At 42.1% G+C, this 144179-nt stretch overlaps 6 protein-coding genes and 1 long non-coding RNA gene across 8 annotated transcripts in view; 4 read left to right on the forward strand and 3 right to left on the reverse strand.

Annotated features, from left to right (window-relative positions):
* Window positions 1-3961: 3961 nt before the first annotated feature.
* LOC112573002 lies at window positions 3962-28738 on the reverse strand. The gene is made up of 24 exons (XM_025253034.1): window positions 28600-28738; window positions 27344-27550; window positions 26539-26688; window positions 25937-26182; window positions 25153-25594; window positions 24116-24543; window positions 23561-23797; window positions 22661-22667; window positions 20693-22224; window positions 19620-20361; window positions 19171-19287; window positions 18482-18666; window positions 18129-18254; window positions 16862-16969; window positions 13463-13619; window positions 13146-13329; window positions 12315-12556; window positions 11031-11245; window positions 9304-10447; window positions 8670-9072; window positions 6043-6923; window positions 5572-5768; window positions 4888-5227; window positions 3962-4669 (listed from the first exon to the last, which is right to left on the reverse strand). The coding sequence occupies exons 2-24, from the start codon at window positions 27536-27538 to the stop codon at window positions 4410-4412; spliced, it is 8538 nt and encodes a 2845-aa protein (XP_025108819.1). The 5' UTR covers window positions 27539-27550; window positions 28600-28738; the 3' UTR covers window positions 3962-4409.
* A 4659-nt stretch (window positions 28739-33397) lies between these two features.
* On the reverse strand, window positions 33398-45465 carry LOC112573003. The gene is made up of 11 exons (XM_025253036.1): window positions 45446-45465; window positions 44278-44406; window positions 40938-41040; window positions 40404-40558; window positions 39588-39738; window positions 39247-39415; window positions 38907-38967; window positions 38078-38283; window positions 34155-34334; window positions 33658-33843; window positions 33398-33411 (listed from the first exon to the last, which is right to left on the reverse strand). Exons 2-11 carry the CDS (start codon window positions 44340-44342, stop codon window positions 33398-33400), a joined length of 1290 nt encoding a protein of 429 aa, XP_025108821.1. The 5' UTR covers window positions 44343-44406; window positions 45446-45465.
* Window positions 45466-45664: 199 nt separating this feature from the next.
* On the forward strand, window positions 45665-103723 carry LOC112571455. Its single transcript, XM_025250433.1, has 47 exons — window positions 45665-45815; window positions 46177-46336; window positions 48821-48914; window positions 49271-49307; window positions 50709-50829; window positions 51143-51197; window positions 51397-51497; window positions 52484-52575; window positions 53514-53560; window positions 54019-54073; window positions 54317-54380; window positions 54664-54745; window positions 54910-55196; window positions 55607-55805; window positions 56311-56522; window positions 57770-57900; window positions 59284-59456; window positions 60739-60884; window positions 62048-62187; window positions 62752-62944; window positions 63507-63649; window positions 64191-64261; window positions 65456-65598; window positions 65756-65925; window positions 66560-66731; window positions 68184-68348; window positions 68981-69381; window positions 70520-70854; window positions 81706-81909; window positions 82210-82410; window positions 83413-83549; window positions 84453-84624; window positions 85159-85229; window positions 87585-87742; window positions 88310-88513; window positions 90718-90817; window positions 92538-92791; window positions 94088-94750; window positions 95105-95199; window positions 95817-96013; window positions 96273-96612; window positions 97122-97299; window positions 97519-97703; window positions 98864-99140; window positions 99863-100274; window positions 101279-102744; window positions 103209-103723. The coding sequence occupies exons 2-47, from the start codon at window positions 46193-46195 to the stop codon at window positions 103690-103692; spliced, it is 9771 nt and encodes a 3256-aa protein (XP_025106218.1). The 5' UTR covers window positions 45665-45815; window positions 46177-46192; the 3' UTR covers window positions 103693-103723.
* LOC112571456 lies at window positions 103669-116136 on the forward strand. The gene is made up of 7 exons (XM_025250434.1): window positions 103669-106544; window positions 106930-107223; window positions 107644-107757; window positions 108717-108861; window positions 109214-109359; window positions 112432-112517; window positions 115923-116136. The coding sequence occupies exons 1-7, from the start codon at window positions 103820-103822 to the stop codon at window positions 115992-115994; spliced, it is 3582 nt and encodes a 1193-aa protein (XP_025106219.1). The 5' UTR covers window positions 103669-103819; the 3' UTR covers window positions 115995-116136.
* LOC112573004 lies at window positions 116071-121303 on the forward strand. The gene is made up of 5 exons (XM_025253037.1): window positions 116071-116326; window positions 117581-117700; window positions 118759-118941; window positions 120432-120830; window positions 121194-121303. The coding sequence occupies exons 1-5, from the start codon at window positions 116071-116073 to the stop codon at window positions 121301-121303; spliced, it is 1068 nt and encodes a 355-aa protein (XP_025108822.1).
* A 7391-nt stretch (window positions 121304-128694) lies between these two features.
* On the forward strand, window positions 128695-129401 carry LOC112571457. Its single transcript, XR_003100830.1, has 2 exons — window positions 128695-128782; window positions 129039-129401. It is a non-coding gene; the product is annotated as an uncharacterized LOC112571457 (long non-coding RNA).
* A 5310-nt stretch (window positions 129402-134711) lies between these two features.
* LOC112572405 (ankyrin repeat family A protein 2-like) overlaps window positions 134712-144179 on the reverse strand; it is a 15582-nt gene continuing 6114 nt past the window's right edge. The window contains exons 5-8 of one of the 2 annotated variants that reach the window (XM_025252076.1): window positions 142162-142227; window positions 140593-140816; window positions 139424-139571; window positions 134712-137124 (exon numbers count right to left, since the gene is read on the reverse strand). In XM_025252076.1, coding sequence (XP_025107861.1) covers window positions 137066-137124; window positions 139424-139571; window positions 140593-140816; window positions 142162-142227 — 497 coding nt within the window. In that variant the 3' untranslated portion in view covers window positions 134712-137065. The remainder of the gene's footprint in view (window positions 137125-139423; window positions 139572-140592; window positions 140817-142161; window positions 142228-144179) is intronic. The other variant, XM_025252075.1, reaches the window with a different exon arrangement.

Below are 144179 nucleotides of genomic sequence, written 5' to 3' on the forward strand. Positions count from 1 at the left end.
CCTTATCTGGTCAGGTGAGATATAAGGACCTTTAAAAAAATATGGTCTAGTTGGGGCCAGACAGCCACACTTAACCTTAGAAGTGCTGGCAGAATGCTTCGTAAAACAAGAAAACTGTTGTAAGGATTGATGTTTACTTTACAAAGGACCCTCACAGTCTCAAGGGGCTGCAAAGTGGTCATAGAAAGGAGAAACTCATTTTAGATAAGGCTTTTGTCCACGTGATCTGTTGTGGTGCCTGAAGCTGCCACCTGTGGCCGCCAAACCGTCTCACAGGGATTTATCACCGCTGTAAGTGGCTCAGTGGGCAGCTGCTGTTTGCTGATAGGGTGACTGGACTTCGATCTGCCTGTACTTGTAGGAGCTTGTCGGTTCTTTCCCGCAAAGAAACGACTTGTCTGGACCACATGCCAGTGCGTGGCCCTGTTTTTGATTAACATTTGCCTGCTTAAAGTAAATATGTTTATAGACAGACACACGGGTGACAGGAACATCACACAGAGCCGTTGCTAGGAGTTGGGGGAGCGGCTACAGACGATCGCTGACTTGTTTACCTGCTTGTCACAAAGGGTCTCTGCGTGTTTCTAATGCATGGTCTAGTTACTGAGACTGGTTCCGCCAAGTCTGTTGACATGGAGAGGACTTTGGCCATAACCTCAAACAAGCAATGGAAAAAAAACTCTGTTCTCAGAAAATGGAAATTATTTTTCGTTAAGAAATATGTATTTCTCTCCCTGATCACCTTCTCTCAGGTGTTTGTCTGTGTGTCTGAGTGTCTGTGGGTCTGAGTGGGTCTGTGTGTTTGCTAGTGTGTATGTTTGCTAGTCTGTGTGTCTGCTAGTCTGTGAGTCTGTAAATGTTCTGTCGTGTAATGTTTTTAATGTTTATGTTTAATGTCTGTGTGAAACATGTTTGGGCCCGTTTCTTTGTGAGATGTTTCTGAGCCTGTGTCTGTCAAGGAAAGGTACAGGTGATTTCACAATAGACTAGTTCAGACAAGCTGTAAAATTGTTCACTCCAAAAAATAAAAACAGTTTTCTTATGAAGTACACACATGACATGATTATTCAAGTGCTCATGGCAAGTATGTACTTATGCGTGCGCATGTGTGTGTGTGTGTGTGTGTTTTAGTTATATGCTGACTTCATTTACACCGCGAAATATGAATGCCCGAAGAACAGGTTACACATGCATTTAATAAGACAGATGACGATGAAAATAATGAACCATAATAAGACAGTATTATTCACTAATTAATTTTTGAAACTTTTCTAAATCTCTGAATCCTTTTTCATGTAGGGTGTGGGTCCCTGCATAAAGATTGTGTGGCGGCAGTGGTCTGATCCTGCCATGGTCTACATGTTGACAGCAGCGCTGTTGTCCTTGCAGTTGTTACCCTTACACGAGTGCGGGTATTGGTCCCTCGTGAGGGTACTCTTGATTAGGTTCTTGACTTTATTTGTAATGTTGATGTACCTATCTTACTGTATTAACTGACCATATCTTTATTCTTTCAATATTATTCTTCATATTATTTAAATTTGGTTTTTACATTTTTTGGCTTGTTTGATCTTTTCCAGGAGTTAAAGTTATGGTTACACTTAGCCTAGCAGGTCTTTAAAGTAAAGTTTCTGAAGACCCATTTAAATACTGACGAACCCTGGATGTATGTCTGTAATATGAACACCATTATGATCCTCGTAGCTTTCGTCTCAGCAGAAATGTCTGTAAGTAGACTACCTAACATATATATTTTATGCACTTAAAACACAAAAAGTAGGTTGTCTTTTCAGCGTGTTTTGTCTTATTTAGATATGGTTTTGGACATTCTGGCAGTGCCGAAGGGTTGGAAATTCAGACATTTTTGTTTGTGCTTTTAAAAGAAGACGAGGATTGTTATCAATCAGATTAGCGATCAGAAGTTACACTGAGAGAATGTTGTCAGTCTTGTCACTTGTGCTTCTCACTGTATATTTCTAGAGCTTATCACATGTTGCAGTCCACGCACCCTGATTACAAGAAGATTTGGCGTCCTGCCAATAAAATCCTTCCCTCAGACACTGTCACATGTCCTGATACCCTACAGTCAGAACTTTAGGTTGGTTTTCCCGGCATACTTTAGTATCCAAGCAAAGTTCATAGACTATTCATGTCTTAAAGACTTATCTCCAGTGTTGTCCATAGGAATGGGAATCCCATGGGAATCCCATGGGAAACGTCCCATGGGATGGGATGGGATGGGACAGCACACACTTGTATTTCCCATGGTAGTTGATACTTGATATTGCAAAATAAATTTACTGTTATTTCATTCATCAAGGATTTAAATCTTTCCTCTGAATCATCTATTGTATGTGAAGTAGCAGGAATTATAGAACAAAAGCCGAAAAGTGGTTTTCAGTGTTGTCCATAGGATTGTTAATACCATGGGAATCCCATGGGAAATATCCCGTGGGATGGGACGGGATGGGAGAGGCATAAATTGCCATGGGATGGGATGGGATGGGATAGAAAATATGTCCCATGGACAACCCTGCTTATCTCTTTACGAACCTGTAAAGCACCCTAACCCCTCCAAATGGGCGACGGCCTGGTCAATAAACTTGTGTTCTCGCTCCTCAGAGGCTGAACATTGTTTCTGTTTGATGACATAGTTTCCACCTCGTGTACTCCCGATAGATGGGCAATAGTAGGCAATAGTACTACATCAGGTACTGAGAGAGAGGGGCCATAGCAGGGAGTACTACTACATCAGGTACATAGGCCCTGCTTTTGATTGCCAGCTGAAGTGGGACGTAAACACTACACCAGTGGTTCTTAACCGGGGTTCGATCCAACCATAGGGGTTCGGTGAGTCGGTCTCAGGGGTTCGGCGGAGCCTCCGCCACGGAGGTCAAGACACACCCGCAATTCGTGATGACACTAAAGAAGGGTTCGGTGAATGTGCACATGAAACTTGTGGGTTCGGTACCTTAAACAAGGTTAAGAACCACTGACCTAAACATATCGTTGAACCCTGGCAAGAAAGAGTGTAGATCTTCACAAGCTCAAAAGTTTTTCAGTCAGCAAAGCAGTCTTGAGCCGTTTTCATTAGTCATTCATGGAAAGTCTGTTCTCTTTTTTTTTAGTGTGCTGGTTTCGCAATCTATGATAAGGACAGTTTGAACAGTATTGTCGATATATGTTTCAGGTAACTGGTGTCCTTTTGTAATCAGAAAAAAATTGTCAGAAAGGCTTGCAGGATTTTTCGCATCCCAGAACATGCAACAGCAAGATAAATCGTCTTAGTGACCTGTGCCTGTATCCAGAAGTAACTGGCACCAAGTCCTTTGTACTCTCTCAAGTTCAGCTGCTCAACCTTAGACGTGTTCTTAGATGTGTGCGTTCATTGGCGCGTGATGTAGGTGTGTCTTAATTAAGAATGGTCCTGATGTAAGGCTGCATGTTTGTGTGTATTCTATGATGTATCATTTGCTTTATTCTTATCTTGTAACTACCACTTGTTTTTCTTTTGTAACGTTTGTAACTGACACACTTCCCGGGTGAAAAGTACCCTCTGGGATTAATCAAGTTGATCACTTGTCGTTCATTTGTCTAAAGAGTTCTTACAGATGTTTAATAAATAATGAACTTGATCAAGAACAAGCATTTAAACGATGGCTAATTCCCATTTTTACTTTATTGTTTGTTAAAGTTCATAGCATTTCTCATGGTAATGCAGGCCCGTTGTTTTCGACACTATGTAACCCTTCTCTAACACCGGAAGTGTGCAGAGAGAGAAGAGAGAGAAGAGAGAGAAGAGAGAGAAGAGAGAGAAGAGAGAGGAGAGAGAGGAGAGAGAGAGAAACAGGTGTCTGATTATACACGTGAGCACAGACAAACAAACAAAACCTAACAATAAGTAAAAATACATGTACTCGACTGTGCACGCGCACTCACAAACACACATTCATACAGGCTGTCAGCTGACTACAGATTTATTGAAATCACTTAAATCACAATTTATGTTTTATATACCGCATAGAACTACTTTTCAAGCTGTTTTAAATAAAACTACACCTAAACTGAGAGATACAAATATGACATGTAATTTGTGTCATTTATTACATTATAATTTGTCGATGCTTAAAATCTTAATGACAGCGAGCTTGCACATACACTTGATCACGTGATACTTCTGTACTTGATATCACAGATATTTGAGAAGTATTTACAAGAGATAGCTGAAACCCATTAAATATGCATCCGCCACTTAATTACAATGAATACAGAAAGTGCATCGTCTGCTAATAAGAAAAAAGAAACGTAGACAGTAAAAATATTATTTGCGAACATTTATATATATATATGATTTTTATGACATACTTGACAGTCAGGGAGCATACACATGTAAACAAAGGGGACTGTGTCTAAAGTGAGAGTTTGGCCACGTGATCTTTAAACATACCGTTGGCGTACACGGCTCTGATCAACACAAACAGTTCATCGAGCGGCTTCGTCAGCTGCTGTCGGTAGGAGGGCGTCTTCACAGTCACGTGGTTTATGACGTCACCAAAACCTTGCGCTGTGCCGGCAAAAACCAGGTAAGTGAGATCGCGATGTCCACTGAAAACGTTTGACCAGTCCAGGAGGAGGATGTCGCCAACCACTGTGGCAGACGCTGTCTTCCCTGTAAGACATGTGTGATAGATGTCTTATTGTTTACACTGACTGGACGTTTGTTACTAGCAAAGTCAACCAAGTATCAGAGTAGACATGACCTCCACCAAAGGTCATTGGTAGTTTTAACTGTTTACTATATCAATTTGTTTGTTCTCTCTCTATATATCATTATGTTTCATATATAGACATGACGTCATCACTGTTGGCCACAAAGCACACCTTTACCTGTAGTTGACGGTCTGCTGTCGTCCAGCAGGACGCTGGAGGACACAATGTCTGACGTCATTCCTCTGTCGTTGGATGCTCGGACTTGCGCCGTGAGTACCCCGCCAGACGGCGCACGGTTCGCCTGTAGCGCTACTACCGATGTTGTGTAGGTATTCAGGGAAGACCACTCAGTCAGCGGGAGGGAATTTAGGTGCAAACGGTAATAGAAGGCGACTACACTCGTGTCATCAACACCTCGCCATGTCAGTTCCAGGCTGGAGTTTCTAGACCTGACCTCCACATCGCGCTCGTCAAATGGGGAAACGACGGGGTTGTTGTCCAGAAACACCAGGGAAGCCTGCAACAGTGACATAGCTATTGATACTGATATTGAAACATGTTAAGCGTCCCAGTCTTAATGACTGTTGCCAAGGAAACTTCTATTCTGTTGGTACTAACATTTGTTGATAAAAATGCCAAGAACTGTTGATGTGCATACAGCTTATTCCCTCAGAAAGTTTTCTTTCGCTAGGATCGTGCGAGAAGATGCACACCCACTCTGTCCCCAAGGGTTAATAAGCCGTTTAGGGTAGGTCGTTAGAGGAAACTTGGTTTTGAGTTCTGAATTCCGCTCACTTTAAGAAATTACTTTAAATGTTTAGACAATGATCTGTTGTGTATATGTGTATACTACGATGTTACCATTGATAAATCTGGCGGTTGCAGCAAAATGGCAACCGGCTGTGACGTGACTGTTGTGTCCATCTGAACTCCGTTGATACATCTGACAGACACGATGACAGACTCGCGATGTCTTGGCTGCGCGATGACAAGCACGCAGTCTGTCGACGTCACACTTTCCACTTCAGGTGCTACTGACTGTCCGTGAGAAGGGCTCACTGCACCAAATGACTTCAGTCAGATTAAATACCATTTATTTACACAAATACATGCAACTTTATCAACACATCCTGTTGTTCTGCATTTAAACAGCATTCCTTTACATAAATACTTGCGATTTTATGAACACACATTGTCTTCTGTGAATTTGAATAGCATTCCTTTAAACGAATAGATGCGACTTTACCGACGCAGTCTGTTCTTACACTTCGATTAGCTTCTATTAGATTAGGTTTCATCTGATTGGCTGATTTAAAAATTGAAGAACCTCACCCAGCCTACAGGTGCACGCCACAATACCGCTCTCGTTGTCATGCGCAGTCCACTCAGCGACTCCCCGCACTTGAGGGCCATCTGGCTGACCTTCACCTTCGTAAATGAGTTTGACCTTCACCTCAGATACCAGAGGGGCCGTTTTGTCCATGTAGATGGCGCTGGAGATGAAGTGCACGCGATGTCCGGCGCCGTTCTCCGCCATGACGCTGGCGTACAGAGGGGCGCCGTGCTGCACGTGCACGTCAAACAGGAAGTGACCGCTGTGACCCACAGGGGTGAAAGGTTGTACTTGCAGACCTCCTGGGGTCGTACCCAAGCCAACAATCATCGTCTTTATTCCAGATTCTTTGTCGTAAACGCGAGCGCAAACAGAGACGGAGGTTTGTGAGATCTGAGTCACAGAAATGGCCTCCGGTGACGACACAAGCTCCTGGGAACACGAGGACAGCCTGGCCACCATGTTAGCTCCTGGCCTGGCCTCGACATGGACCGTCACCAGCTGAGTGCTGTTGCTGTTGGCTGAGTACAAAAGCAGATGCTCGGCTGAAGCGTTTCCGGAGTGCGAGTACTTGAAGAAGACGGGTATCTTGAGCTCCTCGTACCCCACATACCCCCTGGCGTCCGGCTGAATGTTGAGGGCAGTTAGTGTCACCCTTACCATCCTGCTCTGGGTGGTTGGCGGCAGGGTAACGTCCGCCCGGTACGTGACGTACAGCAAGGATGATGTCGATATGTACGTCATCGCTTTTTCGCTAATGAGGTCAAAGTGACTGCAAGTGACGCCCTCTGGCGGAGTGCTGTCAACTAAAATGGCCGCCGACTTTGCCGCTTGACTAGTGAGTCCAGCAGCGTCTGTAGCCATGACGACAACACTGTACCTGGCACAAAGTAAACAGCGACTTCTCAGGTGCTTAACGGAAAACACGATTTCTTCGTCGGCTCTTTTTAAACTTTCTCATCCACACGAAACTTTGTAAGTGCATGAATAAACATTTGTGACCCTCCACGACGAAAGTCGCGAATTTCAGATTTGCCAAATTGCATATTTTTAAAAAGTACAGGTTCTGAACTTTCTGTTGATACAAAAGTTGTTGTTCTAGTCCTAACATTGAGTGAGTTATCAACGTTTGAAGTGTGAAAGTACGGTGGCGGCCATTTTGAGAAAAGCGGGGTCAAAGATTAGCGTAAAGAAGGCCGACCGGGTCTGTTTACTCCTAAACTTTTGCAGACAAATCTTTTGATCGGTTAATATTTGAATCGTTCTTTAAAGAAGTTGAACAAACGGACTCCGCTCTTTCTGGCAAGGTGTAACACGATGGGTTCTGATAGGAAACAGTAGAGACACAGCGTTTGAATTTCGTCTGAAAGCCGTACTGATCGCAGTGGGGTACCTCGAGTAAAACGTATTTCAAGTCCATTTCTAACTTTTATTTTAACATCGCAGTGTATTTTCCTGATAGGTTAATAACCAAGGAATCCATTTTGAAAGAAAAGTCAAACTGTACATAATTGACCCCTGTCACCTTTCGGGGCCTCGAGCACCAAACTGTTCCGCGCGACTTGAGACTCAGTTCGTCGTGGAGGCTCACATATAAGCATTTTTCTTGGACCTTCATTTGCTGTAAAACTGTCGAGATGCCACTAAACGCGGAATTCAAGGTCATTCCCCCACCTAGGAAAGTTCATCACTTTAAATAGAAGTTCAATGACCGATTTGGAGCATACATTTGAGACATTATTAAACGGAAATATAAAAGTTTAGCTGTAGACACCATGGTGTACTCACAATCTAATGAAATGAGTGACAAATATCCATCAGACTTCTGTTTGAACCGTTATTTTATAATTGCGTAAAGTCATCACTAAATCAGACAAAAGGCTGAAAGCAAACCTCAGATTAAGCTGCTGCAAGACAAAAATGGTTTTGGAGACAGTATCCCACAAACAGCACCTTAATCAATCGCAGTCTTTGTCCGGAATGTCTACAGAAACAAGTCTACTACTGCTTAGACAGCACATCACCAGGGAGCCATTTTCTCTAGAGTGACTAGTGTGCATCGTCAGTGACATACACGATTGATGATGTCCCGGAACACCGCAGCTGTAGACTCTTTATTTTCAGTTTCAAGAAAGTGCCTTTGCTGAGGACCGCCCTGCGTCCCCAGTGAGGCTGTCTATTTATAGTAAGTGGAACGCACGCGCTCTTGACGTCCAGACCCTTTCTGCTCCCTGTTGACACGAGGAGGTGATGGCGGCCAGACACAGGGAGACTGGTGCTGGAGACTGCTGTGTGACCCTTCTAACTCTTGAAAGCTGCAGGATATGACGTACGGAAGTCAGAGCATGAAGACATCATCTACTTGCTCATCGACCTGCGCGATCGTCCAGTGATGTCTCCACAAGACGGTCAGCCGTCATCGCCGTCATTTAAAGGCTCTCAATGTCTTTACTTGTCTTCCATTGGACAACTAGCCAAACACTAGATTGGAACATTAAGTGTGCAGTCATTGTTTACTCAACAGCTAAAACTATTACTAATTACTGAATAATTACCATGAAACAATTACCATACCATTAACAAACGTACCTGACAGAAAGCGATTGTGTCAAACTGTTTCACAAACCTGTGATTGTGTCGTAGAGGAAGGTCGGTGAAGTGATACTCGGTCAGAAAGCCGACGTTGACGAACGGCATGACGGGAGAGGTCGGGTGACTGTCAAGGACGATGGCGACCTGGTAAGACCTGACGGCCGACTGTTGGTCCTGAAAGCCGTGCCAGGAGGCGGCCAGCCAGTTTGTGGCCGTCTGAGCCAGGCGAGTGACGTAGCGGGAGGCCGGAAAGACAACTCCAGCAATAGGGGGACTGACGTCAACGACAACGCCGTCAGACACAGCGGACGTCGTCAGACCGGCGCCATTGACAGCACGCACCGTGAAGTAGTAGCGACGACCTTTCTCCATGCTGGCAGTTGAAACTGCGTGAGAGGTGTTCAGGCCAACGGAGGTCTTTTTGACCAAATCATCAGCTATGGAATACAAGATATTACAGTTTAATAGTGTTTCTCGTTAGCTGTTGAGGTTAGGGAAGACACAAAATAACCAAACATTCAAACAGCTGCTACCACTATGAGGTAGTCACAAACGAAAATGGACGAAAGGATATCGCTTGTATATCAAGGAATGCACCAGACAAGCAAATCTTGTTATCACTGACCAAAAAGACACTTATCAAGAGAGTGTTGGTCAGGTTGACTCACCTAACTGTGACGTACCAGCCCAGAGCTCAAAGCCAACAATGTAGCTCTGAACATCCTGAAATACGCCGTCCCAGCATGCCGTGACGCTGGGCTCGGACGTGACATAATCTACGTCTCGACCACAGACGCCGTTAGACTCGACGACAGTCTTACCACGTGACACTGACGGAGGAGAGCTGTCAATAGTAACAGGTGCCGACAGGAAGGTCACGTGACTGTCACGAGACAGCCAGGCCCGTACATGCAACACGTAGCTCTGACCGGAAGCTAGCAGGCGCGTTCCAGGTAGGCAGTAGGTCATTTCCATGGTGAGCCCCACATCATACCAGACAGCTTCAGTTAGCGGGTTAAAGACGCCCGCACCAGCACTTCTGTTGGTCAGACCGAGACTCCACTCAAACCTCGAGATGTTGAGTTGGTCACTTGGAGACACTGTCCAGTGGCCCTCCAGACACTTCACTGACGTCGTGTACGTCTGCGGCCTTGTGTCGTGGCTGATGTAAGGAATGACGTGGACATTTCCCAGCCTGGAGTCAGTGACTTCAAGCTGGTGGCACTGACCGGGACTGCCTGGACAGACTTGACCACTGGGAGCACAGGAGCACTCCAGAGTACAGTAGGAGACAGGGCAGGAGTGACGCAAGGCGATCAGCAGGCCGCCGGTGGTGTTTGTTGTGTCCACGATCACCTGGTAGGCTGTTCGTACCATTTCGCTTTGCATACCCACCTTGTTTCTGGCCCAGATACCCAAGAAAATAACATCATCTGCCCTCAGCGCCTCTGAGAGAAAAAGCAAGGTATGCTGAACAGCGCTACTGTCATCGTGAGCTGCAGTCACACGGCCTTCAGAGAGGTCTTCGCCGCCATAGGATCGTCCTGCAACGATCTGATAGGACACGACACCAGACTCCGGGTCACTGAATGCCTGCCACGTGACGTTGACAGCAGCAGCCACATCAGGGTCGTCGTCTTTGTACCACGTGATGGGGGACCTGAAGGTACCCAGGATGGGAGGAGTAGCGTCCACAAGCAGGCGGGTGGAAGTGGCTGCCGTACACAGCCCTGCGGCGTTGCAGGCAGCAACCGACGCCCAATACTCACCTCCGTTATCAAGCAAGTGGTCAGGGTCGAGAGTCAAGGTCATCTATGAACAGAGATTCGAATTTGTTAGGGGAGGGAACTGCTGGTGGGCACCAGCTGACGACCTTTGCATGCCCCTGTACTGATTCCTGAAGATGCATTCGAAAAAAGACGAAGAATCAAGAAAGCCAAGCGGTTGCGTCTGACTGAGACACAGCAGGTAAGATTAAATGGATATTGCTGTATCGTTGTATTTTATTGACCCTTGTCTTGTACTAGAAACACCCAGGTGAGAAAGTTCCTAATGAGAATCTTGCATCGCATCTTGCATACAAACAGGTTCCTTATGACACGTCAGCAAATCACTAACACGAGAGCACCTACCTATTTTAGCAAAGAACAGTTGAGGATAACTCAGACATTTTGAACAACTCATTATTTCAATAAATCTATGTGATGACTTTGCAATTTTGATATTACGAGAAAATAAATATAGCAAATACGTTTTAAATTATTATTGTAATATAACGAATATGTGTGATGTTTGGTATACAGAATAGGACAGAACAGCAAAACACTTGAAACTATAGCGTAGATATAAGAAGTAATTACAGGTGTGGTGTATTATCGTCAGCATAACATCTCACCTTGTCATCAGCACCAACAACTATTGGTTCGGTGAGAAGTCGACCAGTTAGTTGACTGCGGACATTAACGGTATGGCTGACAACCGGACTGTCAGGGTCAGCAAACTGCCAAATCAATTGCAGAACTGAGCGATCCCATTGGCTGTCAGTTCGTTTGCCGTCACGTGGTGACGTAAAGTAAGGAGCGACAACAACGGTTGGTGGAGAAACGTCGACTAGAAAAAAAAAAAAAGAAGCCAATGTCTATGTGAAGCGGACAGTAAGCAACCAATATTAGAAAAAATGAGTGTGAGGTGCATGTTATTAAAATGGAGAGAGCGGCGATTATCAACCAGCGTCAGCAACAGAGTAAGTTGAGTTTACTAACAATATCAGAAATAATGTGGTGGTGTAGCGACTTTTCAGCCATTGTTGCAAACAGTAGAAATGAGGTGGATGGCTCCTTATCAGCCATGTTGTCAGCTTTCTGTGACACGAGCTTGCTACCTTTAAACTGTCATGTACAACTTGGTCTCTGTCACAAATGAGTACTGACCTTTTCGCCGACCTGTGGCAGTGACAGACGACTGCATGTGGCAGTGACAGACGGCTACATGTGGCAGTGACAGACGGCTTCATGTGACAGTGACAGACGGCTTCATGTGACAGTGACAGACGACTACATGTGATAGTGACAGACGGCTACATGTGGCAGTGACAGACGACTGCATGTGACAGTGACAGACGGCTACATGTGATAGTGACAGACGGCTACATGTCGCAGTGACAGACGGCTTCATGTGACAGTGACAGACGGCTTCATGTGACAGTGACATACGGCTTCATGTGACAGTGACAGACGGCTGCATGTGGCAGTGACAGTCGGCTGCATGTGGCAGTGACAGACGGCTACATGTGACAGTGACAGACGGCTACATGTGACAGTGACAGACGGCTGCATGTGGCAGTGACAGACGGCTACATGTGACAGTGACATACGGCTTCATTTGACAGTGACAGACGACTGCATGTGACAGTGACAGACGGCTGCATGTGATAGTGACAGACGGCTACATGTGACAGTGACAGACGACTGCATGTGACAGTGACAGACGGCTACATGTGACAGTGACAGACGGCTACATGTGGCAGTGACAGACGGCTACATGTGACAGTGACAGACGGCTACATGTGACAGTGACATACGGCTTCATGTGACAGTGACAGACGGCTGCATGTGGCAGTGACAGACGGCTTCATGTGACAGTGACAGACGACTGCATGTGACAGTGACAGATGGGTTACCTGTGAAACTCTCCGAGACGGCGACTGACTGCAGACCTGCCGGGTTTCGAGCTCTCACTGTGACGTACAAAGGTGTTGTTGCCGGAAGTGCCAAACCAGACATGAATGCAACAAGTGACAGTAGGTTTGACTTTACAGGAAGTACGTCACAGCCGTGTGGTTGTGTTCCTATACACCACAGGAATTCCTGAATTCCAGTCTGCGGGTCTGAGAAGCCAGTCCACATTGCTTGTATCGATGAACTGAAACACGTGGGACCTCAGGTACAGGTACGCAGTCTACAACGTTGATCTTAGCACAGCAACAGCATCAAAGGTCAAGAGTTCAAGGCCTTCTTCTAGTACTTCTACAGTTTACTGTTAAAGTAGTTCTATATTTGATAGGTTCTAGACTTGATCTATCCTCTCAAAGCCTTTCCGGTTTCTTTGGTCGAAGTTGTAAAAGACATTCTTGGAGGATTGTTTAAGTGTGTGCTATGATTGTTTGCGAGTAATTTGTGGTTTGTTTACTGATGTGTCTGTCCACTGATATCACTCGTTACTAAAATGATAAGAAAAAGCTTGTAAATCCAGCTTCGGTGTCAGGTTTCGAAATTCTATTACCTAGCACCTCGGGTATACTAGTGTGTCGGTAACATAAATGTGTCGAAATGGGTCGAGACCTAAACTGTGTCCTTTCAAAAATGCACTCACGCTGTTGTTTCCTACAGCACCTTGACATACCCGTAGACATGTATTAGCCTGCAATGCAATACAATACAATACAATATTGTATGAGGCCTATCTGTTCTGTTTGTAAGGTACACGATTGTATAGTCGTGAAATATCTTACTTGTGTGCAAGATATTTGCTGTTCTGACCCTCAGGCCCGACAACCACGTGACCAACAGTAGGGGGAGAGCTATCAAAGGTCATGCTTGTGGATGACGTCACTGTGCAAAGACCAGCCTGGTTGCAGGCTTCTACAGTGACGTAGTAGGGCTTGCCTTGCTCAAACTCTCGTTTCCAGGAATAAGCTGCAAAGCACGTGACCAACAGTAAGGCAAAACTCACCAGTAAAGTGTAGAGCTGAGAAACCGTTGATAATAACTTCAAGAGAAAACAAAATAGAAACCAGAGATGAAAATAACAAACAATAGTTTGACCTACATGTCTGTAATCCTACGTAGACGAAAGGTTGAATGTCGGTTTCATTAGGTTGAGAACCAAGCCCAACCCTGAAGTAGGCCAGGCCAGACTGCAGGTCACGGAATCCAGACCAGTACACCGGGTACTCACCAACATCTTGGCTGTAGCATCTGTGCTCCTGTCATCATAAACACTTGAGGTTAGGGTTATCTTTTGCGAGAAAACTGTTATGGACATTGTACTGGCGTCTAACGGACATCTACTGTCACCGTCAGACAGATGACCCGGTGGTCCTGTTAGGTGCCGACTGTGCCTTGCGATGGCCGACCCTCTTCTTTCTCTGACTGATGTGAGATAAATGAGACCATCATTTCTCTGATTGAGATAAATCAGACAATCACTGCTGAGCTGACAGAAGCCTTCACCAGCAGCTGTGCAGTCCATTAAGCTGTCCAGTCCAACGTCTGCATCTGTTCACTGGTTAGCATCTGTCTTTGCTATTGTCGAATTGACTGTCCTAGCAGATCATTACATAAAAATTTCTATTTTGCAATTCAGTAGCGTTACCGTTGTGTCCATAGGTTAATGTTCTAACGGTACAGTAGCAAAGTTCACTGTAAAAAGCTGTTGCTGAAAGTCAGTGTCAGGTGTAAACTGTAAACTTTTTATTGTTCTTACGAAATTCATGAACATACCCGTTGAATATAGAGTGGGTATTTAGGTTATTGTTGAATTCAGTAGCAAAGTTCAGTGTGGAAAATCTATTTATATTTTTAAAGACAGAAGTGAGTGATTGTAGAATTGTTACTGGAAACAATAGCAGGCCATGTAGATGACAGTGAAGCAGTATACAGCGGAACGTCAGTTTTTGTCGACTTCGGTTATCGTCGATTTTTTCCGCGAAAAATTTCGTCAGGGTTTTCGTCGGCTGCCTGGAATTTCGTCGGCGTGCCCACGTGACCTGGCGGCAAATCTTGCAAAAACAATGTTTGTCCATGTGTGAGCATCACCCCGCGTGTCTAGCCAAACAATTCCATTCTTTCCGGTGTGCTGAAATGTCACTGTCCCTGTGAAATGTTTGCTGGTCCTAGTGCCAAACACCCGGTTGGCACCATAGCGTGTATACAGAGATACCTGTCTGCAAGGCATACTCAGCGTGCGACAACAGCTGTCCTGACCCTGTAGTTTGTCCTCCGCATACTCAATATAGTGTCCAGAGAGTTAAATCGCTTGTTAGTGTAGAGCAGTGATGCCCAAGCTTTTTCGGCCATATCCATTTCGGACAGCCGTGTCGCGGGCCACTTCGCAGAAAAATACAAAAAGGAAAAAAATAGAGCAGATACCATTTTTTATTAGAAACAAGTTTTACTTACCATTAATTATGTAGTAATTAGTGGGATATTTGAAGTTGTTTTCCCGAAACCAACTTTGAATGTCCGGCCTCATCGTAGAGACACCAAGTCGGAGCACGGAATCGAAATGTTCGTCCATCGAAAAAAAGATTGAGAAACCCCCCTACGTGGGGATAAATACTTCTTCTTCCTTTTTTTTCGTTTTTTTAAGGTCTTCTTTTATTACTAACATGCCGATTTCCTGCACTGTGGGCAGAAGTTTCGCTGGCCGGATGGGACCGCGTCGCGGGCCGGATATGGCCCGCGGGCCGTAGGTTGTGCATCCCTGGTGTAGAACATTGAATACTCAGTATACTAACCCTAACCCTAACCCATTATAATATTATATCAATAATATTACTAACCCTAACCCCTGTGGCCACTATACTTAGTATGCGGTGACAGACTACATATTCTATACAAAATAAACGTCTAACTCGGTCGTTCCTTATCTATGCGCATCCTTCTGATTGTTATGCTTTTTTTAATATAATCCTCAATATGTGACAAGGAAGCGGCCAACATTTCAAAGTATGAAGGTGGCATGCGTCTGTCGGATAATGTCGTATTACGAAGATTTACAAAAAACAAGACACGTTTTTCCTTTAACCTCAAAGCTACAGAAAATGGTTACCCCGATTTATAATGTTCGTGTGCTCATGGAGGGGGAATGCACGCTTTCTTTTTTATTTAACTTCATTTAAACTGGCCTATATAGCCTGATATTAGCGAGTCAACAGGGGCTGGGAAATTAAATCTATTTCCTTTATTTCTTATGGAAAATATTGTTTCGGATAACGAACATTTCGGATAACGAACAGTTTTCCAGAACGGATTAAGTTCGTTAACCTAGGTTCCACTGTACATAATATTACTAAGCTTAACTCTAACTCTGTGGCCACTATACTTAATATGCCGTGACAGGCTACATATTATATATAGTATATATATATACATATATCACTAACCCTAACCTCTGGCCACTATACTCAGTATGTGGTGACAGACTAATTATTATTATAATACTATATACATACTATCACTAACCCTAACCTCTGGCAACTATACTGAGCAAGCGGTGACAGACTACATGTTATTATAGTATTATAACATACTATCACTAACCCTAACCTCTAGCCACTATACTGAGTAAGCGGTGACAGACTAATTATTATTATAATACTATATACATACTATCACTAACCCTAACCCTCTAGCCACTATACTGAGTAAGCGATGACAGACTACAGGGTCAGGACAGCTGTTGTCGCACGCTGAGTAGGCTTTTCAGACAGGTATCTCTGTATACTCGCTATGGTGCCAACCGGGTGTGCCAAAAGACCAAGAAGGGAAATGACCTCAGATGATGTTTGATACCCAAGGTCCTCATGGAGGGAGATTCTCCTTCCAAACAATAATATTTGCACATCTTTCTCCTCTCCTCGCCGTCTTTACGGCAAGAAAAGTCTTTAGAAAAGAACAAGCTATGTTTAATATTCATTATTCTTGACATTAGTGTTTTGTATTCATTATATATTACTTTCTTATTGTGTTTAGTAATGAACACTATATTTATTCTCCAGAAAATGTATTTTGGAGTGTGTAGAACGAATTAATTCATATGGTAATAATTGCTTCGGTTTTCGTTGGTTTCGGATTGCGCCGATTGTTTTCGACGGATTATGGAGTAGAACTGAGGTTTGGCTGTTTCTTTTATTCACTGCTTTGAAGACATGGAATAGGAAAACGCTTGAATTCTGTAATCCTTACATACTCTTAGTCTAGACCAGTGATGTCAGTTTGTAGTGGACTAGTCGACTATAATAACATATGGTGTCGCCAGAAGCTCCTTCCGAGCTTTCTTGTGTCCAGAGCAGGTCAGCCAATCACTATAAGTCTGTGTTGTGTCCAGATCAAGTCAACCAATCACTTTCAGTCTGTGATATATTACGATCAGGCCAGCCAATCACTATAAGTCTCTCTCTCTGACACTAGGTCAGTTATGCTGAGAAAACTGTGAATGACTTACGGTGGAGTTTGAGGCACTATTCCAAACTATCCCAGGCTCGGGGGGAGAACTGTCCACAGTAAAAGGCTGTGATGACGTCAGTGTGGTCAAGCCAGCTTTGTTTGTGGACTGGAGTTAGAATAATGCAATTATTCGAAATTAAAAAGCTATTTTACTAAAAAGTCAAATTTTCAAGATATGAAACTATTTGCGATTTAAGAAAAATCTCTGTTCAAAAAGACCTACATATCTGTTGTAAATAATATAAATATCACACAGTACAATATTACTGCACTACTAAAGTAATAAAGAAGGTATAAACTGTATTCAGTACGTTTCAATTCATTGAGATGTTCTAGCAACACTAACAATAGTAAAATAACGGCAATCACAGTGTGAAGGATGTGAAAAGAGACAAGTGAGTATCGCGAATCACTGTCTCTCGTCGATCAACTTTTGGTCGTTTAAAAGGGCTATGTGGATGTGGAGGGGTTGGTAGGAGAGCTGGTGTTTTACGCCGAGCAAGCAACTTAGCCAGCCCTGTAGACCAATGCCACATTCACAGAAAGAACAGCGTGCCCGAGACGAGAGTTGAACCCGGGACAGCCAACCTTCACTGTATTGGGGACAGGCGCTAACCGTTGCGCTACCAGACCACCCTAGCTAGATGAGGGATACCCCTAATTAACACGTGATCGAACTTGGATAATTGATTATAGCCTTAGCAACGAAACTCCTAGGGCTCGGCAAGTTACAAATTTCGAATTCACGTTCAGCTTCTTAACTGTTTGTCGTGAAGTTCGACTTCATTGATGCATTACTCATTAAACAGTTTAAACAGATTGTTTACATGACAGTTTTTGCATTGTTTACATGACAGTCTTTTCATTAAGTGGTTTCTGCTTCACACGTCATACATTTGGAAGATTGCAAAGGCTTGTCCCTCTGTGGACATGATGGCCCTCGTGTTTGATGCTTGACACATCATATGCTGAATACTTTATAAGGACACACCACTACTGCACTACTTGTCCTATTGTGTGATTATTCTGTGATAATTGCACTGATTAAGGTAGCTTGAACTTGTAGCCCTATAACCCTACTTACTCTCAGAAGCACGAAATAGGAATGTCCGTCTAATGTATGATATTAAGACTTGTTGATGCTGTAGCCCTATAACCGCACTTATTCTCTAGAGCTAACATAGAAATGTCCGTCTGCTAACCCGTCTGCTAACGTTAACTCGACAGTATACACATTGACACTATAGCCTTATAATCGCACTCACTCTCAGCAGCAAGACGTATGAATGGCCGTCTACTAACGCTGACGTCTGGGTCAGTACGGTTGACCCGCCCCGACACACCTGAAAGGGGATGACGTCGTCGGACCCACTTGTGGTGCTGACTGCCACCTGTTGACAGACAACAGAGATATAGAGAACAGAGATACATAGATATAGAGAACACTGGGGAACAGAAATAGAGAAAACACGAGAAGACTAGATATTTAGAGAATATAAGAGCAACAGACAAACCTATAGATACAGAGAACACACGGGAACAGAGGTAGAGGAGCAGGTAGCTCTACTTATTAGATTCAATTAATTATACTCGCATGCACTGTCATACACACACTTACCTCAAGTTGCTTGATGCCACTCTCCTTGTCCTCCACACCCTCCCAATAAACAAGCAGCTCACTGCTTGCGACGTACGGCTTTTGATACAATCCCCCTACGGTCACGTGACCCTGGGTAGGTGGTGTGTTGTCAACAATACAACTCTCAGACCAGGATTCTGTCACGTGACCAGCACGATCTTCAGCTGAAAAAGTCACAAGTTCAATACTTTGTCCCAGCAATAAACTGAGTGCATGTTCGGACATTACACAACGATACATCATAATTAAATATGTAATTCTGTACAATATTTACAAGAAATAACACTTCATTAAAATTGAAAATACAACTCTTTAATTACTATACATAGCGCTTCATTAGAAATACAGTGTACAGCGCTCTAGTGTACTACAGGCAGGATACACCCTGTTACACTATACACAACTGCGAGGGTTTACTGTTCAGAACTAGGCTTTCGTTTCTTTTTTCATTCTTTTTGGTGACAAGATGTTCGTGGTTTTTGCTCCCACCCATCCGTTATCATCGCCGTTCCATTGTCGTTAAGCAGTTTACTGGTCACGTGGTGTAGCAGTCATTTAATTTACTGGTTACCTTTTGTTGCATTAATCAGTTTCCCAAAGTAGCGAGCTCTAGCTGAGTTCTAGTTCAAGCTTTCAGTGCCAGAATGACTACTGTTTTCTGCTGTTACCCCTGACTGTAGCGATGCATTGTGTCCCGGGAGCTATCTTCAAGTCCAGAAACATCCACGTGGTTCGCTGTCCCACCTGCACATAGCGAGCTATGTCCTCGCCTCCGGGGTAGCTTCCTGTCCCAGTGTAACAAAGAGCATGGCCTCACAATACTGTCGCTATTGGTAAGCTTCTCAGGTAAAAATCACAATGTCAAAGACTTATAAAACTATTATACTACTATATTTGTAATTGTGAGCGAAATGCAATAGTTATGAAATGTTTGTTATTTAAAGGGTATGAGTACCAGAGGAAGACAACTGATAGTTTGCTCAGTCAACATTACAAAATTAAAACTGACTTTGCTGAGTGGAATACAAGATAATGAAGAAATAAATAATGATAAATTTCACTTTGATAAATGCATTATAAAAGTTGTGCGCCTTGGCAAGTAGTGTGGAGAGCTCACCCAGGGCCACAGAGAAGTTCATGGTGACGTAGTCCGGGAGTTTCGTGACGTCTTTTTCTACGTCTGAAAAACCTGTCCAGGTAATAAACAGGTGGCCTTCGTCAGCCACAAAGCCCTCTTCCGAGTTGCCAATGGCAACTGATCCCCGGATGGGCGGTACGTCATCGATTACAAATCCATCTCCACAGACTGCAGTTGTCCCGCTTTGTCCTTCAGTGGCTTCCTCAGTGGTCGACCTTTGTCCTTGACCTGACCACTCCCTCGGCGAGATGAGTGCGCACACGTAGTACACAGTGCCGTGCGCAAATCTCGACAGGTCTCGTGGAAACACTACTTTGCCATTTTCAGTCTTCCTCCAGGTGAGGCATGATGGGTCTCCCGCACAGCTCCCGTCACGAGGTACACGATCTGACGTCATCAGAAACCACGTAACGTTTCTGTTATAACCGTCCGTCACAAAGGCCGACATCATGACGTCACTGGCAGCAAAGTCAATGTCGAGCTCAAACAGTTCGTGAAGTTTGCTACCCAGCTGCTGACTGTACAAAAGGTTGTCGATGAATGTCTGTCTCAGGAGTGCGTGGGGAAGTTCTATGACGTGGAAGGGGTCAACTTGTCGCAAGCTTGCAGGTCGTGACAGTCTCCAGCATGTTACATTGGCCGGTCTCCAAGGGAACATCACCTGTATGCATGCGTGTAGTTGACCTTTGCCGGTGCTGTTGACACGCACTTCACCTTCCATCTGAAAACGAAAATGTATTTGTGCAGATGTGCTCAGTTATGTTCGTTTTATCTTTACTGTTTCTAAGCATTAGCGAATTCATCATCATCATCATCATCATCATCATCATCATCATCATCATCTACAGGCCATTTCCTCAATAGGCAGGTTAATCACTACAGTTTGCGATAAGTGTGGAGCTGATCTTCAAGAGGAGCGAAGTGCTAAGAAGTTTCACTCTCATGTAGTGTTGCTGTGGGCCAGCTTTGAAATGTGTTTTTGCTTCGAAAGATTTACTACTCGCACTCTGAGCCCTGTGCTGGCCATGTGCTGAAGGATGTTTGTATCTGACCTGAATGCTGGAGCAGCTGGAGGAACTGCTGACTTGCCATTCCGACAGTGGCACCTGTCCGCTCCTGTCTCCAGACACTGCCCACCTGAAGACACAGGCTGAACTTTGAGCAACAGACGTCAGCGGGTCATCAAGCAGCTGCACGTGAGCTGTTACACCAATGGTCAACGTGTGGTCAGCTTGCGCCCTAACCATAGCCTCATCACACAGAGTCACGGGGTTGCCGGCTACTACAAATAGGTCAGAGGTCACCTCGGGTAGACAGGTGTTGTCAAGGCATACCGCCACGGTAAAATAGTACTGATGTCCAGGAAACAAGTCGATTCTACTGAATGTAAATCTCCTCTCTATGGGTGACACGTCTCTGACACCTTTAAGACACATCAGGCCCGTGTACTGGTCTTTACTCTTGGCTTCAACTCTGCATGTTTCGTCTACGACGCGCACTTGGAAATACCTGACGAAGTCACTCCAGGGTCCGGAAATTTCCCAGGAGACCGAGGCGCTGTTGTCAGACTTGGGATGAATAACAGCCTCCTTCTGACAGGTCATGACATCCACAGTGATGTCGCTGGAGGCATTCTGGGGAACAACAACACGCAGGACATCTGCCTGCATCACAAGCTGATAGCCTGTAAGCGTGGTCTGCACGACAACAGCTCCACTGAACACAAGGCTACCAACAAATGGTCTCAGCTGGACAAAGATGACGTCACCAGCGTGTAGCTGAGTTCTCGTCATCAGCTGAGTCTCGCGGGATGATTTGGAGGGCGAGAGAACGGAGGTTCCTATGATGTCATTTGCTCGACACCCTCTTCCAGCGAAAACCATGAGCTGATTATTTTTCTGGTCGTATTTTGGGATCATAGTAAAGCCATCACTAGAAAAGACAGTTTGACCGCCTGTGTTGGTTGCTCTGACAACAGAATACAGCTTTTTGTACAAGGGCAGTGAACTAGCGTCTACACAAGTAGGACTTCCGGTCAGGACTGTTGTAAAGGGAATGAAATCATCGCTGTTAGGGAGAGCTCCTATTCCGACTTCGACAGAGATGGCGTCATCACCAGAAAATCCCTCCCATGCTATACACACTTCGTCTGTCTGAAGGATGACATCTACATCGTCAGATTTATACGCAGGGGACTCAGTTTTGTCCGTAGCTCTGCTAGTGTCTGCCGTTTGGCTCGTGAAATGCGGTTGTGCTTCTACAGAATGTCTAGGCGAAGATCCTGTTGATGGCAAAGTTGTTTGTACAGTTGGCGACACCTGGATTTTGACAATGTCGAATACTACGGCATGCTCAGGTGGGAGGTAATTAGGAAGACGTTCTGATGACGTGTTGACAGTAACCACGTGACCAGCAGCATTGGTCACGTGCAGCTGAAAGAAAAACCGTCGTCCTGACTGGGTATCATAAGGGTATAAAGCTGTTACCGGATAGCTGATGCACCCTGTGATGTTAGGCTTCTTGCAGCGTGTAGCCAATGGGTCGGGTAGAGTAAGAAACGGGGTCACGAATCCCCCTTCGTGACCTAAGAAATAGCATCTCATTAGATCTCACTTTGGATAAAACTTGTAAGAAATTATCTCAAGATGATACATAGCAAATAGGCGATAGAACAATCTATCACACACACACACACACTGACACACACACACACACACACGAGATAAAATAATACATCGGTAATGACAAAATGTATTGGCACTGAGCGGTTTGACAAGAGGCTAAAGAAGTGATAAGAGTCAACTTTGTGGAGTTGAAAAAATAAATTATGTTATTAAGCTAAGAGAGAAGCTCACTGTTGTATCAAAGAAAAAGAAGAAATTATCTTAGCATTTAATTAAGGTACACCCCGGCGATCATCCCCAAATGCTGCAAGAAAATTAAAATTACTACAATTACAAAACTTTAAACGCTGATATAGCCCCTTGTTCCTGTCAGAACCTCATCACATACCAACTGACAGAGAGCCTGGAACAATATTTGTAACCTTTGTCGTGACTGATATGAATATTAACCGAACAGAAGATTTGTCGACAAAAGTTTAAAGTAAACAAAAGTGGTCGTTAATCTGTGGTCTTTGTTGACAGTTTGAAAGGGAAGAGTAAGCCAACAGAATGGCGAGGGAGCCTCTTAATAACAAAGAACGATTAGGCTGCTCTTCTCCCATCAATCTTTGACTCTTCCACATTCAAAACATAGAAATACGTAGATAAATTTTAGAAATTTTAGGAAAGAGGGCACTCAAGACTGACGACGATTCAGCGAGTGACTTCAGTGAGTGTGAGTGTGAAGAGCAGCTTTCAGACAAGAGTGATCCCGCTGACAAAGATGTTAAAACACCACTCGTCCAAGTCAGTCATCTGAATGTTGCAGTTTTCTGTGTCTTATCATCTTGCAAAGACGTAAACACTTGTGTATTTTAAAAATATGTCTGATAATCTCCGATTTTTCAGTCAAGATTGATTATGCCAGGGCTTCTGCTTACGCAAAAAATTGCGTACAGTACGCATTAAAAGTTCGGAGGACCCCTTCAATTTTCATCAATGGGGTCCCCTCCAAAGTTAGGCGAAGAACAAGGGTCCCTGGGACCCCAAAGAATTTAGCCTTAGCAGAAGAAATTATGCAGTGACAAATCAGACACGCGCTTCCAAGGATGAATACAGTTTTAAAAAACTAGAAAGTAGAAGGAAACAGCAGCACCGGAAGAATGATACTTTGTTTCCTCGTCCACTCAATCCAATCAAAACAGAGAAATAGAGCTGCGTACTCACCCACTCTGAATGTGTAAACAAATTCAACACCTCTAGGCTGCTCGCTGTCTGTAAACATTCCGTGTGTCCATGCGGTCACTAGAAGGTCGCCCTCGACAACCACTGTAAGAGGCTGTGTGACGTCAGGCGGTGTGACGTCAATAATGAGGGGCCAATAGTCAGCTGGCTTTCGAGACCGGCTTTGCTGAGCACGCGCAAGAAGAGGTAGAAGATGTCACCGTGACCCAGACCAGTGTGGGTCAGATGGAAGAATTGCCTGCCGTCTGTAGGTGTGAGCGGTTGCACGTCTGGTGCTGAGGCTGTGGACCTGTCCAGACCCAGACCCACCTGAGGGACAGAGGAAACGATCTGCAGTGAAGTAGAGGTGTAAGAGAACTGTAGCTATAATATGAGGAGTTAGCTGTGTGTCATGTGTCTGATACTGGCTGTTACCTGTCACAAGCTGCATTTATTACTCAGAATACAATTGGAGAGCTGCTCTGTGTGCTTGTCATAACTCTAAAGGTCAAATGTTAACATGGGAAAGGTTAAACAATGACAGTAGTCTTTGGTGAGGTTACACTTAAACTGGGTTTAATCTTCAGTCTTTTAGAAACCTTAATTACAGCAAAACTAAAATGGCTGGCACAGTTTCCAGTGATTTACCCAGAAGTCTTCGATGTCGCTCTCCTTGTCCTCGCCTTGCCACTGCACGGTCAAGGAATCAGAGGGCAACATGATGGCGGCATCTTTGGTCGTCATCGGCAGTTGTCGGCACAATTCGCTCGACAGATCTCCTTCCACAGCCAATGCCGACGTCACAGACAGATGTTCGACTGACACGAGTGAGGAAATGTTCTGACAGACATGCAGACACTCTGGCCGCGACTCCAGCTGGACACGGGTGAGGTTAGAGTTGATGAGCCAGAGCTGTCCGTGCTGCGTGCAGCTTATTGTCCGCCCCACACGAGCGTGAGCAACCATCACGTTGAGTAAGTGTGGGGGCGTAGTGTCGTAGGTGATTCCGTCTGAGCAACCCACTAATGATGGGGACATGGCGCCATTGTAAGCCACCACACTGACGTAATAGTGACCTGTGATAAGACATCACACTGACGTAATAGTGACCTGTGATAAGACATCACACTGACGTAATAGTGACCTGTGATAAGACATCACACTGACGTAATAGTGACCTGTGATAAGACATCACACTGACGTAATAGTGACCTGTGATAAGACATCACACTGACGTAATAGTGACCTGTGGTAAGACATCACACTGACGTAATAGTGACCTGTGATAAGCCACCACACTGACGTAATAGTGACCTGTGATAAGACACCACACAGTGATGACAGTGAGATGTTAGCTAACACCACACTGTGATGACAGTGAGATGCTACAGCTACGTTAGTTAGTGGAGCTAATGTTGTAGAAGAGAGATACGATGACAAATAGCTTGCAGACTAAACTCACTAGATTCATGGAAAGGGCCACCATTTGTATACACATATACACAACAGAGATTGGAGAGATACACGTTTATCTTAATACATTCTCTCTCTCTCTCACTGTCGCACACACACACACACACAGTCTCTCTAGAACGCCAGCACGTGCGCACACACACAACGCAAACACGCACACACCTAAAAAGCGACTTTTTCTCCTGGTTATTCATTGACAAAGGAACTGTCACCTTGCTGCGGAATCCTCAGTGTTGTCATGTCAACGGCCTGAGTTTCCGTGGCATTTTCTAGAGCCTCAATGTCTTGGACTGTCAGGCACGTGCTGGCCAGCGCCACTCGGTACAGCAGGATGCCGCTCTCGTGATCTGTGAAGCCCCGCCATCGCACGTGCAACACGTCACTGCTCGTGAAGTCCTCCTCCCCCTCCTCGCTCTCGCCACGCCCCTCCCAGACCACGCCCACTGTGGGCGGTGATGTATCAACGAGAATGTCAATCATTTTGATGGTGTGCAGACCAGCGTTGTTGGTGGCGATGACTGTGATGTAATATTGGCGATGATGAAGGCCTTGGTGGGCGTTGTTGTTGGTGAGTCTAGTGAAGGGGATGTAGTACATGTCCACCTCGCACTCGCCGACACTGGGGCAGTGACAGTTGTCGCTAGTGCACGTCGTCTGAAAATGGAAACCGATAAACTAACAAGTGTTGCTTCCAAAGCATTGCTCTCCCCAATTCTACGAAAACAAGTCAGGGTTAAGAAATCACGAGTCTGGATGTTCAGAAGCAGACTTTATCAGTGGAACATAAGCACAGGTCCCCCTGTGCACTCAGTGAACTTTCTGCCCTGTGGATGTAGCATGACATGATGCTGTTATAAACAGCGCACACTGTCCTGCAAGCAATGCACAGTGCACTTAACTAAACATTAATGATGAAAATAAAGAAATGGTTGATATGTTACCGACGACTATCAATATATAAATAAAAATAAATAAATAAACAAGTAACTGTCTCACGATGTTGCCTAGTCTCTGAATTCCAACAGCATCTTCTCCAACATCAGCAGTTTGGTCGGTCGTTCCTAGCGTCCATTGCAAAGTCCTCAGTCCACTGTGAATGTCTCCTGCATGCACTTGAAGCACCATTTTGGAGAGATCAGTAGAGTTGTGCACAAATAGCTCTCGGCGGCCCTGGCGTCCAACAAGTCCGAAGACATCGAGAACAGGAGCCGTGTGGTCTATGCTCACCCGAACCTGGTCTTCCTGAGAAAAGCAGTCAGTTGGAGACAGACCGACAAACAACGGCTACACAGGACATGGTAAAAAAAACCAAAAAAAAAAAAACAACAGCTACAGAAGAAATGGTAAGAAACAGAATGAGAGACAGAACAGCCTCACTCTCAGACTATTGCTTCTTCAGCGAGACAGAGAGAACTAAAGGTGAACACATCTCTAGCCGAACAGTCTAGTCATTCAGTCATTCCTCGTGAGGTCTGCAGACTGCATACAAATTAACACTTACTCTTCCATTCCCCATGATGCCAGCCCTGAGGTCCGGATGTAAGACTCTTACCCTGCAATACCCCATGAGATGTGTGACCCGGATGTAAAACACTAACCCTGTTATTTCCCATGATGTCTGTAGCTCGGATCCATATGTCGTATGTCTGACCGTCTAACAGTGGCTCGTACAGACACGTGCCCTCTGACTTGACACTGGTGACATTCCTTGGCGCTGACCTTGCTCCTCCATTTAAACTCCAGGTGACCTTATACACCACAACGATACAGGTAAGCTTATAAACCACATTACAGACCACATTACAGGTGACCTTATAAACCAGTACAACTGGGCACATCTTCAACAAAGTGTGCAGAGCAAATTGTAAGATCATCAGCCATTATATTTGCACATCTAAGTGTGTTTACAGATGTTGTTCATAGGTCAAAGAACCAAGAAACCACTTCCGACAGCCAGATGGTCACTAGCAGACGGCTAAGGTGACTGTTGAGACACTCTGTCACACAGGCCATCAAGGGGCCTAAGGTGACTCCTGGGACATTCTGCTATAAAGTGTAGCGGACTGGGCATGGTGGTCATTTAAAATTTTGGTGTTCACCTCTAAAAGACCAACGTCAGGACAGGCTAGATGGCCTTCTCAAGAAAGTGGGTATCTTTGTACAAAATCAGGTGCTGTCTATATTATACAATTTATTTTCTGAAATATTATAAGCGTATTTTATCAAAGCAAACTCGTCTTAAATACTCAACACCATAAGACGTTACTCGTTTCGTGAGGACCCATGGAGCCAGCTATCGGAGAACAAGTCAGAAGACAGCACGTTACCAAGTGTGTGGATTTTAGTCAATGTATGTATACAGTTTCCTACCAGTTGTTGTTGTCACTGCGTGCAGGATGTTACCTGGAAGGTGATGACACCAGTAACACTGTCAGTGCCCGTAACCGGCAGGAGGCCGGACCGTTGGTCGTATTCGCCCCGTATATCGCGCCCTGTGTCTGCCAGCACCGGAAGCAGCCAATTGTTGTGACGTATTTCCGAGTTGAAGAACCGACCGGTCCACTCCACACACACGTTTTGGACACGTCTGTCTGCCATCGGTAGCCGGACCTTCCACAATGAAACGATCAGTGAGTCGAGCTCATCAAATAGGGAGTATTTGTATTTCCATCTTGACATTTATTTCTTAAACAGGCAGCTTGATGTAAGGTCAACGAGATATTGCACATTTATTGCACGATAATTATATTGACAAACAAATGAATTAACACTTATAACAGAATGGATGTACAGAGAACAGGCAAGTAAATAGTTTAAGCAACGAAAAACGATCACTCCATAAGTACATAAGTACAACCCTTATCTTACGAGTAAGCAATGACAGAATTTTATAAAATAAACAATAAACAAGATACCAAAACTATTTGATAAAATTGTTGTGCTAGTAATTGACAAGATTATATTTCTCGCAAATGTTGTAGCGACTAGTGCTGGGAAAAATGTCGACTTCTGAAAGGGTAGTTTGGGAACTCTGGGATACCGCGGTGCACAACAGACACTACTTGTGAGTTTTCGCACATCATGCAGAGCTAGAGTGGACAGCTTACAGAAAGGACACACATACACGCTCAGGGTCAAGACAGGACCACAGAAGTCGTTCTAAAAAGATGTGTCTTAAGTGTGGACTTTAAGATGGTAAGAGAATCAGAGAAACGAAGCCAAATGGGTTGCAAGTTGATTGAGTTTGGTAGGAGAAAGGCCTCTGTCCATAGTCTTCATCTTATTGGGACTCACTAAAAATCTGGTGTCGTCATTGAGCGAAGGGTTGTGTGGGTGTATAGATGGGAGTGAGTTCGGAGAGGTACCGAGGACCAGCACCAGAAACAGCAGTCACTCAAAGTGGAAAGCTTGTAGGCAACTAGCAGCCAGTGAAGAGAGCGGATGTTGGGTGGATGGTCTACAGATGAGGCGAGCAGCACTATTCTGGATCCTCTTAAGTCTGTCAAGGAGATACTTGGGAATTCCAGCTAACAGAATTACAATAGTCCATCCTCGACAGCACAAAGGCACAGATGAGAGTTTTAGTTGCTGTAACGACTTGTAGAGATGGTGTGAAGGTAAGAAACAAGACTCTAGCTCTAAATATTACATTATTTTACCTTCCATCAGCTGTAACGACTTGAAGAGATGCCGATGGGTTCAGCTCCACAGAGGAGGAGTTATCGAACATGACGAGGCGGCGCGCGTAGGCGACATTGCCTGTCCTGTCGAGGACCTCCAGGATGATGGCGTACAGCTGGGGCTCGTCTGATGGCAAAGGAACTTGGACTTCATAAGGCCCACCCAGAGAGGTCAGGTTTGCCTTCCACTGTTTTGTGAAGTTGGCTACGGCGTTATCCTGGTGAACATGCAATACAAGTCACCACTGACATCGTATATTCTAACCCTAACATGCAGTACACAGAGCTATAACTTTGTATATCCTAACCCCAGCATACAATACATCTGGTCATTGACTTTGCACACATGGGAAGGATGAGACTAAACACAGAAAGAAGGAAGCTTCACAGTGTATAAACTGATGGTCACAAGAACGGAGAGATCCATTGCCTTTTAATTTTTTTCTGGCAATAAAAAAAAATTCAATTACAAAATATTGCTTTTCATTCAGTGTATGAATCCCATAGTTCTTTTATGCTACAAGTCAACTTGATATTTGCCAGTTATACGAGAAAAAAGAAATGTTTCACGAAGTTGTGATGGGAAAAATAAATAAGTCTGCAGCTGTGGTCAGACCTGTACTTTGATTGAGGTAGGGTTGAGATCCACCCTGTGCACCTCCAGAATGAATTTGTCGATTTGAGAAGCTGACTTATTTGTTCCACCCTTTGGAATAGGATCAAACCATCCGTTTACAAACACCCGTATATCAGGAACACGAGTTAAGCGGGTGGAGAGTTCTAATGGCTTGGTGTTGCATTCTCCCTGCTTGTCGGAGCAATGTACGGGGTGCTCCATGTCGTACACAAAGCACACCCGCTTCTTACTGGAGACAGGATCGTAGACTACTTGGCTTTGTTTTCTGTCGAGCGTGTCTACCACATCATAGTACCCGCCTGAAGACGCCGCCATGTCGGCACAAAAACTGTTGAAAGCAGAAAAGCTTCTCTCAGTAATGCATGAAAACACCGCACGACCAAAACTGTCACAGAAATACTCTCAGCAATTATCTAAGAATACAGTACAACGAAAAACAACTCTCAGTAATCAGCTGATAATACTGTACAACGAAAACAAAAGTAGCTTCACCCAATTGCGACATAAGTACGTTGTGCGATTCAAACCTAGCATTGTCTCAGTAACTACAGGAGCATGCTGTACGAATAAAACTTTCATAATACAAGCTGCTATAAACAGCTTAAACTCTTTTTATGGACGGGCAGGAACTTGATAATCTTGTGCAACGTGCTTCGTTTTTTTATTGCTTCTTTAGTTCCCTTTTACACCAAGTTCTCAGTGAGTCAGCTCTGCCAGCAGTGTGAACCTTACTGAGTGACTTTCAGATGATTGGAGATGACAACAATGAAGTTTTTTAGAATATCAGTTTCGGAATTCAGAAGGCACTTAACTCAGGGTTAGTGTTAAGTCTACAACCATAAAAGTAAACTGTTAGACTACAAAGGAGAGACATGCAGCTGAGTTATGTGAAGAGTGAAATATATTTGGTATTTTGCAGCTTTGATGACCTTTCGCCGTCCGCCAGGTTGAGGTCTGGTATCTTCATCGTCGCTTCACAGTCCAGCAGTTGGCCCCCTGTCAGGGGCCGCGTTGAGCTGAAGACATTCTGACAATGAGTGGAGCTCAAGGTCTGCTGAAGAACAATTGTTTCAGTTCCTGAAAAGCAGTGACACTGCATTATCAGCTCGTACACCATGTACAACGAGGACAAAAACAAAGACGCAACCGTCACTTGACAGAGCAAGCATGGTGGCACCTCCATCGCCAACCACAACAGTATTTGATTACATTCTTGTTGCAGGCTGTTTCTTCTATCAGTCTTTTAAACATGTTTTTAAAGGATGCCATCTTTAGACCAGTTTTGCAAACTCCGAGTTTACCAAAAGGTGCTGGCATCCTGGTATTTGTCGCTTGTCTAAGCATTTTGTGTATTGTACATTCTATAAGGACTACAAAGGAGTTTAAGTAACAAATATCAGAATGCTTTCTTGGTGGTCATATCCCGACATAAAAAGCTTTGGGTAATCCGAGATTACGAGAGGAGATACCGTAAACTTAACTGTGCACCAGCCCCTAACATCTTGTCATCAGCATGGTCCGTACCCTGGTGGTCATCAAGAATGTCTTCCGGCAAGACGCGGCGCAGTCTGGTCTGCTCTAGGTAGAACACTTAGTGTTTGATCTTTCCTCAGGGTACCTGGGAAGGGGGTCGACACTAAGAAAAACATGAGATTTGACTGGCCAGAGGATAGCCCTAACCCTAATCATAACATGCAGGACTCTGGACTAGCCATACTAGCCAGAACTCAAGGTTAGCTATACCTATACAGGACTCTGGACTAGCCATAGTATTCAGAACTCAAGGTTAGCTACACCTATACAGGACTCTGGACTAGCCATAGTATTCAGAACTCAAGACTGGCTATAGTGTGCAGGACTTGCTTACCGGTCAACACAGGCCTAAGTGACGAGGCGACGTGCGAACCCAGTCAATAAACACAAGTCGAGCACAATAAACACAAGGGCTCAGTACCTCCACCTCATTCTGTCTTGGTATTAAACACCAAGGTACCGTAGCTCTCCTCATCCTGTCCTAGTAATAAATACTAATTACAGTATCTCTCCACCATCATGTCCGGGTAGTACCAGTAGTGCCGGTAGTACTCTTCATTTGATTGCATTCAGTGAGAGCATTTTGCATGATAGTTCATAGAATATCAGCAGTTTTCTCGAGTTCTTACCACTGAGAGCGACCTTGACCATGGTGACCTGGGCACCCACCACCCCCACTTTAGAGTCTGACACGTGCTGAGGTCGTGACCCCATGTTGATGTCAAGGCTGGCCTTTATCACAAAGTACAGCTCCTCAGGCTGTGTGCGGACACCCTCATCCCTCTGGTTCTGGCAGCTGGTGGAGCTGCTGATGTAGGTGGAGTTGACGGAAGTACCCTGACTGTCTGTCACAGCCACCCTGCAGGTGGTCAGGTCTGGTGATGTGTCAACTGAAAACACATCACAGCACCACTTCTGTAGTCTATATTATACAGTCTATATTGTGCATAATTATAGTCTGTATTCTATAGTCTATATCTATATAGTCTATAAGTACTTTTAGGAAGTTTACGTAAGCAAGTGATAGAGTAATGGGACTTGTGGTGTAAAGAGAATTAAAATGAACATTAAGACATTCTATTGCCATTCGTCGACAATTATTCATAGTTTCAACTCAGATGTTTTCATTTTTCCAACAGTTATTAATTATTGTTTATTGTCTTAATTTTGTGAAAAGTTCGATGTCTAAGCTGATAATGTTTGCTTTGGCCAGGTTAATTTGTCAGAGGTCAAAGCAAGACCTCAATATTGTTACAAACACTTCACAAATGTACATCGTTTGCATCTTTTGCTGTGATGTGCAATTCTTTGTAAAGATTTGGTAATCGGAATAACTTAGTTTTGGAAAGAGCTGTATGAAATGTCTGGTACATTGTTTGTTCTCACTATTCTCACTTCTCGCAGATATATCCACCTCAGAGATGGATGAGCCCAAACTGAAACTGATGAGCGCGAAAAATCAGTCAGTTGTCAACATGTCTACAGTCAAATGTCTACCGTAGGCTGAGTTCATCAAAGCTCCTCGTGTATAAGGCTTGCATTCCCAGTATACAATTCTTAGTGACAATTCTACTGCACACTAAAAGCTTTACCTAGGTTCTTAAAACATTTACATTAAAACATTTGCAAACAATAAAGTCGTTGTTTTCAAATATCAAGCAATATGCTCATTGTTTTCCAACATAACCTTCTTCCATTGTGAAATACTCACGTTGACATCGCACACCATTGTTGATGTTGACAAGCTTGAAACCAGGTCGACAAACACAGCTGGAAGCCAAGTTGCTGGGTCTGCAGTCTCCAGGCCAGCAATGATCCTTTGGCCATGAGCATATGGCTGCGAATAGTTGATGTACAGTGGAACCTCGGTTAGCGAACGCCTCGGATAGCGAATATTTCGGATAACGAACAAAAATTTCGTTAAAAGTTTGTCTCGGATAACGAACAAAATTTCGGATAACGAACAGCCACGTGGACCACACGTGACCGACCAGCATGTCATCATTCGCGCTCGAGACACAGTTACGATCGGTCGTTCCTTATCTATGCGCATCCTTCTTATTTAGTGATTGTTGTGAAGCATGGCTCCAAAGAAGATTAAGAGCAATTAATAGTAGTGAGGTAATGACAAGGAAGCGGCCAACAAATGAATTGAAAAAGGAAATTATTTCAAAGTATGAAGATGGCATGCGTCTGTCGGATATGTGATGTCGTATTATCGAAGAGTTTTACAAAAAGACAGAAGGAGCAGACACTGGACAAGGTAATCCCACCCCTTACTCCCACACCTGCTTCCAACACGCCGTCAAAACGGCAATTTTCTGATGTTTAAATGCTTTCGTTAATGTTATGTTTAACTCCATTATATTGCATTCTAACTGGCCTTATGGAAAAAATTGTTTCGGATAACGAACATTTCGGATAACGAACAGCTTTTCAGAACGGATTAAGTTCGTTAACCGAGGTTCCACTGTATTTGTAGCATGCGAGGGTTAAGGTGAACACGTGACAAATAGATGTGATATAGGGCTACACGAGGATTAATCAAAGTGTAGGCTTATAAAAAGAGGTCAAAGTTGTACCCAGGTGCAGACATAGACAAAGCTATCATCTCAAATATCCTGAAAGTAAAGTTCAAACGACCATCAAATTCATTTTGAATTTAAGAAACCGAGAAAGATTGCAAACGTCTGTAAGAGTTGTGTTAAATGTATTGTTCTGAACACAATGGATGAGTGAAAACAATATACAAATATACAAAAGATTCTACTTCTGACGACGAAAGAGGTGCAAGTGAGACAGAAGAAGCAATCCTGGCCATTGTGTGCTAGAATAAAGTTTCATTGTAATGAAATAGTTTGGCTTACCAGCACATGTAGGGAAGGTCGTGGTCCAAAAGGCGGAGTTGGAACTGGCATCGCACGACACGTATTCACTGCCGTGAAGTTCAAAGCCTGTGTCACACGTGTGCCGACACCTTGACAAATACTCGGTAGACCGTGTACAAAGTCGATCTCCATTGGAAAAGGTCGCTGGAGAATTGCAGTGGCGAACTGGTGCACAAAATGTTGTCCCATGTGAATACTGACCAAGTGAAGGGTCATCGAAGAAAGCGAGCTCATTCAAGTAAGAAACATAAGGTCCAAACAACTAAACATAAGCCCACAACATGCGTCACCCAAACAAACACTAAATCAAGTAACAAAAAGTATTTTTCGTAATCAGAAAGTCACTGTCATAAGCACAATGGTCACAGCAATGTCCTTCGTGTCACAGTTGTCACTGTCAGAGGTGACAAGTACGGTTACAGCTGTCATTGTCAGAGGTGACAACAAGTGCGTGTTGTTTATTGCGCGTGACTCACTGGCACAAGTCGGGAAAGGTGAGCTCCAGGAATTGCGATTACAGGTGACAGTGCCACTCCCCTGGAGCTCGTAGCCAATGACACAGGTGTAGGTGCACACTGAGCCGTCCACGTTGTCCTCTTGACCATCGCAGGACCTGTTGCCGTTGACCAGGGAGGCAGCAGCTGGGCAGCGGTTTACTTTGATAAACAAATTGTCAGAGGTAAGCACAGGTGAGAGCAAGGCTTGACGTTTCCAATCCACACCACACCTGGCCTCATCAAGCTGACTTCGGGAGAAGGAAAGAAGGTTGTCAAAAGCAATGTTGTAGGTTTACACATTGTCATTGAACTGTTAGTCTCATGTTTCTTTTCAAGAAAAAAGCAAATGATTTTATCGTCCTCGCGGATCATCAACGGTGTCCTCGTCAAATAAACATTTCTTGCAACCCTTTTGCCATTCTGTGAAAAGACTGCATGTGACTACTTGTCACGACTTTTAACGACTTATTTTGACAAATAAGCTTCGTGCTGTGCTCATTGGAAAAGCTGTCATTTTGACCTGACCACACTCTCGACCTGCAAAAGTACTGTGGCTGATGAACACGTGACAAAATCACGGGTAAGTCAGGGAAGATATCACACAACGCATACATAATATAATACATACCCTGTATCATGTCACGTATAGATCAAGTACCTAATATCGCGCACACATGTCACGCATGTCTCGTTGACCTGGCACGTGCACCTTGTGAGTCTGTCACAAATATCGTGTATACCAGTAACACACATTAATTACCTGTCACGTATATTTTGAAGGTGCAGCTGTCGCCGCTGGTCCACCCCCAGCCAAGCCACCCGTCATACTCATACTTGACTTCGGAGGAGCCTTCAGGGAAGCAGTCCCCAGAGTTACCCCCATTGTGTCTGGTGCTATGAGTACATTAGTACATTGTTACATCAGTCACAGTTGTCACCAAAACATTTCACAAGAAAAACGGAGACTTACGAGGGTCCAACAGTGTCGTGGACAATGTTTTCAATTGTTAGCCGGAGTCTCCATGACTACATACGCTGCTATAGTGTTGTGGGACCAGCAAATACTCTACAGTCATCTACATGCTACAGAGCGGTGCTGTGGTCAGCAACTACACCAGTCGAGCCCCACAGCCTACATTGTCGTTGCTCGTCGGTTTCACGCTCTGCTCCACTGACGTCAACATCGATAACAAAATGGACGACACAGAGGAGTGATTTCATTCAGCTTGTGACTGCAGAGTGTCAGTCAATGGTCAAGTGGTGTGCACAGAGACAGACTGGCTGATGTGCTAACGGTGTGTGTTAGTCCACACCAACACCTTCGTGTGCACGTGTGACGGTCACGTGACTGCAACTGTTTGCTGTGCAAGTTGTGTGGCGAGTGTTTCAAGGACTGGTTGTCAGGGTTTTTCTGGCTATGATCGTGCTTTTGTAGACATCGTGGGCTTTCGACTGAGAAAATCAATGTTAATAATGGGCGTCGTTGTATTAATATTAATATGTAATAAATATGTCATAAATATGTACCTTTATTTGTTCTACGGTAGTTTTTTTCAGAGTATTGTTAGGTGTGTGTGTGTGTGCGCGCGCGCGCGCGGAGTTGAAAGAATTCTTTTAATTGTATTAGCTCAACGGGGATTATCATTGCTTTGCGAGTGGGAATGTTATCTTAATTTTGTTTGGAAAGAGTTGAGTCAGTGAGTATGAGCTTATCTGTGAAGATCATATGAGTATTTTGTATAATGATATATTAAACACACACACACACGTAGACAGCCTGCAGGACAAAGGTGTAGTCCAGGGATGGCGAACCTTTTTCAGTCCGAGTGCCAATTATTTCAATTTCAAAGCAATGAAAATTGCTGCGTGCCAAGTCGGTCTACTTACTGACGCCGCTATACAAACGAAGTGCTACAGCCAGTAACCAGTAAGTTTGCTGCGCGGAAAAAATAAAGCTGCTTAGTATAAAATTATAAATTATAAAATAATACTTATTTATTCAACGTTATTATACTGACCTACAGATTTTGAAGTCTTGGGGCAATTAAGTCAATCAATGCGACTTCTGCTGTTGTGAGGTAGATGATAACAGTTTGGTATCTGGGGTATACCGTGTATTCTTCAAAGTTACACACGCCGCACTTAAATCATCGGTCAAGCGATTTCTGGCATCTGATTTGATATAATTCATTGTAGAAAATAACGATTCGCATGAGTAAGTAGACGAGAAAATTGTCAGAATGGATGTTGCTACTTTTGTCAGAGAATTGAAAGTTTGAGGCAGGTCATTCCAGACTTGAAGAATCTCATTTTCTGCCAATATCTGAGGTTCTAATGATCCATTTAACCGTTCACCTTCAATTAATTCAAGTCGTATTCGTAAGTCAATAAATTTTGTTTCCAAATTGCGCTGGACTGAAACTCAACAAGTTGCATTTCAAAGTCATCTAATCCCATCCAAGAAAACATGGTCAAATCCAGAGTTTCGAAATCTACTGTATCCACCATTCTTGGAAAGCTCTGCCACTTCCTTCTTCTTCATTAAGTTTTCTTTTTTTAAACTTTGAAAATGACATGTTACGGTAATTATTTTAAAAATTATTGACTGAAACGCTAGCGAACAACGTAGGACCTCCTTGTGTACGACCGAGGCGTTTTGAGAATCTGCAAAATGGCGGGAGCTAAGGAGAACTTTCAAAAACGAGATTTGTCTTGTTCAAATTTATTATGCGCTATGTCATATGATACCCAAGTTAATAAAAGTAATACGAAGAAATTATGTGGAATATGATCCAACATCACTTCTTTAATGTTATTTACAGTTTTCAGAAAAAAATGAAGGCTATTACTTATGATAATTAAAAAATTTTAAAAATCCATCAGCGTCGTCGCGTGCCGCACAAAATCGTTTCGCGTGCCAAAGGTTCGCCATCCCTGGTGTAGTCTGTTTTGTTTTGGAAAGAAGTAATATGCAACTGACTGGATGAGAGTGAACGAGTGAGTGAGTGAGTGAGTGAGTGAGTGAGTGAGTGAGTGAGTGAGTGAGTGAGTGAGTGAGTGAGTGAGTGAGTGAGTGAGTGAGTGAGTGAGTGAGTGAGTGAGTGAGTGAGTGAGTGAGTGAGTGAGTGAGTGAGTGAGTGAGTGAGTGAGTGAGTGAGTGAGTGAGTGAGTGAGTGAGTGAGTGAGTGAGCATCCTATGAAGAAGACTGTGCAAACAACATGCATTATTCAACACCCGATGCTTTAGTCCGCGTACCTGAGCTTATTGGGTTTTCCGTGTGTGGTTAGAATGCGAGGGGGTCGGTCAAATTTATCGCCCTGCATTGCTTGTCTACCACACATTTTATTTTACTTATTCGAGTTTCCTCTGCATGTTACAGGTGCGGGCTCTCTCACACACACGTTATCATAACACACTGAACGGTATGTTCCACCTCAGAGCAGGTAGAAACACACGTGACAAGACTTACGTGTCTCCTGACGGTGGTCTCCACGTGGCTACAGCACAGATCTTCTTGGATGGCGCAGTCAGGTGCTGGTCGGTTGGACAGTCTGTGTAGTGGTCAACAACCGCTCGCTTTCTTCTCCGCCCTGCTGCAGATGGCAGCGATACAGCAAGTAATCAAGTGAAACGTAGGTACATGTGGAGCGATACAGGAAATTCAGCGAAAAATTAAATAAACAAAAATAAGGATGGTTTTTATTGCCTAAGGTAAAGACTGTCGGCGTAGGTGCCTTTCTGTGACATTCATATAAATATTTTATACATGTCTACTTAAATGCAATATCATCATTTTCACCCTGATGTTTCATCTTACAACATCTGTTTGTATTTGTTGTTGGCGTAAGTTTCCATAATTTTCGCTTAAATCAACTGTTCATACGGTTGATGCATTCTTTACCTCCAGCACTTCGCCAGATTCCGTTAGTGCACTTGATTCGGATGATGACGCCATTGACCTTGCGCCAGCACGTGCTGCCCTCGCCCACACGAGAACCCATGACGCCATCAGCTGTCTCCCAGGTTTTGTGGCAGGTCATCCCCACAACTTCCGACTTGCGCTCAAGCAAACATGATTCCCTCATCTGTGGAAGTAGATGGAAGTCGCTGGTGTGGAACATGCAAGACACTTGGCATGAGACTACCACGTCGCTTAGCACTGACCCTCGCCACAAGTCGGGCTGTTAACCTGGTGTTTATTTACCTCTATGAATATCTATGATGCTGATTTTACGTGCTCAGCTGAATGGTGGCTATCCCGGTGCTACATTTCTTTACAGGTCAACTCTGTCAAATGAAAGCGGATTGTCTGTAACACAGACTGTAATGGTTGCTTTCATCAGAACAGTTCTTCAGTAAGACTGTAGCAGCTTTTGCTATCGAGATCTTTCCTCAAAAAGTTTTTTTTAAGAGAAAAAAATCTGAGAACAAAAGCTACCCCTGCCGTTGGCTACAAATTCAACTAAATTAACGGAATTTCTTTTCGAACTAGTCCTTTATGTTGCCACTCGTAACACAGCTTCACATCGCCACATTCGATGACAAAACTTCCCTGACTTGTAGTAACTGTGTCGATGTGTTAAGCTGTAGACCCTGTTTCTTGATGAAACAAATGCTGCGCACCTTCCTAGTTTAGTCGTTACATGTTAGCTTTGCCTGCTATTTTTGTGATTATTACTAGTTTAGTTATTTATTGCTTATTTAGTAATGGCATAAAACGTAGGTCTCACGCTCTTTTCCGAAGAAGAAGAGGATCGTGTTTGTAGTCCGGGGAATGAGCAGCAAACCGATCTGGAAACGAAAAGTTAGACAAGAAAGTAGGGGAAAATAATACTTTGGCCACAATGATGCTATGATGACATGACGGCAGTGTGCCACTGTCAAGTACTAACAACAGCGATGCTTTGATGACATGACGGCAGTGTGCCACTGTCAAGTACTAACATATACAAAAGTGAAGTTAAAGAAATAGCACCTAACCGCCAAACCACAAAGGTTCTGAACTAACACTACAGTGACTGGGAGACAAGTACTCTGCTTAGTGAGTACACGGAACACTCATAATGACACCTGTGCAGAGAAGGTTGAGTAAAGCTGCTGTCATGTCACTGAGCAGCGAGGAGTGGTTCACTGTGATAACATTGCAGCCAGCGTCCATCAGCCGGCGTGTGACGTCACCAGCCAGGGGCCCTACGGCGACCACAATGAGCTGTGCTCCTTGCTGCCTCAGGAGGTGGGTCTGCGAATGAAATGATGAGCGGAAATCATGAATGGATGACATCAGATGACAGTGCCAACAAACTGAGAGTAATACTGGCTATAGTAGTACAGGAATGGAGTAGTGACATCAGATGATAGTGCCAACAGAGTAATACTGTCTATAGGGGTACAAGAATGGAGCAGTGACATACCTCTGTGAGTAGTGTCGGCAGGTGGAGCGGGTGGGTGCGAGTGATGAGCACAGGCAGCCATGACACCCAGACTCGCGCTGTGCTCAGCAGCTCTGTTCGCGCCACGTGCACGGCTCGCGCTACATCAATGCTGGTGTCTGTGGTGACCAGTCTGTGTGTTCACACGATCACAGGTAAACAAACTCACTCACATGTCCGCATACAAACACAAATACACATGTAGACTGTGAGTAGACTTCAGCCATACACTGACCCTGAGGAAGTTTGTACACAATGTTGTTTGCTTTGTCCAGACTCACACAGTCCTAATGGACTTGTCCTCATCTAGTGTCAGTAGTAAGGCTACCTCAAATATCCTAGCTGTCTGTACATGATTGTCTGCACCATATCAACACTTTAGACACCAAAAAGAAGGCTAAACGCTTATATCATTATAATAAATTTAAACACGTGTTAAAGATTTACATTCAACTTAAATTCAGTATGTGTGTATATATATATGTGTGTGTGTGTGAGAGAGAGAGAGAGAAAGTTTGCGATTCTTGTGGCAGTAGTGAAGGAAGTTATGATGTGCGCTCGCACCAGAATAGTTGTCAGAAAGCAGTTGCTGGATAGAAATGGCGAGAAGCTTACAGTGATGGTAGAAGTACAGTGCTGTCTCAAGTGCATGTTCTTCACGCCAGCGTCTAATAACATCAACTAGACGCAAGTTATAGGGCTAGGAGACCCAGGCAGTGGGTGTTCCTACATGCGAGACTATAAATTACACCTTCTAGAACCCAAAACAAGAGTCATGCAAATGAAAGATTGACTTACGATTGGTTGGCAGCAGCACACGATTGTAGACAAGGTCCGGAAGAATAGGTAGGACCAGGTGTGCCATCGACTGTCTGCAGGCTGCTCCAGGTGCAACAAACAACAGGATCCTTGGCCATGGCAATGCCAGCCACTCGTGTCTTGCCCGGGATCATCTATTTACAAACATTTGTAAAACTGGTGACGATCGGTAATCGCCGGTGAAATAAGAAGGAAAAATGAACTTTAAGCAGGTGAAATAATGTTATTTGATAACAGTATAAAAATTGTATGTAAAAGAAGCTTTTCTGTGCAGTAAATTGATTTAGTTTGTGTAATCATTGTTAGAAGGCTTTAACTGGCTAATGTTAATGTGAATTTTCTCTCACAATACTCAGCCGTGATTTCCGGTTAATCTTCCGTTTCTCATGGACTCATTTATCTTCTCGCCTAAAATAATACGGGTGCTAGTCACAGATGGACTGTATCTTAATATGGCTGTTAACGACGACAACGATGACGACGAGGATGATGATCACACGTTACCGATGTTACCTCAATGTGTGTGACGACATCAACGACAAACTTCATCAAGTCACCGTCTGACGGTTCCACAAGAAAGGCCACGTCAGCCTCAAGTCGAGTGCACGGCTTGTGACTGAGCGAGAGACAGACACATGATATCAGTCTCAGGTTGTGACTGTCATAAAAGACACAGACGACAGGACTAACGCACTTTTATAATGACAATCGCACATTATACACCTGTACTACTGGTATGAACAGAAAGAGGGTACATCACACATTACACAAGCAATACTGATAACTACAAAGACGATAAATCATCGCACGTTTCACTAAAGCACTCGTGGATGTAGCCACAGGGTTAGGTCTGTATGAGGGTGTAACGAGGACCGTTGTACAACACATTACAAACACAGGGCTAGTCGTCAGATCCCTACACAGCATGATGAGTACACAGTTTTACACGTCCTTCACAAAGTGCTACACAGAATGATGAACACAGCAGCTCCTTTCAGTACTACACAGCACACCCTCAACACACTGCCAGACAGAAGGATGGTACCAGAGATGCTCGCTCGCGCGTGTTTACTCAGTCTGTCAGCCATGTTAGTATCCTTATTATTGTTACTGATGTACAGAAAGGCAATTCATTGTGTGTCTCACCCTCATTTGACTACATGGTAGGCTTGTACAGATTGTTTTTGTTTAACCACCTCACACCGATGGCGGACAATTAAACTGCTCACGGAAGAGCCTGCCATCTTTAGAACCAGCAGGTGCAGGGTTAAACAGATCTTCAACAGTTAGGATGTTTACTAGAACTTTATTGACATCAGTAGCTTCAGTAAGGCCCTTCTTACTAGAACCTGAATGACTTCAGTAAGGTTTGCGATAGTCTGGCACGAGGGGCTGAAGGTAGGTGATGCGGAGAGTCAACATCGTCCAATGGCTGTATGTCGATTCTGACAAATCATCGTGTAATGGCTCTGTACCACTTCTGGAACAACGTTTCCCAACGACGGTGGGCCCTCTGTCTCCGGTCCTGTTCAACATCGATCTTGAGATCATTATGCGGGATGAGCCTCATGAGCTTCACACCTCCGCGCCCATTGGAGGAAGGCCACCAAGCAGCCCACGCATTGCCGACGACAGTTGCGGGCAGCAACAGTGAGTTGCAGGCTGCCACATACAAGCTCGCCTCCACTCCATACAAGGTGCAAAGTAGTTTAGGCAAGAGCAAAGTAATGATGAGCACCATCAGATAAGAAAAACCGGAGATCCATATGAATAGTGCACAGCTTGAAGTGATATACAATTTCAGGTACCCCGGGTGCCACGCTTTCTTAGGACAGCAGCTGGGCGGTTGACGTTTGGCAAAGAATCACTGTCATGGACCAGTCTGTGCCTCCGTGTTCTTCGGATTATTTTAACCCTTTTGCGACTTAACGACTGTAAGTCTAGATTTAATGAATGAGAATGTCAGAGGGGAAAAGGTTAACCGTGACACGAAGTATTTGGAACGAGGTAGAAAATGTACTCAGCCCCGGAATACTGAAAGACGAGTCTGTCACGACATGTAAATGTCCCGAGTTGAAATTAGAGAGTAGACCAGGGTAGTAGCCATCCACGCTGGATGCGGCGCGGTACTCACCCCTTGTGAATTAACCTCGCCTAGACGAGGTATGACATCTTTTTCTGTTATTGCTTGTGGAATTTAAAAGATTTAAAAGTTGGCATTTGACATATGAGAGAAAGATGTGTAAATTGGAGAATAATTTTAGTATAGTGTAACCTCGAGTTACAGGTTTGAATTGTATGGGCTGAAAGAACTGGAGCCCTTCTGGATGAGAAAGAATCGCCTCCTTGACCATTCCTTGATCGCCTTTCGTCCAACACCCAACAGCACGTGGGCTAGGAGCACCGTTAGCCCCGTGACGTCACCGTGAGTACCTCCGCTGTGACCCCGGACACCGCCTGTTGTCGTCAACCACCGAGTTGTGCCGAGCAACCAAAGAGTTCTTACCCCCACTCTCGGGGGGAAGGATCAACCGTTTCTACGGGAAGTGTATTTGTGTGATGTGGATTCTAGTTAACTGAACATGTGGAGGGCGACACCCTACGAAAGCGGGACGATGAACTGTGAGTAACGTACACAACGATTGCTAGAGCGGTGGTCATAAGACAGATAATGGAACCGGAACATTAGAACTGGAAGCTTCTTGCTAAACAGTGGGAGAGAGTGCGAGGAGTATTTAATCTTCATACTTTGATTGTAAGATGTGACTATGTTGAGACTGATCGTGGGGAGTGTCCCGGATGTCAACATTGCACGCAGCGTTTAGATGTTCGTCACCTTTAGAGCACTGTGTTGAGGTGAGTTGTTTACAAACAAGTATTGTGAACAGTCTGAAAATTCCAGAGCCACTCGACAACGAAATAAACATGATGTGAGCATCCTCAGGCTATCGTGTTTTTGTGTGTTGAAAAAAAGTGCTATTGTCGGGTGCGAGTGTGTTGTAGAGCCACCCGTGCCGTGACAATCACACTAGCATTTGCAGCGACGGCAAGACTAATGAAAATCTGGGAAAGCAAAAGTAGAAGCTTTGTAAGAAAAGAAATATAATTCAAGTTATACAAGTCCCTAGCGGTTCCCATCATTCTGTGTGCTTGCAAATGTGGACCTTGCTAACTGAAACGGAGAGGACCCAGGCATTAGAAACAGCTTCAGGAGACTGTTCCAAATCTCTTAAAACACACAAAATAAAAGATTTCGTGCTCAATAAAGTCGACACCCTGGTGGGTTCCTATAAACTTCTGCTTGTCATCGTCAAGCGATGAAAACTGATTTAGCTCGGCCATGTTGCTCGGCACGACAGTTTACCGAAGACAATCCCACAGGGTAGGGGAAGGAGGAAGACGTCAGGGTTAGCAAAGAAAGAATTGGCTGAGAGAGATGAAGGATTGGTCACGCTGTCAGATGGAGGACCTACTGGAAGGTGCTCAGACTGGCCCCGATGGCGCGCCTTTGGTGTTGCTAGTCTCCTCCTGTCCCCTCCACGACTAACACTTGGTCTGAGTCCAGTTGATACCAGTTAAGAGTGATGATAATGATGGAGGATGGATAGAAGGATGATTAAATGTAATATCCCATATAAGTAAGAAAGGAAAGAAAGCAAAGCTTTACAAAATTCGTATGTTTTGACCTTAGCAGTAATTTCCATAATGATAACGGTCTATTTGTTACATGATTACAGCTAAGCAGTAACGGATACACGGGTCTGTTTGTTACATGCCAGCAGAATATTTCGCAGTACGCTAGTGGCAAAACACCCTGGGTATGTAATCAAACGACAGCAAGTTAGGAGTCTACCTGTCTGTAGCATCGGAATCGTGTGATATGCAAAGCAGCAGCATGAGAGTGACCTTGACATCCATGACTTTTAGCTTTGCAGTCGGCGGCGATGGAGTAGGTCACACTTCACTGACTGCGGCCACAAAACTGCACAACCCACAGAAACTACTCTTGTCATTCACCTTACAGATGTCATTATATTAAGAGAAAAATCTACTATTTTATAATACTAATACATATATACATATACTGAGAGAAATTTCTACTATATTATAATACTTATATTTATACATAAATACATTAAGAGAAAGACGGAATATTAATAATAGGTAGTAAGTAATGGCTGTTTTTGTTTTGTCCAAAACCCTATATCTTACAACATTTAAAATCAAGGTAATGAGTTTCAAGTGTGCGAATGCGTTATTAATTCGTTAAATGTTCAACTCAGTCAGCTACCAAGATGGCGTCTGGTGCTGTCAGGGTTGTAACAGTCTTTTAGGACCAGAGTATATGCTTTTGCTTGTTTGTTTGAAATACGCTTGGCACTTTGGTTACTCACCAACAGGAGGCCGCTCATGGCAGAGGCGCTAGCAGTCTACTTTGTGAACTATCTCTGAGCTTGTCCGTTAGTTGTCAGGGGCGGGGCTAAAAATGTCCCCAAGCAAAGGGTGGAGTTACAATGCTCCTCCTATGTGTCAATTTTCAATTATGAAACTGGAACATTCGATAAGCCCTAGATTGTTGGCATGGTGACCAATGTTTGCTCAGCTGTCCCTCTCATTGATACCTAATCAATCTTGATTTATAGGACGTAAATTACATCTAGAGTGCTGTGCCCTTTTCAATAGCCCTATATGAGCGGTTCAAAAGGTCAAAGCAGCCTCAGAAGAATGAATGAAAACACAAACAAAAGCAATCGCATAAGCAAATATTAATAGCACTCCAACAAACAAGAACATTAAACAAATAAAATGAAAGTAAACATGCTTTGATGTAACAAAAATAGAAGACAATCGAACTGTATATGTTGAAGGTTCTCGATAGCAACATTCAAAACTAGGTTAGTGGGGTGGCTGGGTGGGAGACTTGTACTTTAGCCTTACGGTATCAGACCCTAAGTATTGCTTTGATTGCTTTAAAGCCAGACACAGTGCACAAGAACTGGTGTACAAAGACCAGCCTTTACCTTGTTGTTGCACCTGTTCAAACAACAGATAAGACTGCTGTTGAAACGTGTTTGTAATAGTTCACTTCTTGCACCAACCTGTGCTGACAACCGTTTGCGTTTATTCTGAGAAAAGATCGCTTGGCTAGGAACGAACAGACCACCTCGTCACCTGAAGCCTTCAGGCCCTCAAGGACCGCCCACAAGACGAAGGCTCCTCCCTTGCACCTTCTCCGCTCCGCCCCTCATAGCTGCTCCCAAATTGCTTTGCCAACAAGAATATACATAGGTAAGCACATCACCGCACAGACAGCGGGCAAGTCGGGTGGCGAATGTGTCTTGTCAAGTCAGAGTAACAGCAACCAGAAATCCTCCTACACCTTACAGCCCGGTGAGAATTAACATGGGGTTGTTTATTTTGTTTATTTTCTAATTTCGCGCACCCTCTCGCTCTCACCCCCTTGTCTCTCTCACTCACGCACCCACCCACGCACACGCACACACACAGTTGTTTACTGACGTGTTTACATACGCAGTGTGTGAAATTTACTTGCAGTATTTACATACTCACCTAGTTATTGCTGTCGTGAACAAACTACAAATATCATTTTGCATTTTTTTATTTGTATGTTTGTCTGTTTTGCGCTTTGGTGTCTTTTTTTCTCGAGGATTTTGAGTGATCGTGCTGCTGCGTAGGAAAATCTTTACTTCAGGCCAATTCTTTTATTTGACTTGTTTTTTTTTTATTTCAGAGTGTCCGCAGGAAAAATGTGGCTAGCGGGCCTGGTGCTGGGTATGGCCCTGCTACCCATGTCGCAGTCCTACTTCTTTGAGGTGGGCTTGAGTCACCACTACACATACTGGGCCGTTAACTCGCTCATCGGACAACACAACGTCACCACAGTCTTGAAGGTATTGGTGGAAGGTGCTAGAAGGTACTAGTGGAAGGTGCTAGAAGGTACTAGTGGAAGGTGCTAGAAGGTACTAGTGAAGGTGCTAGAAGGTACTAGTGAAGGTGCTAGAAGGTACTAGTGGAAGGTGCTAGAAGGTACTAGTGGAAGGTGCTAGAAGGTACTAGAAGGTACTAGTGGAAGGTGCTAGAAGGTACTAGTGGAAGGTGCTAGAAGGTACTAGTGGAAGGTGCTAGAAGGTACTAGTGGAAGGTACTAGAACACCCTACACGTATCTCTACGCAGTATGCTAACACTGTACTGATGACTGAGGAAGAATATTATCACTTAGCTCCGAAAGCCCAGTGCACTTCGCAGATTAGTGTGCAAGAAGTTAATTATTAGTAAGCCGAGACTTTAGATAGTTACACACAATCATGTGCTCCAAGATATGCAGAAAGGTTAGTATATATGTCCGGCTAATAGTCTCAGGTCTCTTGTTTATATCTTTCCTATCACTAATTCCTACCACGTGACTGCACACTATCCCACGTTAACTAACAGACATTCGTATTCACACACCACCTAGCTGTAACACAGAGATGACCTTCGCCTCCTGGGGGAGGATTGTCTGCTGCACTTAACAGGATTGTCCTTTGCTGCATGGAGGGTCCTTTTATGCACCATAGCAGAGTCGATGGTCACAGGCCGTTGATCTTTTTTGTTACTGGTCGATGACTTCAGAGACCCTTGACATGCACGTGCTGCACGTGATGGACGTGATGACACGTCTGCTGACGCGGACAATCCTCTAACATCATTAGTGTCCCCTTCCTGTCACTCCTACCCTTGTACTTATTTGTGAGAGTAAAACAATGCGCGGAGTTAGGAGTGGACCAGCCTGACCAGTGATCGCTGACCAATGATAGTTGTGTAGTGATACCTGACCAGTGATAGCTGACGTGATAGTCGACCATGAATATCCTTGATATAAGTTGGTTGCTTGGTTTATATATATATACACACAGGCTACTAACTTTTTTTTTTTCTTTCCACTTTTTCATATTTTTCACTCTGCACCTAATAACGAATTTTATTTCTATTTTTATTTCTAACTTACTTTCGTGACCAGAGCACCTTCCCATGTTCAAATCGCCCACTGGGACAAATAAAGTTGGTCCTTGTCATTGTTATTGTCAGTTATAGCTGACTGGTAATTACTGACCTGTGATTGATAGCTGACCTGTGATAGCTGACCTGTGTAAGTTGACTTTATACTCACGCCAGAGATGTAATTCAATCAGAATTGTCAGTCACTGTCTGCGACTTGTATCTTATAAGATCTTGGTGGCGAAACGTTGATTCGAGATGCAACATAAAGCTCACTCGGCGAGTTTAGAATCTCCGAGACATCGGATTAGTTCCTGACACTTACATCCTCGCTCACCTATCTACGTCCATTACCGACAACCAGTCACGCATGGTGGCTACTACAAGACAATCAAAGCTGCCCAGTTAGCATCCGTTAGTTACCTGAGTTCACCTTAACTGGTCCTTTGATCCACGTCATCTCCTTAATGAATGAAGTGAGGTAACACCGTGGACCTGCCACGTGCCTAATCACCTGCGCTGTTAGGTGTGATCTTCATCCCCGACCCCCTCATCATCAAGTCTACGCCAACTCGCCCATTGACTAGTAAATGATCAAAGCAGCCCTCACTCCACGCTCACACTTTCATCTACAATTGATTTCTTTTTCTCTACAACCGACTTCCTTTTACTCAGAATATACCTCCTTTCATCTGAAATTAACTTACCTGTCACTGTCATCATATCAACTGTCATTGCTAAGTACAGTATTAGTTTCACTATCACCTGTGACTTGTCTCTGATTCTGTCAATGCTTTATTTCAATGTCATGGCGTGTCGTCAGGGACGACATCATTTTCGTCAACAATAATAGATGAAGTCATTATCGCTCGCTCTGTAATACTTGTATTAGTGGTGATAATGATGATATGATGGTTGTCGTAGAGTTTGTTATGGTGGTGGCGATCATCAAGGTTGTCATGGTGATGTCGTCCTATTTGTGATTTTGGTGGTCGTCGTTGTTGTCTTTGCATCTGTCGCAGTGTCATCTTTGTGATCGTTGTTGTTGTAAGTGTAATAGACAAAGGGTTTAATCACCAACTGTGCTTGAAGCAGTCACGTGCCGTGGTTACATTGCCGTCGATGTGTCTCGACCGCTTGGTCGCCCTGTATACATTTTTTAAACGATTATCAGTAATCACAAATACGGAATCGTTTTTTTCTGGAATAATTGTCAGGAAAGGAACAACACTATGATAACCATGTTTCTGGCTGCCAGAGTACAGAGAATAAATGTGTATGCAAGGAATAACACAGGTTAAACAGGACTCGGCAGACTGGCATCATGTTGTATGTACCTGTGCTACTTTGCCGACTATTTACACAGGTGAATACTATTTCTGTGTCTGCCTTGTAGTTTCAGGTAAAGTCAGTGAACGAAACAGATGATGGACACCGCCTTCATTCTTTGAGCGTCGACAGTTTGGTTCAGTTTGTCAAGGATGGCATGAGTAAGGCTGGTTATTGTTACCTACACCTGTACCACCCCGTGATAGCGAAAGTAAAAGAAAGGAAAAATCAATGAGAGAAAAATAAATCAAAAATTATTAACAGGGAAAGAAGAATCGAGAGAATGGCACCAGTAGCGGCGAGTTCTTGTAAGGACTGTGTGCGAATATATTTACCAGTTGGTTACAATTCAAACAGACTTGTGAGTGTTGTGTGCTTGGCTATTGTTTAGTAAATAATCTTATGTCTTATTATATATCGTTTATATACACCAGCCAAGGTGTTGGCTTGTCGTGTTCAGTGTTTTCATAACGACTTCTGTTTGTGATGGTATTTGTTGTTGTTTATTGTGTTGCAGTGCTAGAAAATCCTCTTGGATGGGATTTGACAAAGAAGTAAGTTAAGTGTTGAGTCACAGTGAGAATCGAACACAATGACATTGAAGTACAGGGCTTCACGGACAGCTCGCATAGTTTGCTGTACTTCAGGTTGCTATGACACAAACTAGGTCTGAATGTTTGTTCATCTTTAGACCCGCTAATCATGATAATAACAATAACAAACAACAATAATAATATACAGCTGGCTTGTATAGCGACTTATCCTCACCTGTGGACAAGGTCAAGGCGCTTCATGGATGACAGATGATGTGACGTCAAAATAAGGTGACGTCAAAACAAAACGACTGTACTCTACGTCACAGGCCAGCGTCTGCACACAGCGCGAGCACAAGCACGTGACACACGAGGAAGACATCAAATGAGACACAAGCACAAACGCAACTCCGCCCCCTACCGACAGTTAGGCGAGGGAACCTCACTCAGATATATATATATAAAACATGTTAGTGATATATAACCCTGAAGGCCGGAAGTTGTCCTTGATTGCATGGCACCCAGTCTAATTCCACTCCGCCGTCCACACCAGGCTAAACTTTGGTGTTCTGAGCCACAGCCTGTTAAGCCACAGCATTTTAAATCTCAAGCTGTGCTCCTTATTTAGCATAGCTGTCAGTAAATTACGACATTTTACTTCTTTCATCCAACAGTTACATTTCAGTGCCTTCTACAATCAGTCTCAGTGTCCTCTACAATAACAGTTTAGTGCCTTCTACAATCACAATTCAGTTACCACTAAATTGTAATTCAGTTCTCTCGACAATTCATCAAGAATTGCGTTATTAAGTTAGAGGGTCAGACGGGAAATTTACAACTAAACTGAGAAATCTTGCTTAAAATCTCAAAAACAGTTTATTCATAAATGATTTTCCTCAATGAAAAAAAAGTATTTTGAAACTGACCAGCGGAGCATTATGAAGATTATCGTTTACCATGGCGTGTGTTACTAAGATTTTACATTCAATACAAACAGTATTATCGAACAGCTGTGTAACATTTTATCTGTCAACTTTATTGCTAGACAAAAATTCTAGGTTTGTTCCTTTGTTGTTGTTTCGTGTCCTAACATTTGAAATAAATCACCCATGATCGCTGTCATATTTCTTCTAGACTAGAGAAAGTTGTCGAAAGACGACAAATCCGATAAAATACCCGGGGCTAAAACACTATGGGTAGACACACACTATGTTTATGAACACAAGGTTTTAGTTATGTCCTGGAATTTCATTTACTTAGCTCGGGTAGAGTAACAGGCCGGGCAAAAGTCCTTCTTGGGTACCATTCCAGAATCGCAGGTAAATATAACACGCCGATAGAAAATATTCCCTAGTCCTGGCTTCTGTGACACTGCCATCTAACATGTCACGTGACTTAATATCAGTATTGGCTGTTCATCAGGTTTCTGTTCGCGGTGGACGCACAGGGCAGCGTGAGACTGGTTCACTGTCACCCTCAGGACCATGACGAGTTGTTGGTCATTAAGAAGGCTTTGGCCAGCATCTTCTCAGTCACCGTGCAGGTAGTCGGCCTTATGTCTGGCATTTTAACGTGCACTATGTGTCAGAAGTAAGAATCGACATCAACCGGACAGGAAATCAGTCGAGTTGCGATTAAGCGATAAATACTGATGTCTGATCACAATGTCAGGTTGCAAGTAGTGTTCTTACAATTGCTTCTTTGAACACAGCTCTGCTTATTTGACAGACAGAAGAACCTGTCACTGTATCACAACTCGCATTCGTAGTCTTTGTAGCTGTGAGTGACCGTGTATTTCCTGTTGTCTGGTCTTCGGGATGTTGGTAAACATACTTGTACTGACTTGTCACTTGCAGCTAGAAGAAGACAAGGATGAGTGGGTGTATAGTGTTGAGGAAGAAGATCACCTCGGTAAGTTTTGAAGTGTAGTTGTGTCTATTCACACACTTATGTTATCCAAATATCTAACAGCCTTTACTTATACAGCTTAGTAGCTATCAAGATTGTTAGCAGGTCTACACCCTAAACGGCCTAAAGAATTGCATGTTTCTCAACGTTGAACCCTCCATAATGGCAATGTACCCACTGAACCACTCTCATTTTCTGTTAGGGCGACTCACACACGACTACAAGGCTCAGAGAACACAAGCAGGTTTGAGACTGGAGAGAAAGCACTACAGTTCACAGGACGCCCAGCGGTTTCACGACAAGGTCCTGTAGACTGTCCTTTACATTTATGAGAATATTGCTTTTCTTTTTGTTGATATTCATGGCATGGGTTTGAACAGCATTACACACAGTCACCAACAAAAAGCTTTTTACCACTATATCCATGGACCAAATCAACGGAGCATTTTTAACACATTTCTGTCTTCAAGTCTTCTTCTGTCTTCATACTTAATCTATTTGGAAAAAACTTCGAAATTCACAAGATCTGTTAAAATATAAATTCAAATGGAAAAGTCCCGTCTTTTTGCCCTCTGGAAAAATTACATTACTGACATTAGTACATTGTTACATTTGATCACTGACATTTGTACATGTCTACATTGGATCACTGACATTTGTAAATGTTTACATTTGATCACTGACATTTGTACACGCTAACATCTGGTAACTGACATGTGTAAACGTTTACACCCGGCCCTGACTATCCCCGGCATTGGCAGCAGAAATATGTTTTGTTTCTGTGGAGACATTTTCCACAGGGCTGCTGGTGATTTCCACATAGAGGGGGTGGGTCTCTTCAATCCACAGTAGCTGGAATGAGACTTTAGGGGAATACTTAACTAAATATAACGACCCTTTTACATGCTCATGTGGAGACAGACTTAGCATCTCATGTACTGCTAGAATATAATCAAAATAAAGAAGAAAGAGAACTCTGCAAGGACAAATATTAATTAACATTAAACATTAATAGCTGCCTCAACCCACATAAATAGATGTCCTCAGTAGTAATGAGGGCGGCAAGCTACCCCAATTATAGATTTATATAAACAAAGGGTAAATACCGGCTAACAATGAAACGTACCCCACCCCTTTGGTTTTCGATCTGGTCAACCGAGACAGAACATTTCCCGTGCTCAACTCTATTTTATTTCTCAATGTGTCTACAATGCATGAATACTGTCTTGAACAGACTGTTCACTATTGATATTAGCACAGTCTGTTCACTGTAAAATTTTCTGCAACAGACTCTGCACTACGATCAGCAGGGAACCCTGCAGTCAGCAGAGTCCCGAGACAGGGTTCTTCTGAAGGACATGACAGGCGGCCAACGGAGCAGGTAGGTCCTTTCTACATTACTTGTCTTGCAACAGGTATAAAGGAATAACAGTATCAATTGTTTTGAAGGGTACAGGTACAGGATCAAAATAATTTAGAAGAATCAGAATAACAAACTGAGACCAGTGCCTTATTGCTCTCATTGATGACTGTCGTCATAGACCAAAGAAATCAAATATACGGCTAAGAGTTGCTGCTTACACAATGCGCGCTTCTGATGGTACACTTTAGAAGCAGGTATCAATCACAAAATATAATTACCCTTCCTATAGGATCAGCGATTTGCATACCAAGCCTACTAGAAAAGTATGTTCCTTTCTAATCACCTGAAGCGCTCATTGCTTCACGGAGAATACTGGTTAATCAGGACAACTGCTATTTGGCTTTACATTTCGTAAAGAGACTTACCTTACTGAATCCTTTCGTCTGCTTGTCTGTTCATCTTGTTTTCTCTTCATCGTTGTCTTTGGAAATCATCTCGCACAGTGCCACGTAGAGCTACAGAGTCTGCTTCATACAGCTACTGTCACGTGGTCCTCCTATTACTAAGTGCACCAATGTCCTACAAGCGGTCCTCATCTTGCTCGCTGCATTTTAGTGCTCATGTCGGGTACCCCGAGGTTTAATTTATCTCCTACTTATTATCACACTTGTCATCAAACTTGTAAATTGCAAATAATCTATGTTAGCACTGTAAATAAGTTCTGTATTGTCAAAGTTCTACTAAGGTCTTCATTGGTTTCTTTTATACTTCGGATGACTACAAACTCTTTTGTGTTTACTAATAGCTATACTCGTCTCTCGCGTTCCTGTCTCACGTTTTCGTCATGTTTGCTTACATTTGCATTTTTAAGCTTTCTTACTCACTTCTCTTGTTTTCAAACATGAATTTAAACCCCAATCGTGCCTCTAATCTCTGAACTTTATTTCTTCTTCAAGCGTTTTGTTACCTGGGGAGGTGCCTCACAAGATTTCCGCGTCCGGAGGTAGGTGCGCGGTTAATGTTGTTTATTTTAAAGATGAAAATCATCGTCTAAGGGCTGCTACTCGTGTAGCTAAAGGTAGCAACAAAAACACAACAATGAATCTTTTGACGAGTCAGAGAAACTGTTGGTTTGTGAGCCTTGTCTTATATCACACAAACTAACACTAACCCACACCAATGAATCCTTAGCTTGTAGCTCTTGTCTCAGGTAACAAAAAGAACAAAAATAAAACTTGTCTACATTCATTGCATTTTGAAACCTTTCGTTCTCCTGAGTAGGGAAGCAAGAATTAACTTTTCCTAGGCACAAAAACCTTTAGGTTTAGGTCATTGATGAACATTTTTGAGCTACTTGATTTGAAGTAGCAAGAATTCATCGAGAAAAAGTTCTTCGATATACATTTTATGATCTCTGAGTTCACAGGGGTTAATGCTTATGTTCTTTGTGTTTATGTGTAGATTTTCCCGATATTGAATCAACAGCTACTGTGACAGTCAAACTTGATAGCAAAAGGTAGCTTTTTAATTATTCATTTTTCGATATCAATAATTAATGCTTAACTTTCTAAAGTAATTTTTAGTTATATATCGTAATTCTTATAGTTATTTTTACAGTGGTCATTTCGTCATTTCTTTGAGAGTGATTCTTAATTGTTCATTTTTCTAAGAAAATTATGCTAGTTTCTGTGCAAAGCGTATACGCCATACTTTAAAGTGTGTAACAGTTTCTGTGATGTCCTTCACATCTGACTTGCAGACCGGCGGCTCTGACTGATGACCTTTTCGAGGGTCTGACGGTGCACTCTCTGCAAAGTCAGCGGGTTGGTTGATTTAGTCTTTGATGTGTGTACACATTTGCATATGTGCGTGCATGCGCGCGAGTGAGTGAATAAGTTTAAGGGAAAAAGAAACACATATCAAAGAAATAAATGCACAAATGTGTATTATTTATTGTGCTTCTTTTCTCAGAACTTTGTCTGTTTTATAATCTTCAATGCCATCTTCAATCTCTTTTATGTCGTGTGCTTTTTATTAAAGTTTGTACGACCTTTTCTTGACCTTTCACTTTAACCCTGACCTCGTCTTTCTCCAATGATCAAACAGAAAGAGAAAAAGCATTCTTTTGAGGAAGTAGCCACGAACATCAGCAGAAGTTTCCGGTGCCTTCAGCGGTACTCACAAAAAGGTATGAACACACACACACACACAGGTGTGTTTATTAATATATACATACAACTTTTTCTTGTGACGTAACGTTATCTGAAAATAATGTCTATCACAATAAACACATGTTGTAATACAATAAAATGAACATAAAAAATGCTGGTAGAGAGTGATTCCTCTTGTCAGATGACGTCAACCGCTCGCTCTGCGTAAACGACTTGAGGAGGGCGCTGCGGTCACTGCACTCGAAAGACTACAAACAGCTCATCGACTCCATTGTCGGCAAGGACTGCCTGACTAACGACACTTCTTGTGAGGACAGGCGTCTTGTTGTCATCGACGTCGTGGCAAACATTGGTGACGTGACATCACAGCAGCTGCTGATGACGCATGTCCTGTCGCGGGAGCCGCCGGTCAACGAGGAACTCCGGCGAGTGTTTATACACTGTGCGGCGCTGACACGTCCGGAGGAGGTCTGTACTTACTGTCTGTACATTGTACAGTACTGTGACATAGGTACTCAAACACCGTCTACACCCTGTAGAGCACTGTGACTTATCTTCTTAAACATTACCTGCTCTCTTTGGTCAAGCTGTAGTTTCTCCACAGTGTGATGTGTACAGTCCCATCCTACCTGACACTTTTGTCCTCTGAGTCGCCAGTCTGTCTTTTCATAATCAGATGAGTGAAAAATAGGGTCTGCTCCTGTGAAATGCATAGCAAAACAACAAACTTTATAGGTGAGGGTTAGATAACCATGCATAGTTTATCATAAGAACGTCTTTTCTCAACGAGACTTATTGGATTCTAATGGCTAACACCCGAGATACTTCATTTTTTTTGTCTACAACATTTCTAAGATTAGGACATTTATTTGTGTCAGGCATTTGTCACTGCCATCGAAGGCTTCTGCTTTGGTAAAGACGGAGAATATCACGGAAAGACACACATGGACCGCGCGCAGAGTCGCGCGTGCTTGGCGCTCGGCAGCCTCATCCGCAACCTGGCATCGTCAGGTCGCCTTGACCTGGCTGACCGCCTGGCCAGCCAGCTGGAGACATGGCTGGACAAGCATGCAGAAGGTTGCTCGAAACCATGGCTGTAAAATATGTACCCTAGTACAGATAGGTTTTATTGCTGAGATCATACTTGAAATGACAGTGTCACTTTTCATGACACTGAGGTCAAATGAGCATGACACATCTTCTCTCTAAAATAATTGCCATTGCTCTAATAATAAAGATAATGTAACTATTCTATAGATTCAATACTAGTATTGTATACATCATCAGTACTACATTATCATGATGATACTATGACATCAGACCTTTAATCAGTTATTGGGGAATCTATTCCCTTCCGTACGTGCGCACATACTCACCTCTGCTTCTCGGGTATGTAGAGCTTGAGACGTTGTTCGTTATATGCTTAGCTCCAGCTTGTCGGTTCTTTTGCTTGTGAAGTTATACCGCTGTTTCTTTTTGTTACATAACTAAATTCTAGCTGCAATATATTTGTTCTTACCGGTTATCACGTGACTGCATCTAACCAGCTGCCCGTCATGTGACCAATCTGATCCACTTGCAGCTGACTCTCACGTGAGCAAGCGGGACACGTGGCACACGGACCCAGAGCACGAGGAGCATCATGTCAGCAAGGCCGTGCTGCTGCACGCACTGGGCAATGGTGCTTTGCTGCGCTCCCGCCGTCACCTCATAGCGCATGCGCGGCCCAATCATGGCCACCAGGTGTGGAGGAGAGCCGCCCTTGACGCCCTCAGGCACTACAAGTGCAAAGAGGTGAAACACATTTCTGACACTTTCTGTCTCTCAAAGAAAAGAAAGGCAATTCCGTTGATCTTCCCAGCTCTTCCCTCCGACAGGTCGGTTGGTCTTGACAGTTTACTGCACACAACATAAATTGTGAGAAATTGTATAAATGCAGGTTATTCTAGGTCAGTTTACTTTGTCACTAAGCGAGGTCGGACTCTGGAAAATTCTCATAATAATAATAATAATAAAAACTACAACAACAATAATAATAACAACAATAAAAAAACAATAATAATAATAACCGCACTACCCGGCCATCGAAGAGTAGCTCAAACCGCTCGACATCAAAGATACCTGCAGAAAAAAATGAAGTTCAAATCAAAACAAAGAGTTCATTCTCTTGATGTGTAGTTACGGATGTTGAGAAGAAAGGCCATCAGCATAGACCGCTTCATCTCTGTACCACAAGCAAAGTAGCCATTTCTAGTTTTCCCCTCTTCTTTGACAGTCTTTTGACTTGTAGCTGTGATTTGTGTGGTGGTGGTGGTGGTGGTAGTAGTACTTCATAAAAGAAAAGAAGAAAATATTTTCTATATTGGAGCGAGACATTTTTATCACTGCTGAAAAACCAGTGTTGTCGGATCTGTAGACAGAAACTAACTACAGGGATTCAGGTGCTAACACCTGTCTACAAAAATGAAGTTTTTTTCCCACGGTTTATCGTTCTTGGCTATTCAAGATTTACCTTTTCCTGACTTGAGCAAAACTACTTGGCAATAGAATGGAAGGGCTCTAACTCTAACCCTGAAGTTGTTAACCCTTACACTGTAGGTTTTAATCCTTACCCTGGAGGTTTTCCCCATATTAGCTCAAATCATTTCTATTATTTGAAATCACGACCTTTTAAGGTTTTTATTTACACTGTGATATGTTGACAAAAATGTACAGGCATTATCATGCTGCTGTGTTCCCTATTATTATAAGTAAATTTTTATGTAACTTGTAGGGACTCATGGCTCCGGTCATGAGGTACATAACCATACTTCTATACATATGAAGTGGTTTACTGAGCAATGTTTAGCTGACATAACAAAGTATACATCATATTGTATGCTGGCATGGATGTTGGCCAATGTGTACTGCACACGTTAAAAATTAATCAGTTGTCAGTGTAAAACCACGTATCATAGCAACAACACATGTTTAGCATACTTGAGAAAGCGTTAATTCTGTTTTCTAAATTATTCGTGACATCTACTTACTTGTTCTTACAGAGCGCATCTGTCATGATGGACAGCGTGCTGCATGAAGAGAAACACAGCGTCCGCCAGATGGCGCTTAGTGTCTACGTCAAGCATCCATTACGTAACAATGTTTCCAAAGAGGAAGAAAACAACTTACTCAGGTAGTCCACGCTTACGTTACAGACGTCCTCTAGTACATTCTAAACGTCATACTATTATGTTACATGCGTCATGCTAGTACATTACATACGTCATACTTTTACGTTACAAACGCTCTACTAGTACATTCTAAACGTCCTACTATTACGTTACACACGTCATGCTAGTACATTACAGACGTCATACTATTACGTTACAGACGTCATGCTAGTACATTTTATCGTCATACTAGTCATCACTGCAGTTGTAGAGCTAAGGCCAGTGACAGACGTCATCAGGTGTGGAGCTAAGGCTAGTGGCAGAAGTCATCAGGCGTAGAGCTAAGGCTAGTGGCAGAAGTCATCACTGCAGGTGTAGAGCTAAGGCTAGTGACAGAAGTCATCAGGTGTAGAGCTAAGGCCAGTGGCAGAAGTCATCAGGTGTAGAGTTAAGGCTAGTGGCAGAAGTCATCAGGTGTAGAGCTAAGGCTAGTGGCAGAAGTCATCACTGCAGGTGTAGAGCTAAGGCTAGTGGCAGAAGTCATCAGGTGTAGAGCTAAGGCTAGTGGCAGAAGTCATCAGGGGTAGAGCTAAGGCTAGTGGCAGAAGTCATCACTGCAGGTGTAGAGCTAAGGCTAGTGGCAGAAGTTATCAGGTGTAGAGTTAAGGCTAGTGGCAGAAGTCATCAGGTGTAGAGCTAAGGCTAGTGACAGAAGTCATCAGGTGTAGAGCTAAGGCTAGTGACAGAAGTCATCAGGTGTAGAGCTAAGGCTAGTGACAGAAGTCATCAGGTGTAGAGCTAAGGCTAGTGACAAAAGTCATCAGGTGTAGAGTTAAGGCTAGTGACAGAAGTCATCAGGTGTAGGGCTAAGGCTAGTGACAGAAGTCATCAGGTGTAGAGTTAAGGCTAGTGACAGAAGTCATCAGGTGTAGGGCTAAGGCTAGTGACAGAAGTCATCAGGTGTAGAGCTAAGGCTAGTGGCAGAAGTCATCAGGTGTAGAGTTAAGGCTAGTGGCAGACGTCATCAACCAGCATTCCTGTGACTGATCAACCTCTTCTTGCATTCAGTTACCTGTCCCTGGAATAACACAGGTAGCAGATTACATGACCTCAACGTTTGTGACGATGGGGTCACCGTGTTTCTAGGTCTGTACATGTGCGTGTGTACAAGTATATGTATGGGTGTCTGTGTGTACATATGTGTATATGTGTGTGTGTATGTGTATGTGTGTGTGCGGATCAATGCAAAGTTAAGAAGTAGTTCCTTGGCCGTCTGAAGTGAAATGTTGTTTTAATTATTTTTTATCTCTAATTGTCTTGCTATTCCAACCTTCCTTTTGTTCAAGTGACTTTTCGTCATTGTTGTGGCATTTGTTTATAGTATTTTTGTTTTGGTTGTGCTGCAGTCAGAACTACACCTACCCAGCAGTGGCGAGAGTGAAAAGAAACCTGCTGGAGAAAGTACTTTTTAAATTCAAATTAGAAGTCCCCAAAGTGGACTGGAGTAAGCAGCTTGGAACCAAAGATGTAGGCGCAAGTTTTGGAGTCTACTTTGAGAATGGAATCGATGTTTTATTCAGTACGTATATTTTTCGTTTTACTCTCGTGTTTTTTAATATCTATTGTTAAGTACATAATTACTTATGTCGCTTCAGCTCTCTTTAAACCATAAACACACACATGTATCTCGGCAGACAACTTGTTCCTTTTTCCAACATCTACTTAACATGGGAGTCAACTACTAAGTATGATAAATACAATGTCGTGAGCCTAATGAATTGTACATTGTACACTGAGCTTAGGCAAAGATTATCGTCGATTAATAAGCATATATAATCTCAACTCATCTCAGTCCAAAGTCCCGCCATCGCCCAGAAACGTTTTTAATACAATGTTCCGCTGGTGACACCTCTACTTCTCGCTAGAATAAACGATGATCCGAAACTGAAACTCCACGTCGTGCATTTGTCTTGGCAAGCCGTAGTTCACACACAAAACTACGTCCTACAGCACTTCAAAGAGATTGAAATGTGTGGTAATAATACGTCGCCCACAGTACGTCACGTGGGACTAACGGCTAGTAGTATTGACATCACGTGCTTGCATCACGTGACCTATGTTAGGGCCTCACAACCATCTGACGGCCATTCAGTGACCTGTGATTGGAAACAGACTTTTGCTACACTAATGTAAGGACGTTGATCTTGTTTGTGGAAAAAAATAGTTAACCACTATTTATCCTGCCTGTGGTTACCTGCATAAGGAGGTGTGTGAGCTGCTGTACCTGGAGTACTTTAAGTGGGTATGTTGACGTCACTGTGTGTTTTATGTTCTATGGGTTCCTCAGTATATTGAGTAGCTAAGTTGGTGTCACTGTGTATGTCGTGTTCCTCAGTATATTGAGTAGCTAAGTTGGTGTCACTGTGTATGTCGTGTTCCTCAGTATATTGAGTAGCTAAGTTGGTGTCACTGTGTATGTCGTGTTCCTCAGTATATTGAGTAGCTAAGTTGATGTCACTGTGTATCTTGTGTTCCTCAGTATATTGAGTAGCTAAGTTGATGTCACTGTGTATCTTGTGTTCCTCAGTATATTGAGTAGCTAAGTTGGTGGTGTTCCTCAGTATATTGAGTAGCTAAGTTGATGTCACTGTGTATGTCGTGTTCCTCAGTATATTGAGTAGCTAAGTTGATGTCACTGTGTATGTCGTGTTCCTCAGTATATTGAGTAGCTAAGTTGGTGTCACTGTGTATGTCGTGTTCCTCAGTATATTGAGTAGCTAAGTTGATGTCACTGTGTATCTTGTGTTCCTCGGTATACTGAGTAACTAAGTTGATGTCATTGTGTATGTTGTGTTTCTCAGAGGTATTGAGTGGTTATGTTGACCTCACTGTGCATGACAAACTGTGGGCCGAGGCCCACATAGGTCTCATCAACAAGAAGTGGGACCTGCTGCTGGTTGAAGTGTGCTATCGCGGAAGACTGTCGTACAACATGAACATCATCAAGGCAAGTCACGTGTAGTGTGAACACAAGAGAAAGAGAGAGAAACATGTGTAGGCTGTGTGATTATTATTCCTTCAGTGAAGACCTCCCTAAGGGTCTGGAAGATGGCGCGCCTTCGCCGATGCTGCGTCTCATCGTGTCTCCCGACGACTAGTACCAGCGGGTCTGCCCCACTGCTCCGAGTCCGGCTGGTATCAGTTAAGGGAATGATGATTAATATTCACTACACATGGCTCAATGCATAGAGCATTACCACCCATCCACACACCGAAACCCCCCTCCCCTACACACACACACACACACACTTATACACACTTATATACACTTATACACTCGTGTGTCGACTATGCATAATCAGTAATACTCTGTACTGAAGCCACGTCCAGCGCAAAAAATTAAAAGTCTTTTGTGATTTTTATTTTAACCAAGATACACAAATAATCAATTAGGAGTGAATGAAAACCATTTGAAACCTTGTATCTTTAGCAGGATTCCCAGTCACTTAATCCCCAAACACTTAATCCCCGACACTTAACCCCCGACACTTAATCCCCGACACTTAATCCCCGACACTTAATCCCCTAGACGTTTAATTCCTAATGCCCAGACACTTAATCCCTAAACTAAACCCTTAACTAGAAAAATTTAATTGAAATTCAAATAATTATTTTCATATAAACATCACAATAAGTTTTACAATTAAAATTAATATTGAAATACATTAATAATATTTAAATCATGCTATTAACTTCAACGTCATTTGAACATCTACAACATTAGTTAAAGTTCATATAAGCTAGTAAATGTAATGTTCTTCAAAAATATGATATGAAAATTGTTTTAAGTGTTCGCGAGGTAATTTTTGTTAATCAATATGAGAGATAAGCTAATGATCTTAGGTACAGAAGACGATCCATTGACTTGTATCTCTCTACAATGTTGCTAATTTTAGGGGATTAAGCGTCTGAGGATTAAGTGCTTAAGGATTAAAAGTCTAGGGGATTAAGTGACTGGACACCCTTTAGCAGGATAACCAATAAATCTCGTGTGAATTGTGAACTTTCCTTACACTACTATAATCACTGGCATGTTATAGTTATAGTCTCGTGTACCACTTACATCAAGATGATCATTAACCATTTACAGTAGTCTATCTCGTACACCAGGATTTGACTGTGGGTCTCATGGAAGACGTCTCCAGCGCCTTCGACCACATCGCAAATCGTATCATACAGCCCATGGAAGACTTTGCCAACAAGCTGGCCACACAATATCAGAACCAGAGCTCTAATCAAACCAAAAGCGGGTTTGTCATCTTTTTTCCCTTTCCTGTCCCTGACTTTCTGACAACCTTAACTCTAACTCTATCTAGAGTACAGGGGTGGGCAATTAATTTTCCCAAGGGGCCGCATGAGAAATTGGGATGGTTTTAGAGGGCTGGACTAATATAGTTAACTCAGTTTTACCCAATACTGTATATATAGTATATATACTAGCGGGCGGGCCAGCGGGCGGGCCGGTCAGAGACGAGGTCTGATCTAGACTATCTAGTAAAAGGCAATACAAGCATGGTGTGTGTTTCTTGTATTTATAAAGTTCCTTTGTTTGTGAACAAATACTGAAAGTTAGAAGTGAAGGTACTGACCCTGACCATGGTATCAGCAGACATGTTTACACTCGTCTTTACATTAGGATAGAAGTCAGGGACAGATATTTAGACAGAGTGTACAGCTGGAACATGTCTGACCTTTGCGTTTTTGAAAATACCTATCGATCTCACGCCTTTCCCACCTTGAAATACAATCAGACATATAGCAGTTCTGCAGTGTCAGGGGAAACGTTTGAACTTTCTAATGTCACGTGACTACAGGTTCGACAGTCTCGCCCAGGCAGTCAAGCGTCTACCTCTGCGCACGGAAAGGGCACTTAACTCTACCGTAGCGCTGAGTGATGTAGCTAACTCCCTGGTTGGTCTGCCCCTCATCACCAGCATCCAGCAGCTGGCAGCTAGGGCTCAGTCCCTGATGGAGGACATCCACAGCGAGGCATCCGATCTCTTCTCCGTAAGTTCATCTATGTACCTGTGTGTCTCTATGTGTGTCTGTGTGTGTCTGTGTGTGTCTGTGTGTGTCTGTGTGTGTCTGTGTGTGTCTGTGTGTGTCTGTGTGTGATGTAGCATTCCCCACTCGCTCCCGCACTGCCAGGATTAACACAAAGTTGGTCGAGAGGCTAGATTGACAATCTGAAAATAGAGTCTGATTGTGAACTTTTGTTCTGGTGACGACTTGGAATAATGGCGACACTTTAGATATATATATATATCTCAGCTATATATATAGTGACATGCTTATTTAACTCAGCTATATATATCAGCTGTATATATATATACACGCACACACACACGTTGGCACCCAGACAATAATGAAAGTTGAGAGTCATAAGTACCCTGACGAGTTCATTTCGAGTGTTTCTTACTTTGTGTGTCGGAGTGACGAGCATGTCGTGCTAAGTAGTTCTTAGTTCTCACTTCACTGGAAAAGTCGAAGTCACTGATACTCTAGGAAGTGACTGACAGACACAAAGACCGATGACCTTTGGTCACGTGGTGTGGGCGACTGATTTCAGAACATTGCCGACTCGGCTGTCGTTGCTCTGCCGTTTGGTGAGAAAGAAATCCGCTCTGCTATCAACACCGTCCTCAGTCACCTGGGTCAAGTCAGCCAGGCTCCCCGACAGGTGTTTGGCATCATTGAGAGGGCTAAGATGGGGTGAGCTACTGTTTGTCTTGATGATTTGCTGTATTTCTTGTGTCGCATGTCACACTTGTCATCGTGTGTCGGCGTAGTCGGACATGTTTGTGGACGTGTGAGACAGCTTGTAGAAAATCTGTATTTAATTTTATTGTTTATATCATACGATATCTCACACAAGAGTTCTTACTTTAATGTCTTCCATAGTATACTTTGTCTCTGAGTAGCTTCTGTAATTTTCTTTCGACGAATAGTGTGTTTATGTTACGTAGCTTGGCTGTGACATATCTGGGAGAACCATGTGGATGTCATGTACTAACCCTAACCAGTGTCTGTATGACTAAGCAGCTACAAAAGTCAGGCAAACAATGGTGTTCAATGTACAAACATTTCTGTTTCCCTTCAAAGTCCCATTTTAAGTCATGAAACCTGAAGAGGTCAGAATCATCTGTCTGTCAATGAACTGAAGCATTTACTTCAGTGGCTTCAGTGTGTATAAGTCGTTATTTTGCCAGTCACTAGCCCCCTCATTGGTGGAAGATGTTTACGGTCGTTGCAGGTATCAGCTGGCGATGCAGAGAATACTTGAGAGCACCAGTCGAATCAAGCAGGCCACGTCATTTCTCACAGGTAGCCACCCTCTCACGCGTGTTTTCATCAAACTATTTTGAGGCCAAACGGTATCACTGAAGGGGCATTTGTTATAGGCATCCCTGACAGTAACTTTTTATCAGCAGAATCTTTAGACAGGTCACATCAAATGTTAAATGAAAGTACATTGTATAAACGTCAGCCGAGTCCATTTCGACCTCGAATTTTTCCAAGATTTTATTGTAAGCCTTCGATCTACCACGTTTATTTATTATTATGTCCTTGAGCAATTTACATATTTGGCATGAATGTAGGAAACAGGTAACACTGGTATTTGTGCACTTGATTCTCTTCCCTAACTTGTTGAGGTTGACAGCTCACTTTTCACCACTGAGGGCACTGCGTTTGAGTGAAGAAGAGATAAACACTTTGTGATGTGGCTGACAGGCTGTCAGCGATCAGTGCCCACTCGCACCAAATTAAATGAGTTGGCGCAAAATTCAGTCCAACGTGTTCAGCCAAAAGGGCGACAGACATTGCGATGGTGCCAGCAGCCTCGCTCTCGCTTTCTTCTTTCTTCTCTTTGGGGAGCACTAAGATGACATCACAATTTGTTCTATCTAGCAGAATTCATTTAAACAATTTTTAGCTTCCAAAAAATTAATAAATAAAGCTGAGTTCCAGTATTTACACGTTCACCGAACAGATGAAAGAACAGGAAGGGAACAGAAAAAAAATGTGAGTTCTAGTAAACTGAGGGGGCGAGGGATAAAAGCTACAGCGGTGCTCGACTCTACACCCTTCTCTAGCTCTCGCTGTCAGTAGCTTTAGCTCTCTCTCTCTCTTCCTTACTTCCTTACTGACACACGCGCGCGCACGCACACACACACTCACACACGTTCTCAGATTAGTTTGTTAAACTGTGCTCTTTCTCGTAAGAGATAAAACAAACATAAAAGCGACTATGTTCTGCAGCAAAATACACCATGCATAATCTGTGGACGTTCCTTTAAAGACTGGAGTACTTGTGCTGTCTGGTGTAACGTCTTGTGACGTAACCATGTGCTGTCTGTTGTGACGTAACTATGTGCTGTCTGTTGTGACGTAACCATGTGCTGTCTGTTGTAACGTCTTGTGACGTAACCATGTGGTTACTGCTGTAACCTCTTGTGACGCAACCATGTGCTGTCTGTTGTAACGTCTTGTGACGTAACCATCAGGTGTCTGTTGCAGGAAGCCGCAATACGTTTATGAACGCGGGTCACGAACTAAAGCAAGTGAGGCAGACGATAACTGCTCTCGTCAACAAACTGAAGGCACAGCACGCGCGAAAGAAAAGAGCTGCAAATATGTTTGGTGACCTTGGGAAGAACTTAGTAAGTACGTCACCAGTTTTCCATGGGAAGAGAGTAGAAGTCTCAGTCTCTGGACATGCTAGATACTGGTCTGGGATGGGCGTGGGATGTGGACATGTCACAGATGGACTTCTGTCACAAGCATGCCGTGTATGCTATGCACTGGTCTCTGTGACAGGCATCGAGTGTTGACATGGTGCTGAGCGACCTGTACGACAAGGCGGACGCCATGACACAACAGCTGGATGACGTCAGCACCAACAGCGCCCGCGATCTGCAGGAGGGTCTGGACAAGCAGACACTGTACACCGAGCTCCTCAAAACCAGCTTCGAGTCTTTCAAAGAGGCGTGAGTTATTTTCACATTAGGCGAGTGTCTTAATGACTGAAACTAGCATCCCCCACACACTGACACACACTGACACACACACTGACACACACACTGACACACACTGACACACACTGACACACACACACACTGACACACACACTGACACACACACACACTGACACACACTGACACACACACTGACACACACACTGACACACACACTGACACACACTGACACACACTGACACACACTGACACACACACTGACACACACTGACACACACTGACACACACTGACACACACTAACACACACTGACACACACACTGACACACACTAACACACACTGACACACACTGACACACACTAACACACACTAACACACACTAACACACACTGACACACACTGACACACACCTTTCTGTGGCCGATTACAACGCTGTATAACTTCTGTAGTATTTTGTGTTAGTGTTAGTGCATACTATCATTTGACATGTGAGTGTGTACTATCATTTGACATGTTAGTGTGTACTATCATTTGACATGTTAGTGTGTACTATCATTTGACATGTTAGTGTGTACTATCATTTGACATGTTAGTGTGTACTATCATTCTTCCTCTTAGGCAATATAATCGCATGCTTGGCTTTCAGAATTGACATGGTTAAATCTCGAATCAATGCCTTGTTTGGACAAAAATTCCACCCAGCTTTCCCTAATCAAAGGAGAGAGTGTGATGATGGGTGTGGCTGTGGGTTTTATCCAACTGACTGCGGGCGCTATGGACACCCTGGCTTGGATCTCAAATGGGATGCGGGCTGGAAGGTCAGTACATTGAAAGGTCGATAGTTCAATGCTCTGGAACTGACTAGAAATGTAAACTGGGAGGTGGGTGGTCCAGACATTACAGCACATTTAGCTTCGTATCTGATACCATATGTACGATGGGTAGGATGCGGATAAGGAAGGGAAGAGAGTTCGACTGTTTAGCAGCAAATACCTAAAACTTCTTTGGCCTCTTGTTGTGGTCACATGGTTAGCCCGCATACCTTCATCGAATGGAGAGGTGAGTTATCTGGCTGGCATGTAGGCGAAGAAAAGTTGAGAGAAATAATCTGGGCAGGTGAAATTAAAAGAAAGACCAGCAAAGAAATTAAAACACAGCTCGGACCGTTTGTACTGGATGGCAGAATGGATGGAAAGCCAGTGTTGAAAACCAAAGAGAGAGTGGCGGGGTTCCGTTTCCTGGCTCTAAGCACCAGACGTGCAGCAGAGTTCTGTACTTTCTGGAGTGTGTGAAGAAGGTATACAGGGTGTCAGGGACATGTGTCCCGCCAAATGTGGTCAGCTCATTTTGTCATGGTGGAGGAGAAGTGGAGGGGTGACTGGGTGCCGGGATGACAGACTGTTTAGTGGGATGTTCAATTGTTCTGTTCGATGTCGCGTCGTCTGTCTTCCCTCCAAGAAAGGGTGGCAGAGCTGGGAAGATTTCTAGGCGCACACCTGGACTCACGCCTAGCAGGGTGGCAACTGAGGTCAAATGGCAGTATTTAGAAAGGACTGTGTGTCTGTTCTGAGCATAATGTCACGGAGTCTCGGAGATATGAAGATATTGCCGTGTGGATTTGTAATATTCTCATTACTCTGAGTTTTTTTTCGTCCCTGTGTGGATTTTTCGGTGTTACTGTGCTAGACCAAAGCAGCTGTGTGGTTCTACGCTTGTACACATCCCCGGGCTGCTCTGTGATCTGTCCGGTGGATGCTGTTTCATTTCATACTGTGGACTGCCTAGGATTGCATCAGTGTTTATCTATTTCGTCCTTGACTGTATATATATATATTGCTCGTATTCGTACTCTAGCCCGGGGACCGCTATACCTTCGCTTTGTACTTTCTCGTAGATGGCAGTGACCCCTGGGGCTTTGTGTAGAATACGTGTATATATAGAATACGTGTTGGGTTTATTTTCTCTTATTTTATTATTTTATTCGCTTAACTATTATACTGGTTTGTTCTGCACCATCCAGTCTTTGAGGTTGCTAATACAAACTTCTGTGGTGTTAAAAGAAGAGTGATACTCAGTTGAGGAGGCGAAGCTGTACAGCTGCGTGTTATCAGCATATGCTTGATGAGAAACATAATGTGACTGGATGCATGATGAAAGTGGTTTCGAGAACAAAATAAACAAAATGAGACCAAGTACTGAGGGCTGGGAATCAGACATGAGCTGCAAAGGTGTGGTCTGTACATTAAAAGGTCATCATTTCGTTTTTTCAGATCCCCAGTCCAGTGGCAGGTATGATGTTCATGGAAGGTACAAATGCCGTCAGAATCGAGCCCCAGACTCAAGGCTTCGAAGACTATGATATCATTCTCTCCAACATCATCGTCGACGTCTCTTTTGACATCGGCGATGAAGGAGTTTTTGTGGACGCCAATCAGGTGCTGTGATGCATTGAAGTTACATAGAAGTCAAACAGAGTTAAGTTCCTATGTGGTTAGATAGAACTCATACAGATTTTGCTGTTTATTTTTTCAGTTTATATCACATTCACCCAACCGACACAGTTTAACAGATTGTTTCTTTTGATCGTGAAAGTCTTACAGTCGAACTTTTGTCTTTCAGGGTTAATCTTATAGTGTTAAAGCTTCTTTCATTTTTGAAAGGACTCTTAAAAAGTGGGGCACAGTTTTATAAAGACAGAAAATAAACAACTCTCATCTTCTATATAACGCTAGTAAATAAAAGCAAAACGCTTTTTCCCACCTTGTGTCATTCATTTAGCAGTCCAGCTGTGTCTCTTCGTGTCGTGCGTTTCTATACAGGTGTCTATGATTGCTCTACATGTTGTAACATTAAATCACAACCTAACACAAGATTGCCTACTATAAACTGAGCTGACTTTCGGGACGACTATATGCTGACCAAATAGATTGTCCAAATAATTAGACTATGGCCGACTGAGTAACCTTTATAAAAGTGACATGCTTATATAACTTATCGCAGAACTGTGTTACACGGACATATGTCACAATGTCCTGTGTGTGATGTGACAGCTTCTCTCTTTTTGTAGACCATAGGAGTTGCAGCAGGTCTCAACAGGTGTGACGTCTCACACTTTCACCTGGCGATGAGGCGACGAGCGCCGGACACTGCTCTGTGCTACTACGTGGACCCCTCGCCATTTCTGGACACCATGCAGCCAATCCCCACCTGGCAGCAGGAGTGTAAGGACTTCACCTTCAAGCACATCGGACAGGTGATAGACTTCAGCAAACTGTCTGAGGGCTTTGCTGTCATCATGAAGGAGCTTAAGAGGTTCGCTCTCGATGTCGGCAAGCAACTGCTGATCAAAGTCATCGACAAGCTGCCGGACACGGGCTTCATCGGCACAATGAAGAACATCGCGGGGGACGTCGTCAGAGACCTCGACCTTGACCCTGCCAATCTCAAAAATCTCTTTACGAAAGGACGGTTCGTAGTCCAACTCATACGGAAGCACCGAACTAGTGATTAAGCATAAAGGCTAACCCTAACAGCCTGCAAATGAAGGGTCAAACTAAAACTAACCTTCGACTGGAAATTAGGAGTATAGCTTCCTTAACAATTACCCAGAACTTAAAGTTAGGTCTCGTTCTAATTTATAACTGAAGTGTAGGGTTAAGACAAACCGTAACCTAAACATGGAAGTAGGCTAATCCTAAATCTTTTGTCAGACGGATGAAAAAAAACTTTCCCCTAATACTTGCAGTTTGACATTATTTACACTATGTGGATGATGATGATGATGATGATGATGATGATGATGATGATGATGATGATGATGATGATGATGATCGATTTGTATGACCGATGTCTTACTGTCCAGCAGATAGCTAAGTCCATAGGCATTAGTTCTGGTTCAGTCCACACTGTTTTAACTGAGATCTTGGGGATGAGCAAGCTGTCTGCAAGATGAGTCCCAAGTATGCAGGCGCCAGAGCAGAAACTGTGAAGGGTTGACTTTTCCAAGACACTTGTAACTTGGGCGTAATCATGATAGACTACATGGAAAAGCTATAAACAGACATTAATATGCATCAGAGGTAACACAACTGAAGGAAACAATCAAGTCGAAACGCAGAGGGAAGCTGAGGGCAGGTGTGCTCTTGCTCCACGATAACGCGTCCGTTCACTCTGCAGTGCCTCAAGCAGGCAACTGTGGATTTTTATTTTCTAACCCATCCCTTTACTCACCAAACTTAGCTCCATGTGACTTTCTTGACTTTCTTGACTGCCTCTTTCAAACTCCAATCCCATCTAAGTGGTCACCATTTTGGAAACAATGATGAGATCATATCTGCTTGCTGTGGAGAAGTTTTTGATGGTCCTGGACAGCACCTTCATCCTATGATGGGATTGCAATGGTTGGGCATCGTTGGACTAAGTGCATTGATATCAAGGGGGACGATGCAGAAAAACTGTGTTGTTTCTGCAACTCTTTGTGGGCGAGGCTTTTGAACGATCCTCGTATTATACGCTTTGTCGGTGTTGCTAGACGATTAATTTTGCATAACCAGGAGTGCCTGAGTATTTACATGTTCTAATATTTACATCTGTATTTTCTTTACAGAAATGCAGCTAAAACCTTTTTCAAAAACATCTCGATCAAAAAGTTCAATGTCAGCAGCGTAATGAGAATGGCGGGTAAGGTTGTTAGCAACCCACGGCTGCAGGCCTCACTTTCCCGGGTGACAGGTTTGATCAGCAGCGCACAGAACCTCATCAAAGCGCCCGCTGTCGGCAGACTGACGTCACTGGCCACAGGAAGTCTGGGACGACTGTTGTCTTCTCGGCGAGTTACCACTGGGTCTGGCCTCTCGCTGGCGAACGTGTTTTCTTCGGTCACATCATTCGTTAGCGGAAGAGCTGCTATGGTAACAGCACTGAAGGCGAGCTCGCCCCAGCGTGAGTTTTGATATCATGTCTGTATACATTTCGCAGCTGCTTGCTTGCACCCTTCGTTCTATTTATTATGCATTTCAAAATTGTTTACATACCGACGTCGTGTGCATTACATATTTCAGATCTGTTTACACTTTTTGCCAAACATTTGACACGTTGTCCGCATCCATACATCACACACACTCATGTCAAATTTTGACGAGCGCTTGAAGTATAAAATGTTGATACTTGTGTGATCGATGTCGGACGACTAAGAAGACACTCATCTCACATGTGTGCTAATCGTGATTACAGCAGTTAAAGTAAGGACTGATTTCAAATGTGCTCACTGTGAGAACAGGGTTAGTGTTAGTACTGATTTCACTGTAGAAACGTCTACATGCAGGGTGTAGCACATGGTGCCCAACCTTTTGTCCCCGAGGGCCGCACTGGACACGATACAAAATGTCGCGGGCCGCAAGATGGCGGGTCTGTCAGAATGAAATGAGATGATGGAGCGATGTACCACAGCGTCAGATTCTGTAGAAAGACAGAAATCTTCAGCCAAAGGTCTTTTGTGTACTCACCATTGGACGTCATTTTATTAATGTGACGTCAGCAGTGATTTGTCGCAAACCAGGTGTGGAATGTTGGGATCAAATGTCGTCACGTGGATCCTCAGTACACAATGCACGTGATCGCCTGTAAGTTGAGAACGAGATCCAGGTTTTGTTGTCTTTAGCACTGACAGTGTTTGTTCACACACGTAAGGACTCGCAAAAGCCATCATTCTCTGTCCTTGTCTTAATGTTTCTGGTGAAAGTTCTGCCTAAAAAGCCTGCTGACACTTTTTCTCGAAAGAGATCCTGCAGCGATGTCCGGCATTGCAGCTCCAGCAATTCTATCTGTAAATCACTTGTCGCTGTGGAAACGTCAACGGAAAACGGATTTTCGAAAAAACGAATATCATTATGTGGTGGACATCAGCAAACCGTTCTTCAAATTTTTACTCAGCAGCTTGAGAAGTTGAACCATTTTTCCTTTTGAAAACGAACACTAAACTGTTCCTGACAGTGCAGTGCATGTTGGAAAATGTACCAACTGTTGTCTTTCAGTTTGTTGTATGAACAGTTGCAGCCTAGCTTGAAATGCACTTATGTCCGCATACACATGACAGATGATCTTGTTTTTGCCTTGCAGCTTGAGATGAAGTTCATTTAAATTCGCCGTCAGATGCCGCAAGTTTGCTGAGTCCCACAGCCATGAGGGGTCGCGAAGGTCGGGAAGCTGTTTTGATGTATCAGTCATGGAGATATCAATCTCGTGTCTGAAGTCAAAAAAGCGTTTCAACACTTTGCCTCCACTCAGCCAGTGGACATCAGTGTGATAAACAACATCACCGTGTTCACATTCCATTTCGCTGAGGAATTTATTGAAAGTCCTGTGAGTCAGTGCACGCGATCTTACGAAGTTTACCAACAACCGTCATAGCATGCTCCAAGTTCAACTGCTTCCCACAGAGATTCTGCTGGTGAATTATGCAGTGAAGACCCAGCGGTGCAGAACCATTTGATTCTCCCACTTGTTGGCGCAGTCTGGCTACCAAACCATTGTGTCGTCCAACCATGTATGGTTCACCATCCCTAATCACTTCCCTCAACTTACTCCAGTCCAGACCAAGCTCATCAGTAACTTTCGACATCTCTCTAAACAAGTCTTCGCCAGTGATTGTGCAATTCATGCTTTTCATCGCCGCCAGTTCTTCCCTAATTTCAAATGCAGTGTTTATACCACGAATGGACACTAATAATTGCGCAGTGTCGCTTCCGTCAGTAGACTCATCTTCCATTCGTCTTGTGATTGTCATTCGTGACAAGCTGACGGCTTCAATTGCACTCTTTTTTCCTGACATATATCTTCTACTACAACCAGAATGAACTTTTCCCCCTGTTCTCCTTCAGAAAATGTTTTGGCTTTCTTACTCAATATATGAGCCACTCGGAAAGTTGCTCGAACGGCCGTTTCGTTGATATTTCCTTTGTTTAACAGTTGTTTTAACCCACCAATTTCTTCACGCAATTAGGTAATTGTCTGTTGGCGCCACAAACCAACATACTGATCATAAGGAAGCTTGTGTTTGGTGTCGTAAAGTCGCTTAATACTGTTCTCCTTGAACACAGTAACAGTCTCCTTACAAACGAGGCACAAGGACTTCTCTGCTTCATGCATAAAAAAGTACAAATTCGTCCACTTCTGAAAATTGTGGCACCCAGAAGCAACCTTACCTTTCTTAACTCCTGCCAGCATTTACCCTGACTATGGCGATCGCACGACCTCTTAAATCCTACCGACACTAGGCGGGGTGGAGATCACAGGCAGTGCCGACTACTTGGCCGCTATGTCAGCATCTCGTGTACTCCTAACCTCTCTGTCACGAACCACCCTGTTTTAAGGCCAGAACAAGGGGGCCGAAGTCGGGACTTTTCTCGATATACTAGCGGAGACCATACCGTCTCTGAGCGCCCTAACACCTGTAAGCAGCAAGTCCAAGAGGGAGGCCCGTTACAAGTAAACCCAAACTTTTCTTGAGACCTTATCTCTGGCGTTCATGCCTTTGTTGTCGGTCAGGTTGTCGCTGGCATCGACTTAAAAAACCGCCCACAACAAGTTCTGCCTTTAGTTCTTCGCGGGCAATAGGTTGGGTTCCCTGGTGTAGGGCATCAACACGGATTTTACACACGTACCTGTATTATATGCAGTACATGGGTACAATATTTGCGGTATAATCATATCTATATTACAGACACACACACACAGTCTAGATCAGTGAGTTACCGAACCCACAAGTTTCATATGCACATTCACCGAACCCTTCTTTAGTGTCATCACGAATTGAGGGTGTGTCTTGGCCTCCGTGGCGGAGGCTCCGCCGAACCCCTGAGACCGACTCACCGAACCCCTATGGTTCGATCGAACCCCGGTTCAGAACCACTGGTCTAGATATATCTGTATTATGTACAGTATACATACTATCATATCTACAGTCTAGACATAGCTATATTATATACAGGGCATAGTATAATACGTACAGTGTAAACATACATTTATTAAACACAATACATAGTAGAATATATACAGTCTAGATATACCTATAATATATACAGTACATACGTAGAATATACACAATCTAACATTCTAGACATACGTATATTATGTACAGTACATACAACAATAGATACAGTCTAGACATACCTATATTATATACATTACATACTACAATATCTACATTCTGGATATACCTATATTTTATACTGCTCATGTGTACATCATACACAATCTAACATTCTAGACATACGTATATTATGTACAGTACATACAACAATAGATACAGTCTAGACATATCTATATTATATACAGTGCATACCATAATATATAGTCTCGACCAGGGCCGTGCTTAGGGGCAGGCGGACGAGGCATCTGCCTAGGGCCCCGCGCTTTTGATTGATATGGTAACTAGGCATATGGAAGTGTAGTGAGCCGTATCTTTGGCCGTGTGATCGTGGCGTGAGGGCCCCGCACATTCCCTTTGCCTCGGGCCCCGCGGGGGCTAAGAACGGGCCTGGCCCCGTATGCATGAAAATCGACTGAGGATATTTCCAAGTAGCTGCTAGTCCCGGAAAGCTAGTCGGGACCTACTCCCGATTACGGTCTCTCCGAGTTCCGCATGCACGAAGCGCTACTCGCCCTCAACTAGCTCTCCGGGACTGGCTGCGGGAAAACCCGAAGGCTGTCAGTGGAGGTGAAGGAGGCTAACTACTTCCTATCGTCACCTCGTTCTTTCCTTACATCGAACTGTCGTCTCTGAGGTCCCACCTACTTAATTAGCAAGTCATTGTCTCAATGTTCGGTATTTGACCCTGTTGTAGTGAGTCAAGTGACTCAGAGTGTGAGGCAGCGATCTCTCACCTTGGTGTGTTTGCGTGGTTACTAGCGGAGACAAAAAAAAAGTTAGAAAATAAACAAAGGGGCTGGTGAAAGGATTTGTCAGAGAGTAGACGGGATGTCAACTACCAAAGGGAGTTGTATCTTGTGACTATATTACATGTGCAAAAGTTTAAAATGTTCAAGAAATAAACATATGGGCAAGGCGTTCCGACATTGCTTGTAGAGATCTCCCTCAAGCATCCTGTTTTATTTGGTAATCACAGTCACAGTCATAACCTAAAAAAAAAAAATTCATGAGGAGTCAACATGCAAAAGGTGAATACCTGCATGTGGGTTGGCACTAGAAGTGCCCTGAGTGCAAAGACAAATGAAGAGCCTTGAGCCTTGAGCCTTGAAATGTAAATATTGACTATATATAGCCTGTGTTCAGTCTAAGGTTGTGTTTAATTCGTTACATTATTACACAGATAATCAAGATGATGTATAATTTAACAGTTGAAAGCAAGTGACTATTTAGTATACACACATCGATAGAGGAGTTCATTGCATTTACAAAGTGTCTACACACATGCTAAACACACAGAGTGGCATTTAGAGAGGGCAACATTGTAGTTTATGTCATTGACCAATGACAACCATTAGAAATACCAGAGGTTAATTTTAAGTCTGCTAAGTTACAAAGCAAGTGCTCAGTTACAAAACAAAGTGGTACATCGTAAAAAAATGAATGGCTTCATAAAAAAATTCCTAGTTTCCTACATCTATTCTAGGAATATATGCATCTATTCTAGGACCATACCCTTCACACTCACACACCTTTCACTTAGTATTCAGCAGTTGAAATGATAAAGGAAATGATTTTGTGTATATATATATATTTATTGCTTCTGCACTTATGGAATAGCATTAGGTTTGCCTGAATTTAATAAAACAATTCTCTTGCAGTGACATGTTCAGATATTGAGTAAATGTCAATTTCCTGACAATTTACTAATTGCAACAAAAACCCAAATTCTTCTGCTTGACACCAATGATCTTATAACTAACATGGGCAATTTTGTTCAAGCTGTTCCTATCATGGACAGACAAGCACAACATTTGTCATGTTTAACCAGTGCTTGTATTTGTGGGCATTTGATTTTATAACCTTTTACTTTAAGAATTCTTGAAGAAACAATTTGTGTAATCTAGCACTTTTTGACTTGGTTCATTCCTTACATCTTCACCAGTGCACTTAGTTCATGTTTTTCAGAGTGTCATCAGTTTGTGAAGCTTATGATTCAAGAATCTTTATTTTTTTCACCCTTTCAAGGGTCTATAGAGATATTCACACGCATTACTATATATCTTACATGCAATATCCCTCACACATACACACATTCGCTGGTCAGTTTGTAACAGTTAATACATTCAAAGCTAATTTTTTGCCTCACTCACTTGTTCTTTCCTTCTTCTAGCAATCTAGCCCTTTAATGCAAATTGCATCACAGCATGTGTAATCAAATAAATCAAAGTATATAAACACATGTACACAAGCAAAAAGTTTTGGAGGGAATGTTTCTGCCCCTCCATTTCATTCTTACCTAAACACAGATATATACACATACATTCTTACTTATATCTGCATACATATATAAAATATCCCCCTTACACATACACTCACTGAGGCTTATATATACACAAGCCACATGCACACACACATATATATAAACCTCCACGACACACACACCTACTCATATCAGTATATAACGCACACACATTTGCTTATGCATGCATGTGTAACCCCCACCCACACACACACACACAGCCTTATATCTGCTTATATACATAGATGTAAACCCCCCATGCACATACACTCATCTCTGCTTTTATATATATACATGTAACCTCCTTTACACACATACTCATATCTGCACATATATATTTATCTAATACCTCCTGACACACACACCTACTTACTCATATGTGCATATATATATATTTAAAAATAATCCTGCTACACACAGTCTCATGTCTGCTTATGTATATATACGTAAACATCCACACGCACACATCTGCTTATATATATATATATCCCCCCAACACACACACATACTCATGTCTGCCTATATACATATGTATATAATCCACAGACACATGTATCTGCATCTACATAAAATATCCCCCCGACACATTCCCCCTACTCACTCATATTAGCATATATAAATATAATTCCCCTCCACTCATACACACTTGTTTCTGCTTATGTATGCAGGTGTAGTCCCACCCCACACAGCCTCATATCTGCTTATATATATACCACCTACACACACCTTCTCACTCATATCTGCATATAGATAATCCAACTACGCACACACACAAACAGCCTCATATTTGCTTATTTATAACCCTGGCACACATAGTCTTATATTTGCTTTTATATATATATCTGCATATATAAAATACCCCCTGACACACACACACCCTATGCACTCATATTTGCATATATATATATAATCCCCCCTCCCTCATATCTATATATATATTTAATGCCTCCCAACACACACATCTCTGCTTATATATGTAAATCTCCCCACATACATATATTTGCTTATAGATATACTACCCACATCCACACATGCATATACTCATATTTACTGATATAAAATATGTAAACCTCCCCCTCCACACACTTATTTCTTCTAGATTACCGTCCTAAGTAAACAAACTTAGCTCATCTAATAAGGGTCTGTTTATTTGTTGATTAGAGTTGAATAGATAATGAAATTACAAAGTATGTAGAGCCTTCTCATTTCTAGGGTTTCATTTTGTCTACATGTTTTCTTGTTTACATGTTTTGTACTGTAGCATGGTTTGTTTTGCAATACTTCATGTGTGGTGCATTCAGCAACATTACAAGCGCCTTACAAATTCAAGTATTAATATTATGGATAAGTTTACTTTATTTTTCATTGGAGTCTGAAATCAAGTTGCTGTCGATAAATCCAAGTATTAAGGACATTCACAGGCCCAATGTGTCTGCATGTCTTTGTCTTTTCCGCACAACCTTGATCCGGCAATGAAATTCCTTTAGGGGCTCGCCGATGCAAACCATTGGTGATTCTCGCCACAGTACTAATAACAGTCGATTTGTCTACATCAGTGAATTCTCCACACACTTCTTGAAAGTTTTATATTTGTGGCAAAATATCGTAAAGTGATGAGCACTTGTAGTGACGATGTTAGTGTGCCTTGCCGACTGGTGACAGCGATCTCGCATGCCACTACAGCGGTCATCGCTAGAATGTTCTCTCGACTAAAATGAAGTTTGCAATACAGTTTTTAATTCATCCAACGATATTTTGCCACAAATATCAAACTTTCAAGAAGTGTGTGGAGAATTCACTGATGTAAGACAAATCGACTGTTATTAGTACTGTGGCGAGAATCACCAATGGTTTGCATCGGCGAGCCCTAAAGGAATTTCATTGCCGGATCAAGGTTTGCGGAAAAGACAAAGACATGCAGACACATTGGGCCTGTGAATGTCCTTAATACTTGGATTTATCGACAGCAACTTGATTTCAGACTCCAATGAAAAATAAAGTAAACTTATCCATAATATTAATACTTGAATTTGTAAGGCGCTTGTAAATGTTTGCTGAATGCACCACACACGAAGTATTGCAAAACAAACCATGCTACAGTACAAAACATGTAAACAAGAAACATGTAGACAAAATGAAACCCTAGAAATGAAAGGCTCTACATACTTTGTAATTTCATTATCTATTCAACTCTAATCAACAAATAAACAGACCCTTATTAGATGAGCTAAGTTTGTTTACTTAGGACGTATCTAGGAAGAAATAAGTGTGTGAGGGGGAGTTTACATATTATATATCAAGTAAATATGAGTATATGCATGTGTGGATTGGGTAGTATATCTATAAGCAAATATATGTATGTGGGGAGATTTACATATATAGCAGAGATGTGTGTGTTGGGAGGCATTAAATATATATATAGATATGAGGGAGAGGGATTATATATATATATATGCAAATATGAGTGCGTAGGGTGTGTGTGTGTCAGGGGTATTTTATATATGCAGATATATATATAAAAGCAGATATAAGACTATGTGTGCAGGGTTATAAATAAGCAAATATGAGCTGTTGTGTGTGTGCGTAGTTGATTATAGATATGCAGATATGAGTGAGAAGGTGTGTGTAGGTGGTATATATATAAGCAGGAATGAGGCTGTGGGGGTGGGACTACACTGCATACATAAGCAGAAACAAGTGTGTATGAGTGGAGGGGAATTATATTTATATATGCTAATATGAGTGAGTAGGGGAATGTGTCGGGGTGGGGGATATTTATGTAGATGCAGATACATGTGTCTGTGGATTATATACAATGTATATAGGCAGACATGAGTATGTGTGTGTGTTGGGGGGATATATATATATAAGCAGATGTGTGCGTGTGGATGTTTACGTATATATACATAAGCAGACATGAGACTGTGTGTAGCAGGATTATTTTTAAATATATATATATGCACATATGAGTAAGTAGGTGTGTGTGTCAGGAGGTATTAGATAAATATATATGTGCAGATATGAGTATGTGTGTAAAGGAGGTTACATGTATATATATAAAAGCAGAGATGAGTGTATGTGCATGGGGGGTTTACATCTATGTATATAAGCAGATATAAGGCTGTGTGTGTGGGTGTGTGGGGGTTACACATGTATGCACAAGCAAATGTGTGTGCATTATATACTGATATGAGTAGGTGTGTGTGTCGGGGAGGTTTATATATATGTGTGTGTGTGCATGTGGCTTGTGTATATATAAGCCTCAGTGAGTGTATGTGTAAGGGGGATATTTTATATATGTATGCAGATATAAGTAAGAATGTATGTGTATATATCTGTTTAGGTAAGAATGAAATGGAGGGGCAGAAACATTCCCTCCAAAACTTTTTGCTTGTGTACATGTGTTTATATACTTTGATTTATTTGATTACACATGCTGTGATGCAATTTGCATTAAAGGGCTAGATTGCTAGAAGAAGGAAAGAACAAGTGAGTGAGGCAAAAAATTAGCTTTGAATGTATTAACTGTTACAAACTGACCAGCGAATGTGTGTATGTTGAGGGATATTGCATGTAAGATATATAGTAATGCGTGTGAATATCTCTATAGACCTTGAAAGGGTGAAAAAAATAAAGATTCTTGAATCATAAGCTTCACAAACTGATGACACTCTGAAAAACATGAACTAAGTGCACTGGTGAAGATGTAAGGAATGAACCAAGTCAAAAGTGCTAGATTACACAAATTGTTTCTTCAAGAATTCTTAAAGTAAAAGTTATAAAATCAAATGCCCACAAATACAAGCACTGGTTAAACATGACAAATGCTGTGCTTGTCTGTCCATGATAGGAACAGCTTGAACAAAATTGCCCATGTTAGTTATAAGATCATTGGTGTCAAGCAGAAGAATTTGGGTTTTTGTTGCAATTAGTAAATTGTCAGGAAATTGGCATTTACTCAATATCTGAACATGTCGCTGCAGGAGAATTGTTTTATTAAATTCAGGCAAACCTAATGCTATTCCAAAAGTGCAGAAGCAATAAATATATATACACAAAATCATTTCCTTTATCATTTCAACTGATGAATACTAAGTGAAAGGTGTGTGAGTGTGAAGGGTATGGTCCTGGAATAGATGTAGGAAACTAGGAATTTTTTTTATGAAGCCATTCATTTTTTTTATGATGTACCACTTTGTTTGTAACTGAGCACTTGCTTTGTAACTTAGCAGACTTAAAATTAACTCTGGTATTTCTAATGGTTGTCATTGGTCAATGACATAAACTACAATGTTGCCTCTCTAAATGCCACTCTGTGTGTTTAGCATGTGTGTAGACACTTTGTAAATGCAATGAACTCCTCTATCGATGTGTGTATACTAAATAGTCACTTGCTTTCAACTGTTAAATTATACATCATCTTGATTATCTGTGTAATAATGTAACGAATTAAACACAACCTTAGATTGAACACAGGCTATATATAGTCAATATTTACATTTCAAGGCTCAAGGCTCTTTAATTCATTTGTCTTTGCACTCAGGGCACTTCTAGTGCCAATCCACATGCAGGTATTCACCTTTTGCATGTTGACTCCTCATGAATTTTTTTTTTTAGGTTATGACTGTGACTGTGATTACCAAATAAAACAGGATGCTTGAGGGAGATTTCTACAAGCAATGTCGGAACGCCTTGCCCATATGTTTATTTCTTGAACATTTTAAACTTTTGCACATGTAATATAGTCACAAGATACAACTCCCTATGGTAGTTGACATCGCAAACCCGTCTACTCTCTGACAAATCCTTTCACCAGCCCCTTTGTTTATTTTCTTACTTTTTTTGTCTCCGCTAGTAACCACGCAAACACACCAAGGTGAGAGATCGCTGCCTCACACTCTGAGTCACTTGACTCACTACAACAGGGTCAAATACCGAACATTGAGACAATGACTTGCTAATTAAGTAGGTGGGACCTCAAAGACGACAGTTCGATGTAAGGAAAGAAGGAGGTGACGATAGGAAGTAGTTAGCCTCCTTCACCTCCACTGACAGCCACCGGGTTTTCCCGCAGCCAGTCCCGGAGAGCTAGTTGAGGGCGAGTAGCGCTTCGTGCATGCGGAACTCGGAGAGACCGTAATCGGGAGTAGGTCCCGAGTAGCTTTCCGGGACTAGCAGCTACTTGGAAATATCCTCAGTCGATTTTCATGCATACGGGGCCTGGTCTCGACATATCTGTATTATATACAGCCTAGACATAACTATAATATAGACAGTACATACGTACCTATATTATAATAAATATACAATCATACACTCATAACTATTTCCCTTCACGTGACAGTGTGCCCCTCCTTCGGCACTGCTCTGTCACGAGCTACAGGCTCCACGTGCATAGCGCATGAAGATTGTCTGGGCATAGACTGTGACGTCACATTTCATCAAGTGTACATCAGCGGCAAGATGGACATCACCTTGAGGGTGTACCCTGAACAACACAAGGTGATGCTTACGGCCAGTGGACAAAATCACGATCTCAGTGATGAAGGTTAGTCAACGCTTTCTTTAATGCCACGTCAACAGGTTGACTAACCCTGACCATTATTTGTAAACAACTTGAACATTATACTGAAGGCAGATTAACAAAGCAATGAACATTGATCATATTTACTGTTACTATTGATAACAAAAATCAATTTAATTCGATATGATTACGATGAATGTTGACTAGTGACACAGAAGCTGAGTGATGTCTTCCAATCTTCTAGAAGCCTTTTAGTCGGATGTGAATACTTCAGAAGTATTGTAATCCTGAAATCGATGAACAGAAATGGTGAATCATGTTCAGGGGTAAAGACAGTGGTGACTGGACTAACCGTACTCAAGGTGTTCAATGTCAAGTTCAAGGTCGGCGTAGAGTGGCAAGGCCGTGAACTTCACTTCTCTCTGAGCATCTCAGCATGCGCCTTGGAACATTGTCTACCGGAAGTACCGCTGATGAAGAATCTTCGCGTCGAACCAACAGGTCGCCGTAAACGTTCCACGAGAGGTGAGAAGTGAGCGACTACTGTCTAGTGTGACAAGTGGCTGTATTTTTCACATGCAAAAGATTTTTCTCTATTTTTTTCTTTCGAGTCGGTGTGAAGAGTGAGTTTATGTTGTGAGGCAGACGGTAGCTGTTTTTTCTGTCTGGTTTGACTCCCGTCTTGATGCAGTGCTGACAGCTTTGTGGTGGATGAAACACGTGACTGCCTACCGTAGTGATGATGTTGCACCCTGAACATTTTCAGAACATATTGCTTTTACTGTTTGCCTTAACGCAAAGAAGACTATTAGCGAGATGTCAGTGGAGTGCTGCCATATTATTTACAGAGCGTTTTCTTAAGATGGGGCCACTCACTTCCGTTACATGTTGTAATACCGAGTACTACATGTTGCCTTGCCATATAACTATATTATGTGGTGATTTTGCCGTAGCATATACCACATATAGCCACATTCGATAATAATTTATTTGCTGTAAACTGTGATCATGTTGAGTGCCATCTAACTACATTATTATGATTTTTCCAGTACCGTGTGACTCATTAGCTAGGTTTTTAACCTGGAGTAACAAGTGTTGACGAACCATAAAACCACATTCAGTCCTGTGTTTTGCCGTATTATGCGATCCTTTTACTATTCACCCGACAGCCGTACTCCTTCCAGCGTCTTTCCGTAGCATGTGACCCTTTTGAGGACTGAAAGTTACCTAAACATATAAACACATTATTTAGTGATTTGTGCTGATGCTAAAACCATCTTACATACTGAGTTTTGCCGTAACACACCATGTAGCTTCGTATGATTTCTGTGTGGTTGAGTTTTCGTACCATGTTCTCAGTCTCTCTCTCCTCTCTCACCAAACTTCTGTTAACCCTGACATTAGTATAATTCCTGTCTTAATGATCACATAGAAAAGTGACACTTTGCTGACCTCAGTGTAATTCCTGTCTAACTGATCCCATTAACAAGTGATAGTCCTTAGAAAATTAGTCACTTCACTGTGCAGATCTCCTGGGACGGTTTCTTGGCAGAATGGATTCGCTTCCAATGGATGGCATTACGAAAATGTTTTCAGACTTCAGTCTTCCAATGGCAGACATTGTAGAACAGTTCAATGGGATTCAAGAAACTATTTCATCGGCGGTAAGGATACGTTCTAGAAGTTAAAATATGGTGTGCTTATAAAATGTGGGATACTTCTAGCAGACAGAAAAGGCTATCACTGTGTTTACTAACCCTGCTGTTGGAAAATTGCGGTTATTACTTCCAGATATGCAACTAAAGTAGTATATATCAATGCTTTCACTTCCAGATACCAATATTGTTGGATATATCAGGGCTTTTACTTCCAGATACAGCTATTATTGGGATTTAAATATCGTCAATTGCAGATGCAACTGTTATTGGGTACATCAATTTTGTCACTCCAGATAAAGCTGTTTCTGGATGTATTGAAGTAGTTATCTGCAGATAAGTTGTTATTGGGTATGGGAAGATTGTCACTACTATTAGCTGTTATTGAAAATGTCATCTTTTTTATCTCCGTATTCACCTAGCCATGGTTAGGCTGTAACTTCGAGAAACAGCTGCATTTGGATAGGGCGATTCCAGAAACAGTTGTATTTGGATATAGGACAGTTCCAGAAGCAGCTGTTTGGAATATGATATCTGTCCAGCCACAGCTTGGTGGGGACGTGTCCCAGTAGAGTGGGACACGCGATACAAGGGCATTTACTACTACAAAGACATCTACTTTACATCTCATGTTACCACAGTGACCACTTTCTTGTATCTGCCTTCAACAAGATTTCTTCACGCAACTTAAACTTTATTTAAACAACAGTTCACCTCCTTTTAACGACATCCTGGCATCAGCTGACCTAGGAATCCCTATGCTTTGTGTCCCTCACAGGGAATATATTTCTTCTACTAGCCTATCAAATCCTTTACATTGCTTGGAACATCCTTGAACTAGAATCCTCACTCAACAAGTGTCACCAAATAAAACTCTTGACCTTCCTAATATTTCATGTCGGCACATTGCAGCTAGAACCAAAGAATACGCCAAGCAAACCCACGCTGACAGCAGAGTTTCGAAACCCTCTGGACCACAAAGACAAAGGGACCTTCCCGCTGCCAGGGGAAAATGGCGAAGTGAACTTGATGTTCTTTGTCTTCTACTTCTCATATCCCATGGGACCATGTCTCTTTGAGATTGGTGAGCAGAAAACGATTCCAGAATTACACAAGTTGCAGGACATTCAGTCCAAAACAACGCACAAGTTGCTGACAATAATACAAGTAGTTGAATAATTACTGTAATCAGCTATAGTTACAAAACCACCAGTTTAAGTGTTAGGAGTATTTCTCGAAAGTTCGCTAGACAAGTCAATTCAGAGAACAAACAAGAGTTTTATTTTTTAAATGCATGCTGTTTATTACTAATATCGCAAAGCACACATCAATGTCTATCACACTCAAATAACCAGATTTTACCTTCCAACAGAAGACTGCAAATTAAACTTTCTTTATTTAATCCGAAACATGCGACTTCTGCGTAATACAGTTGTGTAAAGGGCATTATTGAACACATGGATTTCTTAACTCTTTACTACTCTTTTCTCCATAGAGGTTTAGTCTGCAACAAGCAAAACTGCTGGGTACATGGTCGACTATTTCGTTCCATTCCTAACTTTATGTAAGATGGAACCATTTAGTGAATCTTCAACGTAATGCTTGCATTTTGCTTCAGGGTTCAGCGCAGGGGGAGCAATTGGTATGTCTTTAAACTTCGACATCAAAGCCATTGATTCCTTCTTACAGGTATGTTTTGATACCGTCTTGTTCTTAAGCTGTCCAGTATGTTATTATGTTTCCACAAATATGATGTTCTAATTTACTTACATGCTTCTAACTTTGTGTCATTCTGTCCCGAGTTTTGATGAGTTAATGGTGATGTGATGAGTTGATCCATCAGGTTTCTGTACCGTTCCAGGTTACTAACGGCTTTACAACACATACAAAAGCAATTTCTTATTTGCAACACTGGTAAAAAAAAGTTTATAGGTTTATTGCTGTTGTTTCACGCGTTTTTTTGTCCTTTTCGTGGAGATAATGTTTGATGATGCATGGAATCATTCTCTCACATCGCTCATTTCTTGTGACCTAGAGTTGGGAGAGGGTAGAAATGATGAATTGCCTCAGCCAGCAACGAAGGCTGTTTCACGGATAACCAACCTCTACAGCTTAAACAAGTTCTACGTGAAGACAAAGACCCGCGTACCCGAGATAATAAGATCACGGACCCTCAACATGAGGGCAACTTGCCGAAGCTCGATAGCATTTTAGGTTCTTACTACTATTTTCTCATATCAACTGCTCAGTCAGCTTAGTTTATAGTATTGTTAGGGTTCACTTCTACCATGGTGTACATGTAAACGTCATGCAGTGTGATTGTCTGTGCTGCTTTTGTATTTTTTCCTAAAACTTCGGGTGAAACTGGTTAACAAGATGGCGCGCCTCCATTATGTGGTATAGTCGTACCTTATTGCACTTTTCCTGTCTTTGGCTACCCTCCACTTTGGCATTTCCAACTTTCCAACTGATATCTTACCTCAAGACTTGGCCGTCCATTCGAAGAAGAAGCGGAAGAGAGGAAGGAGTGGAGGAGTTCAGTGCAGGCTGAGGAAATTTGATCTTAGTAACAGGCGTAAATCTCCACCTCTACCTTCTGTTCTGCTTTCTAATGTTCAGTCCATCCGAAACAAAGTTGATGAGCTCAAGACACATGTTAGATGCCTGCGGAAGTTGAAAGAAACTTGTTTCCTTGCTTTCACCGAGACTTGGTTGAAGGAGTCCGACAGCGACAATGATTTATGTATCAGCGAGTTTGGCCATCCCATTCGCTTGGACTATCACCAACAAATCCACCAGTGCATGTATGTGTCTTTATATAAATGAACGGTACTGCAACACCTTTGTGGTCAGGGAACGACTGTGCACCACTGATCTTGAACTGCTGTCCATTTCCCTCTGTCCTTACTACCTTCCCCGGGAATGTATTGAGCTGTTTTACACCCGAGTGCCAACGCCAAGACCACCGCTCACCTGATCACCGACGTGAGACACAAACTAGATGCCATTAGCCCGGACGCTCCAAAGTTTATCCTCAGGGACTTTAATCATTGCTGGCTTACCAGGATACTTAAAATCTCTGAGCAACATGTAAGCTGTTCCACCACACAGAGGAACTCTATTCTGGACTTTGTGCGCTGTCCCTGGTGCTTACAAAGCTCTATGCTTACCATCCCTGGATGTGTTGTACCACAATAGCATTCTCTTGGCGCCGGTGTACAAGACAGTGTGTCGGCGATGTACACCGGTGGTGAAGACAGTTAGATGTTGGACAGAAGAAGACACAGTCATACCGTCCAAGGAAAATGTCATCTTTCCTAATAATATACCCTGGGTAACGAAGGAACTAAAATCTGTATTGAACAATAAAAAGCGTATGTTTTATACTGGAACTGCACACAACAGAACATTAGCCAACAAAGAGGTGTGCGATGGCATTAGGGAGGCGAAGAAAAAATATGAAGATAAAGCTGAGATGCAGTTCAGTAATGATGAATTCAGGGCAGCTTGGCCTGGTATTAAGAACATGTCCTCTGTCAATAGCAAGGATATACTATTGTTAGTAAGAGGACTATTTTGAATTGAATCAATAAAGTTGTATTGCATTGTATAATATATAAGCCCAAGACACCTGATCATTACTGTATTGGAGGTGACAAGTGCCAAATAGTTGCACTTGAGCGCTTAGAGACCCCCACAGTCACTTTGAATGGTTTTACCATTAATTATTAACTTCGAAGCACAATCACAATGGTAGCGGCTACACTATTTAACAAGTATTTAAACACAAATAATCGCGATGGTAGTAGCTATCTGAATTCTGATTGTTGAAAATTGCATCAGCTTGATACAACCCATCTGCTATCTGCAGGGAAGCTAGTTTTCCTGAGATGTTCCTAGATGTTGCACGCCAGTAATAACTATGTTTACTATACTCACCAAAAGCTGTTTACTTTATTCGTCCAAAGTTGTGTGCTTACTATATATTTACTATATCAACAGTTTTTTTCTACTTTGTTTCTTAATTCATGTTGTATTCTACAGACTGAGATCAAACCTTGGATATCAGGTAAAATAGAAGCTTCTCTAAGTTTGTCTATCGTGGTGGCTAAAGCCGGTATAAAGCTGACAGGGTACCTGCTGAAAACGGCGTATCCCCTCACCCTGACAACGAACTACACCAAACAGCCTGTCATTTCCACGTGAGTAGACATCATCCTCATCAAATATATATATTTTTTAAATGACTATGCAATTAATAACAATTAAAAATAATTAAATTGTCAACACTACGAAATAGCCCCCTGAAAATTTGCTTTAAATGTTGCTTTAAAAAAGCTTTTTTTAGCATTTTCCATTCCAACATGAATTGTGTTATTGTACAGTTATGGATATTGCAACGAGGCCGTACTTTATATCAAAGCCTGCAGCTGATTGTATCTTTGCATTTCACATCAACCAAGCTGGTTATTGCTTTAGATGCGACATAATCATTATTATGATGTAACATTGTTTTCATAATCTAAAGATATTTTACAGTGAAATTTTGGCTGAGAATTAGTGTTGTGACCGTCATATAACATGGTGAAAGAGTGGAAAAGTGCAAGAGATGGTTGTGGCCTGCCCTAAAAGCGTTTAGTGAACGAAAGCATGTTTCTGGTTTGTATCTTCATTGCCTGTAGTTGGTGAAAGAGAGTAAATGAGGATATTCCTGGTTTCCTTTTCTAGAGAGTGACTTGTGACAGAGTGAAATATTGTTCACTTTATAGGAAAGCTCTTGATGTGGAGCTGATACCCTTGGAGCTGGTCTTGAGGGCCTGGGTAGAGGTGCTGTTTGGACTGTTTAGTTGGGACACAGTACTCTGGCACTGGAGTGCTGACCCTATTCGCACCAACGTCTGGAAGAAAATCGTCAACAAAAGCGATCTTGGACCACCTCGATTTCCTTACTGTGACAGAGTATCCGAAATGTGGTGAGTTCCTCGACTTTCGTGTTGACAGGCTAAACTTGTGATCACTGTTGTCAAGATGCGTTTGCTGAAATATTCTAGAACTCAGACAAAGGAGTTTCACGAGACCTATTGGCGAAAGCGCAACCAATGTGTCCACCTGAAGCAATTTTGTAACGAGTGCATTACATGTAATGCCGAGTCAGGTGATCTCAAAAGTCTTTTGCTTCATGCTTATACTTCACTGCCTGCAGGGCACTGCACTCTCTCACCTAATTGCTCTACGTCACCTAATGGACCCACATCACCTAACTTGACCTATGCTCTTTTGTAGCGCCCTTACAGCTTCACCTATAACCACTTCCCCACATGTCTTTGCTTTGCAAAATTAATTGTTTTCCACTTTACTTAAAGTTTTATCTTTTTCTCTGCGTACCGTACTATCTTCCTGTCTGCTTACGCCATGTCCTACTCTAGACATTTTCTCAGCTATTCAATGAGTACAGTAATGCTGAGTAACCAAATAGCAATTTACTTTCACACCACATTAGGCGCACATCAAGGATGTCCCCTATCACGGGTGCTGTTTAATATCTTCTCGGAGAACATCATGCTCGAAGCTCTCCACGACCATCATACTTCCCTCTTAATTGGAGGACGACCGATCTGAAAATTACGCTTTGCAGACGACAAAGACCTGTCAGCCAACTCATAACTGTAAGACCTCACCAACAGACTGACAGACAGTTTAAAGTTCAAATGTACATGAAATGGAGACCAGTACTGAAAAGAGCAAAGTTATGGTCATCGGTAGCGGCAAAGCAGAGATCTGTATGAACGTGGTACAATGAAATATGAACGAAGGTTTGAAGAGGTCAGCAGCTTCGAGTACTTGGAAGCCACCCCTCTCCAAGAACGGCAGCTCCACGCCAGATACCCACATCAGGATCGGACAGCAACAGCGGCAATGGCTAGGCTAGATAGGATGTGGCATAGCCATGAGATGAGGTTCACTACCAAGTACAAGTTGTACAAATTCCCGGTAGTGCCGATCCTGCTCTACGGATGTGACACGTGGACTCTGCTCGACGGGACGGAAAAAAGAATCCAGACATTGGAGAACACGTGCCTGAGGAGGCAGCTCCGGATTTCATCCAGAGAACACAGAATCAACGACTTTGTACGATACAAGATGGCCACAGTCGTAGAACAAGATGTACTTTCAATAGTCAAGCGACGTAAGCTGGTTTTCTTTGGTCACGTGACTTGGCACGACGCCCTGTCGAAGACTTATCCTGGAGGTACCCTGAAGGGTGGCTGACGCCGCGGTGGTCAGAGGAAGAACTGACTTACAAAGGTCAAAGACTGGACAGGTCGTCCTGCACAGGACCTGCTGACTATTGCCCACAATAGACAAGATGGCGGCCTGTCAGCTGCTAGTCTACCCATGTGATCCCCCAACCACAGGTGGAGGTTAACGGACAACTGACTGACTGACCGACTGATAGAACTCGTGATGCGTTGTTTTGTTTCACAGTTTCTCAACTATAATAGTGCTCACTGATGCGTCTTGCGTTGGCTTTCAAACTCTATTCAAAACACAATTTCCTCCCTGGAGCTCAAACTAACCTTTGTCAACCTCGCCTCGACTGCGAGATCTCGAACATTTACTATTTTTCTCAGTTATCCGTTTGTTTGTTCACATGTTTTGGTCTATGTATGTCTTCTCTTTTCGTCTGTATTTTTATCTTTTGTGTTTTACTTTTTTTTGCGTGTAAAGCTAATTAGAAAAAAGAGAGAAATACTGTATTCAAATTATTATTTTTACTAAAGGTATTATGCTGTCTATGTTTGTATTTCTTTGCCTTTTTTCTATGTATGTAGTGTGTATTTATTTATAGATATATGTGCCTACCCCCTCCTCTATCTATATACTTATAACATTTGTTCCTAACATCTCTTTTTTGTCTAATTCTTTATATATATATAACCTGAACATAATCTCTCTTTCGATATTTATATGCATGTGTTACCCTCACCTTAACCCTAAACTTTCTTTTCTATGTATCTAGAGAGTAAAAAAAGAGAGATAAATATCTGTTCTCTGTGTTCTTATATATATATATATATCAATATGTGCCCAAACTCGTGAAAAATGTGAAGCAACGTGACTGGCGCCATGACTAAAAGGGTACATAACTCTGTAGACTTGTTATCTCTCCTGGCAGCTCCAGCAGACAGAGGAGAGACATTGGACAAGCTAGTGCAGGGTGTCTGATCAGACAAGTGGAGAACCGACACCCAAACGATCCTGCCTTTAAACTCGAGGTACCTCTGTTACTTGAGCCTAAGAATAATCATGTTACATGCACCTCTACGGTGACGTTTGAACGAGACAAAATTCTGTGTGAAGAAGTTAATATAGCATCAACAATTCTTAAGCAGACAAAGTTATTAACATACATTACAAATATACATTAAGCTACACAAAAATTATATTTTCTCCGTAAAACAAATTCTAGCTGTTATAGTGTCCTCTCTGAAGCTTCCTCCGTCGATTCCAGTGTTCGACAAGAACGAAGACAGACACAAACCACTTGCCAAGTACACTGTACCTGTCTTACTACTGCTTTATCCTTCCCACAGACATCTTTGGAGTGTGTGCAAGTCTCTTTTTCAGCTCACTATTGCTCGATACACCTGTTTTTATCTATAGACCCCCTCCGAGTGCCAACAACAAGCTCACAGCCTCTACTTTTGCTCAGAATTTCATATGTTGGACTATAGCAATGCATTCAGTGGACCTTCAGTGTTTCTTGGAGATGTTAATGTCCATTTTGACAACAAGTCTCATCCTAACACAGTGAAAATGTCAGAATTGTTGCACACTTTTCGTCTCGTCATGCAGTCTGTGCTGCAGTCCACATAAAAGAGATCACACCTTGGACTGGGTCATGCACCGACCTGATGACCAATGAGTGCAGGAAGTTGATGTTTGTCAACATCTCATATCTGATCGTTACTGTGTCTTTGTGACGAACGAGGTGGGGAGAAGGGTGGGCCTAACTCTCCCGAGGGCATAAGTGACACGTCTGCTGGTTCGCTCACCCGACTTTCTCACACCCACTCCCCCGCTTATCCGCACGTCTACACGCGTACACACTAGTAATCACACTCACCCGCGTGCGCAAACACAACCGAGGTTATTTTTTACACTTGCTCGTTACACACTGTTGATATACTGAACGTCCCAGCCAAACAACACCTCGTCTGATGATCGTCTTCTTACTCTTCCTGTCACCAAAACAACAAGAACAAAAGCAACAACAAGACCAACAACAAAAACAACAACAACATATGGCCACAGGAGTTTTAGTTATTGTGCAGCCAAACAATGGAGCTCTCTCCCTTTCCATATCCGCCACCTTCTGTAAACATTACTCCTAACACCCTTTCCCATACTGCTAGTACTTTTTCACATCTTCCCCTGCTCGTCTTCCTTTGGCAATATCATGTCACTCCCAGTTCTTTGGTTCCTCTTTGTGTTTTCTGTATTTGTTTTTATTCTTCGTCAGTACTAGTGTCAACAATGTGACCCCAATAGTTGGCCCCAGAACAAAGTAGTCGGCCACCTTCTACTCAGCCTCTCAGGGCAGATAAGTAGTCAGAGGCCTAAGGTCATCTCGTTTTCGTGTTTTAAAAGACAAGACATGGTGTCGAGGTGTGTGCCTAGGAAGTTTTAACGACAGATTTCACTGCCAATAAGTATAACCAAGTACATTCTCTTAAAAATAGTATTCCCGAGATCTGCGAACCTATTTCGCCTTTTGGCAATGAAGGGCACCATGTCTTTTCCTACATAATACTCACAAAACCTCGGATAATGAAAAAAGTAACCTTTAAAAATGCTATTAAAGGCTTGCATCAAGGTTTCATGCTTTTAATATGACCTCTACTTGATGAATGAGTCAGGGTTAGCAGGTGATGAGGACAGTGACCTCAGACTGTGGTAAGAGTTAGACTATATATATTCATTCCACTCTGTTAGTTTAGGGTGGAGGATGAGGACAGTGACCTCAGACTGTGGTATGCCATTGGAGACTACGCTGGCGGAACAAACGTTCAGACGTGGACAGAGATGCGAGGCGCCTCACTGCTGATGCCCGCTACACTGCCCTGTGGCATTCCTCTGTACTTTCTGGTCAAGGCCCAGAACTCTCAGGGACTGGAAACGACTGGAAGCTGTTCTCTCCCTTCTTATGACTGCACCTTCCCTGATGGAAGAATAGACATGGATTACAGGTAGTTTTAAATGTTTTTCATTAGTTTTACCTGATGGAAGAGCAGACATGGATTAAATTACGAACTTGAGACGTTGGTTACGATTTTTTTGTAAATAATGAAGAGCATATTCCCTCGTGAGGTCGCGGTGTTACAGTAATCATCTTCAAGATCAGTGATTTGAGGCAGTGTTCGGACTGACCTTCTGCCTGATGGATCATCCACTTCTCGGGGTTAAAGGGCTTGACTCTCTCGACCTGTGCCGGCTAGAACATTAGCTCCTGCCAGGGTCACCCTTGTCGGAAGGTCCACTTGGGCTAGACAGGCCCATGGGGTGGCCATGAGCGTACGACAGTGCCATGCCGATTGCACTGCTACTGCATACATTAAAGTAAGCAAGGAATGGCTTTTTTTCTCGCTCATACATAGGCATCCATGCATGAAATTACTTCGAACATCGACTAATTTGCATGTGCTGGCTGACCTATGTATATCACATGAATAACTTATATATGAAAAATTTCGTTTTGTTTACACACAACGAGCAAGGAAAATGTCCTTACACTGAATAGTAACTTGTGTACATGATGGTTGAATCGAGTGAAGCCAGTGGTGGAATTGACTGAGGTTTAGTTTATTCCTGGTTACTCCTGGAGGACACTAGGGCATCCGCCATTGTCAATAAAACCAAGTGATATTCTCATGAAGGCAGAACGATATAGTACTACATAATTATAGCTTGTACTACAATTCTCTGACTCTAGCAACATTAGTAAATACAGCGGACTAGTCAACAACAAACAAAATTATGATACTAAATTGAGCTTATACAACAATGCTCCGACTCTAGCAACAGCAGTAATCACAACGGACTCATTAACAACAAAGACAATTATAATACTAGATGGAGCTTACTGCTCCTGACAACAGTAGTAAATACAGAAAACTATTTAACAAGAAACAATGTTTATCGGCCACACTGCCCTCAGCTGTGTCGTTATTTTCTCTTTCTATTTTATATTCAATGTGTATTGGCCCTGTGCAGAGGCACAGTTTGCATCGGTTGTGTCTGGAATCGTCTGACCGTCCTTGTTGGCGATGCTCTCCAGACGTGACGCGATCCTTTTCCAGAATGTTCTCTCCTTGAAGCTGGATTAAGAGTTCCTGCTTGTTGTTGATGAACTGACTGAGGTCCGTGGTCAAACTGAATGTGGGCTGTGGCCGAGTGGACTAAGGGTCGTGCTCCAGTCGACTCGATTGTCTTTGAAGATTCAGTTTTTAAATACTTGATATTTCTGATTCCGTTGTGTGTTGCAGATGTACAAGTCACCCTTCCAGACTAAGTGGCCGGGTGGTGATGTACGAAGACACCACACTGACGACAGATGGCCTGTTACACGCTGTGGGCTACAGTCCAAGCAGCTACGGTCACGAGGTCGCCGACTGGCTTCCTTTCAACGTCTCGCGTGCCACTTCTCATCCAGAAGCACCCGGAGACCTCAGCTTTTTCGACGCTCCTAGAATGGGAAGACTTACTAGCAGACCCGTAATGTCTTTAAAAACCTCTACTGCTCAACATTGTGCATCTGAATGTCTGAAACTTTCCACCTGTGTGTCGTTCACTTACATCCAGCACCTCAGTCAGTGCGAGCTGCAAGAGATGGTGGAAGGAGTCGATGCTAAAAGAGTGTCGGACAGCCGTTGTCTGACATACGAGAGACTGGGGAAGCTGTACACTGGCACCCTGAGGTACGACAACTTGCTGTTAAGTCACGGAACTAAATACTTCATCAACGTTCAGGTGCAGAACACACTGGGCTACCGCGCCACGCTGACGTCACCAGGCACTATGGCGGACTTCACTCCCCCTGAGCCGAGCTTTCTTGGAGAGGTGATTAGAGACAGTCTACACGCGGGAGGATGCAATGTTTCGGTGATTCAGCGTTGTCAAGATGCTGTCAGCGGGAGCCTTAATCACAGGTGGGTAGTAAAGTCTATGGCAAGTATGAAATTCAGCGGATACTAGCTGTCATAACAGCTAATCCTCTTTGACGCTATGTAAGGAATCTCAGTCACCATAAAGTGTAAAACAAACTTTGCCGTCTAGAGGATCTCTTTCTTCAGTTCAAGTCCTAATATTGACAAACAGGCTTATTTTTACTACAGCTGAGATGTTAGCAAGTTTTAATAAAACGCGAGAAAAATCAAACCTGAAAGATAATAATCTATCATAAGCAGAATAAACTAAACTCGTTCTTGTTTCTCAATGGCGATAATACCACAAACGCTAATTCTTCCAGGTAGTTTAAATATACCCTTTGACCTTGTTTTAAGGACTATCATTGATGGGCAAGGAAGCATGGCCGTCTTCAATGGCAACAGGCGAGGTCAGGAAATGCTATTCACGATGGAAAACTTCCAAGTTTCAGGTAATCAGAAACATCAAGAAGTTTCTCTTTAGACAAAGATTATATAAATACGTACGAAAACAAAGAGAAAATAGGCTTGCAAATAGTCTTCTTAGTGTGAGGACTTTTGTTGAAGTGTTCAACAATGATAAGCTTCTGCTTTTCTTGTAAATTTCCAAGTTAACAAATCTGACCTCATTACTATAGCCCATGTCAAAAAGCCCTGAACCTAGTCCTCACCTTTGAACAACAAGTGACTGCCCACGATAGTAGTGACTAGTCTCTTCTCGGAGCTGGTAGTGCACACCTGCTAATGGCGAAAATGCGGGTAGATCTTTACAAACCGCTTGTACAAATAATGTATGCTGTGGACAGATGTGTATACCCTACTTGTAGTGGCAATGTTTCATAGTTCACACTTGATTCAGTCTCTGGGTATAGCAGCATAGCCACTTTCCCAGAACACCACAGCATTCCAGACACATAGCCACAGCTTAGCTGTCAACGATATTTTCGCATTTTTCCAAAGCAGTGATGACTAGTCCTGAAGTAAAGTAGCCAGTTGAATAATAGATAAGTATAAATCTGTCGAAAAATTCTGAAAATATGGAAGACATTGGATTTCTGTAATGTTGCAGCGAACTGGGAGCAGTTCAAAGATGAGGAGTGTGGGATCCATGGCTACACCTGGGCGGTGGGGACAACCATGTGTGGTAGTGACGTCATCAGTTTCAGGGACCCTCATATCAACATCAGCAACCCCGACGACTGGGTGAACACTGGTCTGGCCAAGAATGTTGCTCTGTTGGAGGGCCGATATTTCGTGACTGTGCAGGTACGCCCACAACTGTCAGTTCAGTCATTATTCCGCGACTATGCTTTTCTGTATTATTTGTTTCACGTGCAACTAGGGTTACACATTTACTAAAGTGTAGGAAGTGGGCATAATATAGCAGGTTTTGACTTGGAGTTATTCTACAGCGTTTTGTACTCCTTCAGGTGAATTGTCGCTAAAGATATCGAATTTAATGAGAATTAACAGTGTGCTAATGTCTGACAACTGCAGAGTCAGTATTGGTCTGTTTTTCTTGCAGGGTGTGAGTGATATTGTTCATGGCGGTGACCTGGTCACAACAGTGTGTCACTCCACACCTTTCACCGTAGACACCTCCCCTCCACATCTCAACAGCGTTGACCAAGTTCTCTTCGATGAAGATTTCCGTTTCCTGGTGGTGTACTTCAGTGCCTCTGACAGCATTTCCGGCATCAAGAGTATGGAGCTTGGGCTTGGCAGAACAAAATACGACGTGGAACTCCGTAGATACATGCCTTTGGAGATTCGAGGAACATCTGGTAACACATACCTGGTGGAGGAAGAGTTTGAAACCGCATCGGGCTCACCTGCTTGGATCCGACTGAAGCTAACAAATAACGGTGGGTCTATGGACAAGGGCATACAGAAATCATTGTCTCTCACCAGAAATATGACTTGCCCAGTACATTGTGCTTAACCAGAAACACTACCTTACAGATTCTGTTGCAAATCGCCATTAACCCCGATGTCTTGGAGATGATAAAGACCTTCGGAGAATCTGGCTGGTCAGGCGAGCGTTGATACATGTTTATTCCCTGCTATGGTAGAGCGACTTTCCGTAATGAACATACTTCTTAGAGGTTCTTTTCACAATAGACTTACTTCTCTTGTCGTAACCTGAGACTGCAAAAGTCTGCCCACTAGTGATGTGTCTATATTTTTATAGTGGTCTTTTCTTTTGTTTGTTGATTTAGATGTTTACAAGAACTTTCATGCGGTGAGTAAAGGGGCTGATAGCACCATAGTTTATGCACAGACATAGGTCGCTTTTTGTGGAAGTTTTACGAGACTGTATTCAAGGAAATTATTAAAGAGTCGTAGTTGAGTAAATCTGACCACATTTGTCCAGTTGGACTGTCAGTTACCGGGTATGCGGACACACCCATTCTGATAGACAGCACCCCTCCTGTAGCTGGCCACGTCCACGATGGCCTGGTTCTTGGAAAAGACATCGACTTTCAGGTGAACAGCTCGCAGGTGTGCGCTCACTGGGAGAACTTTGCTGACCCAGAGTCCAGTATTGACAGGTAAACTTAGTCATAACTTACTGGGTTTAACTACTGTCATAAGATTTCGGTGGCCAGTCTAGTTGACAGGTCAATTGAGAAAATAAATCAACTTCAACCTCAGGTTCTCTCTGTTTAGGTTATTGCTTTTTCTATTTTAAAACAATTTGATTAACTTGAAGTTTTTTTTATTAAAGCTGTTAATGGTTTTGATGTTGAAGATGTATGACTGATCAACAGCTTCTTATGGGGAGTTGGCCTGGGCCCTGGCAAGGACGATGTAGTGCGGTTTCAAACCCTCTCCAGCAACACCAAATGGTATTGCTACCCAACATCTCTACTACACAATACCACCTACTTCTGCACCATTGTCGCCTATAACAAGGCCCTGAATCAGAAGTCTGTCAATGCTTCATCCTCTGGAGGTATGTAGTTTTGTTATGCGCAATATATACCTATGTTATTTTGATTTGTTCATCATGGTACTATGTGAGATAGCCTCTAATGTCATCTTGCTATAGATGGTAAGCCATTTGATGAGGTTGGGCTTTTAATAGTTATTCATCAGAACAAGTAAGAACTGACTTATGTACACATAGCACCCTTTACCCTTCTCACGATTTTTCAGTAGGTGTAGAAAAAATGAGAGAAAAAAAGAAGACAGGAAATAAGGAAATATCAGGAAGAGCAGAGCGAGGAAATAGGAGAAAGCAAAAGAAATAGAGGATTTCTTAACTTCTACTGTTTGTCGAGAGTAAAAGAAATATATAATGTTTGTGTTCATACAAATTGTTTAGCATAACGATTCCATACGTTATGCCTGTTGTTACTCATTATACTGTGATATATTTCTAAATTATATTGATACATAATTTTCAAACAATCATAATCAGAGGATGTGTTGTTTCTCCATTCACAAATTATCTGTCTAAATACTGGTGGCCAATACCGCATGTAGTTCTTGTCAGAATGTAGTAGCAAAACACAAGTAATAGCAGCTTCCTTATTAGTTGTTCTCTAACTGAAGCCATTTGAGTGATTGTTTTGTGGCACTTGTCAAGTACAATTTTCTTAAGTATCTTTTCCAAATTCCCATTTTATTTATTAATTCCTGTAGGCAGAGAATTTGAGTCTCTGTAACACGCTTCTCTAGTTTCATTTTAATCTGTAGTTTATTCTGAAATTTACTTCTTTACATAACTCCTCTAATGTATAAAGTTAGCGATTAAGTTCAGAGTTATTGAAACTTTACTTCAAACTTGTGGGCATGTGAAGTAGCTATCATTATTATGAAACAAGTGTATGACATGATAAAAGGCTTATCGCAGGCAATGTCTAAAGCAAATTAGTTTTTTAATCTCCAAATGGGGTAAACAAACGAGTTGGTGTCATATCATTGTGTCAGGGTTAGAGTTAGTGTTGATGAACGAGGTCAGAGCTGATGACTATAAGCGTCAACAGCTGTCATCTTATTATATTTGTGTCGTAGTACTTGTGGATTCTATTATCCGTGTGTTGTAGCACTTGTGGATTTTAGTATCTGTGTGTTGTAGTACTTGGGGATTCTATTATCCATGTGTTGTAGTACTTGTGGACATCACGCTGCCTGTTAGTGGTGTAGTCATGGATGGCCCGGATATACGGGGTGACATCGCCTTCACTTCCAATACAGCTGTTGTCGCCAGTTCTTGGACGAACTTCTCGGATCCAGAAAGTGGAATTGCTTTCTACACTCTAGCTGTGTTTGTCAACAATATCCTCCTCAAAACTTTTTCACCTGTCCTGGGCGAGACTTTCAGGGATTCATCGTTCTCTCTGAAGCACGGTGATTTTGTCTACATTAAGGTGGAGGCCACCAACAGGTCAGTTTTATCACTTGGACCCCTACCTCCGAAGCGAGAGTGATTCGTTTAGCCAGGGCCAAATCGGGAGCTGTGAGAGAGTGTCTTATTTTCGTGGTTACAGTGCGATTCTGAGACCAGTGCACAGATTAAGTGAAGTACCTTACCCCAAGATATCCTTGCCACCGCTTTATAACTATTGTTCCAGCGGTAAAACATCATCTGTGGGGTCTGGACACTGCTTTATAACTTCGGCAAGAAGAAGCTGCTCTATCGGTTCTCCATGTTGCCCCAGGCAACGACCTGCCCTCGCTTCCTAAGGTCCTGGTCTGCACACCTTTCCTGAGTTAGAGATAATTTGTGTAATGACATGCTTACTTGTATCAGTCATCAAAGCTAGAAATAATCTGCGTGCTAGCATGATTACTCACATCAGTCATCAAAGATGAATGATGCTTAATTTCTTTAACGTCCATCCTGAGCCCTTTTTGATTCTCCCTCGTTTTTCTCACAATGTAAGTTTGGCGCTCGAAGATGTAATAGACGACAGGGTTAAGGTTACATGGAAGACTTACAAGCTTTTAAGTTTACAGTGGATGAAATCACAGGCATAGAATATAAATGTACAAATGCACACGCAAAAATCTCTTGAATAACATTCATGAGCTTTTTCCACTGAAACCTAACTAAAAACGTGTTTATTTTAACTTTTTAAGAACATTTAATTCTGAAAATATCTTCAGAGCTGGAGGTAAGGTGTCCGCTTCTTCTGACGGAATGCTAGTGGACCACTCGGCTCCTCAACTGCAGAAGCTCTGGCCGTCGATAGTGGATCGTTTCCAGACTCGCGATGACCTTCTGTACTTCAGCTGGGACTTCACAGATCCTGAATCAGGTATTGCTGAATACCGATGTGCGGTGTATGAAGTGTACCAAGGCCGGAAGACCAAATTGTGGCCAGTGACCTCTGACCTTTATGTCGTACACCTCAATGCTTCATCCCCCACGGAGCAGGAGCTGAAACTGGAACAGATGAAACTACAGAATGGTGCAAAGTACAGTCTCAAGGTCACTGCCATGAACAGAGCGGAAATGGCGGCCTCTGAGGAGACTGGAGGAATCCTAGTGGATGTGACTGCTCCTGACATTCTACAGGTGATTCAATATTTATGTCTATCCTCTATGTAACACTTGACAGGGCAATCAGCTTGTCGTCTCTGTCTCGCCGCTTACATAAAATTCTATTGCTTATTCCTTTCGTTCTTTTCCTGTTCTGTGCATCATTATCCTGTTAGTCTCCACGTCTCCGTCTTTCTCCTACGCTCTCCAAAAATAAATGTTTGAAAGTCTTTGTATCTGATATGTCTACCTGTCTGTCTTGTCTGTTTAGTTCTCCCTGTCTGTCTTTTCAGTGTACTTCTTATTGTTTTGCATTTAACGATCTTTTTCGTCGCCTATCGTTGTTGAATGGTCTGCCGTTTGATCATTGTCATCTTCCATATCTTTATCAAAGTTTTGAAGTCCACTTATCACGTGTATAGTCAAAGTCATTAGTTGAGCTAAATGGTTGACAGCCATTATTTCTAATGACACCACTGCAAGTATAGGGTCTGAAAATTCGTAACATCTGCGCTTCACGACAAATGCAACATACCTTTCCTACAAACTGCACAGAGCGATGTTTTAAGTAACAGTTACCTGTAACCCATTACACTACAGAAATTTACGTTGTCACACAAGTTCCCAATAGTCTACACTTTCGGAGACAAAATAAAACATTTCTATCAGAATTCTATAGAAAACCCATCCTGTGACTGTGTAACATATTTTTCAACATTTCTAGAATAATTCTATTCAATGTAATAATGTTTGTAACTATTTGGTATACTTATTTCGTTAGCGATGATTTAAAAACGACAGCTTCAATGGCACGTGGCTGGTTGTTAGTCCATGATAAAAATGCTAGCCCTGAAAAAGGTACCTCACTTGCCAATTATGTCCCATACCTTTGGTTTTTAAAGGTGGCGGACCAAGTAACCTGAAATTTGACTTGAAATTTTATATTGGTTCCAGTGAAAAGTTTTCGGTCTTTGAGAACTTCAAAGTCAGATTTAGGTATGTATTCACACTTTTTTGTCTTGATCCATCTTCCCATACAGGTTAGGTTAGCACGCATCGATGAAGAAGAAGAAGTTAACGGAAACGGTGAAGTGGAACACGTGGACGGAGAACCATTGGTAGTCACGTGGTCTGCCCACGATGCCGAAAGTGGCATCAATAAGATGAGTGTGTGTGTTTGGGAGGCTGGAACACATGACTGCTTTAGCTCAGCCCTAGAAACCAACAAGAAGACATTTGACAGTTCTGTGGTAGCAAGCACCACATTCACAGGGCTAAGTCTCAACCAGAGTTCAGACGACTTGAAAGTGTTGTACAAAGTCTACGTCATCGTTGTCAACAATGCAGGTGTCGCTTCGTCAGTTCAGACGTCCAGATCTTTTCTCGTGGTCAGAGCCAATGTCCCCGGAGTGGTGCATACTGGGAGGACGATGTTTGAAGGCCACCTTTTTTCCTATGACAAGGCCGCCATTGCAATAACTTTTTCTGGCTTCAGCAGCGACGCGTGCAGCATTGTGGGCTATGAGTGGGCTGTGGGCACTAAGCCATTCTACACAGACGTCCTGCCTTACACTGACTTCGGTCTGGTGGTGGACGACTCGGGACTCGGCTATGCTCAAACAGACATGATGCAGTTTGAAAGCCAAACCTACTTCGCTACAGTGCGAGCCAGGACAGGTCAGGGGTGTCATGAGAGTTACATTGTGTCTTCTTCTGAGGGTTTCACGCTAGACACAACTCCTCCCACAGTCACGTTCCGTAAGGGCGAAGGGCAAATGTCGTCACAGGTGGTGTATCAGACGGTTGATGACAAACTCGCAGTCCTGTGGGAATCAAAGGATCCCAGTGGCATCAACAGCACACGGTTGATTCTAAACTCTAACAGTGGCCTTAACTCTAACCCTCACACTCTGCAGGTTCCTTCAATCACTGACACGTTTGTGGACATTCAGCACAAACTCTCGCTAGGAGAATCTCTCTACATTACGATGTTGACTTCAGACAATGCTGGCAATGAAATGATGACACACCTGCCCCTTGTGACATTTGACAGCACCCCTCCGTCACTGACAGAGCTGACATGCACTGACGTCATTTCCGCATTGTCTCCCCTACTCACTTGCAGATGGCTGTCGATTGAGGAGACTGAGAGTGCCTTGCAGATGGTACACTTCGGTCTGGGCCGCGGCAGGTCATCCCCGGACCTGCTTAACATGACTTCCATTTCTGTCAACAGTCAGCAATGGTCAGTCTATGCGGACTTTGTGATGTCGTCCACACTGAATGAAATGTACGTGTTAGTGATGATGATCAATGGAGCAGGCCTGCAGGCAGAAGTGACATTGAAAGTAACCGTTGACCATACCCCGCCTACTATTGGTTCTGTAATTTTTGTGTCGTCACCTCAACCGGGCTATCATGAGAATGAACAGAAGTGCCAGACATCACAAGATTATATGGAAATTTGTATCAAGACAATCATTGATGATGAGGCCAAAATAGACAGGTATGAACGTAAAATAAATTTCGTATCACGAATGCTGCAGTAAGCAATTATATGAAAAAGAAAGAATAGATAAAATAGCTTTCTCAAATTCTCTATGGCCTACGAAATCTACTTAACCCATAGTTTTGGTTTTTCTGAATCGGTCTTTTAGAGAAAAAAAATTACGAAACAGTTGTCGCGCATAGGCTTAATGCAGTGAAACGAGGTAAGCAATAATCGCGCGTGGGTGTGATACGTAGACATGGTGAACACCCTATACAGATGATCTAGGGTTAGCTTGAGGTCATGTGCACCCTATACACATGATCTACACCTGGTACAGAGGTTTGATTTTAAGAAAGACAGTTATAATATTTATAAAAAGTTTGAAGAAAGATATTTATGATAAATAAAAACATTTTTCGCGACAGAACAAAGATATTACAAAGTTGCCAATAAATATTTCTAAAATATTATGTCTTTAGCGTTGAGATTGCACTTGGGTCTTCAAGAGGAAGTTCGGATATCAGAGACTTCCACCAGTACCCTGTCATAGATGGACTTTATGTCCTGAACAGCCTGGGCCTCGCCAAGGGATCGACAGTGTACGCTAGTGTTCGTGTGACTAACGCTGCCGGCCTCTACACCATCGCTCATTCCAACGGCATCGTCATCAGCCCAGAGCCTCGTCTAAGGGTGTGGGACGGTCCGAGTGATGAGGACGTGGACGGACAGGCTGACTGCTACGTCATTCAAGGGGGCTGGAGCTACTCGGACCCTTGTCCTATCGTCACTGCAGAGTGGTCTGTCCAGGACCTTAGCGAGAGAATGGTGGTCAACTTCACGACCCTTCCAGAAGGATCTCGTCGATTCTATAATGATTTACTTACTCTAAACACCTTTGTGACCTATGTGAACCTGGTAAGGGTCAAGGGATGCGCTCAACAGATCAAGTGTTGCGTATTCTGATGGAGTGACTGTCATAACACAGCGACCAGACCCTGCCACTGTCAGAGACGGCTTGGGTGAAAAAGATCAAGATTTTCAGGAAGCAACCGACCAACTGACGGGAAACTGGGACAGTTTTGGCAATGTCATGTCATCCTTGCCCTCTGATCACATCGTCAGATATGAGGCAGCGCTCGGCACAGACAGGAGGTATGCCACCACGCGGTCAGATGTACACAGCTTTGAAGATGTTGGTCTGTCTACAAACGCCACCTTCTACGGCCTTCACCTTACAGCCAAGATCGTGACCTACTACGTCACAGTACGCGCCTACAGTGCTGCAGGCAGTTTTGTGGAGAGCTCGTCAGACGGAATAAAGGTCGGATACAGCGCTGACGTCACACCAGGACAAGTGTTTGTCGACCAGTTCCAGAGCAGCACTAGCACAATACGCTTTTGGTGGAACAACTTCGTGTCGGACATGGTCATCACTCATCATTATGCTGGTGTCAGTACCTCCCCTCCTGCCTGGGGTAACAGCACTAACGAGTGTCACGTCATACTGAGTCACGCCGCCTCCCAGTTTGACGTGTCTCCCTTGCAAAGCCTTGAAAATGACGCCTTTGGCCAACTGACAGGACTATCGTTGACTCACGGGCAGACCTATTACGTCACGTTGGTGGTGGAAAATCAGATGGAGCAATGCTCGTCTGCAGTCAGCCAGGGGACGTTAGTGGACACAACGCCTCCACTACCTGGAAGGATTGGCGTAGATGGCGTCAACGGTGACACAGTCATCTTCCTTCATTCACCCCAGACGGTTATCGTCAACTTGAACGACTTTTCAGACCCTGAAAGTGGCATCAAAAAAACTCAGGTCCAACTACTGTCCAGTTTAGAATGTAACGCAGAACTACATTACAACACGATGACCGAGATTCGTTCAGTGGCAGCTGCTAACGAGACACGCATAGAGATACGCAAACTTGATCTTCAGGAAGGTTTGCTGTACTTTCTTCGTGTAACCGTAACTAACGGTGCTAGCATGGAAACTCAAACTTTCAGCCAGCCAATCATTTTAGACACTTCCTCACCAACCCCTGGATCAGTCAAACTGGGGCAGGACTGGACAGGAAGTGAACCAGTATTTCAGAATGAGACTCACGTGCTGGGTGGCATGCTGGCTGTAGGTTCAATATCGTCCAACGTTCGCTGTCTTACTGAGGTCGACCTCTTCTCTCCTGAAGGGAAACAGAAGTGGACAGCATTGTCGGGATCGTTTGCTGCTGACTGTGCTGGATTTGACGGTTCAGACCTTCACGTTATAACGAGACACAATCCTTACTTAACTGGCATGGACAGGGGAGCTGCCCAGTATCCCAGCCTGCCCTGGCGAGAAGGAGACTACAAATTTTACATGTCTACAGCCAGTGGAAAGAACATACTTTCTGGAGTTGCTTTGGCGTCTCCTAACCTACAACCTCCTTTCCTTGTTCAAAACGACCTGACACAGAAAACATTGTCCTCTCAAGCCTGCAACTCCACACTGAGCTCCTGTTCCTATGACACGATGAACACGAGCGGAGAAAATTCACTGAGAACTGATGATGACTGCGGCATTGGCTTTTCGTTCATTGACGATGGAGCATCTACAAAAGCTCTGTTCTGGGTTCAGGATAAACTGCAACTAAAACGGACTTGGATCAGTCTAGAGTCAATCCCAGCAAGCTTTCTGGCAAACTACGTTCTTAGACTCACAAAACGAGTGGAAAATAACAAAGATTCATGGGAAACAACTCTATTTGTAGATGGCAGGAATGTAGGGGGATTCAGCGGGCTTCAGTTCATGGACAACTTTGTTGTGAGTGTCTACACCTGGAACATTGACGAGTTTTTCCAGCCTGTTGTCGATCCTTTCGATCCATTCAAGGCCGTGCTCACGCTCAAGTCTGTGGTCATTCCTGTCGCCCAACGTCCGCTCTGCTCATTCGGCGCGGCCTTCCAAGACCACGTGAGCGGGGTGAAGGAGATCTGGGCTGGCGTGTCCAACAGTGTCAATACGACAGCCAATGTGGTTCCCTACCGTCTAGTTCGGTCTTTCTGCCTGCCGTGCCTGCTGGGTTGTACTAACATTTGCTCAGCGTGTAACAGCACTTCTCTTCAAGATGATTACAAAGTCTTCTCCATTTCTATTGACAGTTTGCATCTCATTGCAGCTAATGAGGTAATAAACACTTCTGTCAAAGATAATAGCACCCACAACACAACTGCTGCGGAAATGAGTTTGTTCCGGCTACCAACTTATTTCCTTGATATTCGAGTCATCGACCACAGTGGCCTCACACAGGAAGTCAAGTCTGCGGGGATTATCATCGATACATCACCACCTGTCATCAACTTTTTCAGGTGCTTTGATCCCATGTACTCTTATGAAGAATCCATCATCTTTCTTGGCAACAACAACAGTGTTGGTGTTACTTGGGATGCTTCAGAGGACATTTCAAATGTTGCTGAGGTCTGGGTATGTGTTGGCACTCAGCCAGGCTTAGGTGATATTGCGCCAAAGTTATTAATGAACAGGTCTGCAGATCGCCATGTATTTGAAAACATGCATGGGTCGCTTAATGAGGGAGAACAGTATTTCGCTACCCTTGAGATTAAAAACGAGGCTGGCTTGTCAGCCCAAGCTCAAGTCAACTTTACAGTTCACACAGTGTTGCCTGACCTCTCGGCCTTGACCCTAAGCCCTGCCAATGCAACTATCCTCAGCTTCTCTGGCCAGCAGGTGGCGTTAGTAAGCGACACGAAGAACTTGGAACTAAATCTCCAGGCCGGTCTTGGACCTGACACAAGCACAGACGTAGAGTTTTATGGTCAGTTATTTGTTCCCTTGTGTGTGGTATGTAAACAGTAATCGTTGACGAGCAAACACTCAAGTCCTCTCAATGTCACTGATGTGCTTTTGTGGTCTGTCTGTTTACTCGTGTGCCTGTCTTAAATAATATTCCTTGATGAACAAACTTATGTAAAGTATCTTATTATAATGTCACTGTCATACGATTTCAACAAAAGTCAACAGTTTTCATTCGTTTGCCAGCATCTTTATCTGCATAACTCATCAAATCATCAAAATATGATGAGCAGGTACAAAGCTAATTGCAGCAAGTGATGCAGACAATAAATGAAGTCTAAAGAGAAGCTAATTACTTGCAATTATTATGTGAAAGATATACAACTTTCCCACAAATTTGTGAGCAGAATACGCCATAGGCACAGACAGCGGTAAGGAAGACATTTTCCCGCGGACCCGCGTGGGCTGGAGGAACGCCACGAAGGTGGCCATAGTGGACGGCTTCATGCACGTGGACGCCGCTCCAGAAGCCATCAGCCTCGGGGACTACGTCAAGAGAAACTACACCAGTGATATGCAGCCCGACCCATCAGCCAACAAGTTGACTATGGAGCCCGGCCGGTGTCTCAAACAGCGCGTGTTCGGCGTCAGCAAGGCGCACGTGACCACTGCCCGTGACGTCATGCCGGTGTGCAGAAAACGTAAGCCGAAGTCGAGGGCTTGTATCTAAGTGTCTCCCCTGTAACAACATATTAAATGTGGTAGCCATGAGCTGACGACTACTCGTGAAGTTTGTAAACAACATCCCAGTAACAGTTGATGTCATCCTGTGAAGATCAAAATCATTTCCCTTGTGAAATGACAAAATCATTGTAAAGTTTATAAACAACATTCCTGTAACTCTTGATTGTAACGACTGTAGTCATCATGTAAAGATCAAATCTGGGACATTTTACTCGTTTTTCTTGTGAAATGACAAAATTAGTGGGAAATTCAGTTTCATGATTGGAATTGTTGGGCAAGAAATTACCAAGATGTATCTATTACTAGAGTGTTATATTCAAAACCTCCTGCTCATCTAACTTGAATACATCTCATTCATCCATTTATCTTTCTTTCAGGAGCAAGGGATATCATTATTGAAGGCGCCAATGCTTCTCAGGAAATAAGCATGAATACATCTCATTTGTCTGGAACTCCTGGTATTGGAAAGGAAATGAAGATAAAAGTCAAAAGTATGTATGAATGGGAATAACTTTGTGTGCATTGAATAACTAGATAAGTGTTGTGTCAATAATTAGATCTGCTTACCATCAGAATTTGTTATTAAGAAACATTTCCACTCAAAATGTCCGCTTTCAGTGACATCAAGAAGCCGGTCAGATGACGACGTTCTCTCGGCTGCTACAGTCACTGTCAGACTTTTCAGTCTATTGTCAGATACGACATGAGATATATTTCAGCTACATTATTTCTTTGTGGCAAGCAAGTTTCGTCATTAAAGAGCATTGTCAACTGACGTTGTGAAGTCACCATTTTTGTTATGAATGAAGTATGTTCAAAGAAGGTTAAGATCATCTTGTGATATATGATGTTCATAGTGTCTCAGGAACATAAAGCAGTGCTTGATCGAGCTAATTATTGAGACACTTTTGCCTCTGTTAAACGTAAATAATACCATGAACCTGTACCAGTCTCTGGCTTTTACTTCCGCTTTTACTTTCAGCTTTTGCGCCATAAAACTGCAAAAGTTTAGGTTATCCCGTGAATATCTCAGCACTGAAATGTCTGCGCTTTGGTTTGAAATATCTGGTAAAGCACGTACGACAGATTCAAAGTGGTAATGATAATAATAATAATAATAATAATAACAAAAATAACAGCAAGAACAACAACATTAACATCAACAACATTAGGGTTTGCATAACAGATTTCCCCACATGGAGGGTATTTCCATGCGCTTGACAAAAGACTAGGGTCAGTGGGTAAAGAGGTCGCGTGATGAAGAGGTCACAAGCGGGTACAAACAAGCATAACATACACAAACATGCATCAGTTTACAAGGACACGAAGAAACAGGAGAAAAGGCAACAGGATGGACTAAATTGTCTTAAATCGTTTTTAAAGTCTCATTTTTATCATCGACGAGATTCTGCAAAGTCATCCTCAAATTGTCATTGTACACTCTCAACAGTTTCACGGGGAGGTCTGATGGCTGGCGTTCTCAGTGATCAGGACCTCAACTCGCAGTATGGGAGTTCTGCCTCAACACAGTTTTCACCCTTCGTTGTGGCTCCAGACCCTCATGTGGACCCTACAACACGTTGGTTAAAGAAAAGGTAAGAAGAGAAAGATTTTCTGTTTTGAAGTCTTTGCTAATATTTCAACACATTAACCCTGTAATATAATTTTTAGCGATCCAAAATTAATAAATGTATTTAGCGATTTCATGCAAAAGTATTATCCCATTGAAATGAATCCTACCAGGTAGATGTTTGGGAGGTATACAGATTCTGTAATCCCCCTTTGCTGTGTTTGCACACCTTTCCATGTATGTAATGCAAGTTTCAATCTGTAGATACCTTTAATAAATATATATCTAGTCTGTGTTGAAGGACCTTCAAAACTTTACTCAACTTGCATCTGTTTTTTTGTCTTGCCAGTTTGTTAAATCTGTTTACATTGAATCAGACTTGTAGCTATGCCTGGACCGAATATTTTTATGACACCTCTGGCAATGACAACCTTTGCGGACGACATTGATTTCACCTACACGCTGCCATCTTCTGTTACTGTTCCTTTGAATGCTACTGTTCACCTCCTCTTCTGGAATGCGCGTGAGCTCTTCACAATATTTTCTCTTGTTGCTTGTTTGGTTACTTGTTCAAGTCGATAGTATGAATTAGTAACAACGACAAAGAGACTGATAGACATGGGTTGAGATACTTTACAGCACAGTCTCACACACACACACACACAGGCAGCATATGTAGCTAGACGTTGCTCCCAGAAGGGACAATCCATTTAAAACAGTAAGTCAGGCTGCAAATGCACGACAGTTCCAGTCATAAAAGGGATCCAATAGGTTAAACTTTTTGTGCTTCCTGAAGAATGCTTCTTTTAAAAAGAATCAAAATATTCACAAGCTGGCGGAAGGGAAACAGTGTAAACCCACGGATATAACACTTTCAAGAAAAAAATATTAAACACAATAGGGTAGCGTCTACTCACAGATGTAGATATTTAGTTACAGTTCTAGTGGTGTGTAGGTTGGCACCGTAGATGTATGACTCACAAACAAGCCATTGACGACGACATAGGCGCGTAGGACATGCTTGATAGCCAATGAATATCATATTTCCACCTTCACTTGCAACTTATATCTCCCTATACTGTACTCTACTGTACTCTACTCTACTTTTCTATACTATACACGCCAGCACTATGCGCCTACCGACACCTTCCCACTACACACCATTTCGCTCTGAGTACAAGGAACAAGGAACAAGTAGTTTATTCAAGGGGCCATTGCCCTTTTTGAAGGGGGAGCAACAACAAAATAATACAATATTACATACATCAATACATGGTTATAGGATTAGAATTACGAGAAACATGCATTCTTAATTGCTTATTTGTCTTCTGCTGTAGATTTTCTAAACTGGAAAGCATGGAAGAGATACAATGCCAATTTTTTACAACTTTTTCATTTGATGAGGCTAGTAGCAAGCTCATTTTAAATTTATTTGGGCTAGTATACCTTTTTTGTATGTATTTTATTCTAAAATGGTGTAGGGCTTCGAAACATAAAACAACATGAACTTCATCTTCCTCATTTAATTTACATAATAGACATATAAGGTCAAGTGTAGTATATCTCTGTATCTAAAATGATGCACTGCAATGTTAGATACACCCATCCGAAATTTAGCAAGAACTGTCAACAGATAGTAATCTAGGTCTATTTGTAAATATTTCTTGACAGCTCCTGAAATCCCATAAGTAGAATAAAAGGAAAATCTCTCACTACTATTGATGTGGTCTTCCCACTCTTGCCATCTACACAATACTTCTTTTAATTTGTTTATAAACATTCCTTCACATTGTACCCCTTGATTTAACCACACTGAACCAAACCCCAATGAAAATAACTTTCTTTTAATATTAGATACCCAGTTTGATTTACCTTTGTAAATCAAATAACATTCTGTAGATTTTCCGGTGCACTCTATCATTCATTCTCACTAGTTTCAACCAATATTGAACACATGTGAGTTTACTGTAATTGGGTGTCTATGTAGTTCGCCATACACTAAACCAGTGATGCCCAACCTCTTTCGGCCTGCGGGCCATATCCATTTCGGACAGCCGTGTCGCGGGCCACTTCACCGCAAAATAATAAAAAAGAAAAAAAAATAGAGTAGATACCATTTTTTATTAGAAACAAGTTGTACTTACCATTAATTATGTAGTAATTAGTGGGACATTTAAAGTTGTTTTCCCGAAACCAACTTCTGAATGTCTGGCCTCATCGTAGAGACACCAAGTCGGAGCACTGAATCGAAATGTTCGTCCATCGCAAAAAAAAAAAAGATTGGGAAACGCCCCTAGGTGGGGATAAATACTTCTTCCTTTTTTCGTTTTTTTTTAAGGTCTTCTTTTATTACTAACATGCCGATTTCCTGCACTGTGGGCAGAAGTTTCGCGGGCCGGATGGCACCGCGTCGCGGGCCGTAGGTTGTGCATCCCTGCACTAAATCATTTGGGGTGCGGCTATTTAGCCATAGGAAGAGTTTTAAGGCAAAAAGGTGGACTTCTTCACAATAATGAGATGCCTTGTCTAATCCCCATAGTTCTGCACCATATTGTAATATAGGTTGAACTTGGGCGTCAAAAAGTTTCAAAAACACATCTACACGTGTTATTATACGATCTAAGAGTTTTCATTATTAAATGTAAACCCTTTTTTCCTCTGTTTGTCAAGTCCTGACATGCAGCTGAGAAGCTAAGCTTAGTAGAGAACAGCAATCCAAGATACTTGTATACATTAACAACAGGCTTTACTATACTGTTATAGGTCCAACGTTTTCTTGCTCCTAGAAACCCACCTTTGCTTTTATCTAGATTTACATGTAAGTCCAGGGTAGATGCAGCTATACTGAAGTTATTCAACTGGCTTTGCAGCCCGATCACTGTTTCGGCTATCAAGACATCATCTGCAAATAGTAACTATAAACAATTCTACATAATCTAAAGATAAGGAGGCTCCATGCTTTCCATTCTGGATTATCTTGCTTGCCATTTCATTGATAAAGAGGGAGAATAATACAGGACTACACGCAACGCCTTGCTTTACCCCCTTAGTACAGTTTATGTAGTCGGTTAACTGTGCTCCACAGCTGATTCTTACTTTTACATTATTATACATGGCTTTAATAGATTTAAACAGCTTGCTTGGAACCCCGTTTTTTAACAAAACATGCCATAGTAAATTTCTGTTTATTGAGTCGAACGCTTTTTCAAAGTCAATAAATGCTATGTATAATTTACGATTGAGAGCAAACTGTTTTTTGAATCAAACCCAACAGTTTCGCTCTGAGTAGAAAACTTCACAGTTCATAGAATATTTACGAAACACGGCGAATAGCCACTCCAACAATCAATAACCTCTGCTGACGTCGGTAAAAACAATCACTACTTGAAGTATGCTCCGTTAATAAAACACAAATTATTTATATTTTAAACTTTGAAAAAAAAGAGCACAACACAGACTTTAAATAGTGTAATGTTATTTATGTCAAGTGTGATAAAAGTGATTTATACAGAAGCAAGTAATTGTCAGGGTTGTTAATGATGTGGGCCCACGATCTCAATTCCTACGCGTTGTTTAATTTTTATTGATTTCTTAGAACTGAAACAGTGGCAGTCTCCTGAAGAATTGTGCCTTCACTCTTCTGAGACATTCAACTCTACAACCCGAGTGATGTATGTGAAGGTAATGTCAAAACAACCGTCTACTTATTATCACTGTTTATCTGTTTGTCTCGCTGGACGTGTTCTTTCACTGATGTGTTTTGAATTGTGCCTGCCACTGTCAGAATTAGGGTTAATATAGAAATTCCTTGTAGCACAAAAATATTTATATGACAGAGCTTTAAGAGTCATCTTTGCTCTACTAACAAAAGACATAAAGCTACCACTAGATAAACAACTCGATATGTTCAACAGAATTGTCCTTCCATACTTGTTTACGGTTGTGAAGCATGGCCACCAGGATTTAGTGATATTTGTATTAAGCTACAGCTAAGATTTTACAAAATGATCCTCAAAGTCAGAAAGTCTTCTCCATCTTGTATATTAATTGGAGAGTGTGGTCGCTTCTGTGTTAGTTTTTTATTAAAAGTAGAATGCTCAGTTCTGGTTTAAACTGACAAAAGCAAATAATAGTAATAAACTTTTAAGCGTTGTATAAGGAATACTCTGAAACTTACATGAAACAAATATCCTTATGTCTAGCAATATCAGTCCTTTTCAGACAACACTGCAAGATCTTGGTCTAAGTGGAATATGGATAAACCAGAAAAACATAAACATATCACGTGATTGGTTCAAGAAGAAAGTAGATAGGTCACTTCAGGACCAGTATATTCAGAGTTGGATAGGAGAACTAGACTCCAAACAAATAATATTTGTATATATTACATTCAAATTATAGAATGTTTAAAAGTACTTTTTTTTTACTAGAACCCTGCTTAACAATACTCCCCCCCCCCCATGATTATTCCCTTTAATAAAACTTAGGTCGTTGAATAACCATTTTCCAAGGAATAAATGCATGCAGATAGCCCTAGAAATGAACGGTGCTGTAGACTTTGTAACACTAAGGATGTAGGGAATGAATTCCATGACCTACTTAACTGTAAAAAATGTGATGACCAGCGTAAAAATTATTTACCCATTTACTACATTAAAACCCCAAATGATTATAAATTCCAGTCGTAATTAACTTCAACAAATAAAAAGACCCTCAGCAGATTAGCTTGATTCGTGAAGATTTTACTACTGATGGGAACTAGATGAACGGATAACGTGAAGTGTGTGTATATATATATATGTGGGGGGGGGGGGGTGCGGGAGAGTTAGGTGGGCGGGTGGGAGATACTGTCTATTGGGACAGATGGAAGTGTGTTAATATATACAGTACTCGTGAGGGGTACAGACATAGTAAAGAACACAGAATGTATGAGAAGAACTGAGAGAGAGAGAAAAAACAAAAGCCTCTTTATCCTTTGTTTACATGTGTTCATATACTTTGATTTACTTAACTACGTATGCAAGTATACACGAGGAGGCTGGAAGAAGGAAAGAATGAGTGAATGATGGAAAGAATTAGTTTGTTTCCCTTTATTTCTTTTTATTTTCTGTTGCTGCTGTTGTTGTTTTTTTTTTGTTTTGTTTTGTTTTTAGCTGTCATAAACCAACCAGTTAGTGTGTGTATGTGAATAATAAATTATATTTATAAAGATAGGAATGTGTGTGAACATGTATGGATATATTTTTAATATCTCAATACCCCTTAGAGGTCACAGAATAAAGAATCTTAAACCTTGTCAGGGTAGTGTTGATTAGTGTTTTAAGTTCTGCCGACCACTTTCATGTTTGGGTGAGGTGCTCCCTTACATCTTGGAACCTTTGATTCTCTTGAATACGGTAGACTTTACAACCCACACAGATGGACAGGCTTCATTTCCTTCTGACCTTCGCTGACCAGTGTGTGTGTGTCGTTGAATCATCGGGAGCGAGGGCAAACTGTCAATCTCCATTCAGGGGTCGTAACAATTCTAGCATCTGTGATTTTGGAGATTGTGCCGTAAAAGTCTGAACCATACAACCAGAAGAACCAGATAAACAATTGAATTATTTGAAGAATATTGAAGTGATACAGAAAAGCGTTACATGTAGCAATAATATGAAGCTTTATGAAGCTACTGTATGCTTCATGATGGCAATCGTTGTGGATAAAGAAATTGTTTGGCCAGCCATTGGCGGGTGCGAAAAATGGTCATTCCACAACGAAATAAACCTTCTTCAACATCACTTTGAGATGAGACCACTTTTACTGGCAGCAGAATATTATAGGTCCTGGCACACAAACCAAGCGCCCTGCTTTCTTGTGGGTAGGGTGTAGCGGGGGTAGGGTGTAGCCAAGCCAAGTCTCTTTACGACGTTTCTGTAAACTACAGCTGTCCTCGGGCCGCCTGTCGTCGTTACCTGCTTCGCCTACCCAGGTCTGCCCCTCCCCCTACCAACCTACCACCAGCACCATTGGACCAGCATCGCTTGGCCGTCAGTCAAGATATCATAGGACGGCTCTCGGCAAGTTTAATGACGTAATACGAAAGATGGAGAGAGAGAAGAAACGAAAGGTACACAGGAAAGTATGGAAATGGGGACTTATGTACGTGTCCCCGCCTCCCCCGGTTTACAGGAAACCTCGATCATCTCGGTTACATACTCGTAGGACAGGAAGTATATATATATATAGCACAAAGGTAATAAAATATAGCTGGGGGAATTATCGAATATTGCGATAGGGGAAAGTTCATAGAATATAGAGAAATAATAGTTAAAGTTCATAGGTTCTATACATAGCGAAGAGATGATAAAATATAGAGATAGTGGGAAAGGTCTGCAATATATAGGGGAAAGATCACGAAATAAGGGAAACAATATATAGTATACAGATAGGGGGAAGTGAGGGAATAATGAAATAGGGTCAAGGAATGAAACAGGAAGAGAATGCAAACATAGACAAGTGTGAATCACAATAATTTTTAACAACCTACAGACAGCAGTACTTTAGTCATTTTACCAATTGCTAACAAAACATCTGCCCCTGACTTTAAAATCGAAAGCTCCAGCTCCTCTCCTGGCCTTCCTCGGTGCACGTGTTTATTGATAAATAATCGAGAAATATGTTTATTGGTATCTGTACGTCTCGGTGCATGCATGTATTGTTGTCTGCACGTTTCGGTGACTGTGTCTGTTTTGGTCTATTCGTCTCGGTGAATGTGTGTCTGTTGTAGTCTCCACGTTTCCTCTGCCTCTGCCCCTTCTCACTCCCTAATGTCTCCATTCCATAGTCCTTATATATTGTGTCTACACTGTGTCCTTAAATAATCGCCGTGATATAGCCTTAGCTTAACCCTAACCCTGGTCTTGACTATTATATTTACCTAACCTTTCGCTTATCTCCCTTTCTTGTGTTAAGACAGGGTTAGTTATATCCCAGCCTGTGATAAAAGGACAAAAGAATAAAATTAAATGGCTCAACAAGAAAAATAAATTAGTAGTTTTCTTTCCGTTTATCGCTTTTCTTTGTCTATTTTTCTTTTTGAAGCTTTGTGCGAACGTATTCATCAGTTATTCAACAGCTGAGAGCTTTCAGTCCGACGACACCATCTTTGGATGAAAACGTTATCCACTCTCAGCGCAAACGACGTAGTGTTGTGGTGCCATCACAATGGACATCCTCTTTCAACCCTCGCATGCTGACGGTAGCTGTGATCACCACCGACATTCCAAACCAGCCGCCGACTATTCAGAATACTTCCTTTGCGCTCCTTGAAGACCAAGATGGCGGCTACAGCTTCAGCATCAGTTACGTAGACGAGGAGGACGACAAGTTAAAGTTTCGCGCAGCAGCACAGCCGCAGCATGGCGCTGTAACTGTGTCTGAAGACGGACGTTTGCAGTACATCCCAGATCCTAACTTCAGTGGCATTGACATCATCTACATCGTTGGTGAGAGATTACTAAGTACTGGGTAGAAGTCTTCTATTTGTTAAATTGCAAGACAAGCGTAGCAATAATAAATCACGGGTAGATAACAGCACACTTGCCCAACCAATGTCACTGTCAAAACACCGTGGCCAGTGGCCAGTTGATGACATTACTCTGATGTTACGTGCATATAATTGCTTATGACACACATTATCACAAGCGAACTGGCCAAATTTATCAACATATGTTCCCTTACACGCTGTTGTGCTTAGGTGAGAGGTGGACTAAGAAAGCTATGGAATGTATATATAAAAATAAAATACAAATAAATGCATTTATACATAGTCGATGAATGAGTATGGAACCTTTTGGGACTAGACGGTATGTGTTATAGACTGCTTGTCTTACATGGTGTAGACTTATATGTTATATTGTATACACCTATACATGCTGTATATGAGTTGTACAGACACACACGTTATAGATGTGTTGTGTAATATACGTATACATTGCTGTGCAGGTGTTGTAAAGAGAAATACATGCTTTAAATGTGTAGTATAGACATACATGTTGTAGATGTCTTGTAAGTATAGACTTATACATGTTATATGGTCTAGACAAATACGTGTTATAAATGCAGTGTATAGTAAAGACTTGTACGTGTTCTATACATGTTGTATAGTAAAGACTTATACATGTTATATATGTGTTGTATCGCATACACTTATACACGTTGTGGATGTGCTGTATAATAGAGATACATGCTGTAGATGTCTTGTATAGTCTATAACTACCATTATGAGCGGCTTAGTTCTTTCTGCAGTATAGCTTGATGGAAGGCTGGCATCGTGTTCAATCTTCTTCAGTACACTTTGTATCCTGTAAGTTATCTCTCAGTCCCTCACCCTGAAGGTTGAGGGCGTTTGTTTGTCCAGGTTATGTCTCTTGGTTTTCTGCAGTCCTGGAATCTCTTCAACATTTTAGCCTTTCCACGCTAGCATTTTGTGTTCGAATTCCTCTTATTTCAGTGGGCTGTTTTTGTGGGACTTTCTTTATTTGAATACGCTGTTTTCCATAGGACGTTTCAAGATCGGGAAACACGTCTGGGTCACATCAGTTACTCTTTTCGTTTTGCTTAGGGGAAAGAACCCGGTGTATAACAAAAAAATGAAAAAAATGTTTGTAACACTGTAATACACAAAAACACATAAAAATTTGAATATTAAACTGAAATGAATATTTCCCACAAGAGAGAAATTGTGTATCTGTTTATAGGCGAAGAAGTCCTTGGACCAAGCGAGATTGCTCTGGGTTTGAAGCCAAATGTGGTGAACTTTACCATAATCGTTCATGTGACAGAAATGAATGATCCACCTGCAATATTCTATCTTCCAGGTTTGCTTTGATCGTAATCTTCTTAGTGTTCTGCAGGATGTTTAAATTTTTATGTATGGTCCTTATAGTAAGTACTGTGAGGCAGTGGTAGTAGTAGTATTGGTAGTGGTAGTGGTAGCAGCAGCAGTAGAAGAAGAATCGTAATTATACGTCATATTTACTGTAGTATTTGTAGTCATATTTAGCAATATCTCCCTGTACGTAAATATGCATCCTGTTTACATCTCGCGTGCACGTAATTACACATCATATTTAGCATATATCTTACCTGTAGGAAAGGCTCACTATGACTTACAATAATAATAGCAAATAGTTAAATGAAAGAGGTTTTCCGCTTGACCAAACTCTGACGAAGGCGTCATGTCGAACGTTGCGAAGGCAAGTCACACCTAACCCTGACCCTAACCCTGTTAAACATGACTAAGGCATGTCGCAGCTAACCATGACCCTTACCCTGTTAAACATGACTAAGGCAAGTCATACAATTCTTTGTTATTCTGGCTTTGTCACAAATCTACAGGTGCGCGCCGCTCTTAGCAACCTGCAGCACATTCTTTGTAAATATCATGTTCCCAGCACGATCGGGCTCATACAATCGTGTGCATATTTCATGAAAAAAAAATTTCACAAATCACATCTTACATACATATAAATAATGGACACCTTGCATAAATACTAATAAACATATTACATAAGTACTAATGGACACCTTCTATCTGGAATTAGAAATAAAATGAGGAATGATTTAAGAGCGGCATTGCGGCCCTTAGCACAGTCTTTGTCGTCTCTCATTTTTTAAACACCCGACATCTTACATAAATACTATTAACACCTTCTACATGCAACTATAAAGCAGAAATAGCTGAGTAAAACAAGGTGATATGGTCTTACACTTTCGTGGCACGGGCAATGCAATGACACTGCATTATGTTGCCTAGAAACAAGTCTTACAGTCTTCAGTTGATAATATTAGTATGCTGGTAGGATATATATATATATCAACTACTCTTTATCTTGATTGTTATAATACTGCTTAATCTTGATTCGCTTCCTTGCAGCTAGGAACGACAGTCACGTGGCCCAGATTTTGCAGGTGGGTCCAACAGCAGGGAACGGCTTGAACGTGTCAGTGTTCATTGAAGGAAATACCACCACTGTCGTCCACCTGGCCAGTATTCTCTTTGGTGACGTGGACGTCAATGACACCATCCAGTTTTACAACAGAACTGTCTCAGTGCTAGGTGACCTTACGTATGATTCACTACTTTCAAAGACAATTTAAGTGCAACATTTTTGCCTTCATAAATATCAGATAGAACAGATAGACAATAAGCACACTTCTCGGGGCAAACGACTAATTGACCAAAGCCCAGAAACTGTAATAAAGGCGCATAATCATCACAATAAAAACAGCCAAAACATCATTTTGTTGGTTTTTACACGGTAAAATCACAATCCCGGACCCACATGGCGCGATAGATAACTTATTCCTCCCACTGTAAAACCACAAGAACGGATCTTTCGAGCAATCATTTAGGTCCTGTTTCAAAGTAGGGTTAGCTCTGGGAAAACAACACGAGTGTGCGGTGCTGTCACACATCAGTCCTGCCACCTTGCTTTTATGACAATTCCTCTTGAAAGAAAATAAAGTTATTTACATTTAAGCTGCTGAATTTTTCAGGAGTCGGAGTTACACTTCAGGTAGAACTTTGCCTCCAAGGCTGGCAAAATCAATAAAGAAACTAATGAAAACAACAGGTTCATTAATAACATTCATTAACTCTATTCTAAGCCAACATTCAGTCGTGTTTTGTATATCACAATGGTAAGGAAGAAGTAATAATAAGTTAAGATAGGTTTCAACTCAGTTTTAACAAATTTTTTCTAGTAATGTTGGGATAGACGTCCACGAATAGTAGAACGAAATAGTCGCGAAATATATTTTGACCTGTACAATAGTGAACTCAAACTCGAACATTGTATTGGCCACTCCAGACCTTGTCACTTTTACAGGGTGAGCTGAAAATATCTCTCTTCACACACATGCACTCACCTATCCATCCATCTGGCATGAGAGTGCATTGATAAGATACTGTATAATAGTAAAATTGTATAGAGGTAAAAACGATTATCTTTGGGGAAAAAATGAAGCCTCCAAAAATAGCCTCCGACATTACAATTTAGAAAGCAGAACTTTCAAACAGATTTTGCTCTTTCCCCCAAAACTTAACCAAATAAACAAACTTAGAAAATCAAGAGGAGTCTGATATTTAACAATAGGTTAGAGCAGCGGTTCTCAACCTTTTACTAGTGACACCCCCCTGGCGAACAAAGGTACGTCCGCGCCCCCCTTAGCCAGCAATGTAAGCTAATTTCACTAATACCAGTATAAGAAACTTTTTAAAAATGACCACCTTCGCGCCCCCCTTGTAAGCACTTCGCGCCCCCCCCCACAAGGGGGCTAACCCCACAGGTTGAGAACCGCTGGGTTAGACCATTCTCGCGTCTTTTGTGAGATATATATACATTATCTATAACGTCGATCCCATTTCTGTAATAAACAGCTGTACGTATACACAGTATTATGTACATCAAAATCACATTTCTGTAACTGTGGTACACATATACTATATTATGTACAGTTTTAGCTTAAGTTTCTTTCTTTCTGTTTACATTTTGTTGAATATTTAGTGTACTTGATGTGTGATATATTCTGCGTTTTCTTGGACAGGGGCTGAATTTGAAATTGAAGACATCGCTTATAACGATCCTCGCTTTGCAAAGGTCAACTTCACAGGAAAGTCCGGTACTGGCGGAAAGGAAGTGAGGGTCAATATTGACAAGAACTACTCAGGTCATGTTGCTTATGATGTTAGGGTTATGGATGCCTCTAAAGCTTACAGTATGCAGGTTTCAATGAACGTGTACGTGGTTCTTAATCCGTGTGACCACGGCATCTGTGCACCTGGAGCAAGCTCAGAGACGTGTCTTCATCCTCAGAGAAGTGTCACCTTTGACCCCTACATCTGTCACTGCGATGTTGGCTACGAAGGACTGTGGTGCGAGAAAGAGATAGATGAATGCAAAACCGCCACATGCAGTCCTATTAGTGATTGTGTTGACCTCATTGGTACATATCGCTGTCAGGTCAATTCAGCGAAACTGGCGGCTATTATTTTATGTTCTCTGTTAGCAGTCTCTGTGGGATCCTTTATTGCCTATAAATTGGAGAAGAAAAAAGCAAAGGTCGAACCTTGGTAGGTACTCAGTTATTGATTTTTGCTTAATTTTTTAGTAGATATAATCATTGAAAGTATAATTCTTTACACAAATTCACTTTTAATTCCATGAGTAACCGTCAGCATTAAAATTAACTTGTACCATAGTTTGCTGGCTGATTAGCCTGAATGCTACACTTTGAGGCTTATGGTACCTTCTTATTGGTTATTTAGTTCGACTACTAAACTTTAAGGTTTATAATACCCTCTTATAGGCATGGGAGACAGCTTAGAGCGTCTGAAGATGGGTAAGATAGGGAGCGGGGCCATCTTTACTATCATAGAATTCACGTGCATAGTGCCACTACCTCAGTTTCACACTTAGACCTGTTACTGTGACGGGGACCAGGCCGTTGACAACTTTATTTTTGTTTTGATAGGAAACCCACTTCAGGTCCAGAAAAGATTCTTGGCTCAGCAAACTTAAGGTAGGATCTGTGTAGCTTAGCTTGGTGTGTACCATGCATGCAAAAAGCATGCAATTCTCTGCGGTGTGAAAATATAAAAATACACTTCTAGGGCAGAATGTTTACTAAAACCTGATAGTGTGCTTTGATATTGTTTATTCTTTAAACATGTGTAAACAGTTATCTTCTTTTGCAGTACTATGCATAAACATATGGCTCCAGACAGGACAGCTTGTGTAAACTATCTCATAATATACATAAAACGTACTGTTCTCGACAAAGAATAACCTGTTACAATCATCATTCTATTTCCAGTGAACGACTTTGGAATGGAGAAATAAACCAGACATCTAGTATAATGTGCATTCATCTAGTACTGTGTACCAATAGAATTTTTATGTAATGAAATGAAATAGCTCCACTGCACTCACAACTCTTTCCTCTCAGCTCACAAAATATTCATTATAAATAGATGTTTCTCAGATAAGCGGTGGGTAAATTTTAGTTGAGGTCAGAACAGTAAGTGCATTAGTTCATCAGCTGGTCTCTTGTCCAATAGGAAAAACTTGCCATTCAACACAGAGCTACAGTCTAAGAATCCTTTGTGTTCGGGGGCTCCACAACCTGAGACAACCTGGACTATTTCAGACATCCCTTGCGCTCCTGCAGCTCAAGAGACAGGACAATCTCAAGACCTGGGACAGTCTTCGGAGACAGCTCAGGGTCAGAGTCATAGGGTCATAGTCAGCCAAGTATAAACACTGTGTGTAACAGGGTAGATGGGGTTGCTTTCCCAATCTCACCACAAGAACAAGCACAACAATCTCATGGGTTCCAAGTCCTTTTACTTAAACGCCAGTCGATGGTTGTGGATAAGGTGAAACCTCAGCACCACACACTCGCGCTCTCCATGAAACGTGCTCTCACCTCTGCGCTGTCCCCTCACGTTCTGTCATCCTGCCCTCATTACCCGACCTTCACACCCCACTTCTCTCCAAAACATCCTCACATCTCCATCCATTTACTAGTCGACCCCCTCCAGGTCTCCTTCGGTCACGGGGTTGTCACCCGGCCAGTAATTACCCCCCACCGCCAACCCTATAACTGTCCTGTGTCTGTGTGTGCGTGCCATGCTCCATACTACTATATTCAATGTTCCCTACTACTATATGTGTAGTCTTTTTTTGCTGCCTTGCATAAACTTTCTTGTTATTGGCAAGCAGTATCACGCTTAAGTGACTGTCATATCTGTCTCTGTCATACTGTTGTACAGCCATTAAGGCGTCCACAGTCCACAGACCAATTCTTTGTGTGTGAGCTGGTACAGTGATGTGCAGATACTTGGTGCATACTGGTTTCTCTTCATATGACACATGCCAACACTTTACACATAATCCCCCTCCACACACACATACAAATCCAGTGACACCAGACCACATGATAACAGAAGTGTAGTGAACAGCATAATAAAATTATTATTATTATTATTTATTTAAGGTGAAGGTCATTCACAGCCTGGCAGCACAAATGAAGGACAAGACATTCAATCAATCAATGAAATGTTCACTGGAGGGAGCCTTAGCCAAGGAAGGAATTAAGAATGACCTCATCACAAGCAGAAGGTGTTCAGGGCCAGCATGTCACTACACCCAGCACTACTTTAGCAGTGGAAGACTGGCTGCCTAAAGTTGATGGTTGATTAATAACATAACACTTTATGTAGCCAAACCTAACCTGTAAACCATTATTTCAACCTGCTTTATTTGAGGCTAGTTTGCATATCATTCTGCTGTACTTTATATTCTACCCACACATACAAAAACGAACACAACCACACATACACACATGCAAACAAAAAACAGGTGCACACATAGCAATACATGACAGAACAATTGCTACTATTTGAGTCTATATATTGCTACAAAATATTTTGCTGTGAATAATTATTAAATTATTAGTATGTACTCAAAGGCCTAGCTAAGATGTTTTGTAAAATTTTCATTTCCTTTTTTTTATACTTAATATCTTTCAACAGTGTGCGCCACAACACAGGCAGCTGACTTCAGCTCTTTCTAATATTAGTATGAAGCACTCCTTTGGTTTCTACTAATAATCAGAAACCTGGTAATTTTTTAATTGTATCAGCATAACTGTTTTCTTATAAATAAGAACCATCCTGGAATAAAATATGTCAAATTCCTAGATTATCTCTTTTTTCAATGCCATTCTGTTTAAAGTTTGAAATGGCTACTTTGACTCCACAAAAATTCATAACCCTACATTTGACCACAGATAAGCGTTATTATAATATGGTATTAATTCTCCCATTGGTTGTAGCCTTGACAGAAGAAGTGTACATCCTGGTAAAATCTTGATGTCTGTGGCATTTAGGCAGGCAGTTCTTAGTGTTTTATGCCAAGTCACCAAGATTTGGGGAAAGAATATTGTAAATCAAGCTTTAAACAGACACTAAAAATAAATTTGCCTTACAAGACACTTTAAATTGTTATTCTGTCATGAGAATAAGTACACATGTGGTATAGATATATGCACTCAAATACTACTAGATTTAGTTGTTAGGTGTCTAACCCTCCACCTTGGCATATATTATGAATATCCCAGCCTGCAAGAACTCTTGGGTCCCTCATGGGACCTCTTCGGGAAGAAAGTTGGGTCCCTCTCGGGTTTTGGAGGCGGGACCCTAAGGGGATCCTCTTAGGAATTCCCACGGGTTCCATGTTTTCCCACGAAAGACCACCCACCTTCCCACCGATCGCCCATGAGAGGTCGTGTTTTCCCATCAAATTCCCCCTCCCACTCCCTCTTGCTGCATCCCTCACCCTTCTCACTTTTACTTACACTGATACACAGGCTTGCACACCATGAAGAAAACATTCAACAGCTTTTTCAAAATCTCGTTTCCTCAACCCATAAATAGTAGGCAAAAGATATCATTAAACAATTTTATTATTTACAACAAAAAACTATTTTAACAGTTTACATTATTTAAAGCATTAAAGTTGTTTTTGAACATAAGCATTCATCCAATTCTTTACATAAAAATTACAGTCAATAATTTTTTACCCCATGAAAGTTATTTTTGAAATAATTATTTATAACATAAAGTCAAACAATTTACATAAAAGATAGAAAAATATGACACCAAAACTCGATCCATGAGTGGTGGAATCCCTGTAGAAGAAAAGAAAAAAGTTACAATGTATTTACATATTTTGATTTTTGCTGTGTAAGTAGAACTAACCTCTCACATAGATGAAAGCTTAACTCTTTCTTTATGCACTCAACACAGGTGGCCGCTCACTTGTTATGCAGTATTCACATTGGGCTGATGCATTGTTGTAATTTTGTTTAGGCCTATACAGCTCGTGGTTTAAAAGAAAAACTTAATAAATAAGATAGTTTAGGCCTTTATGAACACAATTATCTCCCCTTACATGACGAAGGACGTATGTTTGAACGAAAGTCTCGCCGATATTCTATACTGGTGTCCAGACACTTAATCCCCAACGCTTCAACCTTAAAATGAAATTTTAACTATAAAAAATTATGAAGCCAGCGAAAAATTAATTGCAATTCAAATAATTATTTTCATATAAACATCACAATAGTTTTACAATTAAAATACTTTAACTAATGTTGTAGATGTTCAAATGACGTTGAAGTAATAGCATGATTTAAATATTATTAATGTATTTCAATATTATTTTAATTGTAAAAACTTATTGTGATGTTTATATGAAGATAATTATTTGAATTTCAATTAAATTTTTCGCCGGCTTCATAATTTTTATAGTTAAAATTTCATTTTAAGGATGAAGCGTTGGCGATGAAGTGTCTGGGGATTAAGTGACTGGGAACCTTCTACACTCTACCTGTCCTTTTCGATGGTACACATTGTGAACATCATGCATCTGAAACGTCGAATAACAAAAGAAAGAACATCCCAGAGGATATTCCTGCTTCAGATGAAGGAGAATTTGGCCACGAATGGTGTAAAAATGGTTTTCATCTGCTCCGAATTTTTGTTTGAAATGTGTAAAAAAAAACATTTTCCAAACTTCACATAATATACCTAATTTTGGTTGGATTATCATAAAAGTGAGTTCACAAGCAAGATTACGGTAAAATTGTTCCACTTCTACACATTTTGATCTGTCATAATCAATTTAAATTGCTGTTCTATCTTGTTTAGTTATTTTTAATAATTTTTGAAAAGGGTAAATTCATGCGTACAGGGGGGTTTGACCGCCTTTAGCCTTGTGTAAAGAAAGAGTTAAAGCTTTCATAAATCTACTAATTACTAGTGAGATTACAAGAACTTGAACAAGAGTGGAATAAAAAGATTTTTAAATGGTAATGTCTTGATGGCCATTTGTGTGTATAAGAAGTTTTGGATAATGTCTGAAAGTAACCAATTAATCTTTAGTACAAAAAGTAAAGTAAATAGGCCTACTGAATAAATCCACGAAGAATAAAACAATGCTCACATTAATAATTTTAACTTGACAAACTCATTTTGTAATTCCACTCACCATTAGATGGCATCACCCTTCGAATCATTCCTCAATCCATGTCTCTTGGACTGCAGCTGTGCACAAATAGAAATTGTAAGGTAGACTTAAATGCTATTGTACACAATAATAATTGTAAATGTAGAGAAAATAATACTTAGATTCACTATTTTTTTTAAATTGTTCGGAAACTTGTCCTTTAAGTTCATATTGACGTACACCTCAAAGAAATCAAAACCAAACAAAAACTACACACCAATTAATATACTTCTCAGCTGAAGTGACTGGAAACTTTTTCCCCTTTGGTTCCACTGAGCCAACTCTGAAGATAGCAGCCATTTTAAAATTCTCCGTGCACGAGAGGTGCTGAACCTGTTAAAAAAAATCTTTAGTTGTTTCCACCATGTAAAATACTACAATACAAATGCGAAATAAATTAATTCACTGGATTGGATAAGTTTAAGATATAATGCTGAACCCTACTCCACTGATGAGGGATCAATGGTTGCATGATGAATATAGCTACAAACCAGACCCAGTCTCTTAAATAAACCCTAGTGGGACTTCAGAGAAAATAATGGCATTAAGTGACTTCAAATCACCAAGTTAATTAAGAGTTTAATCAAAGCTGTTCTTTATGAAAGTAGAACAATTTTAGCGGTCATAGTTAATAGACACACAGACTGCTCATTTTGACACCATGAAAAGCAAGTGACAGAATTATTTTATAAATAAAATCTATGCATATAAAATACTACATTATTTTGTACTTCATAAAATGTGTATTATTTGTTAATACAAATATTACACTGACCACACATTCTTGTCAGGAGAGTTAACCTGTAAGCCGATGCTATGCCTGCCTGTTTGCATAACATACATATTAACTGATATATTAGCTAAAGCTAAAGGTAACATTTAAAAAAGATGTCTAGTACTAACACATTATACTTAAACAACATACCACTTTTGTTCTAATTCCTTTCTTCATCAGCTCCTCTTTCCCCATATTTTGAAGAAGCAGGGTGACCTGATTCAGTTTGTGAACTACATTCTGTAGTGCTTTGCTCTGCTGATCAACTTTGCTGAGAACTCTGTTCAAAAATGTATTTGAAATCAAAATATTACTTTTAGTCTTTAAAGTAATGACAAAACAAAACTATGGATATAAGTCTATTGACAATTTTTTTAATTAACAGAAAATGTTTAGATGGATATAATAAGGATGTGCATGTAGACCATTAAAAACACAAAACCTGTGCTTGTATAGTGATCCTCATGAAATCATAGAGGGAGACGAAATGTCCCTGATACAACTTACAGGGATGCCCATACTGTACATTTAAAGTAAGAAATCTAAAGCATCAGTAGTTTACACAATTAACATTGTGTTGTCAAAAATTGTGGACAAAAGGGTGTTGGTTACATTATAAAGCAGAAAAAATACTTTCAAAAGTTGTCCTAGTGTGGACCATACAAATTGACGTGGACGATTTCCACCACCCATGTTTGTTATCAAGGTCTGTCAAAATTACACTGTCATGAGAAAAAAAATGATGATGATAATAAAGCTGTAACAGATGGTGTCAGTTACTTTAGGGATAAAAGAAACCCCAGCAGTTTCATATAACGACATGGAAATTGTAGAACCAGTTTTACAAAATGATAGTAATATGTGTCATATGTATCATAATGCTAAATATGAAAATAAAATAATTTATGCAAAACTTTCTTTCTTGTGCTCTTTCTAGTGCACATTCATGTAACGTGTGTGCGTACTAAAGATTTGGAAAGCCTACACACAATATGATGAGCTGAAGCTGTTTTTTATTTTTCAAGCCAGTGTACAGAGCTAACACATAACACGTCCTCAATTTGAGGAGACCATTTCCTTAATATAGCTCTGTGGAAAGAACCGTACAGAAAGAATCATAAGTTGCTCCGTACACAGGGATATGAAGTGAAATAAAGATCAACATCATACAAACAGACGACGACTTTTCTCTCCAGACCACAAACACAAGCTCCATGAGTTTCCCTCACCAGTGCCACACAGAGTTTCGAGATCACGATGACATGCAAAGCTCAGTGTGATTTCTATCATGACAAACCCACTCGTAGCACCCGATGCTGTTTCTTCCCATCCTGTCCTTTGTCTCTGTTGGAAGCCCGCTGGACAGTTCTTCAGTGTTATGGTCTCGTACTTGGTCAGGTTGGTCCCTAATCTATTCGACCTTCTACCAGTTCGACCACCAGTAGATTGGACCACAGCACAATTGTTGACTGGACCATTACTTGTAGTCAATTCGATCAAACATAGTTTGCGATAGATATCCCACAAAAATAATTGAAAACTTTAATCAATATTGATATTGACCCCTTTTCTCTCGCACACACATATATGCACATATGTCAAACGTTAATCAAGGCTTTCATGTAGGGTTAGGGTTAGGGTTAGGTTTAGGGTTTAAGGTTTAGGGTTTAGGGTTTAGGGTTTAGGGTTTAGGAATTAGGGTTAGGGTTTAGGGTTAGGGTTAGGGTTAGGGTTAGGGTTAGGGTTAGGGTTTAGGGTTAGGGGTAGGGGTTAGGGGTTAGGGTTAGGGTTAGGGTTAGGGTTAGCATAAGGGAACATGTCCAAGTTGTCTCAGCACCAGTTAATTTGCCACTTTTTCAGTCTCTACAGCTTTCAACCCCAGTAATCCAACTGTTGAAAGTGTTTGGTGGTATTTTTGTTGTAAAGACTGCATGGCTTTATTTTTTCAGTCTGCATATGGAGAGATGGGACTGATATTTCATGATCAGTTTCGGGGAGATGTCATTGGTATTCTCTGGAAACCAGGAGTAATGGAGGAGAAAGAATTCAAGGTACTGGCGAGCAGCCTAGTCAGTCTGGTTGGAAAACAAATAAAATCATCTTTAGTTAGAATTTCAAGCTCCATGGCTGTTATAAATGAAGGCAGATATGCAATACTTTGTAATGGAAGTGTCAGGGTTAATGCCCTTGTTGACAGTGGCATTCCTTTCTGATGTCTTAGACTTAGATGACCATCATTTTTGGTTCAGAAACATGCAGTGTGATTCTTCCTTAAGATGTCAGTTTTCTTTGGTCGCTTTTCTCTAGGTGCCTAATATGACTGCCAGAAAGCCTGCAATTTCTGAGTCTTCAGACATTGCATTGACACTCAACCTTGAAGCCATAGCAGATGATATCCGAGTTCTGGGAGGAGACCTTGTTTCAAGAGTGGATGTCAAAGTCAAGAACAGGTGCTCATGAATGTGATCTGCTTGGTCACTATTTGGACTTTAATATCTCATACAGCCTTGAAAAGATGGCATTTTGTGGGTTGTATGCATTTTTGCACCAGGTGTATATATATATCAGCTGCAATATAACAACTTTCAATGTCCATCAGCAGTTTTACCTACAGTAACCATGTCTAGCTTTAAATGACTAAAGAAAATAAACAGAACAGCTATGTAGAGATATTAAGTTGTTTTTTCTTTTACCTGAGAATGTGAACTCCTTTGCAGATCAGACTGTTGCTGCAGGCAGCACAATGTTAAGTCATATTTTTTGCTATACTAATGACCCAGCATTGTACATTTCATCGTAACTGCCCTATTTGCAGCATTGATGTTTTATGTAAGAATGTTTCTGAATATTTGTAACACCACATTGCATCTTGTGTGTTCCCCTTCCTCACTTGCTACTGTAGCCGGACTGAAGATGTTCCTCGCTCAGGCTAACACTGCGGCCCCTAGCGCCAAATCAGTCCCTTCCTCTTTGGTGTTCCAGGGAATGGGAGGGAAGTTCCCGAGAAGAATTTTCTGCTAAAATTCTGGCTCTCATTCGTCTGGTGCGTTGTCTAATCTATACCTTCTGTTGTGTTTTTTTTTTTCATTTACTACACACCCGCACTCAGCCTGCCTTGGAATCCACAATAGACCCTGCCTTTTCCCAGACAAAAGTGTTTTCTTCAGTGCATCCTTCAACCCCATGTATATTCTCTGCTGTGTCACAATCTTGGACAACACAAATCTTTTTTGGTCAGTAGTACATGTTTACCTCATTCACATGACAAGGACATACCTATAACACGATAGCATTCGTTCAGACTGACACACACGGGTAAATAAGTTCAAAGACATAGATTTATTTAAACATGCAACTACTGTATTCTAACCTACCTAGTCTACTGAAACCTAGCACATAGCTTCCTGTGGTGGGGAAAGAGGGTGCTTAGTGACGCAAGCTGCTTTCCAGTGGGACCAAAGCACCTTGTGGCAAAATGGTACTTCTCGCGTACTCAGGGTGCTTTTACTTAGAGGGAATGGTTGAGTGACGCGAGCCGCTTTCCAGTGGGGTAAATGTACATGAGGACAGGGCTGCAGATATTTTCTTAACGACCAGTTTGACACACAATGCCTTTGACTTGTTGCCACAATCTTGTCATGCATTTAAGATTGTGGCACATGAAGCCTTGTGAATTTTTTGTGAATGAAATGTTTGGTGTGAATGGCATGGTGATTAAAAGATGTATTACCTACAGAAGTTGTGAAAAGCTTTGTCATCACTCTGTCAGAGTAATAGCAATAGGTAAACTGCAGCTTAGTCTCCCATGGTTTATGTTGTCACTATTTGCTGATTTAGTACAGTACCACCTCAGTGAATTAATTACTGCACAAAGCTTGATGTAGTTCTCTGTAACGTAAGGAACAGCTAAGCAAAAAAAAAAAAAAAGAGATGTCGCCGGACTGACCGACCCCTCGCTAACACTCTATACCAGGGGCGGGCAACTTCTCCGGTCGGCGGGCCGGATATGGGGAAATGAAGTCCTTGGCGGGCCAGATTACTGGATCAATACCTTAATCGCGTATTTATCTACCTATGCAAGCAGTAAATCGTGTTTAATGTAAACTCGTAAACTTTAATTTTAAAGCATAGAGACCGAAAACAGTATTTAATGATGTTAACGTAATGTACATCAACAGCTGCTGAAGTCGATGAGACAGCTGCGGTCGATCAAAGTTGTCAACAAGTTGCTTGAACTCTGGCTGCATGTCGGACATAGAAATCCTCAGTAACGACTGCACGTGAACATCAGTTAGACTGGAACGCAGATTTGTCTTCTTAATGTTCATGGTCGAAAATGTTTGCTCACAAGTGTATGTAGACCCGAACAGAACAAGTAGTTTCATGTCATCTTTCTCAGGTTTGCAAATTGGACTCGTTCAGTGACGCATAAAATTTGTCAATGCTTTCAGACTGGAATTTCTCTTTCAGGGTAGAGTCACACTGCAGGTCAATCAATTCCAGCTGTAGAGCATCCGGCACCTTTTCAAAGTCAGTTGTAAACGGGGATGACAAGATATCAAACTCAGCAGCAAGTTTCTGGAAGTCCGCAAAACGACGAGCAAATTCATTGTCTAGTGTAGATATCATATTGGTGTATTTGTCAGTTGACATCATCTGGGGTGCCATAGTCTCCAGTGTTGGAAAGTGTATTGTGATATTCTGACAAATTCACCATCACTGAACGATTTGCTGTGCTTGGCAATGTTGTATGAGACCACAAAGCTGGCATGAGTAGCAGCTTTCTGGGCTACTTTGGCTTTTACGAATACATTCTGCTGCTTTACAAATTTTCTGTCCAGTTCTGTTGCTCTTGTTTGCCGTTGCGCTGCTGATAAAGTCCTGCCATAACCTGCCTTAGCCTGCATGGTTCGTCGCATCATGGCGGCTAACATTGTACTCTTTCATCACGGCAACACTTTCACTGCACAACAAACATACTGCTTTCTTGCCGACTTCTAAATCTAATTCTAACTGAAAACAAAGAATCAAAAAAAAAAAAAACAAAAAACAAAGAAAACAAAGAACCAAAAAATAACTAACAGTCACTATTATTCGACGCAGTAAGCAAGTAAATAGTAGTGGGGGATTGCGGCAGAATGTGACCGCGGGCCACATTTTCATGTACGACCAGAAACAGTCTGCGGGCCAGTCAAAATCCCGTCGCGGGCCGTATGTTACCCACCCCTGCTCTATACCTTAGCTTAGCGCCAAATCAGTCCGTTCCTCTTTGTTGTTCCAGGGAAGAGGGCGGAAATTCCCAATGAGAATTTTCCTCTAAAAATTCTAGCTTTCGTTAGTCGAGTGCGTTGTCTAGTCTTTTACCTCGCGTTGTGATCTTTGTTTTACCTATCCTTATCCATTACGCACCCGAACTCAGCCGACCTTGGAGTCCACAAAAGACCCTGCTTTACTTTCTCTCAGTGTCTTGTCTTCGGTGCATCAACTCCGCCGGACCTTCTCATGTGTTCTCTCTCTGCTGCTGTATCACAACTACACCATGGACTACTTGTACCGGACAGCTTGGGCACTACGTCACCCGCTACTTGTACCGGACATCTTGGGCACTACGTCACCCGCTACTTGTACTGGACAGCTTGGGCACTACGTCACCTGCTATTTGTGCAGGACAGCTTGGGCACTACGTCACCTGCTGTTGCTGTCCGTCTCCTGCGACCATGCGTGGGGTGGGAGGGGATGCGGGGTGGAGGGACCAAGTGCTGTCAGCGGTACCCGCTGACCTAAACAAGCTCCCGCTACAGAGATATGCATAGTTACAGAACATGACATCCACTCAGCTTCAGAAGAAAGTTACTGGAGTCAATATTACTAGGTGCAAAACTAAACAGCCTTTGCAAAGTCAGATTCAAGAAAAGTGATGTTTTGATGAAGAAGAGATGTTCCAACGGGATCTTTATTTGGTTCCTCTATCTTGTGGCTACAAACATCAAACTGCAAGGAAAGGTAAAAATCATGACATGTCTTCTTCTTCTTCTTCTTCGTCGTTCACTCAAATGGACACGCCTGCCTCCTGCACAAATGATGCTGTGCGCCGCAGGTCCTCCAGGCTGCCGTGTAGCTTCCTCAATACTGGCGTCTCATCAGTCCAAATGCGGTGCCTGAGTTCTTCGTGCATGGGACATTCTTGCAGTAGATGTGCTGTTGTCTGACTGCCTGTCTGGCACGGGCACTGGTCTGTCTGGCCGATCCGGAGCTTGGTGTATAGATGGTGATTGAGACGGTTGTGGCCTGTCCTCAGCCTGAAAATAATGACCTGCTCAGCTCTTGTAAGCAGGTAGTATGGGTCGTTTCGGTTGAAACGTGGGTGCTGCTGCAGCCACTTGTTGTGCTGTTTGGCCTTAATGATGGTTTTGACTTCACTGTAGGTGGTGGACCTGTCTTGCTGCTCTTTTGTGGATCCTTCCTTGGCAAGAGTGTCTGCGGCTTCGTTGCCAAAAACCCCACAGTGGGAGGGAATCCACTGTAAGACGACTGTGCAGTCTCCGCATAAGGAGGAGAGAGCAGTGGACAGGTCGTTCAGTTTCTTGTCTCTGGCAGTCTGTAAGGCCTGCAGAACAGACAGTGCGTCCGTAAAGAAGACGACGTTGTTGGAGGTGTCTGGACTGTTTTCAACGTGGGTGGCACCGGTCTGAATGGCAACTGCTTCAGCCTTGAAGTTGGTGGAGTAGAGGCCGGTTGCGAGAGAAAGACGGTCTTCTCTTCCTCCTGGGTACCGGATGTAAATTCCGGCGCCACCATTCCTCACGGCTTGTTCAGCTGACCAAATCATGACATGTTATGTAATTAATTTACGTTCCCAGTTCTCCCATTGCCCGAGGTTCATAATGCTTTCACTATCCTGACATCTATGTTCCTTACCCCTTTCTGATGTTTGTAGGCCTATATCTTGATAATAAGGCAGTTTTCACCTAGATTTGGGAAAATGGATTGTTTTCATGATGGAGTCATGTGATATGCATGCTGTGAGCAATCATTGCATGCAGCAGGCAAACAACATTGAATGTTGCCTCTAGCACAGGGGTGGGCAGAGCAGCCTACTAAGAAAAATATTGGAAAATCCCATCTTTAACAGTCCATTTTAAAAATGGCTACTTTTTAAAAACTACAGTCAAATCTCCCTACTATGCCACCTACCGGGACCGAGCAAAAGTGGCATAGTAGCGAGAGTGGCATAGTAGAGAGGGTTCGTAAAAACGGGTTTATTTGTTCAAGTTACCCGTCAGTCCAAAGCAGGGGTGGGCAATTAATTTTCCCAAGGGGCCGCATGAGAAATTGGGATGGTTTTAGTGGGCCGGACTAATATAGCTAACTCAGTTTTACCTAATACTGTATGTATAGTATATATACTGGCGGGCGGGCCGGTCAGAGACAGGAGTCCTTTGCCCAGGTCTGGTCCAAAGCTCTCAAGAATCGTCGGCTTCGCTAGCTGTCTCCTCTCATTCTCCCCCTCACCTCTTCATCCTCCACCCCTTCCAACCACATCCGCGCACCTGCATCCTGTCGCTAGTCGACCCCCTCACACCTTCCCTCTGTCACGTGGCTGTCACCCGGCCAGCGACCACCCCCCCCCACATTGCCAGCCTCCACCCTCCCTGTGTGCGTGCTATGTTCCATCCCACCTAACTGCGATGTCCCACACTACCATACAGTATAGTAATCGAGCACTGCACGGAATTTCACAACTTGTGTCTTTTAACAGTCACAAAAAAGTGGCATAGTAGCGAGAGTAGGGGTGGCATAGTAAATTTTTTTTTACATTGAATTTATAGTCGGGACCGAGCAAAAGTGGCATAATACCGAGAGTGGCATAGTAGAGGGGTGGCATAGTAAGGAGATTTGACTGTATTTCATGATTTTATTATCAATAGGAGAAAAATACGGTTTCCAAAATAAGATTTAATCATAGAAATAATAAAAAAAAATCATCGATTACTGAGGCAGTTTTAAATACAGGGTGTCCAAAAAGTTTCGCCTGATTTTATATTGATAACGAATGTAGATTTTTCTGACATTCACCGAGTTATTGCCGAAAAATTTGGCACAATTGATGTGGAACGGTGCCAAAAGGTTTGTCGTAGTGTTGCATCACGATTGGTTTCTTGGATTGAACATAACGGAGAACAATTTGAATCATTCCGTTAGTATTAATTTTTATCATTGTTGCATCTTTGGTTCATTCATAGTTATCATTGTGCTTGTAGTTCTCATTAATCGTTCAATAAAATTCATTGAAAGCATATGTTTATCTTATAAAATCGGGTGAGACTTTTTGGACACCCTGTATTTAAACCAATTACTTGTGAAATGCAGTCAGGCTACATTATAGTAATACAATGTGAAAAGTGAGAGTTCAGACCCTGCTAATGCTGTGTATAAGTGCATACGTGTAAGAATGTTGATTTGTAAATTGTAAAGACTGAATTACCAAATTACTGGCTTGCATAATGGACAGACCTATCGTAGACTTGCAAAATTTTCAGCATAAGGAATTAGACTTGCCCCCTCCCCCCCAACAAAAACTTTACACGCAAAGACATTGTGTATAAAATGTAAAAACGTGCTGCAACATTTTGCTATTTGATTTTTTTTTTTAATTTATAGGGGAAGCTACTTGTCTGAATTATAACTGAATACCATTGTCTGAATATACTTTCCTCACACAAACTAAGAGGGATATATATCAGGATTTTTCAAACTTAATAAAGTACATCTAGATCTGCCATTCTGTTTCATTAAAATAAAAGTGCCTGGGCATATGTGTAAAAGGTGAGTGAATGGTGATTTTTTAAAAAAAAAGCCAATGTGACAATGTACAAACTCAAAGTAAACAGTTGACAAACGGTCAAACCTGAATGGTAACCCTTAAAGCTAAACTTTTTTCAGGAGGTGGTGGTGGTGGGTGTTTTACATGCTAACATGAATAGTACTGTATTGACACAAGCACACAAATGCAAAGATTACATGTACACACAGTTACATGTTAATTTTACATGTTAAGTTTTGTATTATTTTGTTGTTGCTCCCCCTCCAAAAAGGACAATGGCCCCTTGAATAAACTACTTATGACTATGACTTATGTTAATTTTACCGATGATTTCTTCCTTTCGGTCTTAAAATGCATTCAGAGGATTCTCTCCCTTCAGCTAGCATTTCACTTTACATTCATTTCAACAGTGCATGGATCTCACAATGCTCTCCTCATTGTGCATTTAACAGATCTGACAAAGCTCGACACAACTGTGCTTCCTAATAGTTTTAGTTTATTGCAGTGGAAACTTGCTCTCAATGGCATGCTGACAGTGATCAGTTATATGTAAGACAACAAGCAGCAAATCTGGAGGCATCTACCCATAGCAGCAACAAGATATTTCTACCTAGTCCTTTTACCATGTAGATTGGTCTATGAATTTTGTGCCAGCTCTATCGAAATGGGTTAGAGATGCTGAGTATTTTTCAGAAAGGAAGAAAAGACTATAGCTCTGACACATCTGTACATTTCTATGTATTCTCTTACAATGCAATAAACATTCATGACATTGCTAAAGAAATTGTTTACAGATATTTACTGCATCACTATTATCATCTTTCTGCACTTTTTACCCCTCTTTAGTTATTTTTACATTCAGTTGAAACTGTAACTCTATAGAGCAGAGCATATGACACATACTGTCAGCTGTGTGTCAATATGCCAGTCGGAGTTCAAGGACAATGCCCTCCAACGTGAAGTCCCCAGCCTTCTTGGAGCAAAAGGTGTAGGTGCTGAAGCTTTCCACATGTTGTGCTTTATACATGGTGAACCACTTGCACTTAACTGGCCCTACTGATAGCTATTCTTTGCAGTTCTGTTTTGTATTAATTTTTAATACTCTATCACTAGAATCGCATCAATTTTAGGCAACAACCGGCATGTGGATGTCTGCCTTCTCACTAGATCTGACTACAAATTAACCCTCTAACACTGCAAAAAAATCTCATCCCTCTCTTGATGCAGTGAATACAGAATAGTTTTTTTTTGTGGACCACTGTTTCGACCTTGACATATTGACTGCCAGCTGGGTTACTCTGCAAGCAGTGTGTAGTACTTGGCCTGTACTCTTAGTTATCAGGAGTTTTATATACTGCGGATCACTTGTTTACTGTGGAAATGATGGCCAGCGCATCATATGATGGAGCTCATATGCAGGCAGACCTGAGCATTGTAGTCTTGATCATGTAACCATGTGTTGTAGACAGGATCACATGTTGTGTGGCCCATCATATGCTGGAAGTCTTGTTCACTGTGGAGCAGGTCCTTCTATTGTACTCAGCATAAAACGCTCAATAGCCTGTTGTGCTGTTGCAACACATGAAGGTAGAAAATGAATGTCAGATCAACATCCTTCATTGAACAATTGTTAATTTAACTTTAATTAATACTTGTTTGTGTACTAATGTGGTAGTGGTTTTACAATCACATTTGTTGAGTTTAGTATAGAGCATATATTACTGCATCATAAATATTTTGCTACTTTTGATAATAGTGTTTTTGACGCTGGATAATTTCACACATTGCATAAAACACTAATTTCTTAAATATCTTAATAGGATTTACTAACATTTTGGTTTTTGCGTTTGCCGTGTGCCATACTCCACAAACCGTACTTCCTTGTGTTTGTGCTATTTTGGAGAAAGGTTTTTTAAAATTGCCACCAAAGCCACAGGCTCGCTTAGAAATTTAAATAATGAAAATACCCGCTATTTAACTGAACTATTTCAAAGCCATCAGGAATTGTGGGAGCCTCGGAGAACACAATATCGCAACAGACAGTTGAAAATGAGTCTTTGGGTTTTCATACAATTGTTTTTCTCGTCAACTACAGGGATCGAGTGCACAGGTATGCTCTTATTTTAAACGATGATCGCTGTATCATTTAACTCCAAGTTTTTCCTTGGCATGCTAGTTCTGTAACTGTTTATTGTGAAATGAGTGTCAATGCAAGGAATTATAATAAATAATCAGCTGATATGGACCGCGTGCGCACAATGTGACTATTATTGTTTTTGGTTGCTGTTATTAAAAAAATAAAAATCAGCTACTGAAATTACAATCTGCTGAATATAAACAGATTTTGACATGACTAGAAAACTAAATTTATCTAATTGTTTTCATAAAAAAATTAAAGGTACATCATAAAGCACAACATTCAACACATCAAATGCAGAGCCGTGTATTCAACGGTAATCACAAATGAGACGCACAACATTAATTTAGGCAGCTGGTTATTTATTTAATAAGATTGTACTACTATATGTTGTAGTTGCCCATATCCAAGCAAAGGTAGCCAGTCTCCAAAACACATTTTCAAGGGAAATGCGTAAAATAAAACCAAAGCTTTTCGCCAGGTGAGATTGCGCATATTTGTAGTCTGCTTTGCGATGTACGGCTCTATACTTGCAAGTAGCATCTGAAATTGCTGCGGATCCATTCTCACAAAGTTGCTGTAATAGTCTGAATCCTCAGCACTCAGTTCCCGCATCAGATCATCGTAGGCGCCTTGCTGGGCTCTTCTTTAATCCAAGTTTGCCCATGTGGCATCGCAAGTGGAGAAACTGTTTTTGAAACCTCTCCAGTTTTTCGCCCATCTGCATGCAGGCTGTCAGTGCTGCGAACATGTTAAAATGCAGGAGACTCCATCGCTTGCACAGAAAGCACATGGCATAACACCACCTCGAAAAACTGGAGAGGTAAGTTGGTGGAGTTTGTGTTCTCGCCGTTCATGTCTCATTACAGCATAGCCAATAGTACAAAACCCCAATGTGCCTGTTGATCTGTTACAATTCATTGAATGACGCATCGCCCTAGTGTATAATGGTTACCTATGCACTTACCAAAGACAACGCGAACATTTTTACTTTGAGCTTTTTGTATCTTGTCAGCAGCTAAGAAGACTCAACAAGTGCCAGCAAACTGCCCTTTTTGTTTTTGCATTCAGTTCCAACTGCCTGTTCCTGCTGGCATTCAGTACAAATTGTTGGTATTCTGCTTTCATTTCTTTCAAAGCATGTTTCTGCCTATTTCTCTAGCTTTTCTTCCCCTATATCCCAACTAGATAACTTTGGGCTTTGTTTGGCTAGCGCATGAACCAAAACAATAACACACAATCACCAGCTTGATAGTTATATTGCCTCAAACAATAACATACAGTCCCCATCTTGTTAACTCTGGTCCTGAAAGTAGTGGAACTCATTCTTTTTTATGTCTGGCATTTGCTCACAGTTGAGTCTTTGATATAAGAATTAAAAACTCATTAAAAATCTCATACCTAAGCACTAGTTATAAACACAGTTTACTGCAACTATCCTGTTCTCACTCTTCTTTCTCTTGACTGGTCTGTCCTTTTGATGTCCCTTCATTACTTTCTAACTCTTTGTCATTAATGTTACCTCTATGTCTTCACTGTCTTTTATGCCTCATCATTGTTGTCCATCTTTATGTTCCTTTATGCACTACATATAGGAAGACATCAAGATAATCTCCTGATTAGAAGTCCTGTAAATAGGAAATTTCTTACGCTACAAGAAAAGTAATGCTTGCCTTAATCCTTGGAGGTAAGGTTGGAACTCAACCTCCATAATCTGACAGTACAACTTACCTGCCCTGTTGCCTTGGGCTACAGAGAGATCAAAGGCCGTAAGCTGATCCTCATTAGTTGCTGTAAGGTCTGCCCCAAACTCTAGCAAAGATGTAATACACGCTGCATGGTTGTTGTAGGCTGCATAAATAAGGGCTGTGCCTCCACTCTATGATGGACACACAATGTTAGAGGAACATTGACCCATGTGTTTTCCAATACAAATCCAAGTTAATGAAACATTGGTATTTATTAAAAGATGTCATTTTACTGGTTTACTGTAAGATATGCATTTGATGGGTATAAAACATCAAAATATTAAACTATACATGTATAATAACTCCGCCTGGAAACCACCCGGGTAACCTGCCACTCCCAAGCCCGGATAAAGGAGGAGGGTTGGTCATGGGGCTAGCAACCCCACCCTGTAAAATTAAAAAAAGCCACAGAAAACGCAAACACATTAACTGCACAACTAGAGCCTGGACAGGAAGATCCCTCTTTGAAAGGGCTTATGATGCGTGCTGGCAAAAGCCCTCGGGAAGCAAGCTCACCGACCCATCTTCTCGTCCCAACTGGAAAGGGATGCCCAGAACCAGGTCTGATGGCGGGGTGTGGTTGCGGCCCTATGCTCCACTGGGAGCAAATAGGACCAAGAAGAAATACATATATAATATAAAGCTTTTGTTTGCAGTGACTTAATATCACTACTTGTTTCACATCAAGAAAAGATCTCGATGGCCTACAGTTAATTCACTTATTATGAATTTCACATGGTAAGTTCTATCTGCTGTTTGTTGTCAGTCTACACCACTCTCTTGTTTGTGCATAGGTTGTCTCTGCATCACTCGTGTGTTTCTCTGTAGTCACTGCAGTCATTACAGCCTGACCCAGTGGTCAGTACAGTCTGAGAGTTGTCAGTACATCCCAACAAAGTGGTCAGCACAGCCTAACACTGCTATCAGGACCAACAAGGTGGTCAGCACAGCCCAAAAGGTGTGGTGGTTTTTTGAAGCGGCCTCTTAACACACCCCATCTGAGTTAGTCAAGTGACTGTCTTCAGCTCTTAGCTCAGTTGATAAGAAACATCATAGAAGACAATGAAATGACTGTTTTAGAAAATATGCAAAAGAAATTTCTCAGCCAAAAATGTGTGAAAGAAAAAATTGCATGCAGCATGCAAACAACACCTCATCTGCATAGTTGACATCAATTCCCATGGTCAAGAGAAACTTGACAATTTCACAGAAACCATAGCATGAAGCCAGCAGTAACGGTGTTTCGCCCTGATTTCCTCCTAAAGAAATGTCTGCACCGTTCTTCACCAGAAATTCAACGGTGGCCAGCTGACCATTGGCACAGGCCCAGTGCAGAGCCGTGAGACCATTTTCGTCAACACTGTTGATGTCAATTCCTGTAGAAACAAGTTGATTTTAAAGCTGTTTTAAAAAAAAGTTACCTCCTGGAGCTGTCATTCCTGTCAAGAAATGCTTGCCATTAGCTTCAGTCACACAGCTTTCGATATAATAATCTAAACTGCTCTATATACTGGCAGAACATTTGTATATCCATAACCTTCAGCAACAAAGCCTATACACATCAATATATGGGCAGTTAGAACATTTCTATAAACAAAAAAATCACAACCACTTAAAATACTTTTATTACCACTGTTAGGCATCTGTAAAAGAATGAAGCCTAGGAGACTCCACAGACACCATTTGTCACAAACCTCCTGCGATGTATTTTTTTAAAATGTTTTTTTTTTAATTAGGAAAAGTAATTGTCTGGGTGAGGTGGTAAAGAAAGATTGTTTTGTTCTTAGTTCGAACAAAGGAAAGAGTGTGGTAGTGTTTTGGATGTGTGTAGGTGATTGGGGTTTTTCCTTGACGGGAGCGGGGAGAAGGAACAGTCGCCTCTGTCAGTGCGTCCGGAGCGGATGGTTTTTGTAACCAGTCTTGACGGACTGGGTGTTGTTGTAGACCTGAGTACAAATCCTGAACAGATTTGTATTGTATTTTACAAGTCCTGAACCGACTTGAAGTTACCAGATTTTTTTGTATTTTGTTAACATTGAACCTATTGAGGTGAGTGTGAATCTTTGTTGATTTTTTAGTGAATGTGTATTTCTGTATTGGATGAGTGTGATATATTTGTGTATATTTTATGAATATGTTTGAATCTGCATTTATCTAAAGAATGGTTTTGTTTTTTCTCTCCAGGTTTTCTTTTGGATTTCCTTTTGGATTTCTTTTGTTTTCTGTTTGTTCCTATTCTTCGTATCCGCCTGGGGTTCCTGACCAGCGCTGAGTTGGATATAACTTCAAGAAGTGGAAACTTTGTGTACTTTTCACGTGGATATATGGTGTATGCCAGAAGCGAAAACATTGTACTGTTTCAAGTGAGACTTTGTGAGGAACTGTACTGTCGGCAAGAAGATTGAATACTTTTGAAACTTAGGAAGAAACAAGTGTTCGAACTGTGGGGTTGGGATATTAGGAATTGTTTTGTGTTGTGTTTCTCTTTTGATTTTTAAATTATATTTTTAAATTTTAAATTGTTGTCTGTGTTTTGATTTTATTTATATTCCTCGTCTGAAAGGCGCTGTAGAGTGCAGGTGACACCATTGCACAAAACTGAATTTGATGAACTTGTGGTTCTGTCAAATGTCTTTCCTCTTTGATTTCCTACTACACCCCCACTCCATCCCACACCTTAATAACCCGATCTAAATGTATCCAATGTTTTGTAAATCTTACCATCATGTAATTCTTGTTGCAGTATGACTACCTCCCCTTGTGCCGCCATCTGGTGGATTGTTAGAGCTGAAAATAAACTAAACGTGATGAAAAGTACACCTTTAAATGAGTGAGACTGTCATCAAGTTTATTTAAACACAATGAAATGATCTACAACCTTTCCATGGCAAGTGAAAAAGCCATCAGTACTATGTAATGTATTTATCACATTAATACTTACTTGACAGAAATGACAGTTGCCAAGCAATGGGAAAATGAGTTCATCTAAGGTGACCAGACGTTTCGGGGGCGAAAGCGGGAAACGTGCCGATGATGGTGTCGTCACCGTCAAAAAACGCTGAAAAAAGTGATTTTTGAAGACAACCGGGACATTTGATGGACTTGCCAGAAGGCCAGAAAGCGGGACATTGGGCGTCCCGCCCGATGAGCAGGCGGGACACGAGGTCAAAAGCGGGACGTCTGATCACCTTAGTTCATCTAAACTACAACTTCTTTTTATTAGAATAACAGTTCCGACTTAGCAGCTGAGGACCCAGCTTAACAAAGTTGATCATTATCATTAATAGCTAGCACTGGTTTAAGCTTCCCCTCAATTAACAACATCTGGTTCACCATCCAGCTCAACAAATGACAGTTATTGGCTTTGTGGCTAATTCAACAGTTGACAATTACAGTAAAACCCCCTTATTAAGATTTTTCCTGCACTACGGATTTCCACCACAGTTCATTGCCATCATCCAGCAGCTGTATGAGGACTCGACATGCCAGGTGATCCACAACGGAAAGCTGACTGACCGCAGTGAGGACTGGAGTGAGGCAAGGTTGTATGATCTCGCTGACAATCTTCCTGATCGTCATAGACTGGATTATGAGAAGAACCTCTAACAGCAGTACAGGCGTTCAGTGGACCTTCGCCAGGCAACTTGAGGATCTCTACTTTGCAGATGACATCAGCCTGTTGTCCCACAAGCAGCAACACACACAGACAAAACTCACTCAGCTCACAGAAGAAGCAGCGATGACTGGCCTGAGCATCAACATCAAGAAGACGGAGGTAATGCAGGTGAACAACAAGCAAGAAGCCCTCCTACAACTACACGGAGAATGTATTACAGAGTCTGACCGTTTCACCTACCTTGGCAGATGAAGATGTAAGAAGCCGAATAAATAAAGCCAGGCTTGCATTCCACACCCTGCGACCTGCGTGGAACTCCAAGGCTTTATCTCTACACACTAAGATGTGCATCTTCAACGCAAATGTAAAGTCAGTCCTTCTATATGTGAGACATGGCGTGTGACAGACACCATCACCAACAAGATTCAGACATTCGTCAACAGATGTCTGCGCCGCATCCTCAACATCCGATTGCCCGAGAAGATCTCCAATACAGACCTGTGAGAGAGAACCAACCAAAAATCTGCCAGCCAAGACTTCAAGAACCTGAAGTGGTCACACCCTGTGAAAGCCAGCTAACCATTTACCAAGACAAGCTCTGGGCTGGAACTCAGAGGGCGGTGCAGGTTTGTGAGACCCAGAGAGATATAACTAGACGACCTTGACTTTGCAGACGATCTGGCACTCCTGTCCCACAGCCACCGACAGATGCAAGACAAGTCATCAGAGATCCAGTCAGCCTCGGCACAAGTGGGGCTACACATCCATAAGGGCAAGACCAAGATCCTGAAGGTCAACACTGACTGTGAAGAGCCAATCAGGTTGGATGGGGAGCCACTAGAAGAAGTCGACGCCTTTACCTACCTCGGGAGTGTGGTGGACAAACAGGGAGGGACAGACGCGGATGTAAAGACGAGGATTAGCAAGGCAAGAGGCGCATTCATACAGCTTAGAAGGGTCTGGAACTCCGGAACATAGACTACACGACAAAGATCCGTCTCTTCAACTCCAACGTCAAGTCAGTCCTACTATACGGAGCAGAGACGTGGAGGACGACCAAGGGCACAATGAAGAAGATCCAAACGTTTGTGAACCAGTGCCTGCGTAGAATCCTCAGAATTCA

This window comes from Pomacea canaliculata, linkage group LG9, assembly GCF_003073045.1.
Source record: "Pomacea canaliculata isolate SZHN2017 linkage group LG9, ASM307304v1, whole genome shotgun sequence".
NCBI classification, from domain to species: Eukaryota; Metazoa; Mollusca; class Gastropoda; order Architaenioglossa; family Ampullariidae; genus Pomacea; species Pomacea canaliculata.

What these genes read in the sequence shown, in the direction of transcription:
- LOC112573003 (XM_025253036.1), bottom strand. Translation starts at nt 44,342, where the DNA reads ATGGATGTCAAGGTCACTCTCATGCTGCTGCTTTGCATATCACACGAT. An exon ending in TGTGCTGCTGCCAACCAATC is followed by an intron (nt 39,739 to 40,403) that starts GTAAGTCAATCT and finishes GTGAACACACAG; the next exon opens with ACTGGTCACCACAGACACCA. An exon ending in AATCTGGCGAAGTGCTGGAG is followed by an intron (nt 34,335 to 38,077) that starts GTAAAGAATGCA and finishes TGTTTATCAAAG; the next exon opens with TAAACCGCTGCCCAGCTGCT.
- LOC112573004 (XM_025253037.1), top strand. Translation starts at nt 116,071, where the DNA reads ATGCTGACGGTAGCTGTGATCACCACCGACATTCCAAACCAGCCGCCG. An exon ending in TGACATCATCTACATCGTTG is followed by an intron (nt 116,327 to 117,580) that starts GTGAGAGATTAC and finishes ATCTGTTTATAG; the next exon opens with GCGAAGAAGTCCTTGGACCA. An exon ending in TGCAATATTCTATCTTCCAG is followed by an intron (nt 117,701 to 118,758) that starts GTTTGCTTTGAT and finishes GCTTCCTTGCAG; the next exon opens with CTAGGAACGACAGTCACGTG.
- LOC112571455 (XM_025250433.1), top strand. Translation starts at nt 46,193, where the DNA reads ATGTGGCTAGCGGGCCTGGTGCTGGGTATGGCCCTGCTACCCATGTCG. An exon ending in AATCTCTTTACGAAAGGACG is followed by an intron (nt 69,382 to 70,519) that starts GTTCGTAGTCCA and finishes TTTTCTTTACAG; the next exon opens with AAATGCAGCTAAAACCTTTT. An exon ending in GAAGGCGAGCTCGCCCCAGC is followed by an intron (nt 70,855 to 81,705) that starts GTGAGTTTTGAT and finishes TTCACGTGACAG; the next exon opens with TGTGCCCCTCCTTCGGCACT.
- LOC112573002 (XM_025253034.1), bottom strand. Translation starts at nt 27,538, where the DNA reads ATGGCAGACAGACGTGTCCAAAACGTGTGTGTGGAGTGGACCGGTCGG. An exon ending in TTCAGAGACTAGGCAACATC is followed by an intron (nt 25,595 to 25,936) that starts GTGAGACAGTTA and finishes TTCCATTTTCAG; the next exon opens with ACGACGTGCACTAGCGACAA. An exon ending in CCAGCTGCTCCAGCATTCAG is followed by an intron (nt 20,362 to 20,692) that starts GTCAGATACAAA and finishes TTTCGTTTTCAG; the next exon opens with ATGGAAGGTGAAGTGCGTGT.
- LOC112571456 (XM_025250434.1), top strand. Translation starts at nt 103,820, where the DNA reads ATGTCATCCTTGCCCTCTGATCACATCGTCAGATATGAGGCAGCGCTC. An exon ending in AATGAAGATAAAAGTCAAAA is followed by an intron (nt 107,758 to 108,716) that starts GTATGTATGAAT and finishes CACTCTCAACAG; the next exon opens with TTTCACGGGGAGGTCTGATG. An exon ending in ACACGTTGGTTAAAGAAAAG is followed by an intron (nt 108,862 to 109,213) that starts GTAAGAAGAGAA and finishes ACATTGAATCAG; the next exon opens with ACTTGTAGCTATGCCTGGAC.